Source organism: Calypte anna, chromosome Z (assembly GCF_003957555.1).
Source record: "Calypte anna isolate BGI_N300 chromosome Z, bCalAnn1_v1.p, whole genome shotgun sequence".
NCBI lineage: Eukaryota > Metazoa > Chordata > Aves > Apodiformes > Trochilidae > Calypte > Calypte anna.
The window spans coordinates 73,767,460-73,899,233 of record NC_044274.1 but is presented as its reverse complement, the minus strand read 5'-3'; the positions used below and the strand labels follow the sequence as shown (position 1 = coordinate 73,899,233).

General features: G+C 46.7%; 1 protein-coding gene across 1 annotated transcript; it reads right to left on the bottom strand.

Annotated features, from left to right (window-relative positions):
- Positions 1-11,456: 11,456 nt before the first annotated feature.
- ZCCHC7 (zinc finger CCHC-type containing 7) lies at positions 11,457-117,135 on the bottom strand. Its single transcript, XM_030468017.1, has 11 exons — positions 117,069-117,135; positions 116,448-116,487; positions 114,845-114,969; positions 111,501-112,191; positions 47,718-47,758; positions 46,746-46,871; positions 46,238-46,408; positions 34,638-34,673; positions 17,384-17,479; positions 13,204-13,321; positions 11,457-12,743 (listed from the first exon to the last, which is right to left on the bottom strand). Exons 4-11 carry the CDS (start codon positions 112,165-112,167, stop codon positions 12,295-12,297), a joined length of 1,704 nt encoding a protein of 567 aa, XP_030323877.1. The 5' UTR covers positions 112,168-112,191; positions 114,845-114,969; positions 116,448-116,487; positions 117,069-117,135; the 3' UTR covers positions 11,457-12,294.
- Between the last annotated feature and the right edge of the window lie 14,639 nt (positions 117,136-131,774).

Here is a 131,774-nt window from a genome sequence, read left to right as displayed (position 1 = left end):
GCAGCACTCATGCTGGGCAGATTCTTCCTTCTGCTGGGAGTATCCTTGTGGGGGGAAGGTCCCTGCAGAAGGAACCACCTGCCCTTGAGAACATCACTGAGCTGCTGGGGCAGCTGCCTGTGTCCAGACTACAGCAGGGAACACCCTGCAGGACAAGAAGCAAGGCCAGGAACAAAGCCAAGTGTCTCCCAGCACTGAAGGGGCCATGTCCCTATCCTGGCCCACTTCCACAGCCACGTCCCGTTCCTGCTGCTCTGCATCCCTGATCCTGCTGCTCTGCACCCCTCAGAATTGTTTTCTTTAGAGCCAGGAAGGCTGCAAGGAAGATGATCCCCATCCTCTGCCCAGGGTGTTCCTGGACGAGTTATGGAGATCCCAGGCCTGTGCTCAAGGTTCTTCCAAAGAATCCCAGACTGGTTTAGGTTGGGAGGGACCTTAAAGCTCATCCATTCCTAATCCCTGCCACAGGCAGGGACAACCCCCACCAACCCTGGTTGCTCCAGGCTGATGGTTTGTGCTGGCCACATCCTTGCCATAGCTCTAGGATGTGAGCACTCCCTGGTCTGGAGCTGAGGGCTCCATGTCCCCAGGTGAGCCCCTGTCCCCAGGCTGTGCCCCCTCCCCAGGAGCTGTTCCCGAGCATCCCTGCTCGGGTGCTTGCAGCCACGGGTCCGGCTGAGCCTGCTCAGGAACAATGCTCTCCTACTGTATGGTACCAGACTGTACATCAAAACTATTATTTCCAACATCTCTGGCTTAATTGTAAAACTATAATACAAATGACATTGGGGGTTTGCTGGAGTTAAATTTTAATATCAAGCCAGCGCCCTTTTAATGACATTTTATACATTTAAATTGGGCATGATCCCTTTGGGAACAGTGATTTTATTCATGGAGATTATGTCTAATTTGAATATAAAAACACCACTAAAAAGATATTGGATTTGCTATTTTTCACTTGCAGGAGCTTCGGAGCCCAATCTTCCCAACAGGATGGGCTTTGGTGGATTAAAAAAAAAGCCCAACAACCCCCCAGCTCCCCCCAGCACAGCAAGTGCAGGACCTGGGGGTCCCACAGCAACCCTGCTGTGACCACTCTGGGGTCTGCTGGAGCTGCTGGGAATTGCCAATGCCTCCACAGCTGCTGCAGTCTTTGCTGGAGCTGCCCAGCAATATGGGAGCAGGGCTTTGCCCCACTTGAGGGCAGGACAGGGCCAGCCCAGGCCACGGTTTGGTGGCAATTGTCTTTCTTGTTCTTCCTCCAGATGGCCAAGGTGGAGATGAACAACCTGGAGGCAAAGGTCCCAGGGAATGTCACCCTCTCACTACCTGTGTGAGGGGCCTGGTGTGGCCCAGGCTCACAGAGGTCCTGGTCTGTTCCTGCTGCCAGCCCCAGATGAGGAAAGAAGTCCTTACTGGGGAGGAGGATGGAACCACAGAGTTGTTCTGGTGGGAAAACACCTTTAATAACTATCATTGAGTTGAACCATTAACCCAACTCTACCAAGCCTAGTGGTAACCCATGTACCTCAGCACCACATCTCCAGGGCTTTGAAACCCCTAAAAAGATGGTGATTCCATCACTGTTCCTAGAAATTTCTCCTGATCTCCAACCTAAACCTCCCCTGGCACAACCTGAGGCTAAAAGTTCCTCTTGTCCCATCCCTTGTTCCTTGGGAACAGAGCCCGACCCCCCTGTCTCCAACCTCCTCTCAGGGGGTTGCAGAGAGCCACAAGGTCTCCCCTCAGCCTCCTCTGATCCAGGATCAGCACCCAGGTGCGCTCAGGTGACCAGGGTAGGTGCAGGGGTGGCTCAGGTGTGTGCTGTAGGAGGTGTGGGGTGGTGGGAGCCCCCCAGCCATCACCCGTGCCCCCCAGAAACTGATAAGGTGCTGGCACTGCTGCGCTCCAGCACAAAGCTGCAGCCTCATCTCCCAGACAGGATAAACTGTTTGGCCTTTGGACAAGATTATTTCTGTTCAGAACAGGATTGTTATCACTTAATTGAAAATAATTATCCAATGCAAATTGGCTTCAAGTTGTCAGGCTGAGTTGAGGAGATGGCGCCTTCCCAAGCTGTCCTGAGGAGTAGGGTGAGGGGCTGGGGAGCAGACACACACCCCATGAGAAAAACAGGGGGTCCCTCTGCCCACCCACTGCCTTCACACCCTGGAGCCCTCTGGTTTGCCATTCCAAAGCTCAGACAAGCTTTGAACCTCATAGAATCATATCACAGAATCAGAGGATGGCTGAGGTTGGGAAAGAGCTCAGAGCTCATCTCCTTCAACCCCCCTGCCATGCCCAGGGACACCTCTCATCCAGCCCAGGTTGCTCCAAGCCCCATCCAACCTGGCCTTGAACATAGGAAGTATCAATGTGTCAGCAGGCAGCCCAGGCCACCAGCACCCTGCTGACATCTTCATCCTCACCTGCATCGTGCACAGCTGCAACCACGATGAGACGCATCTTGGCCCAGGCTGGTCAGCATGAGGGACCACCACCAACCAGCTGTGATGGAGACACTGCTGCAGGGGGCTGGGACACAGCTGGCACATGGAGACCTTCAGAGAACCAGGCAGAAACAGTCCCTCCAGTGCTCCAACCCAAGGGGGCACCTGAGCCTTGTCTGGTGCTTTGTGCCTCTTCTGCTGAACCTGCTCTTGCTGGGCACAGGCACCATACAAAACCTCCCTGTGTCACCATGACCAGAAAACTTCCTCTAAGGAGAACCAGACGTCTCCTCCTCTTACTCTGAGATTTCCCTCACCCCAACACCTCCTGAGCCTCCCACTTCAGGGTCTCTGTGGCCACAGCTGTCTGCAGGCTCCAAGGGATCTGCCAGGAGGGGATGGGATCTGCCAGGGCAAGACCCTGCCTGGTGGCAGTCACCTGGGGACTTGTCCAACCCTGAGTGATGGTGGGAGTGTGTCCACTGAGGAGAGACCAGCAAGGACACACATGGCCCAGGGGCTCCCCATGGCTGTCTCAACCTTGATGTTTTCTCCCCTCCTTTTCCTTTTTTACTGCCTGCAAAAGGCAGTAAAAGATCAGATGAGACCTTCCTGCCTGCACAGATACACCAGAGAATACTGAGTTCCCAACACTGATTTTACGTGATTTGGCCAGACTGGTACAAGGTTAGTGTAAAAGGCTGATGTTTAAATGCAGTTTCATCAGAAGAAGTGAAAAATACTTCTGGAAGGTCAGGACCTCTGTCAAAGGCAGTGTACTTTACCTGGCAAAGCACAATTAGACACAGTCAAACATTGCCCTGGTTAAAGACTATTAATCTTCCTTACATTTGTCATGAATTAATTTTTTCTGGCTATATCAACACTGTTTCCTTTATAAATACAACTGGCTCCTTTACACTGAAAAATTAAATTTGCTTTGATAATGAACTGAGGGGCTAATAATCATTTTGCAATGCAAAGAAGTGCAATTACTGCCTGCCCTGCCAGCAGCCTGCCCAGGGACTGGGGAGCCATGAGCAGCTGGGGCAGGAGCCTGAGCTCCTCTGGCTTTCCCTTACCTACGCTGAAGACAACAAAGCAGAAGACTTCAGCTACCCAAGCAGCCATCTAAAATTGATGATGAAGGGCATGACCAATGCATTCATGCCATAGGCTTCCAAACTTCAACTGAGGTGGTTTTGCTGTAAAGGAAGCTCAGAATATGTAAATGCGCATGCTTTAAAAAATAGATTCTTTTGTAGCTTGGTGTTGACTTTATTCTTTTGTTGAAAGCAAATCATCAAAAGAAAAATTGCATGGAAGTTGTTGATGCCCCCTCCCTGGAGGTGTTGAAGGCCAGGCTGGATGAAGTGTTGTGCAACTGGTCTGGTGGGAGGTGTCCCTGACCATGCTGAGGGGTTGGATCTTTATGATCGTTAAGGTCCCTTCCAACCCAACCCATTCTTTGATTCTATGACGAAAAACTGTGCTGCAAAGAAAATCCACCAGGAATTGAATTAAAACCTTGTTTAACACACAAACTGAAAGCAGCAGAAGAATAAAGTTTTGCTGGGACTCCTTCAGTGTGTGCTGAGTTTCTCATTCAACTGGATTCCTGCGCCTTCTGTCCTATCTAAGACCTGAAGAACCAAACAAAAAAGACTAGGATGCAGTGATTAGTGGTCATAATGCTTGGAAGAGGCTTTCACAGGGATATCAGTCTTGCTGCTCCAGCACTGGTTCAGAATGTGCACCAAACCCTAACCCAAGCCTTACGCTGTGTCTCACAGCAGCAATCCACAGAGCTCATCCCTGTGGGCAGGTTCTCTCGCTCAGACATTGTTATCCTGATGTGCTTTGTGCCTTGTTCAGCAGTTCTTGCAGAGGAACAGGTTTCCTCCAGGGGAACACCTGAGGAGACTTGTGCCAACACTCTGAAGAAAGGGGACAGCATTTAATCCAAGATTCCGAATTTCAATCCCCTGCTCAAATCATCTTCCAAACTGATGCATGCACACTGTGAGTGGAATTCATCCCCACTTCTCCCAGAAGTCTTTCTGCAGATGCTGGATGGTGCCCTCTGCACCCCAGCTGGAAGGCTTGCTGGTGAGAGCCCTGGTGAGGAGCCCATGGGGAAGATGGAATTCCTTCACACCAGAAGCAAACCCAGCTCTGGGCAGGCTCAGGCTCTTCTGGGGCTTGCTGATTCCTGGAAGAGGAATGCTGTCCCATATAAAGGTGCTTGTGAAATAAACATGGGAAAGGGGGCCCTTTCCCATGCATCCCTTGAGGGTTGAGGTGTCTCTGTCCACCACCTCACTGCCCCACCAGCAAGCTGAACCTTGGATGGGGTTTTGCACCAGTTTACTCAGGGCAAAAACTTGTCACCCCTGGAAGAGCCTCTCAGTGACATGGTGGGGCAGGATCTGTTGGTGAGAGTGAGACTGTCCTGAGGCTGTGGGTTCTGCAAGACCACCACAAACAGGACACAACTTCGAATCATACAGTCACAGAATCACAGAATGATTTGGGTTGGAAGGGACCTCTCAGGGTCATCCCGTCCAACCCCCTGCAGTCAGCAGGGACACCCTCAGCTAGATCAGGTCAATCAGAGCCTCTTCAAGCTTCACCTTGAACATCTCCAGGGATGAGGCCTCAATCACCTACCTGGGCACCCTGTGCCATTGTTCCACCACCCTCATGCTGAAGAGCTTGTTCCCAACATCCAGCCTAAACCTACTCTTCTCTAATTTAAAGCCATTTCCGGGGCTGGGGTTGGTCCAGCTTCCATTCTGCTGCTTGGAAGCACAATGACAGAAGATAAATACAGCTTGTGTCCTGCTCTCACCTGTCCTGTAGTCACCATGACTGTGACTACACTCACCTCTTGCTGGGATCACCTCAGCAGCTTGTCCTTGTCCCCCAGGTTGTCTACTACATTTGCATAATTCTGACATTGAAAAACAAAAACACATTTGGTCTTGGGTTGTCACAGGGGGTTGTTTGGATAGTTGCCCCCTACTCTCCGCAAGGCAATGTTCACTTTAGGGCTTCTGCTAGTGATGTTTCTGCCAAATGCTGTTGCAAGCACTTTGTGTGTCTTTTGGTCACTTGCTGGCTCAGGACCTCATGGCCACTGAGATGCAGAGTTTCATCATAACCTTGTGAGTGTTTCACTTGAGGGATTAAAGCTGCAGAAGAGGAGCTCAAACACGTTTATGTAGGGCTTTGTGTAGCCCTTGTTGATGCCACTGTGATATGTGGGGCAGCTGCATGTGGAGCTGCTGCTGCTGGGGGGACACACAAGGTCTGGCAGAAATGTGGTGGTACTGCTCTTCCCGAGACCAGGGCTGATGCCTTAAAAAAAAAATAAATTCATTCTTTAGCTGACAAACAGGCCTCGGAATTTCCATATCTGGAGTGTGTTGGTGTCCCCTGGGATGCAGTTAAGGCCCAGGGAGCTCCATATCAGAGCACAGCAGATCAAATTCCTGTCTGCTCTGCACATGACTCACAGCAGGAGACTACTTCTTGGTAAGACCAGGAGCTGAAAGCTCCAGGTATCCCCTGCCTGCAGGGTGCAGCCCCTTGCCTGGGGCAGGAGGGGGGGGTTTTGGGGTGAGGGGACAGGGCTGTACTCAGCTCCTGGTGGTGCAGCAGGTCCTGGACACACATGTCCCAGCTTTGACTCCACACCAACAAACAAGGCAAAAATTTCTCCCTCTCCCCTCCACTGTCCTGTACCTCCCCAGCACCAGGACCCTTTGCTCCCCCTGCTCCGTGGCAGCCTCTACCCAGGCAGGACCGGGACTCAGATCCACACAGGGGAGAGCTGAAGCCATGGAGGGGTCTCAGGAACCAATGTTTTGGTGCAGGGACCCTCTGGAGAGCTGTGGGGCTCAGCAGGCTACTGCTGCTCTGCCAGAGGAATGGTGCCAGCCTGGAGAGCTGGGACATCCCACCAGGTGGGACCCTGCACTCTGGCAGAGCCTCTCAGATGGGGGAAGCCCCAGCGCTGGCCCTGCCAAGATCAAGGAGCTGCTCCTGCCCGGTGTTTCCTGATGATCTGGCTGGTGTTAGTGGTGTGGGCACCCATCACCATGTCCTGGGAGCTGAGGGCTGGGAGCATCTGCGGTGTCACTGGGGACAGGCCTTGGGTGTTGGTCACAGCTCCCAGCAGAGTGCCCAAGCAGCTCAGAAATGCTTGGTTAGGTTACTTTCCTAGCAGATCACAGACAAGTTTGTGCCTTGAGAGACAGACGCATTGATATTTTTTAGGGACGCTTCAGGGAAAAGAAAGCTTCAAGGAGGAGTCTGTTGTCTGCTCCACCATCCTACAAATCCAGGTTTAATTCCTTCCTGGAGCAGGATGCTGCCCTGGTAGACGTGCACCTCCCAGCACAGAACTCCTTCCCTCCTCAACCTTGCTGTGTGGTGGCTGCAACAAATGATGGACCAAATACTCTCTTCTTCCCTCTTCACTCCTGGGACAACTGCCCCCACTACCAAACAAGACTCTGACCTTTGGATCCATCCATCTCATCTCATCCACAGAGCTTGGGTTGAGCTGTGGCCCTAGATTTATTCACACAGTGTAGGTTTCCTCATGCTGCCTCACCAGTGCACATTAACTGTGACCTCCAGACACTGTCCTCTCCTGGGATAAGCATGTTTTTCAGTCCCAGACATCTCTGGACTAAAGACTGACAGTTATTTAAAGGAGGGAGAGAAAGCAGGTGGGAGGAATGGCTGGCTGAAGTATATCTGGTTTAATAGGATAAAATGGAGCTTGAGGAAAGAGACTCAGCCTGCAGGTCACAAGGCCCAGAGCAGGGTTTTAATGCAGTCTGTTCCTTGATCTAGCACCTACCAACCATGGTGATATTTTTTGCTAGTGGAAACTGCATCACCCCTTTTTGCCCTTCCTGACCTTCCCCTGTAATTCAACAACGTCCTGACCTGGGTGAGATTCCCCATCTGCCATGCTGAACCGTCCCTGGGTAGACCCTGAAGCCCCCAGGGACATCCCTTGCCCAGAGAGCCCTAGGAGCAGCCTCTTGCTGTGCTTGTCCAGCAGGTAAAGCAGAGATAACCTCTGGTTTCCACCGTGGTGAGTGCTGTGGGGCTCCACCACATGGGGTGGAAACGTCTGAATGTGAGGGCCTTGCTACAGCCCTGAGAGACAAAACCTTTTTGTTGTCTTGGTGCACTCAGCTGCTCCCAGGTGTAGAAAGACCCCATCACTGGCCTGAGGGGAGGTTTTAAGCTGGAGTTCAGGACTTGGGCTGTGATATGTGGAGCATCAAGCCAGAGTATCCCAGAACCACCCCAGCCTGGGGAGCAATGGCTGAAGATGGGCAAACTGTCCTGGTTTGGACCAGTAAAAAGGTGATTTTCTGTCTTGTACTTTTGCTTTCAGCTCAGTCTCTTATAAGTAGCTGTGCTTGCTGAAATTAACAGCAAGTTTCTCAATCAGGGTCTGCTTCTAGGACTGATAATGCTGGATGTTTAATTACTGCTAGAGACTGGTGTGCAGAACCAAGGACACTGCTCAGTTCTGAGGAACACCTTGTGCTCTGGAAAGAGAAAAGGAGTAAAGAGTTCACACCTGCAACCCTCCTTTAGGGAGGAGTGGACAAGATAAATGACCACAACTGACCAAACAGGGTATTCCATCCCATACACCTCATACTCAGTATAACTTTGAGGGATCACAAGGGTCAAACCCCTTTTTCCACCCCTTCCTGCTTCCCCTTCTTCACCCGTTCCCTGTTTGCTTCAGCATCCTGGGAGGATTCCATCCCTTCCTCTGCCTGTGTTCCTGATCCGTGCCAGCCTGAATCTCTGTGTTCCTGCCTCCAGCTCCCGAGCACTGCTGAGTCCAGGAGTCCAGGCTGGACTTTCCCAGGGCCGCCCTGCAGCCTCGGTGGTGATGTGAGAGTTATTGGGGGAGAGGGGAGAGAACCGTGGGATCAATTTTCCTGTATATTTGTATATATTTAGTATTTTTTTCCTATTTATCATTACTTTTTCATTAAAGCTGTGCAGTTCAGTTTCCAACCCATAAGTCTTTCTCCCTTATTCTCTCTCCTTTCTTTATCAGGGAGAGGAGGGGGATTAATAGAGAGCTTCTGTCATTCGGTTTAATTGCCGGGCCAGTGTTAAACTGCGACAGCAGGCCCATGCAGCTGGTGAGATGTAAGTGTCTTTGTCCTCCTGCTGTGGACTCCAGCAGTGCCTTGCCACAGGATGCTGGATCTCACTGCCCAACAGCAGCTCAGGGTACTGCTCTTTACATGGCAGGGAGGGCAGGACCAGTGATGCTGAGAGTCCACTGAAGAGTGGGAACTCAGCAACCCATGCACTCAGCTCAACCACCTTGGTCATCTCCAGAAGATATTTGCTCAGCCCTTCCCTGGAACCCACCGGGAAGACTGCATGCCCTCTTCAGACAACCTGCTGCAGTCCTCTCTTGTCTTTACCCCCATACAGTCTGTTTTCTTAGTGTCTCCACAGCACTTTTCTTTCTGTTCTTTAAGCATGTGCTCTGTTCTCCCACTGCCCCACGCAAAGATCAACACTTCGCCTTCCACCTGATTTACACAGCTGCTTTTCTCTAAAAAAAAATCAGCCTCACTGCTGTCAGTCTGTCATTGCTGGATGTGTAACCTGGACCCTCTGATTCTTCTCCTAATTCTCTGGCAGGTCCTCTAGAGCAGCCTCTTTCTGTCTTGATGTGCAAAGCCTGACACAAATCAGTGTTTGAGCTGATGCCACGTCCTGCCATGCTCTAAGTGGGCTTGTGGTTCATGCTCAATTCTGTGAATGCTGCTGGAGAACATTCTGGATTCTTGGACCTCAGCTTTCCTGCCTTGTGTTCAGCCAGGGAGCTGCACTGCAGCCCTGTCCGCAGCCAGTCAGATCCTGCCCTTCATCTGCAAGGCTGACAGAAGCTCCTTCCTCCAGCTCCCACCTGCTTCCCAGTGTTTCATCTTTTTCTCTTCCCGTGGTTCCAAGTTCCCCATTTTCTCTCTGCTTTTTCTCACTGCCAAGCAACTACAAGCATCAGACATGACCAGGGGAGAAGCCAGGTCAGATGTCTGCAGGACTGGGCACTGCAGCACACAGCACACTGCAGCAAGGGAAAGACAGAGACCCTTCCACATTGTGTCATCTGCTGCTTGCCACAGTCAGAAGCCACAGTCTACATCCAGGCTTCAGTGGGTTTCACCCAAGCACTTGGGCATGTTACTTTGCCTTGAGCTTCCCAAGACAAACCAAGCTTTTGCTCACCAGCACATAACTTGTTTTGAAAAATTCCACAGAGAAGTCCATGGAGAAGTAATTGTTGGCTAACAACACTGATAAACATCTTGGGACTCCTGGTTGGCTCAACACCTGCTACAGTGCCCAGGCACCTTCAGAGGAGTTAGGAGAAACTCTGACCACTATCTGACATGCACATGGGACACATAAAGGCATCTGCACCTCTGCCAGCAGCCACGAGGCTGCCCTGAGCTGCTGCTTCCTTGCCCAGCAGGGCAGTGGGAACACTGACAGGCTCCCTGGTGCTGCTGAGCCATCTCAGTGCACATCACTTTCCCATTACTGATGTCACCTCTCTCACTGGCTAGGCTGCTAAATAATGCATCATCACATAAAGCTATTGCATAATGCCTGGAGGAGGAATAAATTGCACTCTTTATTTCCTTCCAGGTTGGTTTGAAAATGAGGATGAGAATGGTGGAACGAGGGCAGGTTTCCAAGGCGAACCTCTCCAGAGAATGCTATCCTGGTGGCCATCAAAATCATGCTCTTCTGGCCTTCACATCTTGAGAGTGACTGTCCTATTTCTTTTATGGCACACCACATAAAACACATCATGCACAGGCTGCTGCTTTGGTAGATGCTGTTGCAGCTTACAGTTTTTTCCTTGGCATCCTTCACTTTGTTGAACACTCATCTGTTTCATTTTTGGGGGAGTGAAGCAGCAAACTACCTGCCCTTGATGTTCTTCAGTAAATGAGGGGCACTGAGGATCTGAAAATGCTCCAGAGGAGCAAAGGACCAGTGGACCAGTCCTTACTGCAACACTGTACAGTGAGAATGGTCAGGATTTACTATGTCTCTGATTAATATTTATCTTAAAAAAACCCCATTAAGCTAAGGGATTACTAGCTTGAAAAACAGTGGAAAAAGAAGTTCTGGGAGGCAAGATTCCCTAAAACCAGCTTGACCACAGATAAGGTGTATTGCCTTTTCCATGTTTTTGTACTCATGTGCACTCTGGAGGCAGACCAGCTGCTGGAGGTGACCAACAGTCACATCATCAAACTTTACACTATTTAGACTTTCAGTATCACCAGGAACTTTTCAGTCAAGTAACCAGTGAATTTAAGAAAAAATACATTTCAGTTGCCAACAAGGACGCACTTAAGCAAAATCAGGTATTAGGTTCCCAGCTTTAGTGTGGGTGTAGCTCTGCTCCAAACACCCGTAAGATGAGGTGATAAGGTCACTAAAATAACAGTACTATCACTGGGGACCTTGCCACGCAAAAAGCTATGAGTTCAGGGAGCACCAGTGAGGAACACTGCTGACAGAATGATAGTCCTGAACTTCTTCTAGAGTACCCATTTCCCCTTCTTAGGTACCCCTGCGTTAGCAAAGGCTGCAAATATTTCTATTTTAAAACACACACATCGCTAAGAAAAGCTCTCTTCCTAGTAAGAATTAAGAGAGGACATTTGCCTTTATAAAACTCTGCTGTTTGTTACTATTAACTGTAAAAGCAAAAGGAATGGTGTGTACAGAGTAGGTCATGAATAAAAGCAGAGTTTAGATAATGTCCTCTTCAGAACCAAAAAATCTCTTGCCAGGGGTAATGCGCTTTCAGCTGAGAAAGAGAAGCAAACAATGGTTTTAATTATGCTTGTTAATGCAAAAAACATGGTGAGCTTTTTTATATTTCCATTTCAAATTTTATTTGTGTTTTTCCTTTCATGAAGCATTTATCCTTACAAACCTTTTAAGAACACAACTGATTCGTTCCAGTGTACAAAAATAAGTGTCTTAAAAAAAAACGAAACTGCAGCACAGTATTTCTGGAACCACATACGTTTTTTTATCCCCTTTTCTCCAAGGACATATTTAATTTGGGAAGTAAACTCTGCTCTGTTTCGCAGCTGCTCTCTCCTGCCATGCTGGCCTCTTGGCAAGGACAGGGCTCACTGTGCCGTGGCACTGGGGGGAGGGACCCACCACACCAGGGTGCCAGGTGGGAGACTGTCAGGTCCCACAGTGCAGGGGAATGACTTTCCAGCCCCTTCCAGGAGGGGCTGGAGTGAAACAGTGCCCAGCTGCACTCTGGAGAGGATGGAGTGGCTGTGGGGAATGTGCTTTAAATCCACACCCTTGGTCTCTACCCCAGCTCCTCCTGACATGAGAGTCTCTCCACTGCTGGCTCCAAAGGCATCGTGCTCCCTGGCAGCTCCAACAGGCAGAGCAACACCTTGCCTCCTGAAGAAACAAAAGCTTCCAAACCCTGCATGGCCCTTTTCTCCCTCCCACCACCCCCCCAGGGAAGAAAATAAACCAGCTCTGGATTTCTTAGAGTAGCCTGCTCTGGGACTGATGCAAAGTACAGAGGCCTGCCTGCCCAGCAGACTGTTCCACAGACAGGGCACTCCACGGGGAATAGGGATGGACACTGGATGTGTGATGGGTGCCAGGGCCATGGCTGCAGGGACAGGCTCAAATTCAGTGTGCTGAGAGAGGGACAAAATAAACAGAAGGCAGAGCTGGAGCCTGGCATTGCCAGTGCTGCTTGTTGACTTCCTCGTTACCAGGATTTCTGTTTGGACTTCTTCCTCCTCTGTTTTATGAGGAATAAATTCTCCCTGACATCAGGACTAGCGTCTTTCTGCTTCTTCCATTTCTTCTTCCTTTTAGCACCTTCCAGAGGCTCCCGCACACAGCCAGCCTTGCTGCCTGAGAATGCCTGGAAAACAGACTTGTGTTGGCCCTTGCTGCCCTTACCCATCTTCCTTTTACACCCCCTGGAGAAGTCCTCCTCCACGTCCTGGCTGATTCTAACATGACTTCTGTGTTTCTCTTCTCTGGGTTTTTCTGCCCGGGACATCTTCATCTTTTTGTGGGACCCGCCATCTCTTTTATGTTTCTTGTGTTCTTTCCAAGGCTTTCTCTTTTTCTTACAGCTCTGCCCCCCATGTTTTTCTTCCTGCCACGGTGTCTCTGGCAGTTCTGGCAGAAGGCCAGCTTCCTGCAGTTCTGTAAAACAGAGCAGTGTATCTCAATATCCATGCAGAAAAATCTGAAACCTAGTGCCCGAGCCACCACAGCTTTCCTTATGTATCTATGAAGTTAGCTAGAAAACACCTTATAGATTTTTTCCTAGTGATTTTTCTTTTCTCTCAATAGACTAGAATGTTAAAAAATTACAGCTTAATACTTTTTTTTGCTGTTTTACGGCATTTTTGATGTCAGTAGGTTTTATAGAGTTGAAATACCTGACAATGCTCACCTGGTGCCTTTGCCACAGACAATTTCCATGATTGACATGGATGAATAAAGCTACAAAACTTCCACTGCTTCCACTACCTGTTCAAATCCCTATAGCTTTTCCCAACACACAAAAATAATCCCACAGTTTTTCAAAGAGCAGGAAGCACAGAAGAAAAATGTTTCAAAGAGCAGAAAAGCAGGAGGGATCTCCCCAAACACACTGTACCTGCAGCCTTCCTTCTCAATCTATGTGCTCTTTTCTTGATATCATATTCATCATCGTAGTAGTAGATGAATGGAGAAGTAGGGAACATGTTCCCATGCATCCGCTTTTCAGAGCACTCCTGCAAAACACATTTCAAGTCACTGGATGTGGCTGAGGAGCAGAAGCAGAAGAGAACCTGTGGAGAGGCAAAGGAGCAGCTGCTGTGGGGAGCAGGGCTCTGCTGCCTGCAGCCCCTGGCTTGGGCTGCTCCCCTGGCTCCCAGCACACAGACAGCCTGGCCTCCTGAAAGGGTTAAGCCTCTAATGTCAGGGAGGATTTTTTACTTTGGATCATTCAGGGTTAAAGTAGCAGCAGAAATGTGTGGGAGCCCAGGAATGGGGTGGTCAGAGGGAAGGAGCAGGGGGTGCTGGAGCAGGGGCAGCCCCAGTTCTGTGCTGAGGTACAGGCACAGAAGTTCCTGGACACAAAACCAAAGCAAATCCTGCAGGGAGCCTCTGCATCACATCTGCAGGGAAGAGGAACAGAGCCCTGAACAGCTGGCTGTGCTGAGGAAGGGGCTGGCTCTTGCACCACGTCTGTGCCAAACACTGGGTTCAGGAATGTGAATTTTTTTCAGTGCTTCAGCAATGTCTGCTGAGCCAGGCTGGCTGGGATGTGTCCTGTGATTCTGCCTCTTTTTCAGGGTACCATCTGATATTAATTGATGAGTTCTTCTCTGTGTGCATTGCCTGTTAACTTTATATATAACTTTTTCTATAGTCTTGCAATATCATCTTTCTGCTTCCTGGACACTGCACAAAATGAACTCTGGGTTGTCACACTCTCAAGAAACTTCTACTCACCCTAACTAACTCACCCCCCAACTAAGCCACTCTCCTCCCTTCATTTGCTGATTCTTTCCCCAGCATCCCCTCTCTCCATGTCCTCCTGCACCATCTTTTTTAAAGGCCTTTTTTAAAAGACATTAAAGATGCATCTCAGATGTCTTTACCGTTTCTCAGCTTGTGTGCTGCCTTAGCTTGGCTGGAATCACATGAAGATCCAGGTTACCCTCAGTACCAGCCTGAGGTTGGCACAGCAGAGTGTGGACAAACTCTTGGCTGGAGCCATGCCCAGGTCAGGGGGCTCAGCCTCCCCCTGGCTGCACAATCATGAGGAACAGACCAAGGATGGGGCAGGACAGTCCTTCCAAGGCTGTTCCCATAGATGTTCCTTGGAGACAGGGATATCTGGGGAGACAGCCTGGATTTCACACCAACACCCTCAGAAGGCAGCTATGCCCCCCTGCAAGAATCCTCCTCTCTCTCCTCTACCCAACTCCCTGAGATTGGACTGGGGACTTTTAGAGGTCCTTCCAACCCAAACCATTCTGTGCCCCTGAGATTCAGCACCCAGCAAAGCCCCACACAGAAATGACACTTCAGGTATTCGTGTTTCACTGGAGTGAAGCCCAAGAGCAGTGACACAGAGCTGACTGGCTGCTTGGAATAAATAGAAGAAAATATCCCTGAGCACTGCCAACAAGTAAACAGCAGGCTGGCTTTGCACAGGAGCACACAAAGGCACTTGTGCCTCATCATGACATCTGTGAAATGTGCTCGAGGCCCTGCACCAGACCCAGGGCTGTCTCTGCAGACACGTGGCCCATGCATTATCTTAATTTTGTGAACTCTACTGAAGTAAGAAAGATTTCTTGTCCTTATTAAATCCTTGGTTTACATAAAAATGTGACAAAACAATCTGAGGAAACATAACTGCCAGGAGCTGGAGACTCTGACAGCTCATGTCTTAACTACTTCCATTTCTACAAGCAGTAAGAATGACCTTGTTGCTGGGAGTGCACAGTTAGCACTGGGACTTAGCAAAACTGTTTGCTCTTTGCTCTGCTTTTGGGAAAGGTCTCCTTAGGCCTCTAACAAAGGAAAGGAATTTCAGGTGTTCCTAAACTAGGTAAAATGGTAGCACTAAAGGATGTGGAGTGGGAAGCATTACTTATGGTGCCTCTATACAAAATTAACCCCAGCCTTTTCTTGTTGGTCATTTTGTTAACCCTCTGTGTCAACTGCTCAAAAAAGGCAATAGAGCAGGAGTCCTGAGATACAGAAATAGGAAAAATGTTGAGATGCTTAACACGACGAGTAATTTTTATCTGCTTAAAAATCTATTAAAAAAAAAGCCAAAAAACCACACCAATCCAAAAAAACCCTGCACAATCCTTCTCCCCCCTAAAACAAGACAAAGGAAACTTTTCCCCTCTTACATTCTAGGCAGACCTCTGAAGCTCTGACAGAGCTGATCTCTGCAGGGACTCAGGGACTGACTCCAGCCTCAGTTTCTCAGGTAGTGGGAGCTGCACACCCTGTGGCCATCACTGGCCCAGCTGGGCAGCTGAAAAGCTGCAGGCACAGGACACCAGTGGGACAGGAGCCTCAGTGACTCAGTGATAGTTACATGACCCAGCGTGTGCCCTGGACATGTTTCTGTGTGTATGTAGAAAGGTCCTAAATGTCTTCCCTTCTGTGTTCTTGGCTTCTCCATTTCATCCAGGCATTGTTCAGACTATTTCTGCTCCTTGTATCCTAGCAGAAATACTGTCTGACCTGCTTTGATAGCCATAAAATGGTGTCCTTGAGTCACTTTACTCCTCTACTGATTTTATACAGTTTCTACCATTTTCTATCCAAGTAATCACTATCAGCTCCTCCCACACACTTACTTACTGCTTTTACAGCAGCCTTATTTGTACCCATGTGTGGCTGCCTTCAGTTTCCCTTTTCTGACACTGCAGCTCCTCACCCATCACCAGCAATTGGTCTGGCTCCTTCACTGCTGTCACTTCAGCTGTTGTTGTACATGCTCACTGCAGTGTTTGTGCTACTGGCACGGGTTTTATTCTGGTTTTGCACAGCAGGACCAGTTTCCATGCTGCTTTCACACTGTTCTCAGCTCCCAAGCAGCTCCACCTGTACTGCTGTGTCCTGAGCCTGTATCCTGCAGGTGCAGCCAAGGATCGGGATCCTCTGCCATGGCCAAGGCAGGGCCACTGGTGACACCAGGCTGCTGGGATGTGATTGTCTCTCACCCATCCTGGATTGCAACAACTGATGGTTCCTGTCCCTTCCAACCCAGCTCAGAGTGTTCCAGACCAACCAGACAGCCCCAGTGCACTCCCCAAAGAGAAAGACCTTCACTGTTCTATGCAGGCAGCTGGGTATTAAAAATCTTCAGTTTATCTTTCAGCTCTGACATGAGAAGATCCCAGCAAACCTGCCCTACGTGTCCCCCTGTTCCCTGCAGGACAACAGCAGCAAGTTTTTCATGCTACATCATTGGTAATTGTTGCAGCAGAGGAGGAAGGAATTTGCTGTCTCTAAGCTGTAGGAAACTATTAACCCATGCAACACATGACTAACACTAATTTTCTACAATACTTGTGGCTCCTGGACTTGTTTCATAAGAGAAAAGAACTAACACTCATTTCATGTTGATAGTGGCAGGTGGAGAGCTGCACCTGTCATGACAGGGGCTGAAAAATACTTCGGCCAGCAGTCCTAGAAGATGCAGCACAACACCAGCTTTTTGATGCCACCCAAGGCTCATGATGTCTTCTTTCACCAGCCTGTACCTTACAGAAGGATGATGTCAAACTGAACTCAGATGTTGAATTAGACTAAGAAACTACAAATAAGGATCACCAAAAGTAGGCAGAAACAGAAAATTCCTACAATGGGCAGCAAAATTGTTGGGCTGATTGGGTTAAAAACCTTACATGATGTTGAAGCGTGGCAGTGAAGCACCAGTATTTCATCCCATAAGCTATGGGGAAAAAAAGCAAGTAAAAAAAAAGCTCTGTTCAGCAACTCTGTTTTCTAATGAACATGCTGTCTCACAGGCAGTCTCATTTTGATTTAAAAAACCCAAATCAATAAATCTGCTAAGGAGAGATAGTAACTTTTATTTTCCTCTGTATCTTTAAATGAGATGAGTGAGATCACTTCATACTTTGGTCTCCACTGATTGCAGCAGTGCTGGCAAGTCACAGGCAGTTCATTAGAGTGGCCCTGCCTGTAGCATTAGCCTGACTCCTCCAGCTCTTGCCTGCAGCCAGATACCACGGTGGAGATTAATTCATACCCCCAAGGATATACTCAACACAGAGACAGAGACTGCTGAGACTTACATATCCAAAGTGTCCTTTCTGGGAACAGTTGTAGCAGTAGACTGAAGCAGAGCGCTCGGGGTGAGAACTGGCTGCCTTGATTGGTCCTGGCTTTGTCTGCAAGATGGAAAGAGGCAAGAATTAGGTCTGGCAGTATTCTGGATGCTGAATTAAAAAAAATTAAAATTACATAAGTATAATTTTATTATGCTTAAATCAATACATCCCTGCTCGCCACTGGAATATTAAGTCTGAAAGAGAAGCAAGTGGCTCCTATTACTGTAATATTGCAGAACAGGGATCAGCCTGAGCATTGCAAATGAGGTGGGAAGAGGCATCCCCAGTATCTATTCCACCCAGACATGTTATGTCAACTCTGAATGCAAGAAAATATGCTGCTGATTTATCTCCCTCCCCTCCTCCTTGTCTCCCAGCCCCCTGCCCCTCTCACAGATGCCCCACTGTCCCCCGGGACGGACAGGGCCGTCAGATACAGCATCCACCAGCTGGACAGGCACATTTGTGTTTTCCTGAGCCAACACAGCACAGCAAAGCCCTGATGGGGACACGGGGCCACATTCCCAAACCTTCCCCTGCTCCCAGCAGTGGTGCCAGAAGTGGGTGTGCTGCTGCAGAGCCTTGTGGCATGGACTGGCATGGGTCAGAGTGTGGGGCACTGAGTCCTGCCTAAAAAAATCCTGCTTGAAATGCAGCAGGGCCAAGGAGCAACAGCACTGCTGTGGGCATCTCACACATTTCCTTCTGGTGCTCCAGGAGCACAGGAGAGTGCCCTGGATTTCAAAGAAATTGGTACTGCTCAGTAAAAGCTCCACAAGGAATTGCTTTTTCCTTTAGATCTGCCTCATCCCCGCTCTTCTATTGTTAGAGCTTCTGTGCTCTCCTGCCCAGCCTCCCGGGGGAATGACAGCACTGCTGGTGAAATACGCAGCAACAACAGAAAGCTCCCGGTGCTGGTTTTGTTTTTATGAAACTGATCACACTTGCGGGGTCACCCTGTTGTGAACCTCCCCAGCCCTGGGTGTGATTCTGTGTCTCAGGCTGGCTCTCCCCAGCCTGCACGCACTCACCAGAAGAGGGCTGGAGGAGGACTGAGAAGAGTGACACATCCAGCAGTGATTTGTGACAACAGGAGGGGGCACAGGGAGAGAAAACCACCACTGCCTGTGGAGTAATTTGCGTATTTCTCATCCATGTCTCACAGCAAGAGCTCTTCAGCTAACAGCACTGTGTGCGAGTGACTTACTAAGCCAGCTTAGTTTTTCAGGTATTCTTTCATCACAAATACATATAACATGCAAAAAAACCCCACCCCAAAATACAAACATTTGTATAACCCCCCTGAGGTTACACGGTATATAAAATCTGTGGGTTTAATTTAGTGGATCAGTCACCTGTGTTCTAGTTAGCTTTCAGCATGAGGAGAGGCCCCAGGAATCACCTCTACATTGGACAGGCCTCCTAATATGCATAAAGAACCCTAGAGGTGACACCTTCCTCTGCCTTCCCACCATGTAGAGTTTCACCCACATCAAGTCTGTTTTCAAAGCTGATGTCCACTTAAGCCTACACTGGGATGCTGCCACAGAAGTCCAACAGGTTCCTTTGGTCAGTCCCTGTCTTCCAGAGAGCTCTGCAACTAGAAGAATGATAGTACACCCAAATACTGTCAAAAATAAAATCAAGGCTTATAGTCTTTGTCTTTCTGCCAGCTGGGCCTTAGAATGAACCACAGCATTGGTCTAGAGATGATGTGATTACAACATTTGGTCTTAGCAAAGTGCAGTGTAACGACAACACAGACACAGAACAGGTGTATTATTCCAGAGGGATGATCCTTCACATCCCGAGATGTTGCCTGCTAGAATGCTCACTGAAGAGTCTGACACCTTTATCCTCCAACATAAATAATGGTGATTTGGGTCATCGTTAGTGCTCTTACACTGAAACACTGGCAAAACAGGCACTGAGTTCAAAACAGTATTCCTTTAAAAAAAAAACAAAAAAAACCACACACACAAAAAGAAAAAAGTTAAAAGAAAAAGTTAAGGAAGATCTTGCAGTTTTTAATCGGGGCTGTTGAAACAAGTGCCAGCTGTACAGATGTTGACAAGAGAGGGATCAGGCTCCCCAGCACTGCTAGGTTAGTGAGCACACTCCTCCCAGGGGTGACTCCACCACGCACCCTGGCACCCCAGCACTCAGCAGGAGATGTCAATAACCCCCCGGGTTCAGGCTGCTGTCCAGGGGCTTTCCCTCTGAGTCCCCCTTTACTGTGACCCCAACCTCTCCTGCACCCCCTCTGAGCCAGCTCCCTCCCCATCTCCTTTTGTTTTGTTAACAGAAAAGGTCACATTTAAGGAAAACAATCAAACTGAAGAGCTGCAGGTAAGATTGCAACTCCTTACAACTTCACTGCTTTCCAAAGCCAAACAGAAAGGAAACCCACATGTTATAAACTCTCTGTTTTCTTATTACTCAAGGCTTAAAAAGGCATCTAAAGATTCCAGCCATATGGGTACAAAATAAACTATTCATGAACGTGGCTTCTTTATGTTATAGTTTTTTTGTTACAAACATTTAAATAATCTATATTTGTAGGGTGATATCTTGGAGATTACTTCACTATCAATATATAGAAGTAATAACCTGGTAGATAGCATTACCTATGAAAGGTCCATCCCATCTGCTATTCTTGCTGAAAGCTTTTCATGCACCACTAAACTCAGTAAATATCAGAAGATAAAGCATAAGCCTACCACGCCATGGATTTACTCCTAATGTCTCCTCAAAGTGCAGCCTGATGCAACGATTACAAATGATTTTTCTTCTAATGTCATTTTACATAACCCTTTTTTCTGCATGAGTAGTTAGTGTGGAATGAATGAATGAATGCCATTAAAACAGTTAATCATTATCTGGGACACTGGCCTTCCTCCCGTCGCAACTAGGAATCTCCATGACAAAGGCCAAGAGATCAAAATGCCAGGGCTGCCTCTCTGGCCTATTTCTGACAGTAATTTTTTATGCAAATGGACCTGCTGGGCAGCTCCCTCTGTGACCTTGAGCTCCCCTTATCTGCACCGACTTTGATCCAATGAGAGCTTGCTTTTGTCAAGCTCATTACTACTTAGGATCTGCAATCGGGCTAAATCTCACTAATTAAGGAAAATCTCCTGACCTCCATTTTTCTGTGTTCTTCTGCTCCTCTGCATTCAGTGTTGTGCAGACCCCCATGGTGAGGGGGACCAGGGTGAGACCCTTTTGTGCCACCCCGGCTGCCTGTCCGGGTCAGGCACATCTCACCACCCATTCATTCCACAGTGGTGCCAGCTGATCCCACCTCATCCCACCCCCAAAACCGATGGAGTTCCTGCCAGAACAGAAGCTTGCCATGCCACCTCCTGCACCAAGGAAACAGCTCATGACCAAATAACAACCAAGGAAGCTCCCTCTGGTCTCCAGAGTCTTGTCACTGTGTGGCACAGGTCATGCCCACCACCCATCCTCCATCAGCTGCTCCATCCTGAGGCACTGAGGGTGTTTCTCTTACATCCAGCACCAGCCTGGGAAACTCCATCTTAGCAGGCAAGGGGCAACTCTGCTAACCCATCCTTGGGCATGCCTACAGCTCCTTGTGTCACCTACAAACCACCCAGCACCACTCTCTCAGGACCAGAAGAGACAGATGCTTCTTCTCATCCATTGTATCAATTGCTATGCTCGTATTTAATCTGTCAGATACTTTTTGCTGTGATTTCTCATTTCACACTACAGATAAATAATTAAATGGTGGATTAAAGGAAGAAGCACAGAGGCAGGACACCTACTCAACCCAAGCAGCAGATCTGGGTGCTCCTTCCAACAACACACCCAGCCCAACCCATGCGTGTGTCTGCGTTTGAGCAGCTCAGTGAGACAGCCCAGACATGGCTGGCAGTGGAACTGATTAGTGGTGACGTTCCACCAGTTCCTGCAGTCACTGCAAGATGATCATCAAGTGAATCATTACACAGCGTGGGCTGCAGACTGGAGCTGGACAGGGAAACGGTCAGAACAGCTCTATCACTGAAAAATACACATTTATTTTCCATTTACAAATTACCATAATCTGCATGCACCAGCTGAAACAATGGCAGGTTAGCACCATTCTCTTATATTCAAAATTGCCAATATAAGATATCATGTAATATCATAATTATACTAAGGGGTTTAGTTGTTGTTATTTTCTTTAACCATGTCATGCACCCAGTAGACGTGCATTCCATTGGGTAATTCCTTAATTAGGCAGATTTTTGAAACAAGTATTATGTACACAACAGACCGGAACGTCTCCTTTGGAGTCTTCCTCGTCTATCAGGTGATTGCATCATTAAACCACACATGCTACGTAGTAAAAACCCTTATGAAAATTCATGACAGAAACATACTGAGCTTGATGGATGCTAATAAATGAGAAACATACAAATTTTTTATTTTGACTTTTAAACCCCGGTTAAACAGAATTATTTCTTCACCAAATTTTATTTCTTCAGTTTCTTAAGCCCTCTGAAAAAGGCTGCTCTCCCAACAGGAGCTGTGGAAGTTGCACCTGAGTATCATTCCACAAATTACACCCTTTGATCTAGTTTACAAAATGCACTTATAACATAAAAATATGGAAGTGATATAAGTAAAATTCTAAGGTGGTTTGTTTTGGGTTTTTTGGGGGGGGGTTATGCGTTTTGTTTTTTTTTTTACATACATGAATGGTACACATTACGCTACAAATCAGTGGACAACATTTTATTTTTTCATTTCATGGTCTGGAAAAACAAAACCTTTCCCAGAAGAAGGGATTTAACTTGTTTGGTCCACAGTACAAGCACTGTGAAGTGGCTGTTTTCTACAGAAATAAGACATTTATAGAATGCATTTTAAATAGATGCAAATAAAAATTGACTGTGTGAAAACCTTAAAGGGAGAGACAAAAGTATAATACTATATATTTAAAAGAATGAATGTAATCTTTTGGCACTCTTGCAAGCAGAGGAAAAAACCCTAAAATATTAATTCAAAAAGTCTTTCTGAGAAATGGACAAAAAAATCCTCAAGTTCTTAGAGAAAATGAATATATGCAAGATAGTAAGGATAACAACAATACCATCCCTGAACGCCTCAAAATCTTCATGGTTTAAAAGGCATCCCAATTTTCTCCAAAGGTGGTGGCATCTATCCATTCGTCCATGGCTAATTTTACATGGAATGCAAAACGTTATTTAAATAGGGAGATGCATTAAACTTCAACTGCGTCTGAGGAAGCTCTCAAACTACAAACCTATCTTTCTTCTATTTTAATTTTAAAGTAAGTTAGCAAACACTTCCTTCTTAATCCCACAAGAATATCTATACAGTGACACAAATGCACAAATTTATGACAGTAACATAAATGCTCCTCTGAAGTAATGTGCAACATTAAGTGAAATCGTTTCCTGGAAAGATATTATAGGTATCTATATTTTATTTGCCATCTTAAACATATCTGGGTCTTTATGACCTTATTTTAAAAATGTATTTCCTTTCTACATTTCCTGGTGCAAATGGACTGCATAAATAAGCAATGTGCTATGAGGCTTCAGACTAGCCGATAAACCCTTTCAATTTTCATGCCAGCTTCTTCTTTTGTAATTCAAATCTGGCTGAAAACTGGCAGCTCTGAAAACTGAAACAAGCACTGCCACAAATACCTTGTAATGCTATCGACCTTGTCTGCCCATGCAGTGAGAAAGGGGGATGCATATGTGTCTGCAGTCATCCAGATAACACAACTCATTTTTTTGGGGGGATAACAGAAGCCAGCCCCGGACTGTGCTCCGAAAGCAGTCATTACCAGGCAAGCTGGAGAATAAGTCTCTTCAAAATACACAGCGCATTTAAAAACCATATACAGGGCTCAGCCACTGCTTTCATTACCAATTTTAATTTAGCTCCTTCAGTTTGCCAGCCAGATAAACTCTTTAGTGCTGTTTTTTAATCTATTTGCCACATTTTATGTTTAAGATTATAGTAATATGGGACAGGAGAAGGAATCACTTTTAGAGGAAATAAAGAAATAGATCCGCTTATCAGCGCCCATCAGAAAGTTCATTAATCAGCCAGGCTTTGTGCCCCCTAAATTGAAAGGTTAAATAATCCTCTCAGGAATATTTCTCGGCACCACCGCCAATTGTCCGGAGCGAAGCTGCCATTCAGAGGGCTCTGGATCGGTGACAGGGTATTTTACCACCGCCTGGACCCCAGACAATGACGGACAAATGGCCTGCCTGACAAAGAAACCTTTTAGTACACGGGTGGAAAAAGGACCACAAGCTTTGAAGTGCTGTGGGGGGGAGGAGGAGGCTCAGACGTGTGCTGGGCTGGGAGGATGCTGAGCAGAGCGGCCAAGGGCCGAGGCAGCACGGGCAGGAGGTGCACCCACACTGCACCACGTGTGTGCTCACTCACACAGACCTGCACACCTCCATCTGAACACAGACCTGCACACCTCCATGTGAACAGATGTGCACACCTCCACCTGAACACAGATGTGCACACCTCCATCTGAACACAGATGTGCACACCTCCATCTGAACAGATGTGAACACCTCCATCTGAACAGATGTGCACACCTCCATCTGAGCACAGATGTGCACACCTCCATCTGAACACAGATGTGCACACCTCCATCTGAACACAGATGTGCACACTCCATCTGAACACAGATGTGCACACCTCCATCTGAGCACAGATGTGAACACCTCAATCTGAACAGATGTGCACACCTCCATCTGAGCACAGATGTGCACACCTCCATCTGAACAGATGTGCACACCTCCATCTGAGCACAGATGTGCACACCTCCATCTGAACAGATGTGCACACCTCCATCTGAGCACAGATGTGAACACCTCCATCTGAACAGATGTGCACACCTCCATCTGAGCACAGATGTGAACACCTCCATCTGAACAGATGTGCACACCTCCATCTGAACAGATGTGCACACCTCCATCTGAGCACAGATGGAGCCTCTAACCTCACCAGATGCACACAACTAAAGCTGGGGTGTATCTGTTAGCCAACTCACCAGGGAACCCAACCAACCCCAAGATTTTAATTTTTAGTGTCATTTTACAGCTCCCTTTCTCTCTCTTCTCTCCCTCCTTAACCTTCATGTTGTCTGCTAATCACCTTTCACCACCAGGTGCAAGAGAAGCACTACCACATCCGAAGCACCTTTCTTAGGGGAGCATTCTTGTAAGATATTGCTTTTGAGGTGATTTCTGGTCACAGTTAAACCTGACATGAACACAGAAAGTATAGTGCTGCTGGAGGACACGAGATGCCAGGTGAACATCAGGTTGTTAGAAGTGAGTTTTTTGCTGGGGTACCTTCTGGAAAAGCAGTAATTCAAGCATTTTCTTTAGACTTCCCACCAGCTCACCTTCAGCCTGTAGCCTCTCTTATTGACAGACAATTTTATAGGAATAGTTTCCTTACATTACCAACATGCTAACTGTGTATGTTAATGTTTATCCATTTCCTCATATTGTTGTCATGTAGTCTCCATCAGTGCATCACATATATGCAGCAATGCCATAATTACTGTTACCCAGCTCTATAGTGAGTGACAAACGTGTCCCTGATGAAATATCTGACAGTCTCCACATAACCATTAACATATGGTTTATGTCCTTTTCCATGTCCTTCTTGCACATCTATCTTTAAAAATGAATCTCAATTCCACAACATTCTTACTTTAATACGACTTGGGACTTCCTGAAAAGTCTACAGCATCTAAAAATGAATCAGATTTCTGATTTCTCCTCTCTCACACCATGTAAATAAACCATTGATGAAAATGGGTTTTGGCCAACCAACTTTTGAGTGTCTCAGCACTGGTGTTTTCCCTCTTCTTTGCTCTTCACACCATTAGGAAAAAGCAGAACTAATCTAACCAGGGCCACATTGACATAAGAAAAAAAAATAAAAAAGCCAGAGAGAATCTGTGTATCACATTTAAAGTTTTTTAAAGAAGAAAATATTTCAGTCTTACCATGCAGTGCACAGAAATCCTTCACTATTTGTGCATGCTGGGAGGGAGTCACAAACACACCTTAGAAAGAGATTTATCTGCACTGCCAGACACAGTATCAGAGAGCTTCCTGTTGCCTACAAGAGGAGCAGTTCTTGCAGGCAGAGAAACTGTATGTCTGAGGAGAGAAAAATAAAAAGAAGGCAAGAAAAGACAAGCAGCCTTTGGACTGGAGGGTGACTCTCAAAGCCTGGAGGGTCCCACAGCCACACAGCCAGGTGCCCCAGGGCGCAGGGACTCTGCTGCCAGGGCTGTCACCTTGGGAGCCACGGCCCTGCCATGGGCTGCTCTGAGTGCTCCTCTGTCACACCAGGACCCTGCACTGCCCTGGAACTCCTGCCATCACCACTGTGTCACACGAGGTGATGGCACTGCCATGTCACACAGAGTGCCATCAGTGCTGTGACACACCAGCCCCATCACAGCCATGTCACACTAGGTGACATCACTGCTGTGACACGCAAAGCAGTGTCACTATTGTGTCACAAGGAGCAGCATCACTGCCATGTCACATGATGGTCCATCACTGCTGTGTCACACTGGGTGTTATCACTGCTGTGTCACACCAAGCCCCATCACTGCTGTGCCACACAGAGCAGTGTCACTGCTGTGTCACCCTGGGTGTCCCTGCAGAGGTGCTGGGAGGCAGCAGGACAAGGGTCCCTGTGCCCCTGGGTGGGTTGTGCTGGGGTGGGGGCAGCTGAGGCTAAAGCTGTTCATTTAATCCTGAAATAAAATTAAAAAATAAGTTAGACCTGAGGGCCTAACTTCACTCCTCCAGATCCCAAAATCCAGAGGGTGCCACAGCAGGGGTGAACATCACACCCACCTGAGCCTTCTCCGTGGGAAAAGGGAACCTACCCGCGGTGTACACCACTTCATAAGGGACTCCAGTTCCCATTAATTCCCTTTATGCTTCAATATTTTCCAAAATCAGGATAATTCTGTCAGGGGGACAGTAAGTTTTCTATTCCAGGTGACAGGACCTCACAAGATGTATTGCTATTACTGACATGATAGACCCCCTCAGAACCAAACCAGCAAAGACTTTTAGGGAATCCTAATCCGCCAACGATTAGCATGATCAACCATAACCTGAGGAAGTTCCCATCTCGGCGGGGTGAGCTGCAGACACAGGGGTCACGTATGAGGGGCAGCAGCAGCAGCTCTGGCAGGGACAGGGTTGGTGATGTTGGCAGCTGCCAGCACGGAGCCTCCCGACCCTACACGTGAGGCTCCCGGCGCTGAGCGCCGCGGTCACCAAACGCCACAAGAAGCTGATAATGGACATCTGACAAACGCCGATCCTGGTTAGGGCACACACACACACAGAGCACACGGAGAGCCACTCTCCTGACATTTTACATTTATTCCCCCACTTCGCAACACAAAAATGCACTGAAATACACTTTACATTACCTATGCAAATATGTAATTTTTAAATGTTTTAAAGTGTCTGCTGGATCACGGGTGAATCTGAACTTCCTGTTTTGAAACTGACTCCGAGTTGTAAGAAAGCCACGCAAAATCACCTTCATACAAAGTTCAAAAATTAATTTGCAGAAATGTCACTATCCATATCCAGAATTTACTACAAAAAATGGACACAGATATATATATATTTTAAACCTGAAATAGGATCCTGCTTTAAAAAGCACGGGAAGTATCATTCTAATTTGAAAATTCTCCTTTCCCTATTTAGATGGTTAACAGTTGAAACAGTAAAAAATATTTAAACAATAGTATAGATTTGCCTTTCAAACAAAGAATGGAGAACTGAACATTTTTACCAAATCTGTAGGCATTAAAGAAAAGATCATCTTAATCCTCTGGCTTAACAGAAGTGCAGTTATGTTTATGACAGGGATGCCTTTCAGCAATGAATCTAACACAATTATCCCGCCTTGTGTTTAATTAACCACTCATCGAACAGTTTTGGGGTATCACAAAAATATTGCTCGGGGCAGTTTTGGGAGTTTTGGGCCTGGGGCCATACCTGGTGGCTGTCCCTTGGGGAGGGAGGGAGGGACCAGCTCTCTCCAGCCTTTCCACAGACCTGAGCACATCTCGCTGCCAGGACTGCTGGCACAGCACTTGGAAAATATCACATACTGAACAAACAGCTTGCTGGGCAGGCAGGGCCTTGATAACCATTGATTTAAACAGGCAGAATATTAAAAAAAAAATAAAAATAAATTCTCATCCCTTATAACTTACACCCTTTGCTCTCCTCCTTTTGCCAGTTAAAGGCAGGGTCAAAAGACACTGCTTTTGCAGAAAACACTGAGTTCCACAAAACAACAGCAACATACGTTGTCTGAAGGATGCCACTTCTTGAAGACAAACATTTTGAGGGTGTCGTTTGGAACCCCAAAATCAGAGAAGCAGAAGTTTCTTGGCTCAGCCAACCACGCTTTCTACTACCATCCTCCCAGTCCCAAGCTGCTTCCAGAAATGTGCTGAAACGTAATTTCTGGTCAAGATGGAATCAGTCTTTAACCCTTCATTTAGAAGCACCCTTTATTTTATTTTCTGGTGAGGCAGAGAGGGAAGAGCAGGGGGTAAATCAGTATCAGACAAAGCTATCATGCCTGCTAACCCCGCTGGCAGGGCTGCAGCACGCAGCAGCTGACGATGGGGCTGCTGGAGCCGAGACACCCAAACCCTGCGGGGTCGGGAGATCCCCGCTCCAGCCAAGTCCTGACCCAGGGAACAACCACCACCCCAGGGGAAGCAGACACAGACCTGTCTCCACAGAAAAGAGGAGCCAAGGAAAGGGAAAAGATATGTTGGTGCTTTGCAGATAACCAATTTAAACTTTCAACTTCACTGAAGACAAAAGAACCCAAACCCTAAGTATGCAGTATGTGTGGCTGGGCAAGGGTATTAGTTAAAAACCAGAATTTTCAGGAAAGGAAAACTATATTTTTTGTGGATGCTATATATTCATATGATGTTATTGCAACAGTTTTTCCCCCCTGTAATATTTTTAAATACAGTTTTGAAGTAAAAATTGGGAAAGACCTCTGTCTAGTGCACTTTCTTACAGAAAGCTATAGCATACACTTTTACTCATCAACTTACACTTACTTCAGGATGTGAAATTCAGGATCAGTAAAATGGTATCAGAAAGAATACTGCCTGTTGTGAAACAGTTTCTTTGCAATAAAACAAAATTTTGGGTCCTGACAGTCTCAGAACTATTTGAAACTTGAGAACAATAATGTGAGACACAATTGTAATGAGGAAAATACGCAGAACATAAAATAAAATATCAGGGACCCCCAGAACAGGACACAAATCAATTCTAACACACTTACTTTCACCAGAACAACCATGTGGGGCAGGCAGACATTTCAGAAGCATCTCTGACACAGAATAGCACTTACGGGAGCTGTCGTGTTGAGGCTTGAACAATTTGAGTAGATAGTTAAACCCAAAACATCGGTCAGCTGCTGCCCAGGATGTGCTCTGCCTCCAGCCCTGGATAAAGAGACCAGCACGCATTTTCTGGGAATCGGGAATCTTCACCAACCCAAGCACCACGAAGGCACCGAGGGCAAGGGAGGGGACACTGTCCCACCCAGGCAAAGGGAGGGGACACTGTCCCAGCCAGGCATTCGTGTCTCCCTGCAGCAGGCAGAGCCATCCTTGCCCGACATGCACATCCCTAGGAATTTTGGGTTGCCTCCCCTGTGAAATACCTCACTGAAAGGCACCAACATGTTAGCACACAGGGGCCCATTCCCTGATTACAAAATACTGAAAAAACATGCTGCATATCATACTGACAAAGTGGTAAATTTACTGGAGTTAATAGAAAATAACCCTAAAAGGCCTGCGGAGGAGCTGGTCAAGTGCTGGGATAATGAAGGCAAGGATCGGGCGCCATGCAAGGAGAGAGGAGATGGCACTGCAGCCACCTCCAGCCATGTCCCTGATTCATCTCCTCCCAAAAATACTCCCCAACCCATCCCTTCCCTCCCTGCACAAAACCTACAAGGTTTCTCAGGAAAAAAAACGCTCGCCCTCAGTTGCTTGGATATTTTCTGCCGGTGCCGTTTCTTAAATTTTCTCTTTCCAAAAGTCACATTTTAGAGGGCACAAAGTGACTTTAAGAACACAGCGTACGTTTTCATTCCAGAACCAAAGCAAACCAAACCAAACCAAAAAAGTGTTAGGCCACGAGGAATTTTAATAATGCACACAAAGAAATCCGAGCTCAAAATTTAAACACAAAAGCTGCATTGTCCCCTCATGTCTTTTTACACACAGAGGCCAAAACAACCAGTTCCTGGTTCACCTTCTTTCATGTAAGTGGATTAAGAAAAGTAAGATTAACAAACTGTCAAAAAGGATGTTAAATGATAGTGTCTGCTAGTTAAAAATTCTGATGGTTCTAAAACTCCGCTGGTGGCCATCTTGGCCTAGGAGCTTTAATATAAATGAGACTGGTGAAGGCAGGAGATGGGGGAAGGAGTCATACAGCAGCACAGGGGGGGAGGAAGAGGTATTAAAAATGAGCTGTCTCTACAGAAAGAAAATACCTCATCTGAGCGGCATTTGTTTTTTAACATATGCATCTATACCCAGAAACAGATTAGAAAAATAAAAAATCGTGCTCTGCCCATTGTTGGAATTTCATTTCTCTCTAGATATGCATTGAAGAAGATACTAATACTCGCCACAGTAATTCCTGTTTGATGATTGTATCTTCTTCCTGGGCTGGCCTGGCCTGCCTACGCTCTTTCCTGTGCACCATGAGTCCCCCCGAGCGAGGAGAGGAGGTGGTGCAGCACCCCCAGGGAGATGTGCACCATCACACCCAGGTGTCCATCTGCAGCTCTCACACCACTGACAGAAGGCTGAGAGCTTCACCTCTGAGGGGCTCATGCAGCCTCACGCCTGAAGCAAAACACAGGGCACTATGGGCTGAAAATAAATTTCCTCTTTCTTCTCCAGTGATGTCATCTGTTGGGTGGAAATGCTGATAGCACTCTGTATCTGCCCTGGGTCTCCTTGGCCACTCCAGCAGCCAAGCAGCAGGATGGGCCCAGGTCCGCCCACCAGTCTGGGCCAGCAGACCCCATGCCCCCGGGGAGGTGGCTCCATCCACAGTGGTTCTGTGGATCCAACATCCACAGTGGTTCTGTGGATCCAACATCCACAGTGGTTCTGTGCTTGGGGGATGGGCTGTCCCCACACATCTGCTGCCACCAAACCTCCCAGCCCAGACCTCCTCCAGCACACAGACAGCATGAAGTGGAGGTGCCACTGGAAGCACCAGCAGGGAACTGGGTAATACTGAGGGGAATGATCCTGGATTTTTCTTAAGAATAAACTGCGAAACTGAACCGAATGAACAAAACTCTTAGGGCACCTTAATCTCACAAGTTTTTCTACTGATTTTTTTTTTCCTCAATAGAGGGCTATAACTTTCCTCCACTTGAGTACGAAATATTTAACAAATCTTCTGCCTTTAGAAATAAAATGCAAAATGACAAGAGAAAGGGAATAAAAAAGAGCCAAGCATTCTGAGCATGAGAAAGCACTGCACTGAGCACCCCCAATATCCTGAAGATGTGGGGAAGGGGATGTGATGGCACGTCCTGCAGAGCACACACCGTATTTCTCCAGGCTTGTGGAGCATCTGGCATTCAGAAAGACAAAGTTGTACTCTAAGCTTCGTAATAATCTAGAACAAAAGATCTTTGAAAGACCTTCGAATGCCTTGTCTGTGAAAAAAACTACACGTGTTACTATTTGCACTGCAGTGAGCTACGATTAAAACTGCTTTGCCTGGATCTGCAAAAGAAGACTTCATATTATTGAATTATTGGATATTATTTGAATTGATAATAACCACTTCGATAAAAGTGGATATCAAAACTGATCTATTTATTGCAAATAGATACCTATGTGAAGAAAACCCTAAGAAATATGTTTTGTAAAATGTAATTTCCCTTTTCTGATACAGGAGAAATACACAGAGAACAGGCAAAATGGAAATGATTTGCAAAAGTTTTAAATCACCACCTTAAAGAGGTTATTAAATATTATTTTAAACCACAGTGGGAATCGTTCTGCTGACTTTGTTTTTTGCAGAGTAATTTTAGTTAACAGAGTTGAAAGAACAAGTTTAAAGAAACTAACTTCATCCAGTTATAAAGCTTTGATTATCATAGAGTCTTTAAATTTAAGCTTCATTGACTACAATACGATAATCTTTTTTCTATCAAAAGGCAAATTAAAATATTCCACTTATAATCCTTTCTGTCATTTCAACTGCTTGCAAGATTTCTTGTACTCGCAGCCTATTTTGGTTGGAGTGAGACATTTCTGCCCATATAACAAATTATATGCAATGTGCCAAAATTGGTCACCACAGCTATTGTAAACAAAAACCTACCACCACCCATAGCAGCAGAATGGATTTATGATTTAGTCATTGTTCTAGTCAATCCACGTTTCTGTGCAGGGGCTACGTGAAGTCAATAGATGGCAGTCCATCTCTTAGGAAAGAGCCATATAATGAATAAAATCACCAAAAGCTTCACAAAAGAGAAAGGTGGAAGGCTGCATGTTTTTTCACAAGCATTCAGAGTAATTAAGTAAGAATGCTTTATATAATGCAGAATATTTAGACAATTTTTTAATAGCTGCCTTTAAGCCATGTCATCAAAACAGTCTGTTGCCACAAAACTGGATGCCTGGTTTTGTTTGTGCTGTAGGTACCTGCAGGTGTGACACTTCTGATCAATTTACCAAAATCAATTTAAATCTATTAGTTGTATCCATGGCTAAAGCACAGGGAAAACTCACTGTGGCCTTAGTCTGTCTGCTAAAAATCAGGGAGTCCATACAGCACAGCAGCAACCACAACAGTACTTCTTTTTAAACTTCTGCTATTCTTCTTTAAACAGTTGATCTGCTTATTCAGAAATAATTATTTTTAACTACAAAAATCATAATTTCCATAGCGAAATATTGCTATGCTGACAGGAGATTAAAGATCCCAACTTTTTAGTTACAACTCTGTAAATACATATATATATATATATATATATATATATATATAAAATACAGATTATTCTGACATATTCAGATTATCCTGATTTATTTCTGTTCCACTTTGAGTGAAAAAAAAAATAGAGTATTTAAATGGAACAATAAAAATGACAACTCACACATTTAAACAATTCAGATATTACAGTTTCTTAAGGTATAAGGTCTTTTAAATACCAAGCATGCCTTTTACCACACAATTTTTAAAATTCCAGGCTGAATCTGACTGCTTCTGTCTAAAAATGGAGACATGCTAAAAGCATTCCCCACACATCAGAAATCTGGAGTATTTGTAGATAATTTACAGCTGACTGCAAATTAAATTATTATGCAAAATAAAATTATTTAACAGTAGCTCGCATCTGACTCAATATCCATTTATCTTTGTGTGCCCATATTTCATCACATTTCAACATGTATCTAAAATGCACTAAGAATTTCCATATGGATACTGTTAACAAAACACTTGTATTCATAACTTCTGCATTTTCTAACATCTTCTTTTGACAAACATTGCGAGTTTTATACTAAGTTACTGCAAACTCAGAAGTTTCCATGGAATTCACAGATAATATTTAGCAACTCAGATACCTCAAATTCTGCACTTGTAACCCCTTGGTCAGGTTTGAGCTCCCTCACACTTTTTAAACAAAAATATTTACAAAATAAGTATTTTTAAGGGTTCCCTGCAACTCACTTTTTGAGGAATTTTCAATGGCAAGCTAGACTAAATTAATTAAATCTTATACCTCAGTAAAAACCAGAACCCAACACATATTACTGCATCTAATTTTCCTATCTGATAATTGGATTCTAAATATAACAAACATTTAAGAAATCGTTTTTAGACACACTCTGAGGGATTATAATGAAGGACATTATTTACCTCTTTCCTTCATGCAGTTCTAAAAAAGTAAACAAAAATACCCAGAGAATGCACCTTTTGCTCATAATGGTTTTTGTTTTGTTTTTCTTAGTCTACCTCAATTATTTTAAAAATAAAAGTCAACGTTCAGAGACAGTGGAGGATTTCCAAAGCAGATCTTTGTTTTTAAGTCATTATGAAGAAAACACATGCAAGCAGCTTTAAGCACAGATTTCTCCCAATCGATGAATTTAGAAGCAAAATCAGGAAAAAAAGAGCATTCCAAACCATGAAGAGGAGGAGACAACAAATTATAAATCACATTCCACTTATTGCTGAAAAGAAAAAGCCCACATCAAGGACCCATGAAGAAAAGCAGTGGACAAACTTTTCTGCTTTGATTTGAGCAGGCAGCAGTGATTAACTATCTATCCCAGCTAACCACAGATGAGGCTGATCTGAAAAGATTTAGATAAACAGAAAAAATCTTGATCTGTGAAGGTGTTTTTTTACGTCTAATAATTTTATAAATTAATATATTCAAGATTTGTGATACCAGTTCATTGAATATTGTCTTAACCAGCTAAATACCGTTCCAGTTTCAGTATTAGCTAAATTTGTATGCATTTTGTTTTATTTTTATCCCTGTTTTGCATGTGAGGGAGAACCTTAAGTAGTACGCTGGTACAGTTCACAAAATTTTATTTTCTTGTTTCAATAATTAAAGAGCAACCTAATGGAGGCCAAAGAAGAAGTTATAGCTGTATCTTTACCAATCAGAAATTATCTGCAAAAGTTTGTAAAGTGTATTTCTCAAAGGAACATCTCCACTCTAGCTGAGATTTCTTTTACTCATTTAAAAAGAAAGCTTTGTCACACAGAGTGCTTACCAGCATCTGGGATATCTGAGATGGGATTATTGCAAGTGCTATGCATCTCAACTTAAAATTTAGCTCTCTTTATACGTGTAAATGTGGTCACTGAGAGGAGAAAGTGCTGCAAGGCGCTCATTTAATGATTACAGTATTAAAACGAAACCTTAAGTTCTAAAGATGTTTAAAAAATAGTGTTTCATTGCATACTTCAGTTCAAAAACTCTTCAGATGTTTATTATCTTCTCGCAGAAGATGCTTGTCTATATTTTATGGTCAGCAGTTCACAGAGGAGTAAATAGGTTGGGTGTAGAAGAAAATAAAAAAGGTGTTTCTACTTACTGTTAGGTGATACTGCCTCCATATTTCTGGGCAAGCCTGGAAAATAAAAATATTGATCAGCTAGGAGCATGAAACAAGGTGCTTTACAGCCTGTTGGTTTTGGCATAACACAGTATCCACCAGTGTCGGTCACAGGAAAATAAGAAGCTTAACTGAAAGGGTCTGCATTTCAGCTTCAAAAACCTGGCTAGACAGTTTAATTGAATTTTACACTGGTTTAACACACTCCCTGCCATTGTCAGAAAGCCAGTAACAGTTTTCTCTCTCCCCTTCTTCTCTGAAGGTTAGAAGTTTGGGAGAGTAATGTGCTCTTAACTGTAATAACTACTAATACTGTGAAACAAGCAGAAATTAATTTAAATTCTACATTTTCTGCCATCTTAAATTTACGTAACATTTTTGAAATTAAATCACAAGGTACCTTTCTTTCATATAGGAAAAGAAATATTTTGGGGTTTTTGTACATATCTCTGTACTAATCAAAATATAATTGTTACATGTAATAATCCTCGGTTCCCTAATGTCAGATGAGTTGTAAACAAGAAGCATAACAGATTGCTTTAATGTTTCTATTTTTACAATCACTTGCTTGATTTTTTTTTTTTTGAAACTCACCAGACTCACATACAAACTTGTAAGAATGGCCTACTGTAAAAAAAAAAAAAAAATAAAAATCACAGTATAGGTTTTTGAATCACAGGAATCACACAAAAGACCTGAGGAATATGTAAAAGGCAGGAAAGAGAAAAATATGGATCTCCTTCTTTGAACAAAATCAGAACGTTGTGTTAATGATTAATGACACAGAGGTTACTTTCTCAAAGGTTCGTAATTTTAAAAAAAATTTATATTTATCTTCTTCTATAACCCCCAAGTCTTAAACAGATGCAAAAATAGTGATACTTCGTCTGTTCGCCATTTTAGTGTTTGAGAGTGTGCAGTTACTTCAATGAAGCTCTTTCACTTCTGCTTAAAACATTTACCCTTTTATTAAAATAAGTCCTTAGTAACTTCAACAATTATAATTTTGGTTTGCCAATCTCAATTTTCAGTTTCTTAAGAAGAAATATTAGTTATTCTGTGCTCCTACATAATATGGTGTAGCTCTAATTTCAAACACTGTAGCCTCATGACCACTTGCAAATGAGTACTATTAACATTTCTTTAGATTTTGAATAAATTTTTCAGTCCTGCCTAAATTCTTGCCTTTTATTCTGACAGGGCATGTTAATTTAAAAAAACCCACCCAATGACCAACATTAGCAACTGAATCTCTCAGAAAATAATCCAAGTTTTTGACCATCACCGTGTGGTACACACAGTATGTTTTTCTTGGATGTGATGGAAATTATATTATTTATTATTCATTCCGTCAGCAACACAATTTTCTGGAGAAAAATCTACAATCTCTTCTGTGTAATGGTTCCACGTTTCTCCTCCTACTGAAACAGAGGATGTAAATATTTGAGTTTTATATTAGTATTTCTCTGAAGGCAATGTGTGGAGCACACCACATCTCTCACAGAGGAACAAGCTACAACATTTGACAGTTTGAACACACTCGAGCTGTCTTGGAGTGCAAACAAAAGGATTTTCCTCCTCCGCAACTTGGGCAGCGTTCGGAGCAGCGACACAACAACCCTCGGCGTGCAACAACGCTGTGTCCCGGCCCGGCCTTCCCTCCACAAACCTGTGAAGGGTTTCAGCTGCACACACACGTCTGCTGGTGTAGCACAGGGGTAGCAGGCAGTTATTTATACATTAGTTCTGGGTAGTTTTCGATTACCACAGTGTCCCCAGACTAATGTGGTTGAAAAATCGCAATCAATGGATTGTCACATACTGGCAAAATGCCACTCTCTGATATGACCTTTACTCACACAGCAGCTATTTAATAGTAATAACAACAAAAAAATTAGTTTATTTTTGAATACGAGTTTAGCTGTGGGTTTTTGTTTGACTGTTTGTTTGTTTGCTGTTTCCTCTAGGCACACAGCTGCAGTGAAAATCTGCAGCTCAGGGCAGGGGACTGGAGCTGGCAGAGCTCCTGGCAAGGGGCTGGAGGAGGCAGAGCCCGCAGCCTCAGCAGGGCTACCAAGAGGCAGGACTGGTTGCCATCGTCCTGGAGGGGCTGTGAGAAAACTTAAGGGTGGTAGGAAGAAGGTGGTAAGGGAAAATTGGCCAAGCATATTCCTTCATTCAGATGGTGATTCGGTGCAATACTTTTCATGGTCACAGTGATCACTTATGAACTTCAGAAGTTGAATACAATGGTCGAGAATGGATGCCTGGCTAAACAACAGCTTTTTAGAAATTATGCTTTTAACTCAGAGTTCTATTACGTTGCATCAGCTCAGAGTTATTGTCTGTATCTTCTATCATGGAATGACAAAAAATATAATTAACAATTACTACTGAATACTGGCTTCTGAAATGAAGCAAATAGGTTTGCTATGGAAGAGAGCATAACCAAATACAACAGCCACCCAACCTGTGATTTTTCTTATTCATTTAAAAGTACCTAACCATGAATGGCCCTCATTTAAAGAGAAACCCGTGTGGTATACAAGCACAGTGGCGGTGTGATGAACTACATTAAAATAAAATTGTATTTATTTCCTGCCCCAGTGCTCTGACCTTACCAGCATTTAGATGTACTAGCACAAAAGGTGCCAGGTCCTATGGGCAGTGCCATGATGGCATGGCTGCAGGAGGGCTGCCCCTCTACCTCCTGACACCTCTGGGCAATTAATTTTCCCAAATTGGTGCTGTTTGCGCTGCGGCCCACATCGGTTGATTTGGGAGGGTGATTCATATCCGAGCCTGATCCGGCTGAGGCTGCCACAGCAGAGGAAGGGAGGCTGGAAACGGCGCATTCTGACCCGTGCTGAATTTCATCAGGTGCTAATTATTGTTTTACCAGAACAACAGCTTAATGCATCTGTTGTTTAATTCCCACTTCCCCATTCTCCAACGTGAACATCAAAGAAAATAAAACACTCAATCTCAAACAGCCCCTGACAGCAGACCAGGACTCGAGTGCTCAATAGACAAGGCCCTTGCCACCAGTTCTCATATTTCCACAACAATGAGCAAACACAAAAACAGCACTAAGCGGCCTTTCCTCCTTTCCGCTCCCCTTGGCCGGTCGTCTGCCTTGCGCCGAAGGGCCCTCGACGGCAGCGCTGCCGGGAGCGCGGCGCGGGGGAGAGGATTAGCCTCGCTAACATGCCAGCATCTGCAAAAGGGAAGGGGAGGGAAAAAAAACACACAACAAAACCCCGCTACTGTATTTGGCGTATGAATAACCAAAATGCACGCGCTGACAGGAGACCGGGACGGGCCTGCGGCTCCCCGGGAGAAAATGTAGCTGTGATGAGTGACAGGGCTTTCAGGAAATATGTTCACAATCACAGACAGTGAAGGCCATGACCTAGATCGTTTAAGAGCTTGTCTTGTCAAATTATCAAAAGCTTCTTCCTCTCTGAATAAAGAGTGACATAAGTGAGTGTCAGAAAGCTGCAGGCTGACAAGCCAAGCATACAATAACAGCATGCACGTCACATACTTGCCGAACACCGCCACGGCTAGCGGCAAATCTTAATGAGAGCGCGGCTGGCCCAGGAGACTTGGGTCCCTGCTGGCACAGCTACTCATCTCGCAAAAATCCTTCAGCTCCAAGTCAGTTATGGTCTGACACGACGACTACAATTACTAAACACAACTTTTTAACAGAATCCTCTGGTGCTTTGTCAACGCAGCGGCTGCGAGGAGCTGCCCCGCCGCAAACCACCACAATAAAACAAAAGATTTGCCAAAACACACACTCCTCATCACCTCCGCATGGGAACGGCCACGGGAAGCACACAATGCTTCCTTCACAATGCTCCCGCACTGGCAGATGTTGAGGCCTCTGCCGGCACTACCGGCACAGAGCAGGCCGGGGCTGTCAACTGCCCGCGCCCACCAGGGTCCCGGTAGCGCCTGCTCACCTGTGCCAAGAGGTGGACACGGGCTGGCATGAGGAGCAGGGGACACTGCTGGAGGGAGGGGGGACAGGCAGAGCCCCCGGCCTGCAGGCAGCTGGCATGGCTTCCTGATGGGACACAGGCAGGGGGCAACCTGGGAGAGGGGCCAGAGAGGCTTCTCATGGCCAGAGAAGGTGTCACACATGGAGATGTCAACAACGGTGCCGAGCTGGCTCCTGGGGAGGAATGCTTCTTGTACCTGTGTCTTCACATGGAGGGCTCATCCAGCACAGCATGGCTGAGGTTCCCTGGGCACAGGGGCAGTGTCACTGCCAGCCCAGGGGGAGCAGACACAGGTTGGATTTCCAAAGAACAAGGAGACACCTTCGCACCTGCCATGTTTGTCTCCCCCTGCCACATCACTCTGAGGATGAAGTCCTCCCACCCCTGTGGCTGGCAGGTGAGACTGCACACTACAACCTTCATGACACCCACCACACAGGTGCCACTAACCTGCCAAACACAGGATGTTCAGGGCATGGGTTTTCAGCCCATGGATACATAAGCATAAGTGCAGATAGACACACACTGATAGACAGAGATACACATCTGTGTGTGCACAGAGTGCTGCATGGCACTGATGTTCCCTTTCTTGGGGGAGCATCAGATGGTCCAACAGAGCCACCCTGGAAATTCTGCTACCTGGTCCTCTGATGGCCTCCCAAGGAAAGCACAGAAACCACAGAACCAGAGGATGGTTGAGGTTTGAGGGAGCTCAGAGCTCATCCCCTCCAGCACCCCTGCCATGCCCAGGGACACCTCTCATCCAGCCCAGGTTGCTCCCAGCCCCATCCAACCTGGCCTTGAACACCTCCAGGGAGGGGGCAGCCACAGCTTCTCTGGGCAATCTGTTCCAGAGTCTCAGCACCCTCCTGATGAAGAACTTCTTCCTCAGATCCAGCCTGAACCTCTTCTCCTGCACTTTCCATCCATTTCCCCTTCTCCTGTGCTTGGATACTCTGATGCAAAGTCCCTCTCCATCCTTCCTGGAGGTTCCCTTCAGGGATTGGGGGGCAGCTCTAAGGTCCCCCTGGAGTCTTCTCTTCTCCAGGTTGAACAGTCCCAGCTCCTCAGCCTCTCCTGGGAGCAGAGCTGCTCCATCCAGCCCCTGGATCATCTTTGTGGCCTCCTCTGGACTTGTTCCAGCAGACTGGGCAGATCCAGCATGACTCCATCTAAGACATCATCCAGTCTGTTTCACAAAAAGTGACTGGCCTAACAGGTAATAAATGTGTTTTCTTGAAAATTTTTTCAATAACTTTCAGGATTTCCTTGATCTTCCTTGTGTGTATCTCTGGACAAAAGCACAACCATGGAGCACTGAAACAGACTGTGCACAGGAGCTTGCTTTGCATCTTTGCAACACTGCAAAAGTGAGTGAGCTTTCTAGGAAAGACAAATTAAAACTTTATTGGAGTTGTTAACAACTCAAAAAAAAAATCAGAGAATATATTACTCTTTTTTTCTAACACTGTATTAAGATCTGGTCTGTGAAGGCTGCAGTAGCATTTTCAGAGTATTTTGGAGAACTCTGTGGCATGCTGGACTCATTTAGCCACAGGCTCAAAGCAAAACCTGTGGTTTGACTCCAGCTCCTACAAACACCAGGAATGTCCCAACAATCAGGCTGATACTGAGCAGTCTCAGTAGCTGGGAGAAACACTTCCACAGTTTTCACAAAATGCCCTCTGGAGAACCTGTGATTCTTTACAGGAAGTAATTAGCAGAAGTACCAACACAGGCACCTGTTATTACGGTCACTTTACATAGCCTGAAAAAGTACCAATGACCACCCTGCACCAGACCACCTGCCCACAAGCTGATCCCTCATGGAGCTTAAAATCAAGGAACCACATGTCCTTCCCCAACACTCTTCCATGCTCAACTTTGTCAAGCTCAACGACTGTGCAAGCTGGATGAAGTTTCTCTGTGTTCAACAACCTTCCATGGATTTCTCTTCCATGGATGGCTCCAGTCTCCTCTAGAACAAGAGCAGAATTTCTCTATCTCCTGCATCCCATGGTGTGGAGTCTTGTCTCATGGTCTGCTACCTACTGCACAAAGGGTCACCTCCTTCTGTCTCTTCTGAACCTACCTGCCACCACCTTCATCAGATGGCCCCTAATTCCTGAATTGGAAGAAATGATGAAGAGCTGATCCCTAACCACTGTCACCTGTTGTGGATGATGTTGAAGCTCTTTACAGATTCTTCCCCCGTCATGTCTGTTCCAGGCTACAGAGTTGTAGCTGTATGGAAAGACAAGCAAGAGAGGGACCCATGTGTCCCTCACTTTCCTGTTGATTCTTAAGGTTCTGCCAGCCTTTTTTCCACAGCTTTTGAACGTTGATTTGATTTTTTTGTGGACTGTACCTCACAACTCTAAGATTCAAGTCCTGAATGGTAATGGTAATGGTAAACTCAGAGCCCACGAATCCATGTGCAAAGATGGGATTATTTTTTCCTGGGCATTTAACTTTACATTTATTGCTACTCACATTTATCTACCCTTTTACTGTGCTCTTACGGATCTTGGGCAGTTCTTCAGCGTTGGCTCACTGACACTTTAAATAATTCAGTCTTCTCAGCAGAACTTGTCGCCCTATTGTTCACCCTTTCCCATGTCACACTAGCATATCCTACCTTTATCCTCTTATTCCATGGCTGTTTAGTTTCCTTAAAAGCTTTTGATCAGGAACTTTGTCAAATGCCTTTTGGAAATCATAGACTATGTCAACTGGATCATGTTTACACACACGTTTGTCGACCTTCTCCTTTGAATAACTCCAGAGATTTCTGAGAAGCAGGGTTTCCTTTACAAAAGCAATCTTGAATCCTCCCATGGAACTTGTATTCATATATCCATTCCAAAATGCCACTGCTACTGCAGTTCCTCATAATTTCCTTGGTGTACACATCAGGCTGGCAGGTCTGGTTCCCCAGCTCTCCCTGGGACTTGTATTAAAAGTTGTCATTGCCTTTGACACTCAGTTCCAAATCAGACACGAAGAACAAGGTTGCACATTCCCTCGTCAGTCTGGCTGTTTCACCTCCCAGATCCTCTGGAGTTACTGGGTACTCATGGGTTACCATTCATAGGTTAGCAGTAACCCTAGCAGTCTCTCCATTTTCAGAGAGATTCAACTCTGCTGATTACCTCCACAAAGTAATATTTCAGTGTGGGCATGTCCCTGGTTTACTCAACTGTGAATGCCAAATTCCAAAAATGTGTTTTTATGTTGACAACAAAGGCCTTATCATGGCTGAGGGTTCCTTTCATGTCTTGCTCATCTGTTGGCCGTACGGGATTCTTGCTCTGATGTGAAGATTCAACCTTGATTTCTTCATGAAGTGCCCACTAAAGTCTTTCTTTTGCCCCAGTTCTGCACCTTCACATTTAATCTGTAGAAGTTTATAATCCTACTTGTTTTCTTCAATTGCATAGAGGCATCAGGTTTTCAGAGAATACCTTCTTGGTTTTTGTAACCTCTCTGACCTGCTGTGTAGCCTCACAGCCTTCTCATGGCACTCTGCAGTTCTGCAGTGTCATCTTTCCCTTCTCTCACATTCCAGCATCCACTACCAGCCACATAGAAGGACAAGAGAACTGCCTGACAGTTCTAAAGGCAAACCTTTCTGATTTAAGGAGGACCTAAATAAGCAAAAAAAATACAGATGTGATGTTCCTGATAATCTACACCACTTAGATTTAATTTAAATTTTGAGATGATAGAGAACTTAGAATTCTTTACAGAAAAGAAAATTAGGAGAATGGGCTTAATAAGATGCCTAAAATAGAAAAGGTGGCAAGAGATGCCAAGAGCAGATACTTCAGGTTACAGCTTTAACTGCTTACTGAAAAGCGGGTGCAGAAATTTGACAGTCATGTTCTTTAAAGCAGTGGTACTGTGTGTACCTTATCTACAATCAAAAGTACAGACAGAAGAGGATGAAAAATTTAAATGTCTAACATGTGCATACCAACAGAAACAGTAAGCTCCCAAATGTGCGGGGCATCATTTGCGTATCTCAGGTATCCTTGTTTATGGAGTGCTGGTAACAAAGTTCCCATTTTTCCAACACCTTTGCTGTGTCAGCACCCAACCTCATCAGGAGCAGAATGGACACAGGGATAGCACAAGGCAGAGCCCCTCTCCCCTTGTCTGGACATGATGCTCAGAAAGCAGATGGAAGGAAGCCCCTCATGTCTGCCTGCCAAGCCACAGGGTCAAACCTCCCACTGAAACCAAATTATTGCAAAATTCTGTGATGTGGGGACTGAATACAAAAACAGAGGTAACAGAACGTAAGCTTTACCAGGAGGAAGGTGAACTTCAGTGAAAGGGAGGAGAAAGTATTCTTGAGCTCCCTCTCACTCTTTGACCAAACAGAAGTAGTAAAGGCAGGCAGGGGACATTTAGAAAGACATTAAAATAGTTCTGAATTTCAACCCCCCCCATTGTTATAAGAACCCAACAGGTGTGTCTGGAAAACAAACAATTAAGCCATATATTTACATAGAAAATGAAGTAGGAATGTATGCTGATGTTACCACAGCTTGTCTTCTATCCACATCATTATGTGTTGTTATTTGAGGGAAAAAATGGCATTAAAGGTTAATTGTTATATACATGGCTGAATTTCAGGGCCATGTAAAAACAACAATATCACATGAGGTTAAAGAAAAAAATAAAACTATGTTTAATTGCACATTAATTTTCATCTGCTTTTTAATTTAGCAGATCCTATCAAATTCAGAGGCCTTCAAACTACTTCTATGTTTCTCTTCTGTCCTTACAGCATAATTGCTGCTGCTACTGAAACCATTCTACGGTTCTATTAAATTAAAGAAAGGACCTGACAAGTTTTCTGCCTGTACGTATGAAATATGAGGACAAATCTTCATGTTACCTGAATCTCACACTCAACAGAATTGTGTCCTTCTGCAAAGTCGTGACTTTTTATTCATCAAGCCTATATTTTTAGGTTTATATTCATCACTATCTACCTGCTTGTAAGAGAAGTACACTCATTCAAAACTGTTTGGGAAGGGATTGGTGCACACAGACATGAAAGTATGTCAATACAAGAGCTTTACAAGTGGAGTTTTCTAGAACCACCTAATCTCACAAAGTGATAACATCATTGCAACACACTTCTGCCCTGCTGTAATTCCACAGACTGTTAATGTTAAATATAATTATTAACCTTGAAAATTTTGCTTCTTTTGCCAATGTCTTATTCTTCTATCAACTTTCTAATTGCTATAGCATCCAATGCTTTTTAAAGAATACCGAAGTACACTTCTGTATAAAAGTCTCCTTCAGAGGTGGAACATCCTTGCCAAAATAGTTCATCCTGCACTGAAACTTGACAGAAATTATTCATCCAGGAGGCAGAAATCTAAAAAGCCAGTGGTGTCTAGCTTTGAGGAACACCATACCTTAGAAATATACGGAAGTTGTTGAATTGTGAATTCTCTGAGCTGCTACAGAAGCTTTTGTTTAGGCCACATGATGTTGGTAATAATTTTAAATGCTCCTGTTGAAAATCTTCAGATTTCTTTCAGAGCAAGCAGTGGTGCTGCATGATATGACATTCCTCACATCCTCACGATTCCTGGCAATTAGTATGGAACTGACCAAACCTACTGTGTGGTGCATAAAATCATAGCATGGTTTGGGTTGAAAGAGACCTTAAAGACCATCCAGTGCCCCCCAGCCATGGGCAGGGACACCTCCCACCATTGCTCCAAGCCCCATCCAATGTGGCCTTGAACTCTCCCAGGGATGGGGCAGCCACAGTTTCTGGGGGCAACCTGGGCCAGGGGCTCAGAACCCTTACACCAGAAGACTTCTTCCTAATATCTAACCTAATCTCCACTCTTTCAGTTTTAAACCATTGCCCATTGACCTGTCACAACCAGCCCTGGTATAAAGCCTCTCTACATCTTCCTTACATCTCTTACTAGCTGTAAAAACAGCTTCGGGCAGACTGTCAAGATCAAAACAGTTTCTACCTGTTTCAAGAGCAGAAAGCAGATTGTGCACTGAAGAATGTGTTTCTGTAATGGTACCATTTAAATGAGGAGTTTTGAGGAAAAGTCCCATAAAAGTGAAGTCTCATGACCTCCCCTCACACCTCACCTCCCACTACCCACAGTGTAGAGAATACACTGTACCTACAGGACCTTTAACATCCTTCAGAATCCGAACAGTACTTGAACATTTTCAATATTTCCATCCCTGGTTTGGTGCCAAAGTTACTCATTTATTTATCCAAGACAAGTCTGAATGCTCAGTAAAATCAAACAGCAAAATGCATGTGCCTTATGGGGTCTTTATCTCCCTAGAAAATAAATGGAAACCCTTCTTCCATTGTGCTGCTCAACCTGCTGCTCAAACAAGCAGCTAGGCATCTAGTGGGAAATAAACTGAATGTTCAGTCTTTTAGAAGATGAAAGGAGTGCTTCAACACTCTCACTGAACAGGACCATTTGTACTGTGACTGCAGATGCAAGCTTGCCAACACCCCTGATAAGCTGTTTCCTTACGTACGGAATGGAGATAATTATTTGCCCTAAATACTTTTTTCTCTCCTGCACTTGTGACAGAGGCAGCAGAACATAAAATGAATGAGGAACTAGAGTGACTAGCAAGAGGACCAGAACATCCACTTGACCTGCATGAGTTACACTGGTAGAAGTTAGGATCTGAATGACAGTAGTGAAGACAGAAAACGCCAGCGTGGTCCTCATGGGATTAACACAAAACATCAGCAGGGTCCAGGCACTGAATGTTTCTATCAATATTTTTGTCTTGCAACTCTTCCACTACTTTACAAATCCTCTTACAGTATATATGTGATGGGCCTGTCCATAAGGATACAGTTATAGAGAGACAATTAATTTCATCTTTGTCTTTCTTCTTGCATGTTCATAAATAATAGAGGACTCTACTGAAAAGCAGAAACCAAGCTAAGGCATCTGGGTATGGTTGTAGACCTGTTTCCTTGTAAGCTAATATTTGACAAAGCCTTTTTTTTTTTTTTTTATAAAACACAAAGCATATAATTTCCATTTTGTTCAGAAAGTATATCTGCAATGTAACATCAGCAGAGTTATAAACATCTCTCAGACTCATTTACACATTATATTAAACTTCTAATAATATTTTTGGTGATAAATATGTGACCCTAGTGAAAAACCTACATATCAGGAACTCTTGGAGCACCAGAGTTATTCTGTACCTCTTCCTCAAGTGGCTGCAGCATACTATGCTGCCACATTCCAACCTCCCTGCACTTTTCACTGTAGAGCAATGAGGACATTTTCCACCACTCTAACTACACTGGACAACACTAAACTAAAGAGTGTTCATAACAAATTTGTCTTATTTGAACCACTTTTCATGAAAACTCCGATACTGTTAGATAACAACTGTCTACGATATGCTTATACAAATATGCAGGACATAAAATTAAAGAAAATATTAAGAGGCTGTGCTTGTTGTAAATTCAGTTTTTGACAGATACAAAACCACTACTGGCTGAGGCCTTTGGTGCGCTGTACTCACATCAGCATAATGACCCTTCATATCACAGCGGTTGCAGTGTTTGTTCCAGTAGGCTCTCTCAAGACACTCCCTGAAATAGTGGCCAGGCAAACAGCAGTTCAAACAAAAACGTGCTGGGCAGCTGTTCTGTAGGTGCCCTCTTTCTGCACACAGGCAACAAGGGGGAACTTTCTGTGGAGAAATAAAACAAAAGAATTATTGTCAGGTGAGAATGTTTCAAAAGGTTAAATACAGAAAAAAAATCAAAAGTGGGAACAAAGAAGAAATCACCCCAAACAAATGGCTACTGCTCACTAGGAACTGCAGAGATTATCAGAACAGTAAAAACAATGACCTCCACAACAGCTAATATTATATAGTGAACTGATCTTGTGCAAGCTATCCCTCATTAGGGAGCAACCGTTCAACAAAATAATAAACCGCTGAACTAACATGCTTTTATTTGCAAGCTCAAAAGAATATTAGAAAAAACAGCTGCATCTACAAGTAACTGCAGTGTTGCATTTACCTTTGGAGTGGGACAGTTCTTGGACAAATGACCAGGTCTGCCACAATTTCTACAGGTAACATTTTTATCAGCCGTGTAGTACCGCGTGCTGGTGTGCCTCATGCTTCCATAGTTGGAGATCTGTGCCTGGGGAAAAAAGAAGAGAAAAGCCCATTGATCCTTTGGGATTCTGTGCTTTGGTGTTTGTTAGAACTGGAAATTTGTAAAGGTCAGTGCTTGGTAGTGTTCAGTCAAAAATTTAACCTTTTACAAGTACAATTTACACATTTGGATTTTAACTGGATGATTCTGTTACAGAGAAACACGCATTGTCTAGAATAAAAGGATTGTCTTCCTCAAGCTTCCACTTCAGGACATCCTTTTTTGCTTTTGTTAAAATTTGCAATTATGATGTTTTGCTTTCCCCTTATTAGTCAAGACACTTTTACTCGCTATTTCATGGTGAACTATAATTTTTCCCAGAATACAAATGTAACTAACATTAAATGCAAATGCAAGTTACACGTTCCTTTGCACACATTAAGGGAAACTTCTTGGACTACTTGCTATACAAGTCTAGACTAGATCTGTGATTTGCAATTGTAAAGAAAGATTTAAAAAGGAAAAAGAAGAAAAAAAAAGAGAAGCTGGAAACAACTCTCTCTCTGTCTCTCCCAGTGACCTCACGCACACTCTCTGTGTAGGCAGACAGAACTGAAGATCTCATCTCTATTGCTTCATGAACACAGTTTTTAAAAATGGAAATATAATTTTGGACAAGTGACTAAAACAGGTACAAAAGCACAAGTTTTCTTCAGAGAAAAAGTTTGTTAATGTCACTTAATTACATAAGCCCCAGAAAGTGGGCCAGGAGCCTCCTGCCTGTGGGAGGACACAGCTCCAGGTGCAGGTGGATCTCTCTGTTTAGCTTGCTCTGGTTGTTAATAAACATAAAAATAAGGAATTATGGAACAATGTGGTGGTCTGCGTTACCTCTAAGTCTTTATTGCAGATGGACCAGTCCACATCATCTCCTGAAAAACAGAAATAAAATTAGTTTTAATTTACATGAACATTTTTCTATCATATTCAAAATTGCGATTACTGCACTTACTGAAACTGATAATAGACTCTGAATGTACCAAAGTGGTGAAACCAGCTCTGCCTTCAGCAACAGAAAGCTACAAACCTGCTCAGCAAGACACCCGATTCACCCCAAAATCAGCACAGGCCCAACCCTGGGGTGTACTTTATCTGACAGCACCCTCTTGTCCTGCCTCTCAGGGCATAAATTCAGGCAAGGGTTCAACTTCCTCAGAGGCTGGGACTGCAAAGCTTCCAGTTCCATCCGTGTGAGTTCCCTCCTCCTGCACCCCTGGGAACGGGCAGCTCGAGCCCAGAGGTTCCCAAAGTGGGAGCACATGGAACACGAAGTTAAAATAAACGTAAAATACACTTTTTCTGAATTCACAAAATCTGCATCTTCAGCACTGCCTTCCGACTGCTGCGTGCCCGGACGACTGTGCATAACCACAGCAACAAAGACTGTGAGCTGAGTAACTCAATTTCAAACCAGTGTTTGGTAATGTGCAATAAATCAGGAGGACACAGTGAATTACCAGCTGTCACACCACAGCCTCCTCGCACACGGGCTCCGGGCTGGCAGCAGCAAGAGGGAAGCATCAAAACGGAAATAAAAGGCAATAGGCTAAAAGGAGAAGGATGCAGCTACAGCTGCTTAAAAATTCTGCATGTCAACACTGTTTACTTCTCTCACTGTGCAAAGACAGCTGTACCACCACAGCATCTTTTTCATCATTAAGGGAGGATTCATGTCAACAAGGTGCTCACCTTACCTACATTTTTACAGTAACCATTACAACTTGTGTGTAAATTAATCCTGTGTGCAGACTTTTTAATGCAAAGTGTTCCATGCTGTTCCCTCAGTCCAAACCTGAAGCAGCTACATGTGCTATTAACACAAATCACACCACCAAGATTTACAAACCTTGTAAAAAAACCAGTAAAAATTTATCCAAATTATTTTGATTGTAGTATTCATTGCAAATAAATGGCAGGTGACTACAAATAAAAATTACACCATCTAAAGTATCATGTATAACCCTTCGTTTACTGAAAAAGCCGAAGATTTCAGGTAAGTGTGTAACAGTCCCTGGGTACAAGGTCTGTCACTCAAACACACAATGGGTGTTTTAAAGCAGAATACATGCTTGCTGCTGTTCTTCACCCAGAAGTCAGAGCTCACACTCTCTCCTCTGATGGCAGCAACACTCTAAAACATTTTTATCTTAAACAGTCACTGAAGCCAGCAATCTAATGGCCATCACAGCGACATTAATATTGAAATAATTGGCTTGTTTGTAATGCAGCTGGAGTGATGTGTTGCACCTAAGTCACAGCATGCATAGCAAGGGGCACAGGCAGAGCATGAACAGGGATCCAGCAGATCCCTCACCCTGCATCACTCAAGGTAAGCAGAGCTCACCAGGATGAGTGCTGGATCCACACCTGCACCCCTGCAGACCCCACCTCCCAGACCCTGGGTCCCTGCAGAGAGGAAGCATCGTGCTGGCTCTTGTCCCTGGCCCTGAGCTGTGGGTTTGCCCAGGGGAAAATTGGAGCTTCTTGGTCTCTAAGTCATTAAAAGTAAAGAAACACACTGACATATTTGAGTGCATTATTTATTACTTGGAAGCCTGTTAAAGAAATTAATTCACAAAGAAAATTATATTTGTAATTCAAAACTCTGCCCTGGCAATCAGTACTGTGGGCACCATGTTTCACAGAAATGCACACGCAGAATGGCTGACAGGTTACAGATCAAAATTACCAGCAAATTAACCCCTGTTACTCACTAGGCATGTCCTTCCTGAGGACAAACCAACTAAGTTTCTCTTCTCCACCGTCAAAATCCCCTGCTGCACAGGGGAAAACCGATGCACAATGATTCAAATATTCCTAGAGCTAGAAACTGAAAGTGGTCAAATCAGAAAATAATTACAAGAGCTTTAATGCTGAATTAAATGTTACAACAAAATCTCTCAATATTAAATCCATTTGGTGGCCTAAAAGTTAAGTCCCACTAGCAAGAGAATGCATAAGGCTTTGTTTTTACTCACAACCAGTTCTTCAGACTGCAATAGGTAGGAAGAGTCGTGGTTCTGCAGCCCACTTGAGATCTGGCTGTAGAGACACACAGAAAAATCTGCAGCAATTTTTCTCAAGGACCACAGCGTTTTCCCCTGGCACTAAATCATTAAACAAACCACACAACTCTGCTCCAGCTGACAAACAGGTCATTTTTGACCCCATTTACTTGCTGATTTGGTGAATTTCCTTCTCCAGCAGTGCTGCAGCCGGGGGGGGCAATGCCCATGGTGGTCCCTTCCCATCACGCTGCCCCTGCTCTGCAGCCCCCCAGTTCCCAGTCTGCCCCTCACTCAGAGCCAGGCTGGCAGCAGCTCTGGGACATGGTCTGGAGCAGCTGCTCCCTGGGATGGGGATGGGGCCCTGCACGATGCTCAGCCACCCACAACCCAACCAGCAGCCCCAGGACCCTGCCAGCACCCCGAGGGTGATCTCAGGCACAGCACAGACATAAAACACAGATGCTCATGACTGGAGGTTTCTGTATTTACCAAAGGCTGGTACAATGAGACCTGACACCTGGTACTGCCCAGCCCAGGCCCCACAATGTTCCAGCATTTCACCATTTTGCCCACACAGGAGGTGGATTTTGCCCCCAGGAATGGGCCTATGAGTTCTTAATTTTCACTCTTTGCAGCACCTTAGTGAAGCAGCAGTCTGAGAGCTATTCAGATATGCACAGAATATTACTTACAGGGTCCTGTGAGTTTTGACAGTGTATTAATACAATCCCCCCATTACAACTTCAACAATTTTGTGCTTTTTATTTTTTATTCCTCATCTGTCCTGTGCCCCTGTGAAGTAGGATGAATGGTAAGCAACAACTTTCCTTTAATTTAAAGAAAGATTCTGCAAGATTGTTGAGATTCACAAGTACCCTTTTACCAGCACAAAAATGTAAATTTCCAAGCACTGCTTGTGGTGAAATCAGATTTAGGACCACAGCTCAATGTGCATTCAAGCCTTCTCTCCTTCATCCCAGAGAGGCAGAGGAGGGAGAACGAGGACCAGCAGTCAAAACATGGAACTGCCCCAAGCAACACCCTTTTGCCAAAGAACACTAAACGGATTTAGAATAAACCACAGTTGCTCAGGAGGTTTCCTTATCTGCTGTCCCACTGATGATCCTGGTGGTGCAGCAGCCTCGGGTGCCTGAGCTGACACCACCAAAAGCCCCTATTTTACTTCACCCATCAGAGCTGTGAGGAGAAAACACATCCCTGTTCTCTGTAAAAGTTCAGCATGCCCTGCAGAGGTTTATTTCATTACTTCATTTAACAGCACAGAGCAGCTGAAGAGCCTGGACAAGCAGCTTTGAAAATACAAGGCTGAACTTTCTGAACTGGGAAAGCAAGCAGTGCCTGCCCCTCCTTCTCTCTGGAATATACATGCAGGCATGCATTTTATTTAGTTTATTCTATGATCAGTTCCCTGAAACAGGCTGGTTCGAGCTGTGGCAGTATGATACATGGCCTGAAGGGCAAATACATTTCAAAGCTGGGCTTTAAAAATTGGGATTTTGACTTCTAATTAATATAGCACATTGTGGAATAGAGAACTCTAATTGCAATCTACTGTAAGACCTCTGTGGCAAGGACTGTTTCAGACCTTCAGACCTACCTCTGACCAGTATCTAGCCTATCAGAACAGAGCTGCTGGGTGCTACTGGAGCAACCAATACTGATATGCCTGAAACCACTGAAAATTATGTAAATCGGTAAGAATTTCACATTGAGACACTTCACATATATCTGAAAATTCCTGTTTATGTTTGGAGCAAAGTGATTCATGTCTTACTGTAATGTAATTTGCTATAATGAATTTTGCATTTCTCTGCATAGCCACTCTTCCAAAGAAGGAGGAATGGAACTATGAAGTGGTATCAGCCAAGCAGCGTCCCAAAACAGAAACTGAGATTCCCTCCTGACACCAGGTTTTGCAAAGCACAGAAATTCAGGTTTTTATGCATGAGGATGCACTATCTGGTCTAGGAAGGTGTGTTCCAAGAATCCACAGATATATACATATCTATGGGTGTGTGCACACAGGGTGTGTGTTCTGCTTCCCAGAAGTTTTGGAAGCAAACAGTGTCTGCTCTACAGCCCCCAAATCTCCCCAACCTCTCCTGATGCTGCCGGCACCTCCCTGCTGGTGCATCCCAACTCAGCAATGCTCCAACATGTAACCATGGCAGGCAGGGTGACACAGGTCCCAAGAGCCTCACAACGCTGTCCCCAGCCAGCCAGAGGCCCACACCAGGCAGTTCTGGTGTCGGGCAGGTCCAGCTCATCCCAGCAGGGACATCTCCCTGCAGGAGATGCACCAGCCACTCACCCTGCATGAAGAAGGGGTGGCATCCACTGAGGTTATTTCCCTTAGACACTTCTAGGGGTTTCTCAGCTTGGCTTGGAGGAGGAAAGGGTATTTACTTAAAAACAAGACATCTGTTGCTGTGATGGATTATGTGTCAATGTAGCTTTAATGCAACTTTACAGAGATCCACGAGTGCCCAGAGAAAAATTGGTTGATGGCAGAAGTTCAATGGGAGAAATCTTCTCAGTGCAAGGAGGGACCCCCCTGCCTCCCCTCTTGATGTGTAGTATATGTATGTGCAACAACACAAATATTTCCTCTCAGTGAGAGCAACACTTTATTTGTAGCAACTTTCATCTGATCCAGCACAATGTTTCTGAAGAGCATCACGAAACTGAAAAGATGACAGCGAACAAACAACAAAACTCGGTGCATTTTGAAATTATTTAAAACAAAGCTGATAGAAGCAAAGGCAGCAGTGGCCAAAAGCATATCAAAGTTGATAAAGAAAAAAACACAAACCACAGCTCTGAATGGCCCTGCACAAGTGAACAAACCCCCATTCCCCAAGAACTATTACAGTAACTTTAAGCAAACTTAAGCAGCCATTACCCATGGAGAGGAGCTAACCACCCCTGCCAGGAGAGGAGGCTGAGGACGGGGGCTGCAACTTGGTGTTTATAATCCCCAGGGCCAGAGCTGCCCTGCTGGAGAAGACTCAGAGGTCTCAGAGGAAGTTTAACACACACAAATTCAGAGTATTTAAGCAAGCAGAGCCGTGCACTTTTGGTATCTAAAGCAGACATTAAGAAAGACAAAACCCACATCCTGCCTCTTTATCAAATGCCAGGCATCCAGAACTGCCTTTCCGTGGTGCATCCCTGCCCTGTGCAGCTGAACTGCTGCACAACTTCTCCAACGATAAATCCTGCACCTCCTCCCCACCCTGTGCCACCTCCTCTGACACCTCACACCCACCCCACTCCCCACTCCCCACTCCCCTCATGGCTGTCCACGGGCAAGGAGTGTCACAGACACACCAAGGAGGAATCAAAACATGCAGTGGACAGAGCAAAAGGCACCCTCATCCTGCAGACCATCCTGCTGAGGAGTGCATGTGCCCTGAGATGCTGAAGCACAGAGGCACTCTGTGCCTTTCCCATTATCTCAGCACGCATAATTTTCTGTCTGTTTGTCTGATGCTGCAAACACTGCTTCCTTCAGCCCTGACCACTGCTGGAAATGGTAATTCACAAAACTCAGCGGCTCATGATTTTCAAAGCTTAGCGCAACATTTGCAGAACAAAGTAGGTTTTTCTCTCTTTTTGGTGGGTACAAGTATGGGGACCACAGGAACAGTTAAATTCATGGCATGGTTGGTCTACCACACAGTTGGGGGAATTCTTTAAATAGAGCCTGTCACTCTCTTTGCCCATCAATGGGATTTCCTTCTCAAACTGCTGATTCGTTCAGGTACACAACAGAGGAAATTTCAGTTAACCTTTGTTTCACCCCGGGGAAAAATCTGTCTGAAAAGTATAAAATGAATAGATTAAAAAAAAAAAAAAAAAAAAAAAAAAAGGAAAAGAAAAGAAAAAAAAGAAAAAGAAAGAAAAGCTGTGGGTTATTCTTCGTAGTATTCACAGCAGTCAAAGTTAAACAGAGAAAAGGGGGCAAATATGAACATTTTATTCCTACCAGAGAATAAGGTATAATAGATGATTTAGAAATTCCATTGTCTATACTGTAATTTCTAATTTAGAGAAGGAAAGACTGAACACAAATCTATTGTTCTCATCAGGTGCATCAAGAATTCACTTTCTGACTATTTTGTATATGACTGAAAAAGGAATAATAGGTTACTCTGGAGAGAAAGCCTTTTTAGCTATTTGATTAAGTTGTCTTAAATACCTTTTGGATTCCAGAGACACTTGGTAAAGGAAAAAATAATAAATGCTAACTCAGGATTACATGTGAACAAATTCATGTAGGGATAGAATCAAAAGTACAGCGGTGATACAAAGGGAAGTTTCAGACTGCTGCCAAAAATGGCCTTAGACTGCTCTTAGTTATTCATAACCCCCTGTCTCAGGTACAATTATAATTTCAAAATAGGAATAATAAATCTCATTTTCTAGTGTCATTCACCTGACACCCTGCATTATCCACTCTGGTATCAAACTGGGTATTGCTGCAAACCCAAAACCCCAAACCTCCCCCAGAACCACCCCGGCCGAGCACAAGCAGCGCACTCACAGTCCTGGCATGGACAGCAGGATGTTCTGGGGTGTTTTACTGATATCCTGTAATTCTGACAGGATCAACAGGATGCCAAGAACCAATTCCATAGTAACAGCTTCAACACCACCAGGACTATCTCTTAATTTAGGTGAATGAAGCTGATTTTTGTCTGAAGCTGAGCAGCTGATTTTTGTCTGTGACAATGCAGAGTTTGAGCAAAGAAGTTGTAAGGGAAGCTGGATGCTGTGTGACTGTCTTCATCTCACTAACAGCCCCTGAAGACTGGTGCCCACGCTGGTTATCAGTATTAAATACAGAGCCAGAAGCCCAGCCAACACCTTCGGGCTGTTCTGATGATTTACACAGACTCAGCTGAAAGGCTGCTCCATTACTGGCTGACACCTGAGCCTGCAGAGCACCTCTGCTTCACTTCTCAAGTATCATTTAACAGGAAACATACAGCTGGACCTTGGGAATCTATTTTGGCCACATATTGCCCCTTCTTCCACCAGTACAGAACAGAGGATAGATAAATACAAAAGAGGAGACAAAGCCCATGGAGCCTGCTTTGCTGAGGATTGTGGTGTCTGATCTGGCAAAGCCTCTGTCACTAAGAGAAATTTTTTTTAGTGTAAGAGCCAACAACACCGTGCTTCTCCCAGCAGTGGAGAGGAATCCAGATTTAAAGCTCCTTGGAAAAGACTCAGTGATGCTTCAACGGAATCATGAACTTAAAACCATCAGCCTTCAGCTGTATCCTAGAAAAACAGCATGACTCTCCTGACACTGCCATTAGGATGAAACAGGGAACTAAGAGCACTGATGTAGCTGAGTACCTGAAACTTGTAAAGCTTAATTAGGGCTCTTATATGCCTCTACTTCTCCCAAGAAACTCCCAGAATCTTTAAGAAAAAAAAAAAAAATTAAAAAAATCACACTTCACCACAGGCTGTCAGTTTTTGGATGCCAAGTAGAACTTAGGTTCTATTTTCTTTTATGCTGATAACCTGGCCCACTGGTCAAGGGGAAGCTAAATCATCCCAGCTCTGACAATTCCTTCCCACCCTCAAGGTCAGAACAGTGATATGGGTGAGGAATATCTCCTGGAACACAGAAGAACCATCACGGGGTGTCCAGGATGCTGGAGCAGCTCAGAAGGCAGCAGTTCTCACTGCTTTCACTTTCTTTTCCTGGTAGCACTCAAATGGACTTTGCAGTGACAAGCCTATCTCTAGAGAACAAAATATCAATACTGAATATGATAGCTTGATTCTGCTCTGGCACTTCTGCAGTACTTAAGAGAAGAAATTTATAAATTAACACAACCAGACCCAGCCCATGGCTGTAGCTTTTCTGGTTTTTTAAATACTACACATCCCATGGCAGCTTCGGAGACATGAAACAGCACAGCCCTCAACACTTCTAAAGACACATCTGGAGAGGTGGACACCCTTGTACTCAGGTGTAATGCTACCAACCAGGTTTACAGGTTTCAAAGTTAGTGCAGGGCTCAAACATGATCAGGAGCAGTAGAACATGACAGCAGAACAAAATGCAGGAGAGGGTTTTCACTGTTGTTGCCCCCAGATAAAAAGTGTACCAAAAAGCTTGATCAAAACCCAAAAGCAGGATTCCTTATTACTCTGGCAGCAGAAATAAAGTTTGAGCTAAAGTTGACTGGCAGACCTGGAACAGGTGAGATGCTGCTGGATAGATCCTTAGCTGCTCTTTTGATAGAATCACAGAATCACTTGGGCTGGAAAAGACTTTACAGTTCATTGTGTCCAGCTGTTAACCCAGTGCTGACAAGGAACTTGTAAAGAGTAAAGTCACTCTGTGGATCCCCCATAGACCAAAAGGTCTGTCTGAGGACACCTAGACCTCTGCCAGGTGTGAGGAACAGAAGCAGCACCTGGGGCATGACACAGACACAGGTCTCTCTCACAAGTCTGCTTCAAGCTTGTATCTGCTGTGAAAACGAGGACATGAGAAGTGACCCAGCAGCATGGACCCTGAACGCTCTGTGGGAACAAAGCACAGCTGGGGATGTCTGGCACCATGCAGTCATTTCATGGGAAGAAAACTCAGGTGTTACGACTCTGCTCTAGTATTTTGGTCTTCCTGGGCTTCTGTGACCTTATTACCACACAGGCAGATCCTTCAGTCCATCCCTGAAGGCAGCACCAGAAATACCAATCACCAAAGGAAGAGGCTGAAAGATCTCAACACCTTCCTCATGGTTTGTGAGCCTGCATCAAGATTGTCATCCTGGCAAAGACAAGCTGCTCTCCACTGGCTGTGAAGCTCTTCAAACATAAAAGCAGCAGACACCTGAGGTTCACTTCTTGGGAATGATGTTTTGGGAATGATGTTACCCCGGGCTCCAAGGGGCAGAGATTGAAATGCAGCAAAAAACTCAAAATAACACACAGTTCTTTCCTGTTTCAGTCCTCTTTCTCTGGCACGCTCTGCTCCACACAACAAAGACACCCTTCTACTGGGACAGAAAACAGCCAGGATGGACAGCTTCTCAACATCATCTTTTTGCTCACCACAGGAAACATGGAGTTTCCCAGCAATACAGAATTTCTGTACTAGGAGGCATAACTGTAATTCTGACTGGCTACAAGAGTTTTGTCCTTGCAACAAGGACCACAGAAGAGACGATGTCACCATCCTTCCTCCTTTTTTCAAAGAAAAGAGAAAGTGGGGAAAAGGCAATGCAGTCTCTATTCATAACTAGAAAATAACAATTCTCAATACAAGAATCCGTGTTTTTTTATTTAAAGATGAATCAAGGAAAAAAAAAAAAAAAAAAAAAAAGAAGCATTTGAGGCCCCTGGTTTCATCTCCGTTCCCTGTGTACATCAGCAGAATGGACTCAACAGTGGGAGCATGCACCTCAGAGATGTAGGAGACAGGGCAGGAAGAGAATCTGCTGCAGTGCAAGAAGAAAATATATTTTATATAATTAAGAAGAAAATATATTTTATGTAATTAATAATTAAGAAGAAATAAGGTACACAATAGGTACAGTACTACACTTATACAATTTATAAATAGATAAACAGAAATATATTAGGGCGTTGTGCTCAAACATTTTGTACTGACAGGGGTGTGTGATCAAAAAACAAATTCGGAGACCAATGGGCTAGAGAACAACTTTTACTACTGCCAAAAGACTTAGCAATGAAATTCAGTTTAGTCAATTTTCTCTACAAAAGCCTCTGATGGTTCAAAAAATTCTGAGTCCTCACACTTCATTCTTTTCTGATTCTCAGATCCCACATTTAGAAGATCATGTATATTTACTGCACACACTATCTTTCATTCTTTCAGAAGAAAAGCTGAAGTCCTTTGACTTTGGAGGAGGATGCAGTGTAACCACAATTGACACTTGAACGGCTGGGTCAAAAGTGCCTCATACAATACTAAAGAGGTATTTGTTTATACTTTGAGTATTTGTCTCTGTGGTTTTGGTGCTTTTTTTTTTCCCCCTCTTTTTTTTCTCTTTTTTTTTTTTTTTTTTTTTTTTTTTCTTTCTTTCTTTTTCTTTTTCTTTTTTTATCTTTTTTTTTTTCTTTTGATTGCTGTTGTTTTATTTTCCCCCCTCCTTAAACAGATGCCATAGCAACAGAAAAAAATCTTTCTTATTCAACCCAAAACAATGCACCTCTTAATTATGCTACTCCAGTGAATGGTAACTTTTCCCACCTCTACTAAATTAAAGCTCTCTAACAAGATGAGATGAGGTCCCTGATAATGGCACACATAGATCCACAGAATCTCAGACTGCCTTGAGTTGGAGGAGAACTTTAACAGCATCCAGTCCCAACCCCCTGCCATGGTCAGGGACCCCTCCCACAGCCCAGGGGGCTCCAAGCCCCATCCAACCTTCAGCACTGCCAGGGATGGGGCAGCCACAGCTTCTGGGGGACACTTCCCAAAGCACTGCCAGGCATTTTGCCAGGGAAAGGTGTCAGGAAAGGTAGGATGTGCACAGGACATGCAGAAGGGTCTCTTCTCCCTCTTATCCCCCGTTTTGTGGGGCTCAGGGGCTGCCAGGGCCCCAGGCTGTGCTGTGCTTCTCAGCCAGGAAGGTAAAACGTCCTGTGTGAGACTATCCCAGAATCATCAGAGCCTGGAAGGCAGACAACAAATGTGTTTTAAGAGCCCAAAGACTGGATGAAGAATTTTGCCAGGATTTCCCCCAAAGCACTGACAGCAAAGGAGAAGCCTCTGACGTTGACTTCACGCGTGGATGTGTGGATGTGTGAAGAAGTCAGAGGAAAAGTCCTCCTGGTCTCAGTGCTGCAGTGAGCAGCAGTGCTCACGCACTGAATGCACGGCTAGCCAAGTTTCAACAGTGAAGAAGCTTTACACTAGAACCTCAGTGCTTCTAGGTATGGATAATGCATCCTCTGCTCTGCTGTCTGCTTACAGAGAGATGAAGTATAAATACAGTTTGTGCTGGATGTGGTTACTGCCCTGAAAACAGCACTGCAGCCATGCTGTGCTCACATCCAAATGTCCCCTTCCATAAAAAGTCACTGAAAAAAAATGCAAGCAGTCCATTTGGATAAATAACCAAAGGTGAATAAACCAAGGAAGAAGCACCATGCTAACTCTGGTGGATGCTGATCCAGTATTTGCACAGCTTGTGCTTGTGTGCTCAAGACATAAAACAGATACACGGAGAGATCCAGAGCTCACAAGTCTATATTTGATTTAAAGCATTTAAATTATAAGAATTCAACAAGACTTTTCTGGAAGTGAATCGGACCACAGAAGCACTGAATAGTGGAGGTGCGTATAATTATTTTTAAAACAGCACTCTCAGACATTTAGTAGCACTTTTTCCTGCCATCAGTTGGAAGGCACTGTCTACACCAGCTCTTCCAATCAGAATTTAGGTACTGCAACTCTCAACCTTCTGCAGTCCCTGTGGGAATCTGTTATGCTCCTCATATTTAAAATTTTCCAGAATTTATAATTTTTATAAATTTTTAATTTATAAGCTTATAAATTAAGTGATTTTTTTTTTGTAAAACATGTTGATTTAAACACTAGTGTTCTTTTAAATATCCAGCTATTCAGTTCAGCTTGAGAACTTCATGTGTAGGACCAAAACATTTCTATTAACCTGAGAAAGCTGAAACATATTTGAAGTTGCGATTTCAGTAATTCTTTTCTGATGAAGACTAAGTAATATAATCAGTTTACCCTACAAACCTGAGGTGAAAGCCCCAGGCAGTGGTCACTGTGGTGGAGTTATGATTCTACTTTACAAACTTACTGAATACACTTTTCATATTGCAAGTTGGGGCAATAATTTGTGAAATCTTTAGTTCAGGTTTTCCCCCTTTGTCTGGGCAAGGACAAGAGGTGTCTGAACTGATGACTAAAGGGCCAGTTGCAAACTGAACTCTGCTTCTACCTAGCAACACCCAGAAAAAACCAGCTAGTTCTATCGCTGAACAAAAATTATCAATGACTCATTTAAAATGTGCATCCAACCAAATTTCCTGAGCAGTGTGGCAGCTCCTTGCTCCTTTAGAACAAATAATACACTCTCACCAGCTCCCACCTCCTTTCACTAGGCTGTGAGCACAGAGGAAGGAGACTAAGAGAGGGGAGAAAATGCCAGGTTGGATGCTCCAAACCCTTCCCCAGGGCATGGCAGGGGGCAGTGGAGCCACCAGGCATCTCCCCGGGGTCCAACCTGATTTCTAACAGTGCTGAGGAGCCGGGAGGGGGGAACACCAGGCAAACATTACAAGAGATACTGCATTCCAGCTGGGCTGTGGAGGAGAGGACAGGAGAGCCACATCCAGCCTCCTGCCCCAGCCAGGCAGGGGTCACTGTGCCAAGGGCTGTCCTGGTACTGGCAGAGGCCTCCAACAGCATCCACTCCTGGGAGGCTTCCTCTGGGGCTGCACCCCCAACAGCCCTTGGCAAAGAAGGGATGTGTTGGTTTTGGTGCTGGATCAAGCCCTGGATGTCCTGACCTGAGCTAATGCTGCAGAGGTGTCTGTGCTCAGAGCAGGGGCTGTGGGCAGCAGGGATGTGCTGGTGAGAAGCAGCGATCCTGCTCCATGTCACTGGTGAAATGCAGGGACACGAGTGTGCAGCTGAGCCCCACGCTGAGCACCAAGGGCACCACAGCTGCTCCACACACTGCCCTGTGCTCACCTCACCTCTCACAGGCTCTGCAGCTGATGCCAACTGCACCTGGATCAGGAAAAATAACCCAAACCTCACCATGATCAAAAGGTAAGCAGTCTTAGAAGTAAAAGCATAAACTTCTCCATAATGAAGCATAGAAATTATGATTAATATATTAACCAGACTTGCAACATTCTTCCCATAGACACAAATCCTAAAATGATGGGAAGACCAGAGGCAGGAACTACTGCAACACTACCACTGTGACAGGTGGGACTGCCCCTAAGAGCAACCTCAAACAATTTTATTTCAAGTCCCTGACACACCAGCAATAAAGAAATGCTGGGATGTGAGAGGCTGTCCCTCCTTTTACTGTAAGTCAGTGATTCAGAAGACCCAGTATGACTGAATTCAGCCCCACACTTTGCATGTACTGCACAAGTTTGAAACTCACACACTAACTTCCAGAAATGTGTGAAGACAGTGTATCTGAAATGCATCATTTTTACATTTGCTTCAGACTGCTCTTGTGGTCATGAGAGACCAGTAGCTCAGTGCTTCAGTAGGAAAAATGTGACCACTTTTTGTTTTTGAGGGGAAAGAGGATCTGTAATTTGTTACCAAGTAAGAATCTTAGAACAATTTTGTAAGTGAAAATACAGTACAGAAATAGAAAGCCACCTACTCAACATAAATACATTAAAAAAAACCCAAAAAACAAACCACAAAACAAACTGTGTAAACAAAACAGATTACACCATCCACCAGCAACATTCAACACCCAAGAAGTCGTGTGGGCCAACTACTAACAATCCAGCAAAGGATTGTTACCTGCCTCCCTCTCTTGGAAATATAAACTGGTGGCTTGGAAGAACATGTCTAATGGGCTGCTGACACACTCTTTGAATTACACACCTGCCTCCAGCATTCATTATTTCTATGTTTCATTATAATTAAGTTTATACCTTAACTTTCAAGACAGCTTGCCTTTATAAAATATTGTAAAACCTTCATTTCTGTTGCAATCTCACAGTTCCTTAATGAACACAATGCACAATTCTTATACAATTTTTTCCCCGTACAACACCACTCCCCAACACCTCCAAAACCATGGAGAGTGTAGAGGAACAAGGGCCTGAGCCTGGTGCCAGCACTGCTGCTGATCTCAGAGGGAATGCTCACCCTGCAGCACCAACACCCAGAGTGGGGAACAGGAGCTGCTGGAGCACAGGCACTGCTGGCACTGCTGCACATCTACAAGAGCTGAGAGACACCATGGCTAACCTCCTGCCAAACCTCCAAACAGTTTAGGAAGCACACTGAAATTTTAATTTAAATGTCAGGACTCCCTGTGTGAGGACTCCCTGCCCGCTTGATGCTGCCCCAGCGTCACTGCGAGGACACTTCAGGTCACCCTGCAGAGGACCACACTCTCCTGACGAGTTACTGCCAGAAAAACACAAATAATAAAGAACAAGATGCACCATCATCACCTCCCATGGTGCTCCTCTCATTCCTCTGGCACAACAGGCAAGTCCCAGAGCCAACACGACCTCCTTGCACTTTTTCTCAAGGCTTGTACTCATGTTTTCACTTTCAAACATCCTTTCAAGTGAGACTTAAAGTACAGTCATCATCCCAAGCATCAATGGCTTCAATAAAAACAGGGTTCCTGGTTTTCTTTCAAAAAAGCCTATTTTGTCAGGAACATGTTTTACCTACTTGTTTAGGCCAAAGACTGTAACAACCCTCCAGTGTCATTTTGGGCACAGTTTCCAAAGCTTTTGCAGATGCCTTCAAGCTTTACTAGTCCTGAATAATATAACCTTCTTCTTTTTTTTTTTTTTTTTTTTTTTTTTTTAATTCAGCTGTTCTTGCACTCAGACAAATTTTTAAAAATTAAGTTTCTGTAAACACAGTGTTATCTTAATAAGTTCAAATATTATTAGACTATTCCCCAGGGGAAGAAAAGCAATATGGCTGTACGTCTTGCAGAAGGTGGCTATTCTGAAATTAAGAAATGCAAATGACTCCACAGTTTATGTGCCTGAAAGTAAAAATAATGATATTAAATTCTGAAAAGGCAGCACAAGATATTGCTGCTGACCCAGGGGCAGGAGGATGCCAGGGGACCCAGAGTGATCCTGGCTGGAAGGTTTTCAATGGCACAGACTAGTGATCACAGGATGCTGGTGATACTCTCCAGTTACCCCTGGCAACCCTCCTCAACTGTAACGATGCTGCCCTACAATAGCTTTCTCTGGGCAGCTTTCTCTTCACTTAGCTGAATGCTTTGGGACCATCTGCGTCGGAAAGCATAAAAGGGCAGCCTGCCTGTGGGCCCGTCACTCTGAACACCACCTCTCTGACCCCGATTAAATACAACTTTCAATCCCTTTTGTCTGCCCTGTTGACTTCTCCTATTAAGGGAGCCCTTTGACAAAGAAAGCGGAAGAGTGGACTAAGTGCCCCCAAGAAAGGTGATGTCTGATACTGCTCAACACAAGGATTAGCAAGCCAATACATAACAAAAGCAACTTTGGGGGAGGGGTAAAGAGGAAAAGAAAAAAATGGTTTTAGCCAGGTCTTTGACTAATTCAGTAGGTACACAGTTCAACAAATAGCTATACAAGAGGCCTGCTCCGAAAGAAACAACCATGGGAGAACAATAATTTGAGGAGATACCTTTCAGCACCATGACACAAGGCCATGACATTGACAAGAATGGTGGAGATATCATTTGCTACCTATGGTTTTTCAAAGTGAATTTGGTGGAGAGGAAAGGCATCAAAACTGCTCAAGGAGGTACTTTAAAGACAGGCTGCTTCCTACAGAAAGGTCTTGAAAAATATCTTAACTTCAGTCACCAAGATAACTTCAAAGGCAGTAGGGTACAAAGCATGGCTGATGGGAAGAGCAAGGGCTAGAGAAAACCTAAATTACTGAATTATTTACCCTGTGAGACGTGATTATTTCCAAGGGCATACACTTTAAAAACATCTGCTTTTGGTTTTGTGTTTTGTTTGGGTATTTTTTTTTCCATCTGGCATCTTTATCAAAAAGAGTAAACAATTTGCTACATTTTCAGCTTGAAACCCCTTGGCAGTAGCAATGGGGTATCCTGATGTCACAGGGGCTGCCCACAGGACACCAGTGGTCCGCAGCAGGAAGGGTCCAAGAGGCTCCATGAGCAGGGGAAGGGCTGAGTGCCAGCTGCTCCCACCACCCCTGCCCAACCTCTGCATCACAGACCAAGCCCTGGCCAGCACCCACAGCTGGGAACGCAGGAACCTGCCTGTGCCCCCCAGAAAGAGGAGGTAACACCACTCCAGGAGCATCTGCCCTGTGATTATCACAAGGGATAGGTCAGGGAGCACCTCTGTGCTGAAGATGCCTCTACTGAAGAACCTGAGACCAAACAGAAAGGGATTCTGTAGAGTGAAGAGGGAGGAAAGAGGATCAGGGATTTTCCTTCCAGAAAAAAAATTACTGTAGCAGTAGAAGTGACCAGAAAAGAGAAACAAGTCAGAAATCAATACACAAACCGAATCTCTGAGGTCCCTTCCAACCCAGCCAATTCTATGATTCTATGATTGATTCTATGAATTCCAGGAGAAGAGTTTATGTTCAACGCTCAAGTTGGCAGTAACAGGGCTAGGAAAGCAAGCAGATCAGACTGTCCCCCTTAAAAATGTCAAAATATGGTAAATCTGTGCAGTAACACAGCATGAAAGATTACAGCACAACTGCTTGCCAGCATAGTGTTTTTCATACTGCAGCTTAACACCTTTCCTTTCTTTGCAACAGCTCTGCCTCCCAAAGCACTGGAGTTATATCCATGGCTCTTCCAGCTGAGGACCAGAAAAGAGATGCTTCCCCCAGAGCATCTCAGAAACACCTCACCCAGTGGTGTTTGTACAAAGCATCAAGGTCTGAACCCTCTTCTTCTCAGTCCTCTTGGTGGGACAAACCATTGCAAGGGGCTCTCCAGGGCTCTTATCCCCTCTTCAGGGATTAATAACAAAGTGGGCACATCATCAAAGCTGAGTTCACCTCCCAGCCATATGAAAAGTCTGTTTTTGCTGTTTAGAACATCCAACTGTTGACAGAGTTCTTCTCTACAGAAGTGCTCAGTGTCCTCACTGAAGCTCGAGGTGCCCCTTTCCTTACCAGTTCCAATCAGGTTATTGTACCTCATCTTGTTAATAAGCAGCCAACCTCCAGGTTTCACTATGTCACTGAAACATTTTTATACTGCCTCTAACACTGTCTATCTTCATGGCATTTTAATGCAAAACTACTGCTACAAACACCAGGCAGGTGGTGGTCCTAACCCTGAGAACTGGTTCTGCATTAAAAGGCAAAAACGGGATGAAACCATGTGGAATAAGCAAAAATCTCTGACTGCCCTAGAACAGCAACAACAGGAGACAAGAAAAGTGAGTGTTTTTTCCAGTGAAGTTATGAGAGGAGACGTGCCACTGTGGTTGGCCTTGGCTGCAGAACAACAGGGCTCCCACCAAGGAGGATTCTTGCTCCTCTGGTGATGAGCAGCACATCCACACCCACAGCAGCAGGGAGAAGCTTTGCAGCAGAGAGCTGCAGTGCTTAACTTCTCCTGCACTGGCGTGGGGAGGGAAGGACCTGGGTCACACCAGCCATGGGTTGGTCCCCTTGTCTGGGCAGTGTGGGGCTGGCAGGGAGCATGGCTGGGGTGAGGGGATGTCTGTGGTGAGCTCCATGCTCCTGGTGGGACCTCACAACCTGATGACCAACAGGACAGGGTACACCATGGACAGAAAAACAGGATTATTAATTCAGAACATGCTAACTGTACCAGAATAGCATGGCAACCTCTCCATTAAATGAGAGGTTAAAATCTTGCCTGCATCAATGACAAATCTCCTTGAAGCATTAGGACCAGAGCTCCTCCATCAGCACTGCACCATCTCACCACCCAGCCTCCTGCCAGGACACACTGAGCTCCATCAGAAAAATTCCCTGCAGCACCTCATGTGGCTCCCAGCTTGCACAGTACACCAGGAGGGGCACAGCTGGCACCTCTGGCTCTGGAACCAGACCCACGGGAGCAGGGGACCAACCCAAGGGAGCTGGGGACTGACCCAAAGGAGCTGGGACTGACCCAAGGTCCCAGCAGCAGGCACATCCCTTGCTGCAGTCTGTCTGCAGCAGCCTCCTGACATGGGTTACAGACACTGCCCTGGCACAGCTCTTGCAGTGACTGTTTTTTTACCAACAGCTTTATTAACATTACTTATGTGCCTTTTACATTGGCCATTGAAATGTAATGTTTTATCTGGCACAGTCGATTTCGATGACAGATGTATTTCCTTTTTCCCCTCTTTGTCTTTTTTGAAAGGGGGGCACAAAAAAAACATCAGTGAAGTCCCCAAATGGGCACCACTGAAAATTAGTATTTCTCTATGCACTCAAGAAAGTAATAGATGGGAACCTGTTTCTAATAGTTTTACTTTCTGTGTTATCTGGAGAAAAACAGATTCATACATACAAAGTGGACTGTTTCAGAAGATAGTGCTGTGAAAAATGAAAGACTGTTCCAAAGTAAAAAGTGATTATTTCAGATGAAATGAGAAGCTCCAATGTCAACCCTAGTGCCTGAATCAGCAAAAAATCAAAGCTTTGCACAGAATAGGAAATTGGAGATTTTCCTTAAATTTACATTTCTTTTTGCTGAGCACATTTTTGCTTAAATGTGAAAAAACTTCTAAGAGACACTCCTAGTTTCAGACATTGCTTTTTGCTACAGTGCTGTCAAATACTGCTGCCTGGGCCTGGAATTCCATTAGTACAATTGGAAGAATTTATGTATTAATGCCAGATGAGCCACAACAGACTTAGAAGCCAGATATTTTTAAGACCTTATGTCTATGGATAACATCTTTAAATTAAAAAAAAAAATTTTTATTTAGATAGGAATTCCTCAGCTGTGCTGACATTGTCCAACAGAAAATACAAAGCCATGTAACCAAAAATTACAGATTGTAGTTTCTGGAGGCAGAATGCATAAGAAATGTAGGCAAAATAGCAACACACCTCTGATGTATGTGTTTTACTACAGTAAAATCAGGAAAACTTAACTACAAATTTCATCAGAAAGCACTGTAGTATTTATTAAATCTAAGTTAAACAAACCATTTGTACACCATGTATATAGTATCATAATTACATAATTAAAAATCTTACAGTTTTGATGTTACAATCTATCTGCAAGAGGCTCCTTCTCAAGAAGGCTCATGATTCTAAGCCTGGAAAAACCTGATACTGAGAAAAAAAAAAAAAAGTGGAATATTCTGACCAGTCAGGAAATAGCTTTGACTTATCCTTCTAGAGCCACATCTTCCCCCTCACAGCTGTTCCTGCAGAAATGCAGGAACCTGCCCTGGTGCCACCTCTGCTCTAACAATGTGCAGAATTACCAGTAGAGACTTCCAGAGAAAACATGAACTCGGGGCAAGATATGAAGCAGCAATATGATTTTTCTCTGCAGGATAAGATGATAAAATGATGTGTATCTCCTACACGAGCACTGACAATTCCCCAGGACAGACCAGACTCTGTAAGCTGTCTGTTTTTTAAACAATTTCACAAAATGAAGCATCATCAGCACTGTGACCCCCACCTCTTGAAAATCAACACTATTCTTACAGCAATTGCTTTTTTTCTGGTGGCCAGCACTGAGGAACATCTGGAAGAAATACAGAGGTATGAGTGAAGCTACCATTTGAGCTACACCTAAAAATGCTGGGATCACACAGAGAAGCAAATCCATCTCTTGGAAAGAAACCCCACGACTGGCAGTGGGCAATCAGAACCTGTCTCTCCATCCTCTGCTGAGTGTCCCAGCTGCTGCTGGGCCCTGAGCATCACCCCCCTGCATACCCTGGTGCACACAGGATCTCATGGACCTTTTGTCCTGCAAAGGTCCAGAGAAGATCCAGCCTGGAAGGAGCTGAGACTCTTCCAGGACTGAACTCACCAGGGGTGAGATCATTTCCGAATAATTTCAAATTGCTTTGGTATGTGAGACACTGCTCCCTCGCATAAGCAAACTCCAGTAATCCTTCAGGACTGAGGATATGCTCACATTACACTTTCTTGAATAGATTAATAACTTACAGAAAATACTGTTGTATGAACTGCTGATTCACCCACAGCAACAAATATCCACAGTGGAATCCAAAACTATAGGCATGAAACCTGGCTTACTCAGGAGCTCTTAAAAACTCAATGAATTAACTGTTTTTAAATTCAATTGAAATAAAAGTGCTCTGTATTTGCTTCTTTAAACTGGCACTATGCATTAATCACGTATGATGATCTCTCCTTGTGTTCTTGTCTTTCTGGATGGCAACCATATGTTTTTAATTTTGTTCTGTCCAGTACAAGAGCAAAAGACCACGGTTCACCAACATCTGTAAATGAGATGGACAGCTCCCCCCAGACTGGAAAGCTACAGGAAAAGAGCAAAGATGCTGCTGTAAAAAAGCACACACACAAAGAAGTCAGAACTATGTAAAAAGCAGTAAAAACACAATAGTTGCTGAAAATGTTTTTTCAGCCACCATGGCCACCAAAAGTACTGCACTTTATTAGCAAGGCAGCTAACTGGTATGTAAACACTTAATTATTCTGTGCTTTACCCACAGGTAGTTCCACAAGGGGTAATACTGAAATAAGTGATGTTAAGCACAGCAAATACATATAACCATAGCATCATTTAAGTTCAAGAAGATTTCTAAGATCACCAATTCCAACTCTCAACACAAAACCACATTGCCCACTACACCATCTCCTGAAATACAACAGGGCTCTGAAACCCCTCCAGGGATGATGGGGACTCCAGCCCTGCCCTGGGCAGCCTGGGCCAGGCCCTGACAACCCTTTCCAGGCAGAAATTCTTCCCCAGCTCCAACCTAAACCTCCCCTGGCACAACTTGAGTTGTGCCCAAAGTTCCTCTTGTCCCATCCCTTGTTCCTTGGGAGCAGAGCCCGACCCCCCCTGGCTCCAACCTCCTCTCAGGGGCTTGCAGAGAGCCACAAGGTCTCCCCTCAGCCTCCTCTGATCCAGGCTCCGGGGCAGACCTGTTCTCCAGACACCTCCCCAGCTCCCTTGCCCTTCTCTGGACACACTCCAACCCTTCAGTGTCTCTTTTCTGACCCAAAACTGACCCCAGGATTGGGGGTGCATCCTCCCCAGTGCCCAGCACAGGGGCACAATCCCTGCCCTGCTGCTGCTGCTGCTGCCCACACCAGTGCTGGTCCCAGCCAGGATGCTGGTGGCCACCTGGGCACACACATGTGGTGGAGGGAGGGGATTCTCCCCCTCTGCTCTGCTCTGCTCTGCTCTGCTCTGCTCTGCTCTGCTCTGCTCTGCTCTGCTGAGCCCCCCCTGCAGTGCTGGGTCCAGGTCTGGAGTCCCCAGCATCAGAAGGACACAGAGCTCCTGGAACAGATCCAGAGCAGAGCCCCTGAAATGCTCAGAGGGCTGAGCAGCTCCCTGGGAAGCCAGGCTGAGGGATTGGGGTTGTTCAGCCTGGAGAAGAGGAGGCTCCCAGGGGAGCTCAGAGCAACCTTCCAATATCTGAAGGGGCTCCAAGAAAGCTGGGGGAGGGCTTTGGACACGGGGGGGTAGGGAGAGGACAAGGGAAATGGGTTAAAATGGGAGAGGAGAGATTGAGGTTGGACATGAGGAAGAAATTCTTTGCTCAGGTTGCCCCCAGAAGCTGTGGCTGCCCCATCCCTGGCAGTGCTGAAGGTTGGATGGGGCTTGGAGCACCCTGGGCTGGAGGAGGGGTCCCTGACCATGCAGGGGGGTTGGGACTGGGTGAGCTTTAAGGTCCCTTCCAACCCAAACCATTCTATGATTCTGTGTCCTTGGAAGTGCAGAGGCACAGCAGGTGCCCCATCTGCATCAGGGCTATGCAGGAAACAAAGGGATACCAGGACAGAAGTGGGAGTAGAGAGGGCATGGAAAACAGCAGCCTCAAGGCCTTCAGCTGGCAGCAGAGTGAAGTTTCCCTCCTTTCACTCGACTCTGCTCAGTGACTTGGTGGCACAGGGCAGGGTCTGGCCAGGAAGTGAAGTGGTGCCACCAGGTCCAGGCTGCCTCTGGAGGTGGCTGCCAAGTCACTGCCACCCCAGGACAGCTCTGGTGGGGGGGACACTGAGAGGAAAGGGTGTGGTGGTACAACCAGTCCCTCCTGTAGCTACTGCACCCTGAAACCCAGGCCTGCTAAGGCAGGACACAGCAGGGAGCACAGCCATGTGCTCAGAGGGACAGAATTAACATCACTGCAAATGCAGGGAGCCCTCTGAAGCCCAGGCTGTATTTACTCACTGAACTGTCTTGCCTGTTCAAAACCAAGGAGGAGGAGCAGAAGCTCCAGCAAGAGAGGAGAAGGGTCTGGACCTTGTGCTGCTTTGTGCTGCAGAGGGGAATGTTCAAGGCCATGGCCTCCAGGCAGCTCCAGAGCTGCAGCAAAGCACCAGCACCACGGCTCAGCTGGGACAAGAGAAGCACCACGCTCCCCCCCATGCACAGAAAACAGCTCCCAAAAAATAACCCCCAGACCCAGTCACAACTTCAGCCCACAATATCTGAACCTGGTGGATGGGATCTTCTGGCACCTTTTTGTCTTCCAGCCTTGCAGACTGCAGGAACTGACAGCCCTGACCCAGGACAGCCCAGGACAGCCCCGGCACCATCCCTGAGCAGATCAGGACTTGTAGACATGTGAAAGATACTGCTGTGGATTAATTTGTTTTCCTCTTTTCTTTTTTTTTTTTTCTTTTTTCTATTACATTTTCACACTCCAAACCCCTAGTTACCTGCAGGGGAAGAGTACCAGGCATGAGCTCTCTGGCAGTGTCTGCATGCAGAGGGACAGCAGCAGGGCTATCGGGGATCTGGCTGGGAACAAAGACAAATGGAGCAAGACAGACAAAAACTCACATTTGGAGTGTTTTTCTGCCTGTGATTTTCACAGGTGAAACAGCACTGGTGCAGCTCACTCAGCAAGCACTCACACCACCAGGTATGGAACCACAGTGTTCCCGAGGCTGCTGACTGCCACATCCCACAGCAGATCCACTGCTTCCTGCTCTCTGTTTCCCTTCTCCTCCTGACACCAGTGTAACAAATTCAGGCATTTTAAACTTTTCCCTCAACTATTTCTGAAAAATACCCATTCAATTCAGGCTTCCAAAAAGGAGACACAGAGTGGGGTTAAGAGCATCTTTGTCAGTAACCTGTCCTCTCCCTGCAGCCTTGTCAACAAGATGCTTTCCTTAGGAATACACCAGACCTTCCATTTAAATTTATGGAAAGGCTGAACCAGAGGAGCTCCACTCAAATAATTTTAATAACCTATTAAGTTGCGACTTCAGATTCATTTTATAACCATGTTCCTCGGGGAACTGCACTATCAGGATAAAGATAGAATTTTTTTTCTTTTAAAGATAAATAGCATCATTAATCTGCAACATTTCTTTTCTATTATCTTTCAAAATGAGGAGTTATTTTGTTCTGATCTTGAGGTAATTAGCCTTCATTCACTAGCCAGAAAATGTCTGTGTTCTGAAAATTAAAAATGTGTCATTAAGTGGAATTTACCATAATGTCATTTATCTTTATATAGTTCATCAGTGACAGCAATGGGCCTGGGAATCCATCAGCTTTTACCAAGGAAGCATTAAAACAAATTGAAAAACAGAATAATCCCAGGCACTCTTTAACACAGTCAAAGCCATTTGGGTAATTAAATAGTGGTATTTAAAGTTTTAATTTAGATTTTCCCCTCTGTTCATCAGCAGTCAAATGAGATGTTCATATTCATAACTGTTTGTAATAAAGGGTTTCATAAAGCAAACGGAATATCAATGCTGTTAAAATTAAAGAGAACACAGTAAAATCTTTCAAGTGCAAACAGGGAAGTTCATTCCTGCTGCACCCTATTTTCTAAGGTTACATCGGGAATAAACCTCACTGTACCTGGCTCGCTTTCCATACTAATAATGTACAAATTCTATGAAGTTTGGGCTCCCAGTAGTTGCAGCTAACTTCATTTACATTCCTTGCCTTTGAGTGTTTTGTTACACAGAGAAGCCAACTTCAAGAAGTGGTATAGTTTACCTTCTGTTTCCATTGTTTTTCAATTGTTTGCATATTAATCTCAAACATCTTTTATCTTGTATGTTCAGCTCTTGAGAGGTTATCATTCTGTTGTGCTCCTACAGCTATTGCAATGCAACAACGTGCACCCAGGAAACCAGTATGTAGTATAAATAATGCTAACAATAATTATTTAGGGACGCAAGCAGAATCAGTAATGAGCAAACCTTACAACTCTAATCAACTTCAGGGAATTTTTTTTTTCTTTTTTTTTTTTTTTTTAATGTATACAGGCAAAATATCAAAAACATGCTTATTCAAGCCTAGGAGCATCCCAGTGCAGCCCAGAAGAGCATATGCCAACGAGGTGAGGTGAGCATCCCACCAGGCACCGAGGGGCTGGTGGGTGCATCTGTGCTCCTGAGATGGCTCCCATGGACCAGCTGATTTTGCCTTAGCAGAGATGATGGCTGCCCTAAGAAAGGCATCAGTGCTGCTACACAGTGAGATAAAACACAATTAAATCTTAACTTCAGGACAGAATTCTGAATTCGCTAATTATGGTGCAATTATGTTTAATTACAACTTCCACAGCAGGAAAACCAGTGTATAAAAGCTTGTTGATCTTACTAGTTAATATTAAAGCTTGCTGTCAGGTTTTTTTGAAAATCAAAACCAGAGAGATAAAATTAAGTCATTCCTCATGAAACAGTTTCAACAGAAATAGGTCTGACTGATGAAACTTCCCACAGGTGTACATTGCCACCAGCATGTCACCAGCTGGGACACAGTTATTTAAAATACAGGAAAAAAGTATCTATGCTCAGAGTGCAGTTGGACTCACATCAGAACCAAACCATCAGTAGTTTAGTGCCTTATTTCTTCTTTCTTCTTTCACTTGGTAAAAAATGTTAAAAGATTTTAGATTATTTTAAAGTGAAAAGTCTAACAACTTGTGTTCACTCCCCTTTAAATAAGGCAGAAACCCCCCAAATTACAGCTCCATGTGTTATGTTACACAGATGTGCATTTCTGTAGAACCACCTGAGATGTTCCATTTTCCAGTTCCAGAGTAGCAGGCGACACGTTAGGCAAGAAAAGATACTCTTGTATAGCACTGGAAAGAAACACGAGCAACCCGAGTGCCTCTGGGATTTTCATGTATGAAGTGGAACAACATAGCACAGCAGGAATTAGACACAACATAAAGTCACCTTAGCATGTCTATACATACTGAGACACCAAGGAGAAATCAGGCTGTGCTGTTTTCTGCTACATTCCTATTCCTCCTTTGCTGAAAAATATTGCAATTTTTACCACAGGAAAGAAAAGTCCAGCTAATACACATTTTCCAAGAAACACTGGTCTCTAAAGAAGCAAGCAGGGCTAGTTTTTCTGTAGTGTAAATTTTCTGACAAAAATGACATATTCCTTCCAGTTATCCTTCTAAAATATCTTCCAAAAATTACTTATCTCCTATAACCCATCTACATGAACACCACGCCACACTATTCCAGCAGCTTCTAGTTTTCCTATTTTATTTTCTTTTTTCCCCTTTAATTTAAGTGGTGCTGTGCCTTGGTCACACTGGCACACTTGGACTTTAAGCTCAGCAGCTCTGCTAGATTTCACTCCGTTTAGCAGCTCCTTTTGTCCACAAGCACACAGCATCACTGAGGGAGATGGGGAGCAACTTTTCACTTGTGAAGCAAACAGGTCTTGTGAAATTATTAGATTTCTAATTCCTACTATCCAGGCAGTGAATAAATCCAACAACACAACTGCTGCAGAGATGAAAATGAACCCTGAAGTTGGTAAGGTAAACTCAAGGCACAAACACAACAGGAATACCTGTGGGACCTGACAGAATTAACAGATTAACATGGCTTTTGGAAAATAAAGATAGGTCACCTACAGCCTAGCACAGGCTGTTTTTGTCAGCATATATGGAAGGAAATAGAAAAGAAGGTGGAAAATTAACCCTGCTATGTAGCAGCAAAGTAACTGATGGAAATGTCAGGAGATCTCTCAGCTCAGTGGGCAGAAGTCCCTCTGCCTGCCAGGAGTGGGGATATCCCTGGGCTGGAGCATCCACCCAACCCCCTGGTGCCTGGGCACAGGAAAACACACAGCAAGGAGCCAAACAAGATATTTCTACCGGGAAAACCAAACAACTGGGACGCTGCCACCACCTCCAGCGTGGGTGTGACAAGAGGAACACGGCATCTTTAAATCACCCAGATGAGCTAACAGTGACCAACGGCAAAGACAGAACAAATGCAGACATGTTCTGCAAAACTGTCTCTACAGGGTAATGCTGAGTGGCAAAATGCAGCACATACAGTGTTTGGAGTGTGCACCTTATCCCCTGACCACCAGCTACCTCCTGGGGAAGCAGAAACAGACAGACTTTCGGTAATGCAAACTCTATTCTTGTAACATTTAACTTAACTTCCTGTGTCTTTGTGTTATTCAAGGAAGTGAAACTCATGCATAGCATGTTTATATTATTCCCCCTTATAGTAGACTTGCAGACAATGTCAGGTCTGGAGAGATAAGAGCTGCCTCTAGGACATGAATTCTCATGAGGATTAGACAGCCACCATCTGGGGCCTCGCGTTTATCTGCAGCAGCTGCAGTCTAAATATCAGTGCTGGATAAAAACGGGTGCTGGTCCCGAAGTGTTTAACAAGTTGCTGCAACTTGGTTTCAATTACACTTTGCTGTCTTTAAAAAAAAAAAAAAAAAGAAAAAAAAACCCAAAACAAAACAGAATGGCCTCCTTTCTCAGCAGAAAAACTGCAGCTCTGCCACCCTTCTCACTGCCCTCTGCTTGAAAGAGAACGCCAAACTCATGATGGTGAAGGTGAGCTGTGTGGGTATAGAACAGGACATGGCAAAAAAGTTCTCCAACACTCCTCCATCCATTGGCATTTGCTGAAAAGTAGAACTTCCAAATGCCTAAAACCAGCAAAGAAAAAATATACGAGGGGCTGCCAGCTCAGGTATCCTGAATGTTTGGGGCTTTCCCTGCAGGTAAGCAGTTGGAAGGTCAGCACTGGAGGCACTGGACTTTAATTAAGCAAATCACAATCCTACCCAGTGTGGTTTCTTAGGCAGTAAAAGGAAATGGAGGAGCTGGCAAATCACTTCCACTTGTTCCAAGTCCTAGCAGACAAATAAATCAAACACATAGATTGCTGTGCAGATAGAAAGAGTCCTTGCCCAGAGATTTTTGGCACTTTCCTCTCTAGCTGCTCTTTCCTTCCTTACATCACTTATTTTCTGCTGCACCTGCAGCTTGTTTTGCAGTTCTGGTAAGAAAATCTGTTATGCACTACCTAAAAATGGTCAGCAAACCTCATTAAAAAATTAAATATTTTTAAAAGGAAATACTGCTGATGATTTCTGACAGGATGGTTTCTCTAGCAGGTGTGCTCCCTCAGTGCTGGGAGCTCAGCACCATTCAGACAGACTTGCTGATCATGTGTTTCTAAAACAGGTGCTACAAGATAAATTTCTAAATCCACGTTAAACCTGGAGACCAATTTTAAAATTTTTAAAAATTATTATTAGAATATTTAGAATAGGCTATAGATTTTGGACATTACACATCAGAACACCCTGCCTACCTTTTTGCTCCCCAAAGCCCTGGAACCATGGGCTGGTACCAGCACAAACCTCCTGCTCCACCTGCTCTGAAGTAAATGACAGAACCAATTTTGTATGTGGAGTAAGGTAAGCAACCACTCACCCTCTGGACTCAGAAGCAGAGGGGTGCTTTAGGGGGAATTGCCATTGGTACACATCAATGCAGCCATCAGGTATGGGAACCCTCACAGAAGGGAGAGGTGTCCAGGGTGATGATGAAGTTCACAGGACAAACTGGTCTGGGAAGAGCTCAGCCTCTTCAGCAGAGGAGAACCCAAGGAGAGAAGGAGAAACCAGCTCAGGGATGGACTTCATGGACCACCTGCAAACCCATGTGGGTGGCAGGAGCAGTGTGGCTGGTGGATGCAACCTGTTCCCAAATGCACTCAACTCCCTCTGTCACACAGAGGACTCAGGTCACACAACAACCATGAGAAGCACCACACTGCAGTCTTTCTGCATCTTTACAGTTTGTCAGCTACCTGCTGCCTTCCAGACACCCTGCTCCTCACCTCGACACAGAGCTGCAGGTGCATGCACACAGAATTTGTGGCCAACTCTTCTCTACAACTGCAGCCAGTAGCTGCCACCCAGGGCAGGCAGTGGGTAAGGCAGACACTGACACCCCTCCTGGCTGTCCCCACCACCCACACCTCCCTGTGGCTCTCTGGAGCCCAAGGAGCACCCCAAGGCATGAGGTCACCCAGAGGGATGACATGGAGCCTGAAGACAGACTCTGTCTCAAACACCAGTTTGCTGGATGCTGCCTGGGTTCTTGCACCAAACAAACCAAAATTTTTGAAATTTCCTCATGCCAACAATGCACATGGTACAGAAGAACAACCAGCACATCCAGCTGCAGCTTACACTCTTCCCATCACCCTGCTCTGACACTAACAGCATTTTACCTTCCTCTCTCCAAGTGACTGGAACATTGCAGCCAAACTGCAATGCAGTTGGAGGGTCACACTTGAAGAGTTGTGGGGACCACTGATGAGTGGTGTTCCTCAGGGGTCATCTTTTCTACATCTTTGTCAGTGACATGAATGATGCAATCAAGTGCATCCTCCTCAAGTTTGCTGCCAATGCCAAGCTGTGTGGTGTACATGGTGAAGGGAAGGGAGGGCATCCAGAAGGACCTGGACAGGATGGAGAGGTGGGACTGTGCAAACCTCATGAAGTTCAGCAAGGCCAAGTGTAAGGTCCTGCACCTGAGTCAGGATAATCCCAAACACAAATACAGGCTGGGTGGAGAATGAATGGAGAGCAGCCCTGAGGAGAAGGACTTGGGGGTGTTGGATAGGGAAAAGCTCAGCATGACCCAGCAACACATGAGCTCCATGCATCCCAGAAACCTCCCTGTCCTGTGCTGCATCCCCAGAGTGTGAGCAGCAGGGCCAGGGAGGGGATTGTCCCCTCTGCTCTGGGGAGACCCCCCTGGGGTAAAGCTGTGTCCAGCTCTGGGGTCCCCATCAGCAGAAGGACACAAAGCTGTTGGAGCCAGTGCAGAGGAGGTGATGGAGGTGCTGGGAGGGCTGGAGCAGCTCTGCTCTGGAGCCAGGCTGAGAGAGTTGGGGGTGTTGAGGCTGGAGAAGAGAAGGCTGCAACGGGGAGACCTTAGAGCACCTTCCAGGTCCTGAAGGGGCTCCAGGAAAGCTGGGGAGGGACTTGGGACAAGGGCCTGGAGGGATGGGAGCCTGCGAGGGGGAAGGGTTTGGAGCTGGGAGAGGGGAGATGGAGAGGAGAAATCCTTTGGGGTGAGGGTGCTGAGCCCCAGGTTGCCCCCAGAAGCTGTGGCTGCCCCATCCCTGGCAGTGTTGAAGGTTGGATGGGGCTTGGAGCACCCTGGGCTGGGGGAGGGGTCCCTGACCATGGCAGGGGGCTGAGACTTGATGTTCCATTCACACTCAAACCATCCTGTGATTCTATGAAACTGCTGACTCTGTCAGCTTCACACAAGCTAATAAACATGTTCTTTGGTGCATTTTCAACTATCTCATGCTTGTGAACTGTTTTCAGATGTACAAAAGGAGAATAGGTAGAACTGAAATGCCGGCCATTGGTTTTCAGCAGCAATTACTTTAGATTCTAAGACTGCTGCAACCCGATCACCTCTAAGCACTTCAGATGCTGTGGCACATGTTTTGTGTTCCTTTAAACATTTTTCTAAAACCACAAAATAAAAAGTCCATGAAGACAAAAGGCAGATACCACTGTGTATGAGATTTAAACAAAGCAAATATGGTTGATTACAACGTTTCATATAATTTCACAGCCTGTAGTAATTAACACCACTAAAAGCCTTTCCAGCTGCTAAGAATGTACAGATGTACAGCAGAAGTGAGCAGAAGGCACCAGCCTGTTGGTGGATATTTAACCCAGAGCCCAGACAGTGCTGGGCTGGGACAGTGCTGTGAGGGTGTCCCGGGTGGGATGGGCAGCAGACACTGGTGCAGGACAGGAGAAGCTGTGGTGCTCAGGGCCAACAGACACCCTGATGCCCAAGGTATAGGAAGTCCTCCACTCACCAAGAACCAGAAACTCTCCCCAAAACCTGAGGTGTATTTTCCCAGGGGCAGATGGCAGATGTGCCCATGCTGACCATCCCTCTGTGTAAAGGCACAACAAACACCTTCCCTCCCTATGCCTGTGCAGCTCAGGAACACCGTCCCCATGGTGCCCTCCCTCCCCATCAGGAGTGGTGGCTTTGCTGTCCTCTGGGGATGGTGTTCCCCAGCCCCAAAAGCCATGCCCAGGCAGTGCTGGGCCCCTCCTGTCCCTGCTGCTGGTGGGAGCAGCCACCCTGGGGACACATGGTTGGAATTCCACTGGAATTGGTGTGAACAGTCCATGGAGAAATGGACCCCTGCTGTGCTCCTAACAGAGACAGCAGCTCCATGCAGTCAGACCCAGAACGTGCTCAGGGAGGTTAAAAAAAGGAAAAAAACCCAACAAACCACAACAAAAAATCCCCAAGCATGACTGCCTGAACGCGAGTGAAAGGCAAGGCACAATGGACACAGCAAGCCATACACATTATTTGACCAGCCCAGGGCTCTGAGGAGACAATCATATGCTTAAAGGTTAAGGTTCCCTAATCTGGCTTAGCAGCCTCCATCAAACAGTTTGAAGCTCTTGTTGTACAAAAAAAAAGATCATTTGTTAAAAAAGTTGAAGAATAAAAGGAATGGGAGCATAGAAATATGGTTTTACAGAAAGCAATGGTGCTCCTGGAAGTAAGCAAACAGGAGTCCAGAAGGGACTTGCTTTTATCACCCAAGTGAAAGCATTTAATCAATGTTAATTGTTAAAATAAAGTTCCTAAATTTAAGTTGCAATGCCTTAAAATTGCCAGTTACACTGGAAAAAGAGAAAAAAAGAAAAAAAGCTAAGTAGTGGTTCCCATGACTAAATGGATTAATTCTTTAGTACAACACAATTACTGCTCTACACACAGTTTCTGTGAACATCTAAATAAAAACCCAAAGCTTATTTTACACGAAGAAAAGATCCATTCTGAGGAATAACCCAAATACCAAAAAGTTGACATTTTGTGTTAAAAAAAAAAAAAAAAAAAGAAAAAGAAAAGCTATAAAGAGGAAGGGGGGTAAGAAAAGGACATTTCCAGGCAGGTTTCTGGGGCGGCATCCCCTGACACACGGATATCTTTGTTGGAGCCTCGCTGCCCACATGCCTGTTTTATTTCTGGATGTCTTTCTCCAAGCAATTTTTTTTCCTGCTGCAGGGAGCTTATCCTCAGCCTCGGAAGGAGCCAGCTGGGAGAGGCAGGGCTCGGGGGAGGAGAAGAGGTGTCTGCAGGGCTGGGGCAGGAGCAGGGTGGCTCCCCTGCCATGCAGCTCTGTGTCTGCCAGTGGGGAAATGGCTCTGGCTCCCACACCTCGGGGTGCTCATCTTGTGCTTCTGGCAGACACCTTGCACAGTGCCTTTTCGTTTGTAAACAGAACAAAAAGCTCGTGAGCTGTAAACTATCCTGGGTGGAAAAAACCAGGAAAAGTTATCTTAAATCTCCCTAATTTCTACAGGCTGATGAAAAGGCTGGATGAGCTGAAGACCCCAGGCTGGTTCTGCTTCTCTGCAGGCCAGCAACCTGCCCCGGGTGTAGGCTAAGCCCTGGGGTCAGTGCTGCCTGGGTTTTAATAACCTACATCAGACTAATGCTGAGACACTCTTTTGTATTTACAAGGCACAACTTGCACATATATACAAGTATATGTCGTTGTACATAAATTCAAATATACAGAAACTCTTACACCTTATCCCTCTCAGAAACACCCCACACTTCAGCAGACCAGGAGCACTTCCTTGAGTGCTCAGTGGAGGCTTGAGTGGGGGAAAAAAGACATCCCTGTCTCTCAAATCAGTGTAAAATTACAACCTTTGAGGGAGCAGTGCCTGATTGTTATGAAAATACAACAATGACAGAACATGAACACCAGTCTTATTTCTAACTTGCCAGTGTACTGGTAACAGTTCAGTAACAAGACTCAGCCTCACACACCACAGTCCTCAGGTACAGGCTGTGCCTGCTGCTCAACTAACCACATCTTCCTAAACCTCTCCTCTCCAACACATTTATCACCATTTCTAACAACAAATCAACCTCTGAAAGAGTCTGGAGTGTACTCCTGTTACCAGAGAAGATGGCTGACACGCAGCATGACAACCACAGTGGAAACACCACCCTGTCTCTTAATTACTAGCACTGACTGCAACTCATCACAACGTAAACATCACAACCATTTCATTACCAACAGTGAAGACCAGGCAAGAGTATCTGGCTGGAAAAAAGTACAGTGTCTGCAGCCAGACAAAATCAAGGGTTACCCCAAAATTAGGTCTACTGTAAAGTGCCTTTTTCCCCCCTTTGATTTATTTTGGGCTTTGTCTTAGGTTTTGTTGTTGTTGTTTGGGTTTTTTTGCTTTGTTTTGTTTTTCTCAAGAAAGGGGCAGAGGAGGTGCTGCACCCCAGGTAAATTAGCACATAGCAGAGGCTTATACTTCATATGACACTTTAAGGGTTAAGAAGTGAACCAAAAAACATCTATTTTAGAGAGCACAAAAGCATAAAGGAATGCCTGGAAGTATTCTATGCCCAGGAAGGGCGGCCTGGCTTGCACCAGCAGTTCAATACTCATCAAAGTGTGCAGCACCCTCTGCCTCCACTGCCTTCCTCACATCTCTGTTTTCACTTTGCTTATACCTCTGCACTCTATCTGAGACACTACCTATTCCCAAACTGTTTAGTTTAGATCCCCATATGCTGCAAGACAATAAAGAGCTTTTCTTCCTCTGATTTTTCTCCCTAGCTTATGGGGTGCTTTCTAATTCACATTTTAAGACACATCCTCGAGCACAGCAGCTTGCTGACACCAAGGTACAAACACCCTCCCTATCTAGTACAAATTTCCCTCAAACCAGGACTAACTTACCCTCACAAGTAAGACGCTGAATCCATCGTGTTTGCACTCAGTGCTGCTTATAGAGATTTCTTTAATTCCATTAATGCCAATGAAAGAAAGAAAAGTTCTGTGGGAAAGCACTGTGTTGATTGCTGATGTTAGGGCACCCTTACACTGAAGGTTCTGCCAACTGTACTTAATGTGTTTGTAAAACCATAAAGATTGAACAGCATAATGATATAAATCCTATTACAGTATATAATCTCTAAATTGCATTCAAGTGGATGAATAAAGAAAAAATACACAGCTGGTTAATGAACTTTACATTTTCTTAACATCATTTCACGCTGCCACGAAGAGAATTCTGCGACGTGGGATGGGGGGTTGATGAAAACCCTTTTCTCATCACCACCACCCGCGGTGTCCTCTGCATCTCCACCACCCCCTGCCCCACGAGAGCACAGAGGGGTGCAGAGCATCCCCAGGAGCCCCCAGACCCCCCCTGTGGATGGGGAGGGCAGCAGGGGTGTCCCAGAGCGCAGGCTCAGCGCCGGGCACAGCCGCCCCGCCGGCAGCAGGCAGGGTGGCAGCTCTGCTCTGCGAGGCACCATTGTCTGGAAGGAAAAAAGTATCTTTGTCTGTCCTGGTGGCTCCAAACCGAGGAAGCTGGAGGTTCAGAAACTGCTTTTTTTTTTTTTTTTTTTTTTTTTCAACGGATGAATGAGTTTTCCCGATCCCCCTATAAATAACATGGAAACTAATGTAAATCTGTGGAGCCACAAAGCCCCAACCAGTGCCTCCTGGGCGGGTTTGTGAAGCATCGAGTTGTAAAGCTGCAACTTTTTCACCAATAACAGAGGTAGCGTAATTTCATCTGAAGAACAGTGTTTACTAAAAACCCATGAAGTTTTAGAACAGTTTCACACCAACTGAGCAAACAAATATTAAGCAGTAACAATCAGCAATTCTGAGTGCAGTGTAGGAGACAGGTTGTTGCTTTATGAGCAAGGGGTTGTAAAATCTGAGTAACATTCTTTTCACTAACAAAATAGTTAGAAAAAAATAAGTAAAATTGCTTTCAAACAAACGTTAAACCTGCGATCACTTTTCTACTATGCACAATGTGCTAGCATCAGTAAAAATGTGGGAAAAACTGTAAAAAGAAACATCCTGCTGGCAGATTTGATCTGCAAAGCAATAAAAGCATGCAAACAACCACCAACAGCTGTGTGGTATCAGAGTACATCCCTTCTCACCTGGAACATTTGGGCAGCACTTCAGCTAAAGACATTAAAGCTACGTAAAGGTTTACTGTAATACTCCTCATGCAGACCAAAAAAAAAAAAAAAAGAAGAAGATAAAAAACATACCCATGGAAAACTCTCCGCCAGTGACATTTTAACAAGGGGGGTTAAAATGTCTGAGCTATCCAGACATGAGTCTGTCACAGCGCTTACCTCACCCTCTGCACTGCCATGGGGTTTATAAAACCAGGTACTCCTGCTGGAAAAACTTGGAGGAGAGGATTTGGAGGATCTGGCATCTCACTCTGAATGTGGGAGTTAACAAATTAATCTCAAACTTAACAACTTCACTTGGCTGGAAGCTTTTTAAGTTTTTTTTTTCTCTGTGGAAATTCAGCATTTCTCAGCAGCAAGTGTCCTTTTTCTGCAGCCATCCATGTTCTGTTTGGTGCCCACCCATCCTCCCCGGGTGGCTTGTCCCCAGCAGGGACACAGAGCCAGGCACTGGGATGTCAGGGCTGGGGGCTGCTGTCCCCAGCAAGCAGAAGGTGCCAGTCCCTGCAGGAAGCTGGAGCCTGTGCTCCCGCAGGGTCCTGGAGGCAGAGGACAGGGCAGGGCTGTGCTCTGCAGCCCTGAACATCCATCCTCCCAGCAGGCTCACTCGGTCTTCTGGATGAAACCAGGGATGAGAAGGGGGTGAACAATGTCAGGAAAGGAAAGGTGGGGACGGGGTGCCACACACGTCTGGGACTTTAGAATAGGCTCAGCATGGAGCCAAACCAGGTACAGACAGGCCAAACGGTACAAACTGGGCAAAGCAGGTACAAACTGAAAACACTGGTACTTCACATTCTGACTGCCAATCCAGTGGCTACAGGAGTTGGTGAAAAGATTGACAACTAAGGGGATCAACGTTTGACTAATGGTTTATTTGGTGCCACTTCTTCCGCTTTTTAACAACGTTGTCCAAGCTTGTGGCTCTGTGACTGGTCAAAGGCATTTCCCACACACCTCTCACTTATCAGCTACCATAGCAATATATTTTGGGATGGGATCATAAAAATATTTTTGCTGGTCTGATTTGCCTTTTTGTCTCTTTTAGAATTAACTTTCACAGTCAGTTTTATGCAGCATGTAGCTAGAATCCAGTTCCCTGAAAAAATAAAAAGCAAGAACCTCTGAAGAGCATTACCTCTTCTCTGCACCCTGACCTATCTGAAGCCTGTTAATTAAGTAATTAATTAAAAGAGGTTGCAAAAGTATACTATTCCAGTACTTATTAGAGAGGGCCGGTGTTTCTCAGCACCCACAGACAACCTGAGCTGACTGTGCAGAAGGCTGCTGTGCCTTCCCCCCTGGCACAGGGTTCAAAGCACAGCGTGAAAGGGGTCCCAGGTCATTCTGTCTTCATCTGCTAGATCATAAAAACACACTCTGCCTTAAATCCAGAGAAAGCTCTCTGCTGAACAGGCTTCTGAAGCTCCTTAGTGTGTTTCTCATCCCTCTTGATAAGAAAGGACCATGAGTCAGCAGGGAGGCCTGAAGGACACCAGGACAGCCACCACCTCCTGCCTCCTCTGCAGCTGGACTCTGCTTGCTCCCCAGAAGTCTCATGGAAGCAACGGGACCAGCATCTCAAACTCCTCTGGATTTCTCTGGACTCCTTCGTGGCATTAATGGGATACCTGGTACTGGTTTTCTGCTGCAGGGCAGTGTGTCCAGCAGCCACCACAGCAGCAGCCAGCCCAGGACACCCAGGTGATGGATGCTGTGGGACCAGGGGGAGCCCACCCATTTCAGACAGATGAAGCAAGCAGGGAATAAGATTCCCCCAAAATAAAAGTTTTCACTGGTCTTTTTTTTTTTCTAGCACTGACTGAAAAAGGAAGTGAACACCTTTCAATAAGATACTAATTGCACTAGAAATACTAAATGGATGTGCTTGTTACAGACTGTATGAGGTTGCTTTACATTTTAACATCCCTGCATAAGATCAAACATTATTATCAAAACTTACTCAAACAGGAAATTTTGCTTTTTTTTCGCCCCTCAGTGTTAAGTATACAAAGTGCAACATAGATGTACTTGTTTAACTTTGACTTTATGACTTATGCAAAGCATTGCCCATTATTCCAGTGCAAGTCTCCTTAAATAAACTTTTCTAAGACATTGTGAAAATGGAGGTTGTGGATTAGCAAGCAGGGAAAGATGAGGTCATCTAGGCCTATTGAAACCCCGTTTGAGACCTGGGGAACAACAATAGTGGAACTTCAGCAAATCCTCTGAAGTACACCCCCTTGTTTTCCACACAGCCTGGATTAGTCTTGAGCTTCTAGATCCAAAAATACAATAACCCTTTCACTCATATATAATAAAGAGAAATAGACTATACTAAAATAAAAAAAACCTAATAGGTTTATTTACATGCCCGGCACATAGAACTCTTCTGTATTTACAATACAGAGGGCAAAACAATACAGAACAAATGGCAATTCAAAAAAAAAAAATCCAACTTTTTCCAAGCTGTTTGGATGTGGTTTGCCATTTTCACAGTGCTGTAAAATCCGAGGCATTCATGTCCCAAAATGACAAATGCACACAGACCTCTGCTGGCATCAAGGCTGTATTTTAACCAAGCTAATCTTCAGGAGAACGTAACTGTAAAAATAAACAAATTCACATGTCCACCAAAACTTCCTGAAAATATGCAGAGGAAAACGTTGCACACCAAGGGCTGCTGTCCTGATTCATGATTCCTTTTGCCAGAAAGTGAGGTGTGCCTGGGGCAGACCCCACAGCTGGGCAGCAATCATTCTGCTGCAGATCTCAGCCACAGGAAGGCCAAGCTCACAACAGAACTGTGGGGTTTTTAATAGAAATGCATATTTGGCATACCAAAGCCACCAGAAAAAAAATCAAACTCACGACTGAACTTGAATTTTCCAAGGTGTTCTGGCAAAAGGAGAAAAGGAAAATAACTCCACAGGTAATCTGTGAATTACATTTGTTCAGTGCCATGCAGGAGGAAGGACAAGGGGCTCTGCTCAGCACAACAAAATGCCAGTGTAGGGCATTTCCATGCCACACACAGATTTTACATCAGAATTTTAGCACTCCTTTGCAGAGCTGTCATCACTTTATGCTGTGGGAAACAATGTAATGGGGTCTTGAACGGCTGGGAATACGCAGGCTTGGTAAGAATAAGTGGGGAAAAAAACTGCATTACTGGTATCTGTGCCAGCTGCCCTTAGCTGTGAACAAAAAGGAGGAGGGAACATGAAGGAAAGACCACTACTGTATTTATGTCCTCCAGCACTAAACAGTCCACTGTAGACTCTACAGAAATCTCACCTGATTTAAATCTTACCATGGCAAAGTGTCTGAAAACCAGGAGCTGCAAGAACCATCCTGTGGCAGCTGTGTGTCTGTAACAGAGGACTGGTGCCCAGTCTGGTTTCTGATAGGCTTTAAGGACCAGACAAAAAAATTTACAGTATTTTCCTCAGCTGCCTTAGTATTAAATGAAGTTAAATATATCTTGATCTTTCATAGAAATAATTATTTTTTCACAGCTTTAGGACAGAACCAGTTTGAAATGACTGTCATCCTTCTACATTATCTAATGTCTGCATTAAAAAACCACTGCTCACACGGCACAGCCTGCTTGGCAGAGCTGGGCAGCTGCTTCCAAACCTCCATTACAGGCTGGGAAACAGGGAGATAAACGGAGCCATTTGCTCACAGGGAAACCAGCCTCACCAGACCTCACAAACCCAGCCCAGGGTGGGATCTGCCTGCAGGTCAGGGTGGGATGTGGAACCACCACCTGAGCCTGTGCTGGCTGCAGGGGTGGCACAGCCCCGGGGACCAATTTTTTGCTATTTCTGGGGAACCAAGCTGCTCCCCACGCTTGGGAGCTGCAGACTCCTGAGCTCCAGCTTCTCTCCTGCAGGTGGGAACAGGCTGGGTGCTCAGGAGTCATCCTCATGGGATGGGGCTGCAGGGATGCTCTGCTGTCTGCTGGACACCCCGACACCTCCCACCACCAGCACAATTACAACAAACACTGGAGGTGGAAAATCTTGGAAATCTGCTTTCTCCTGCGAGGCATTTATCACTTAGCAGTGAATTTCTCTTGCATGTGCCAAGAAGGAAAAACCTTTTTCCATGTTGCCAGCAAAACTGTCAATCATCTTGATGAGCAGCAAATAAATGAATGCCCAATGATGGGATTCTATATTATCCTTAAAAAAGAAATCCATCAAATAAACATCAACAGGTAAATGTTTATACCCGACTGCCATCAATTTCAGCTATCCATGCAAAGAGACAGGTGAGCTGGACTGGTAAACCTCGAAATTAGAGAGGTATTAATCATCTGCTCCCAGCCAACATAAACAGATGTTATTTTTAAACAGGCAAAATCATCTCTTCCTCTGAAATTTATTTGCAACAGATAATGTTCTGTTACATTTTTAATCAAGCAGATGAAGTTACATTTAAATTGAAAATCTGCTGCACTCAACTAATCAGGCAAGTAAAATTCTGAGATGACTGAACGGCAGCAGAGAGCAGACTATTACAGCAGGTAAATTGTGAAATTTACCTGTCACACCACACAGCTTATTGTTCAGCCACTGCACCTGCAAGTTGGGTGCAAAGAACTAAGACAAAAAAAGGAAAGGTATGTTAAACATATTTATAAATCTATCATTTTTTAGGGAAGCATCATGAACAGTGATAGGGAAAAAAAAATAAGCTCCACCTCTTTCCTGCAAAAAACCCAATAAAGATTTACATAGGTTACTCCTGTCTGCTCCGTGATAGCCTGAGTTGTGTGCCTGGATGTACTGAGATCAAGGCACAACATGGAAAACCTCCTGTTATTTCCCCCCAGTAACATAAAAAGCTAGACAAAAAAGAAATAATATAAAATATCTTAAGGGAGAAAGAGTGTGATTTTTCTGTTTATCCATTTCCTGCTCTCCTACAGGTATCTCAGTGAGCTCTGTTCCACGATCTACCTCCTCAGTGAGCTGAGGCTCAACCACTTCTAAAACTGGTATTAACATCCTGACTCAGAGGCTCAGTGAAAATACACTTATTTGTGTAAACACTGCTGTGATAGAATCAGCCTTCACTTAGCAGAGGACAGCGTTAAGTACTTACTGCCTGCAGAAACACCCTAAAAACAAGTACCTTTCATTTCCCTTTTAAAATAATATCCAGATAGTCTTACCCATGCCATTTATAACCATGCCTAGCTACAATTTATTTCTTTATATTTTTATTTTTATATATGTCAGGATGAACAGGAACCCTCTGGAAGCCTGGCAGTTGTCCTGGTTTTAAAGCATTCATGCTTCTGTCTGGTGCAGGCGCACGCAGAGGAGTCGGGGCAGACGGAGCAGCGCGGGTGATGCAAACTCTGCACTCACCCTACCCCTGCACAGCTCACAGAAACAAAACAAGCCCTGCAGTGCACCTAATAATGGGGTTAATTTGTCCACCTGAGCCTCGGTACCTATGGCACAGCTCTGCAGCATGCAGACACGGAACAAACCCTGCAGGACAAAGCTCTAGGGCACATTTCCTCAGCCAGGCGATGCTACCCTCCTCCAAAACACAGCAGAAGTTGTTACACTCTTTAGCGAGGTGTTATTTTTAAACCTGAAAATGACACAGACTAATGTGCCAGGATAAGCACAGGCTAAATGTGAAGGGCTGGAGGAACACCGGATTTGTTTCATACCTGTTACCATTTATGCTGAAGTAATCTCTACCTTTCATCTCTCCCTTTTTCCTCCAGGAATGTAATAAACAGTGTTACTTTCATATGTTGTTTTATTTTACAAACCATTATTCCTACAACAACGAAAAGTTTAATGTTTAATTTAGCATGGTGTGTTTGGGCAAGGGTACATGCTATGGTTAGAGTCTAGATTAGGAAAGGAAATGTTCTGAAAAACTCCATCGAGTAATTTTTCACTGGCATATTTTAAACACTGCAGTAGTTCACACATTACAGCAGCTTTAAAACTTTATGTTAAGAATTTTAAATTCAAGTTAATGTTGTAAATTCTAAAAAGTCCTATGCTCAAAACCTGTCAGTAAAGCGGGGTGGGGAGTGCAGGAGGAAGGTGCTGCCTGCACCGGTGACACGAGCTGTGCTGATGAAATAAATGCCTGCAGTTCTCTGTCGGGCAGGAATTCATATCCTGTCTTCCCAGACACTTCACTGAAGCCACAGGATACCTGACTTGTCTTTCTAGCTGCCTCCCAGTGAACCGGGTGATGCCTGCTGGAGAATGTCTTGTAAGGGCTGCAGAAGGTGCTTGTGATCTCGTGAGCAACCTCCTGTGCAGCAGCTGGAACCCCCACAGGATGCTCAGGCAGCAGGCTCATAGGCAAAGGACCAGAGTATTTGGATTTCCCTCAACTGTTGCTGGAAAGATGATAAAAATTATTGTATCTTAAGTGAGGAAAGTAATTCTTCACCAACCACGTGAAAAAGTTCTGTCCAAATTTTGAAAAAGACATTTCTCCTGAGGGAGAAATTATTTGGGAAAAAGCAAGAGAAACATTACAATGCAGTTCCTGATTTCACTAATATCACTCTATATCCAATATATTGAGCAGTGAAAAGGAAACAAATACTACCTAGAGTGCACTGTATTCTTGATTTGCTTAACACGATTCAGTCAGTGTAAAAAAGGAAGCATGCTGCTTGAATGCTGCCCCAGGGGCAACACAAAACCAGAGTGCATCACCTTCATCAGGGGGGTTGCTGGTCCTCAGAAATAATTCCCTAGCCTGCTAAAAAAGTGTAAAACACACGTCATGTGAGAATCTGAAACAGGATGTCAGGAATGGAGATCTCTCCAAGCCTGGTGCTGCCTGTGTGGCCACCACACTGCTGGAAAATCCAACTTGAACACTGGGTGTCCAGGGCAGAGGCAAACACAGCCAATACTCACTTTCCTGAAAATGATGGCACCATCCTGCTCTCACACTCAGGCAGTGTCACACTCAGGCAGTGTCACACTCAGGCAGTGTGACAGGCAGTGTCACACTCAGGCAGTGTCACACTCAGGCAGTGTCACAGGCAGTGTCTCAGGCAGTGTCACACTCATGCAGTGTCACACTCAGGCAGTGTCACAGGCAGTGTCACACTCATGCAGTGTCACACTCAGGCAGTGTCTCAGGCAGTGTCACACTCAGGCAGTGTCACACTCAGGCAGTGTCACAGGCAGTGTCACAGGCAGTGTCACACTCAGGCAGTGTCTCAGGCAGTGTCACACTCATGCAGTGTCACACTCAGGCAGTGTCACAGGCAGTGTCACACTCATGCAGTGTCACACTCAGGCAGTGTGACAGGCAGTGTCACAGGCAGTGTCACACTCAGGCAGTGTCACACTCAGGCAGTGTCACACTCAGGCAGTGTCTCAGGCAGTGTCACACTCATGCAGTGTCACACTCAGGCAGTGTCACACTCATGCAGTGTCACACTCAGGCAGTGTGACAGGCAGTGTCACACTCAGGCAGTGTCACACTCAGGCAGTGTCACAGGCAGTGTCACAGGCAGTGTCACACTCAGGCAGTGTCACACTCATGCAGTGTCACACTCAGGCAGTGTCACAGGCAGTGTCACACTCAGGCAGTGTCACACTCAGGCAGTGTCACACTCAGGCAGTGTCACCACGGACTGAAACACCTCTCACTGCAGCCTCAGGCACTGCTCTGACAGCCCAGGGTTGTCTGGAGTGCCCCAACCAGCACCCAGATGAGGGGTTCAGCTTGGGCTGAGCTTTCAGTGAGAATAATCCTAAATCTGGGAGATGTAAGCATGCATGTGAAGTTAAGCACATGTCTGAGTGTGCTGCTGCACCAAAGCCTTTCTGCGTATTTCCGTCTCACTCTCTGCACACTGTTCAAATCATTAATTAAATGCCTGGGCAATTTTAACATTGGGGTTTATTGTTCTAAATACTGCCATTTTTTTCTTTAGTGCTAGTTATTTCTGTGAATCTTTTTCCCCACACTGACAAAACACTGTCATGTTAAAACCGTACAGCAACTATAGGAAGTTAAACATTGACACAGATTATGAAAAAAAAAAAAATAAAAAATTTAAAAATTCCTTTTCCTAATTGCCCTTAGGTACCTTGAATTTTTAAACCTTAATTAAGAAATAAACATAGACCAAAGCAAAAAAGTCTTCAGATTTTAAACATAGACAGTGACAACCAAATCTCTGGGCAGCACTCTGTTACTGCTGCAAATTAATTTTTAAAGCCTGCAATTGTTCATCCAACAAGCACATAAATTTCATAAGCCTTACTCAGGAAACCAAGATTCCTCCCTGGTTTGAAACCCAGAGTGTCTGCTCACTGGTGCCCCCCGGCCTTGGTGCAGTTCTGCTCAGATGCATTTCCAGCCCCTCACTCTGAATTCCAGCACAGCACCACAGCTCCCGATGCTCCGCACCCTGCAGCTCCCCGCACACCCAGAGAGCTTTCAGAACTGAGACCTGGAAAATTCCCCAGGCTGGGACAAGATACCACTGTGCAATAACTTCTGTTTTAAGTTTCATCAGGAATGGCTTGCGATAAAACGCCGTGGCAAATCAAACAACAGTCACAAAATATAACCATAGAGATGACTATTCAGCATTAAAACTGCAATGCCTTGCCTCCAAATATTTGAATCTTCAACTCCGTAACCATACTGAACACTATTTCTGAACTTCATTTTCCTTCTATAGGAAACAGATGTTAAATAGAATTATTTAAAAAGCCCTTAGGTATTATACAGTTTATAATTAGGAAAACATAACCCCAGAAATTCAAGAACACTAAAAATTTCTTTAAAATGAGAAGCAATTCATTTCTAATCTTCCATGCCTCTGCAAGCACTGCAGTATAGCACAAACCGAATTTTGTGCATGTTCTAATGTCGTTCATATTTAAGGTGTCTTAACACTGGTTTCTTCAAAAAATCAGGAAATACATTTTCACAGTGAGTCTTCCCCAAATCAGCTATTTCCCTCAACGATGGCCTTGTGCAGGAGTTTGGTTTGTGCTCCCCAGCAGAGAGAAGAGCCTTGTGCCCCTTTTTCAGCGGTGGGAGAGGTGCTGGAGCTCAGCAGCCCTGCCCGAGGGCAGAAGGCTGTACCAGGGGTGAGATTCGTGTCCCCTCAGCTGCTGAACCCACGGGTGGGCACTGCTCCCCGCAGAGCCTCGCCGCGCAGCACCACGGCTCTGACTGCCAGAAACGCTGCTTTTGAACACTCTGAAAAGTCCCATCCTGTGTGCTCTATCAGCCTGGATCACTCAAAAAAAAAAATGGAAAAAAAGATAAATAAAAGTCAGGCCAGGCACCCTGGCTGTGCCCTGGGGTCACACACCTGGAGCAGTGCTGAGGGCTCTGCTGACTCCTCCGCACCAGCAGTGAGACTCCAGCACACCATGGCAGAACAATTCCTGCTACAACACTTCTGGGGGGGGTTCTCCTTTCTTTTATTTTTTTGTTTTGTTTTGTTTTTTGGGTTTTTTGGTTTTGTTTTTGTTTGGTTGGTTTGGTTTGGTTTTTGGGTTTGTTTTGTTTGTTTGTTTAATTACAGGAAAGCCGACATGGTAAAGACAGGAAGCACCGCAATGAAGGCTTTTCCAGCTTCCAGAATCTGGGCTTCCAGGCCATACTACAGCAGCAAATGCTTCTCCAAGATTCTGGAGGACAGTTTTGTACAGCACATGACTGTTCTGACCAGAGTTTCAGCAGAGGCTGAAGGAACATCACTGGACACGGGGTTCAGCACAACCTGTGCACAGTCCCTGGCACAGGGCTCTCCTGAGCTCCTTCCACCTTCCCTGTCAGCACTGACAGCTACACAGGTGGCTTCTTTCTCTAGAGAGCAGCACTCACTTCTAAACCCAACGGTATTCACTGGGTTTTAAATAATTTTTACTTAATATTTACTCTGCAATATGGAATGAAATAAGAACAAGTGCATTCAATTCGCTGATCTTTCCCACAAGAAATTACTGGGTTTTTAATTGGGCATTTGTCACAGTGCTGTCTCACCTCAAGTGTGGTGGTCCCAATTTCAGAAATAATAGCAAATACAAGAGAGAGAAGGCATGCAGTAAAGTTTCTCTCCTGTGCTAGATCTTTCTCTTGCAGTAATCAAAGACAAGAGCTGGCTTCAAATAAACATGGCAATGACAGTTGAAACCTAAGCCTGCTCCTCAGGTCAGTCACTACCTTTCCCATATCACAGTAAGTTTATTTTCAGCACCCTGAAAACGCACTTAAACTGTGCCTTGAGTCAACAGAACAACTTGTGAAGCACCCAGTTCAACAAATTGAGAACAATAAAAAATTAACTGTTTACACAAATGAAACCGGTTTGTAATTCCGACTGCACCTTCCTCCCTGCTCCCAGAGGCAGCAGGTGATTATCCTCTCTCTGCAGACAGGTCCTGCTCCATCTGGGAGCCACAGCAACCACAGCAGCCTCAGCAGCACCTGCTGCTGCCCCACACCAAGGCTCCACCTTTGGTCTCCATCAAGCAACACCAACGAGCTCTTCACCTCTTCATGGACTGCATGAGCTGATGGCTCAGGACATATCAAGTGTGAGAAATGCACCTTGGCCTTTGAAGTTCCTGCCATTAGTTTATGAAAGGAGATCTGTAAAAGCCTTTCAAAGTTTTAGTATTGTTAGAACTGGTGTATTTTGCTCCATGTGTCATCTGTCTTTGCTTGATTTAAGGGAGCCTTGTAATTCAATAAGCAAACCAAATTTTGCAAACATCAAATGAGGATCATGAACTGGAGAAACAGCTGAAACTCACTTCCAACAAAGACAGTGAGCTCACAGATTACAAAGCACACTGACCCATACAGCCAGCTCCTCTCCAAGGCTGTGGCTGGATGAAGCTGTGCCACAAGCTCCTGTGACACCTGAGGATCAGCCATGCACCCAGGAACATCTGGAATTCATTGCAATGGCCACGTCCCTCCCTAGCAGGTGACAGACCCTGAAAGGGCTCAGGTGTGGGAAGGGGCAGGGGGTCTGGGCTCTCCTCCCACCCATGTGGCACTCTGCTCCTTACACACCTTCCCCAGTGCTGGGCTCTGCTCCCAACACACTCACGTGCTGGTGTTGGTGGAGCAGCTGCCTGGAGGGTGAACAGAGATGCTGAAGGTGAAGACCTGGTGGAGAAGGTGACCAGAAGGTGCAGCACCCCATCAGGTGGAGAGGACCCAGGTGACACTGCCAGAGGGCCCAGAGCACCAGAGCAGTGAGGGGAACACCACAGGGCTTGTCTGGAGCCCCAGAAATGTACCTGCTGTCAGCAGGGACAAGTCCGGAGCTGCTCAGCTTCACCTGCAGTGCCCACTGTGCTCCTCTGCATCACACCCTGTGCTGGGGGATGAAGCTGCAGCACCTCTCACAAGCAGGAGACAGAGAGGGGCTGAGGTCCTGGATCTCAAATAAAGTGACTGCTCACACAGAGAGCTCAAGGGTGAGCCTGTGGACTGTGCTCTCTTAAAAATTAAAAAATGGTGACATGGGTTTTACCAATACCCACAGCAGACAGATGCTGTGGATACACTGACCTCATTGTGCTAACTGCCTGGGGAAGGCTGCTCCACAACACAGAACCAAAATCTGTGTGTATGCTCCCAAAATGACCCCAAGAATACCCCAGACTCCCATTTAAAATGTAAAATTTCTAGACAGACTGCAATGCCTCAATGCATACTCAAAGTCCATCCTGTAAAGCCTATGAGTAAAATAACACAATTGAGCTATTTCCCTCTGAGTTCACTGTACAATTTCCCTTTTGGGTAGCACACATCTTCCTTTCATAAGTCTTAAATGCCACCACAGCTTCTGTGTGAGGCTTCCTGCTGCTCCAGTGATGCTCATCACAAATGCACTGAGAAGTTTTGCACTGCAGGATTTTAACTACTGAGGTAATATAATCCTCAAGTTTCTCTGAATTACAATCCTGGAGCCTTAAACTCCCACCTGCCCTGCAGGGATTTCCTACAGTGCAGGGTCATCTCCATTTGATAACAAGAAGTCCCTGCCAAATGCTCTTCCTTTTTAAGACAGGGGAGATTACCAAGATGGAATTCTGCTTTTCCAGACATAAATGAATGCAAGAAATCTGATACATTGAAGGCCCCTTGGGCTCAAAATCTGAGACTGATAACAGGACTCCTTGAGCTGTCTTCTTCATTTACTTGACCAAATGATGGAACAATGGCTGCTGGCAGGAAACTCTCACATTTATCACTATACAAAGGCACGAAATTTAGAAGTTTTCACATTTTCCCCATCTCTGTTATCCCACCTTAAGCACAACATACTCACAACACACATACACCATGCACCTTATCACCAGGAAAATCCAGACTGAGTCTGCTGACTCTTAAGATGCTCAAGACACAACTTCAAGGCAAGTTTTCTCCCACCACCCAGAACCCAGCTTGGTTCTGGCACATCCAGTGGATTTCTGCCTGAGCCTGTGAAACCTGCAGGGTCTGAGTGATGTTTCAGAGGCAGCAGATCAGCACCTGGTTTCCAGAACATCCTGCAGTAAGTGACCATCAGCTGCTCCCACTTTTTTCCTTACCTCACCTTTCACTGCACACAGGATGGGTCACCTCACACACCCAGCACCCAGATGGGGCAGAACAGGCACTGCCTCTGGAAAAACCTCACCTCAGCCTCTAGAAGGAAGGTGTCAAAAAAACCTACAGATCAGGCTCTCTATAGAGTTTGGAATTCTTTGAACAGCAGCAGCATTTCGTTATCTGGGGGTCTCCCTCATCCTGAGCAATACAGAAGTCACCAGCACTAATGTAAAGAAGAGGGGATAGCTGGAAACACCACCCAGCAGACACCAGGACCAAGCACACTGCTGGTGTCAGCACTAAGACACTGAATACCACCTCATGAATTCACACAGTTCAGAAGATTTCATGTGATAAGCCGCAGAGGATTACCTGTGCCTGCAAAATGGCAATTAACAGTTGTTTTCCTTTCTCCCTTTTGGTGTGAATCTGGCACACGTGTTGAGGCCACTATACAGCTATAAAGCTGGCTGCTTTCTAGCCCCCATCCTTGTTTTCTAAAATGAGTAATTTCTAAAATGAGTCATTTTTAAAACATGACATTGTTCAGAATTTCAATTAAATAAACAATTTGACTGTATCTTTCAAACCTTCACATCTGCCATCAAAATGTTACCTGTGTAGTTTCACAGATGAGTTTCTCATTATTCATAATTATGCCAAAGAGATTACATCAGGGTCAGGAAGGTACAAGGCAAAAAGGCCAGGAAGAGTAATTTGGATGGTGAAAGATGGAAAGGAAGAGCTTTAGGACAAACCAGAAGCCATTTGCTGTGCTGTGCTATGGTTGTAACTTGCTGCTGGAACTTGGGAGAGGGGAATAAATTTTTCATCAGAGGAAGCTTAGTTCAAACAAACAAAACAAGAGACCACACTAGAGAAACTGAGGGCAACGTTTTGCCTCTCCTAGGATCAAAACATTCCATGTTTGGGATGTGGCAACAGGACTGGCTACATCCCGCTACAGCAGCCAGCCAGCAGTCCCACCCAGGGGTTACATCTTGTTCCCACCAGGCACCCAGACTCCTGTCCAGAGAAATACAGTGTCAACCAGGACAGCCACAGCAAGTATTTGTTGGAAAGCAGCATTCAGGAAGAATTTCCAAGTGAGCACTGGTGAGCACGGAGGCACGCTGCTTTGTTTTTCTTTAACCAGAATCCAAGCCAAGAGCACAGTGTGTTCTCACCCCCCTGCCCGAGGGGGCTTCAGCAGGGAGCCAGCCCCCCTGCTCTGTGACACTCAGGCAGAGTCCTCTCCATCACTGACACCCCACCCTGTCAACCCCCCTGTCTGGCACACACTTTGGGCCTGAAACCTCGGATTTGGAACATCCGGCTCCTGCTAGAGCAAGACACAGAAACCTGTGAGAAAAATTCAAGCTGCTCCCAAAGCCCAGTAAAAACTTCCATCATCCTCTCCTTCCCCTCAGAATGCTGACTGCAGACACAGGGGTCAAGCACTCGAGTACAGCAATAAAGACAACAGTTGTCCTGATACACACAGAAACCCAGGACATCTTCCTAGAGGTAAATCCTTGACACTGCCCTGCAAGACTGGAAAGCATTCACTTCTCCAATACAGAGTAGATGCATCAGGAATTCAGACGCTTTTCGCCTTCAGGGAAAACCGTCTGGCAACATCTATGTGGGATGATTTATTAATTTATTACTGTTAGAAACAAAATAAAAAAACAAAAAGTGAGTCTATCTTGTCAGTGAACAGAAATCACCATTACTCGTTTCTCTGTTTTTTGTAACTCGAATCAAAAAACATTTTTTCTGGTTCCTTCCAACTTATTTATACTTTTTAAAAGATCATCATATATTTTAAGGAATCACCCTCCCACAAAAAAACCCAAAAAAGCCCCCAAAGAAATAGCAGATGTTAATTTTAAAGTTATGCTTTCCTATTTGCCATGCAGCACACTGGAACTTCTGTAAAGCTTTTGCAAGACAACAGTGTCAAACCTAGCTCTGCAAAAGTACCTTTCGATATAAACGTGAAAAAAAAAATCTAAAATGCAGCTATTCCAGCTGTGAATCACCCCTGTCCATAGCTGTATTCCCACACATATCCAGTAGCAACATTTTCTACATAAAATCCTCCCATCTTTCTGCCTCAGAAAATGAGAATTAAATAAAATTGGAAATTGTATTTATCCATTTTTTCTGGTTTACGAAGAATATTTAAATCCAAGAAGCTTATTATTTTGCAAATCAACATAATTTGGTTTTCTGGCACATTTTCAGCCACTGATATTGGGCCCAGGATGGAATGCAGCTGAACTTATTTTCTGTTAATATTTTATTAGCAGTTCTGGCATTAACAACTTAGCACAACTGCTGGGTTTTTTGTAGTTTTTGTAACTGTTACTATAACTTTATGCTTACATTCAGAAATAACGTATATGTATCTCTTCACAGTTACTCCATCCAGAAAATTGTTATATTTAACTTCTGTGTAATTAAGCCACTAAAAATGTAAGGATTTTGCTGTAAAAAGACGCAGGGATGTGTTTTGTTAAATAAAGTTCGTGTGTGCAAGATGAAATGCCTATGGGTAGCATAATTATCTGGGAAAGATACAAGGAAAGTTTATTTTTAAAAACTGCATTTTGTATAATAATTATAGACACTTGCTCTAGTGATTCTGTGTTCAGAAAAAAAATGTCTTCAGAAAACTCACTGCTAACATATCAGTGAGCAAGCACCATGCCTTTGTGGTGGGCTCTAAGATGAGCCATTCCCCCCCTTTCCTGAGGTCTCCTTCAGACCACTCCCCTCTCCATTTTACAAGGGGACAATTCTTAGCTTCTGCATTAAAAACAGACCCCTAAATCACTGATGGGTTCCTACTTTTTGCCTGCAGACAACCTTGCCCCATACTTCTCCCCAGGACACACCACCTTCTGCACGAGTCACGAGAGGGGCAGCGTTAGTGGTTTTAATTACTGTGATAACACACAAAGTGCTATGGAAAACACTGACACGTTGCTGCACTTGTTCCACTGCTTCATAAGGACACTAGAAAACAAGGGAATAACTGTATTTTTATCACAAAAACAAAACTTACTGCACTACAAACCTATCGCACTGCTCAGGGCAAAAAGCTGAAATACCAGGTTTTTTAATCAAGAGTCATTTGTGAGGTCAGGACACTTGCACTGAGCAGCTGAATACGGAGGCTCAGCACTGTCACCTGTACACTGATTTCATTAGCCAAGTCATTAGTCAGCTGCTTTCAGCAGCAAAGAATGGTAATATTTATGATCAGATCAACTGTCCTGATTTTCACTCACTGAAACACACTGACCTTGGTCAATAATTAACACTCAGAATTTTAAGAGTTAAGGGCACGAGAGTCTGATACTTAATCCTTGATGTAATTTTGATTTTTCTTCCCTTCTTCTCCTGTGCTTTTATTCTTTTCCTCGAGGAGGATTGTTTGACTCTAATTTTTCATCCATTCCATACAGAACTGTCTATTAATACTGCACATCATGCTATTAACAAACTTCAAAATTACAGTAATAAAGTGAAAATTCAGAAAACAAACTGCAAATAACTTGCTGACAGTCTAAATTTCATGTCTGACTGGAAGAGCATTTTTTATTCTTCATCCCTGAATTAGCTTGTAATGCTAATGCAAGTAATGCTTGTGTTTTCTCCATGTACACCCTTTAAGAACCCCAAACAAGGAGCAGGCCATACTCATCCAGCTCTCTCCTCTGGAGGTCAGGCAGTCAGTCACCTCCCAGTCACCTCCCAGTCACCTCCCAGCCTCGGTTACCTGCAAAGTTTTGCTGAGCCCACTGTGGTCAGTCCCAGCAGAGGGAGAGGGCAGGAAGCAGATTCAACTCGAGGTGCTTGTGACACTGAATGCTTCCATAGCCAACACTACAAGTCACTGATCCTTTCCTGTTTCTCCTTTTAATTTCCAGTGGCACACACAAAGACAAAACCCTCCAAAAAAGTTAAAATCAAAGGTTTTGCTGTGTGGCTGCAGGGTGTCCCTGCCTGGCAAGCCCACTGCCCTGGGAAGCTGTTCTCTTCCCTTCCTCTATTTATGTTCTCAGAGAAGCTACAGGAAAAGGCAGCTACATCAGAATTAAGAGTTGTTCTGGCAGCTGTACCATTTCTGAGCTACTGACAGGGATTTTCTGGTGTATTTTTCATTTATGCCTATTTTTCCTCCCTGTAAGGTGCAAACTGGAATGGTGACATGAGAATGTGTACTGAGAAATGGTCTCAGTTTGACTGAGGGGAAAAAAATCAGTTATTTGCCTGAATAACAAGAGTAAAAAGTGTCAATGAATTTATCCTTAATAAACAAATTTTCAGCATCTTTTACAACCCTTATAAACCCAGTCAGACTACAAGCATTTTCTTTGGGGAAGGATTCCACCCCCAAAGAGACTGCTCACTCCTTCAAAGCCCTACAGATTTTTAGCTTCACAAAGACACTCAATATTAACCAAGCTTTGAAATAAAACAAAAGGAGGAACAGGTGACTTTGCAGGTGTGTTCTCTGTGACAAGGAACATGGGACAGTAAACAAATCAAGTGACCAGGCTTTGAATTAGCCAGAGGTGTTAGACACCAGCAACATGCAGGCTGAGCAAACAAGGACCACGTCCCTCTTGATGAAGGAGCCCACTGGAAGGCAGTAAGGCAGTCAGTCTGTCAGTCTGTCCGTCTGTCTGTCCTTCCATCTGGGTGAGCACACTCTCAGCCTCGGGTCCCAGGCACTGCTCACACCCAGACAGCCGGGGAGCAGAGAGCTGACAGCCTTTCTCCTCCTGCATTTATTTCCCTTCCCAGTGCTGAGACAAACTGGGCTGGAGAGCAGCTACAGCCGCGTTTTCCCCCCGTTTGGATGCAGCTGTTTCGCTGCTGCACCAGCTACCTGGGAGCTTTCCATGAGTTCTTCCAATCGTTCTGCGTGCCCCGCAGAATCGTTCCAGACGCCCTGCCTAAAGGGAAAGCACTTTGCAGCTTCTGTCCTCCCCAGACTGAGGGGCAGCGGGTCGGGCACAGGGTCTGAGTCTCCTCCGGGCACCCCCGGGCCCGCTCCGGAGCCGCTCCGGGTCCGATGGGGGCGGAGGCTCCGGCGGGAGCTCAGGCACCTTCCTACGGGACCGAACCAGAACTCGGCTGACCCGGGATTCCCGACACGACCCGAGCCCTCCGCTGCCGAGAAGCTACGAGAAAAACGGCGCCGATCCCGCTGCACAAGGCTACAGCTTCAGGAGAGATAAACAAACAAATAAAAACCCAAGCCCACAGATGACAAACTGATGCCTGCTTTTCAGGCTTCGTTAAAAATAAATTGTTTCTGCAAGGTAAAAATCTGAAAGCTTCCAATAGTTTTGTTTTGTTATTTTTTTCTTTGTTAAATAGGAATTAAATAGGAATACATCAAAACCTAAACTAAATAAAAAAGTGCACAAGGTAAATGGCTACATTATAAACAAAGGTCAGCACGGGCATATCTCAGAAATACACAGGGAATAAACTGCCTTCACCATCACCTCACAGCCCACCCACCCCAGGGCAGCTCATGGGGAGGTGCACAAGTCACACATATATCTGTATCTGTATATAAATATATATATATGCACACATAGACACAGACACAAACTGCAAATGCCAGCTGAACTGTCCCTCCTGCTCTGATTGCTGATGCTCATTTCCTAACTCGGACACCCCCCCCTTTTTTTTTTTTTTTTTTCCCCAGAACAAAATGGTTAATAATTGAAAAAATCTGCTGAGAAAGATCTCTGCCGTGCCAGGCCCACTGGGTGCAGTTCTGGAAGCATCAAGCAGTGGAGTCCAGGGCACCAGAACCTCGGGAGGTTCTGTGCTGGGCTGCTGTGCCCTGAAGCCCATCCTCTGCCAGGAACAAATCCTGGGAACGCCGCTGCCCCCCTTCGGGGAGGTGTTTGGGAAGGCTGCAGAAAACTCTCCTCCAAGTTGGCAACTTTTTGTTGTTGTTTTTCCTTCACGTTACCTTCCCTTTGTCCAGCTGCTTGCCAGCCGTCCCGCACCAACGCCGCGGGGAAGCTGCAGCTTCACAGCCACGGGGCACACAGACACTCAGGTGTGTGACACGCGTGTACAGGTGTGTGACACGCACGTGTACACATCTTCACACACGGCCCGGGAGCTGCCTGTGAGCCGGAGCCCCCCGGGAGGCACCCCCAGACCCCTGCAGAGCAAACCGTACAGGCAGAAGAGGCAGCGTGGGCTGGGTGCTTACCTTGGGAGGGAGGCAGGGCAAGGCCAAGGCCACCGCTGTCACCACAGAGCCTGGGAACACCCAGCGTCTCGCTGCCCTCCGATTCAAAAGGGCAGAGGAAAAAAACCACAACTCTTGGTGTCTCACCACACACAGAGTTTCAAAAAGAGACCGAAAAAAGCATCTGGCAGCCTCTCCCCCCCTCCTCCTTTCCCCCCCTCCCTCCCCCTGACTCTCGGGTTGTTGGGGTTTAAAGGAGTTGCTGGAGGAAGGATGATCCTGCCCAGGGCCTGTCCAGGGCCATGGGGCTGGGGGAAAGAGAAGCAGAGCAGGGCACTGGTGACAGAGACCCCCACCCTGTGCTGGGAGTGTCACCAACACCCCCCACACCTCCACGGGACCTGCAGCAGCATCCTCCTCACCACCTGCACTTGAGGTGGGGAACAGGAGCAAAGAACAGGCACCAGGGATCAACCCAGGGACACCAGAATGGTGATCAATCACATCCTGCAGCTAGATCTCCCCCTGGCTGTATTTCTCTGCAGAACGTGGGCAATGGCTTTGCTGCTCAGGTCAGCCAACACACCGTGTCCCACCACAGGATGCACAGACAGAGCTTTTGTTCTCTTACTGTCTCAGTTCTAAGGGTGTCCCCATCTCCCAAGACATACTCAGGATGCTTGGCACTGTTACAGGTGATGCAGGGACATCCACAGGGACACTGGAGAAAAGGCAAAGGATAAGCCGCCAGCCACAGTGACGCAGAAGGGTGAGCCTGGCAAGGTGGGCACATGGGTTCCTGACACTAAACATTTTCCTGGTAAAAAAGACACAGCTCAGCCTAAACTTCGACACCACGAGGGGTATCTGTCATGCCAGGCATCTTCTGCCAGCAGACAGGGCCCTGGTCCAGGATTTGTCAGAGAGAGGAAGAGCGAGGAGGAGAAAGGAAGAGGGAGAGGGAGAGGGAGAGGGAGAGGGGCAGGAGGGAGAGGGAGAGGAGTCCCTGTGATGTGCAGGGGTGCAGCAGAGCCTGTGCTGTGCCCCAGGCAGGGAGCAGGGACAGGGCTGTGCTGACACCTGGAAAAAATCTGCTTGGAGGGAGATCAGTGCCTGGAACTCAGGACAGGAAAGACATGCAAGTACCTGCAGTAAGAATACTGGAATAACAAATTAGCAGAGTATATAGAAAACCACTGAAATCACCCCGAGGCTCATCAGCTTGTGTTACAGATACTGTGATCACCTGCATGTCCACAGGTACTATCAAATCCAAGGATCAACTTCCTCCACCAAGTGCCAGCTGTGACAATGTGGTCACTGCGATTGGGACCAGTGCAGGCTTCCTTCTCAGTACCAATCCCTCTATCCTTCTCTAGCTTTTATTCTGTTTTAAAATTCATTAATATAAACTCAGTTTTTCCTATGCTCATTCCACACACATCTGCATGGACTTTGGTGCCTTTGTAGCCCAGCTCAAACTTTACTTTTTCCTATTTACAGCCCTATTCCTTTGTCTTCAGTAGTTACTGCTGCAATTCTAATTACTTTAAATCCCACACTTCTCTTTTAGAAGGATTAAAATCAGTTTCCCATTAATCTTCCAGAAATTCAACTGCCATATATGAGAGTTTTTCCCCACCTGGTAAGACACCCAGGGAAACAGGACAAGGAAAGAGATCAAATTCAATGACAGAAGTGAGGGAAAAAAATCCCCTTATAACAATCAACAGAACAGCAAAAAAAAAGGAAAAAAAAAAAAAGATAAAAAAAGGGAAAAAGTCACCCAGAATATATGACCATGTAAGCATGGGCACTCTTGCAGAAAACCTAGTCAGCAGTCCAAAGCCTTGGGAAATTTAAATTAGAGCTCAGGTCCACAATAGCAGAGGAATCCATACAGATAAAGGCCCCGCTCAGGTTGCATGTGCACTTAGTCCAGATCTCTTCAGATTTGCAAAGGAACTTTATTAGTTTTATTAATTTTTTTTCCTTAAATAATCAAGAGATTCAAGTGTATCCACATTACACGGTAAAGAAGATTAAGCTTTTTTTTTTTTTCTTTAATCAAAACATCCATATGCATGTGCTGCATCTCAGAAGCTTTGGGTGGATGGATTCCCAGAGCTCCGGGTGCATTCTGCTCCAGCAGCTCATGCACGAAGCACTCCTGATACATCCAGGGCTGTGAGTGTTCCACCAGACACAGCCCAGAAGAACCCCACACACCAGGAAAAACCTCTTCTCTTTTTTTTTTGGAGGGAGGGGGTGGTCAGGGGAAGAGGAGCCACTGGGAAGCTGCTCCAGCCCTGAGGTTTGAGCACAGGTCCCTACAGCACAGGCACCATCCCCATGGACACAGCAGAGTTGCTCATGGCACACCAGGACACCTCCAGCACCCCCCAGATGCCCCGGGGGGACAAGCCATGCTCCGGGGGCACTGGGACCTCCTGAGAGGGGACACCAGCAGCCACCAGCAGGAGCTGGCATCACCACTGATGTCAGAGGCCACTGTCACCAGCATGAGATGGAACCTGGAGCCACCACCGCTGTGCCCACCACCCCCTGGCCTCAAGGAGAGGGCAGCAGAGAACAGAGATCGCCTGCAGACACATGCTGCGAGGCACTGCACACTGACAAGGCAAAACCCGTGATTTTTCGGGGGTTCCTTTTTCCTTTTCTTCTTTTTTTTTTTTCCACACTGCAATTTGTACATAGGTCGACCTTGCACATGCTATTAGGTATTAATAATATTGTAATTACTGAACTGATTTTCACCAAGAAAGCTTTTTACTTCTGAAAGCAACTTTTGCTGAGATTTAATCCAGGAACTGCACAGCCTAGGCATCCAAAAAGCACAGAGTAGTGTGCCTCTTTAAATGGTTCTCCTGTAGCGTATAAAATTGAAAAATTTATTGTAGTTTCTACAGAAAAAAGTAAGTTGGTGCTGTAAGTATATGGAACAAAACCATACTGTATCTTGAAAAGGCTGTGTTTGAAACTAGGTAACAGGGAAAAAGAAATTAAAGAATAAAAGATCAATTTACTGTATACTTTTTGATCATTTTAAAATAAGTTTACACCTTATTACTGATTAAAAGTACCGTGAGGGATCTGAATAACAGCCCAGCAAGGAAAAAGAAATACAGATGCTGTCAGATTTTTGAACAGTTTCTGTGGTAACATACAGAGTTAAAAGAAAATTATGACATACATTTAGAAGAAGCCATTTAAAACAGTGATGGTTAACAAAGCATATTTCCTTTCTAAGCATGGCTGACAGAGATAAAAGAATAAGCTAAATTTACCAGACACTGCTATCTCTACTTTGATTCCAGAAGCTGCAGTTACTGCAGCTGAACAGAAAACTCCTTCCTGGAGTATTTTTTAGGGAAGAGGCAGAAATAAAATGCTCTCACATTACCTTTTATCATTTTAGGCATACATTTTTTCTTGGTTTCATTCAGTAAGTATTCAAATCCTTAATTTTTTGAAAAAATTACTTTACAGATATATTTTTATTATATTTTCTTTGATTAAATGAGGGAGTTGATTACTAAGATAAAAATCTGTGTGTAGCAAGAGTGCTAGAAAAGGAAAATGAGCTGGAAGTGGATGACAAAGCAGAAAGCTGTAAAAACTGCTTTGGAAATGTTAGCTTGAAATTCATTTTACTTTCACTGTTTCTTTTAGTACAGGGCAGCTTTATGGGACAGTAAGGAGCAAAAGTGAACAGAAACCACCATGCCTCAGGTGAAATTATTTGTCACTTGGATGCTGGCTTCCTTTCAGAACTACTTTCATATAGAAGATTAAAAATGCTGGTTTTGTAACAAATTCCAGAAGTCAATCTGTTTGGAAACACAAAAATTACTTTTTGTCTTCAGACAGCTGGGAGATCATGAGATAAGCAGATTGATAACATCCCAGCAGCCCCTGCTCTGCCTTTGTCTGACAGCTCTGTGCTCAGGCAGCAGCTCGGGGGTGTCCTTGGTGCCACTGTCCCCAGGGCTGGTGTCACCTCCAGGCACTGCACACCCTGGGAACTGCTCAGAGGATGGCAGCATCACTGCTGCCACTGAATCACAGCTTCCAACCTGGTGATCCTCAGAGCTCATCCCCTCCAGCCCCCCTGCCATGCCCAGGGACACCTCTCATCCAGCCCAGGTTGCTCCCAGCCCCATCCAACCTGGCCTTGAACACCTCCAGGGAGGGGGCAGCCACAGCTTCTCTGGGCAATCTGTTCCAGAGTCTCAGCACCCCTCCTGATGAAGAACTTCTTCCTCAGATCCAGCCTGAACTCTTCTCCTGCACTTTCCATCCATTTCCCCTTCTCCTCTGCTTGACACTCTGATGCAAAGTCCCTCTCCATCCTTCCTGGAGGTTCCCTTCAGGGATTGGGGGGCAGCTCTAAGGTCCCCCTGGAGTCTTCTCTTCTCCAGGCTGAACAGTCCCAGCTCCTCAGCATCTCCTGGGAGCAGAGCTGCTCCATCCAGCCCCTGGATCATCTTTGTGGCCTCCTCTGGACTCATTCCAGCAGATCTGTGTCCTTCTGATGGAGAGGACACCAGCACTGGATGCAGGATTTGAGGTGGGGTCTCACAAGAGCAGAGCATAGGGGGAAAATCCCCTCTCTTGATCTGCTGGCCCTGCTCCTCTGGGTGCATCTCAGGATGCTCTGCTGAGCTGCATGAGAGCACTGCTGGCTCTGTTGGGATTCTGCTCAATCACCACCCCCAAGTCCTTCTCTTCAGGGCTCCTCTCAGCCCACTCTGTACACAGTTTGTAATTGTGCCTGGGACTGCTCTGACCCAGACACAGGACCTTGCACTTGGACTTGTTGAACCTCATGCACTGTCCCATTTCTCAAGCCTGTCAAGGTCCTTCTGGATGGCATGCTCTCCCTCAAGTGAATCCACCACACAAACTTACTGACAGGAACAGCAGCAGAGCTGCTTGGGAGAAAGGATTCTGGGGAGAAGGACCATGAGGGTGTTGGGACAACACCTTCTCCCTTGGACAGAGCAGTGACCAGCACCTGTGACTTTCCAGAGCCACTTCTCATGCCAGCAGTGGCACCTCTAGCCATGCTCTTGTAAAAGCCTCACTACTGTGTTAGTAAGAAAAAAAGAGCAGAGAAGAAAGCAACCGTGCCCTGCCTGGGAACCCAGCAGAGCTTGTTGGTGATGATTTATAAAAACTTTGGGTTGAAAACCAGCCCTATGCACTGCACTCCACAGCCCAGCTGAGCCCACGCCAGCCTGTGGTCTCCAAGGAAGGTTCTGGGTGGGCAGGGGATGAAGCAGGGTGAACACAAACTCTGTTTGTACCCCTGACTGGACAGACATCAGCACTGCAGGTCTGAAAGCTGTCCTTCCAAAAGCCACGAGGAACAAAGGAATGCAGAGACTATGACTGCAGCTCTACATGGGAGAGGAAGTATGTGAAAAGTAAGCTTTTAATGAAGGGATGGATGAAAGACTCCCAGCTACAGGAGATTAATGTTCCTATCATGTACACTCTGAATGCAAAGTGGAGGAGAGGGGTGGGAGGGGCAGAGTCTCCTCCAGAGACTGGAAACTCTACACTGAATTCACTACATCTAGCAGATTTTGTAATAAAGCTCTTTGCATCAAGTACATGACAGCAGAGACCTAGACTGGCTGAGTTACTCATTCTTTGACTGCCACGTGAAGCAGGTAGGGCCCTTTCTGCAAAGCAGCAAGCAGCACACGTGCTTCCCAACGCCAGGCAAGGAAACCCAGAGGTGCCCAGGTGGGGACAAGTGACACACATGGGTACGTGGGCGCTGTCCTTCTGCATGTCTTAACACCTGCAGTTCAGACACTGCTGCTCCTGACCTGTGCACCATCTCACCAGAGAAACACAATCCCCAGCAAGGAGGCACAGAGCCACTAGAGCTGCAGAAAACACAGATTCACTTGGGCAGTGGGCAGAAAGATGGGAAAAGCCTCCAGGTGAGCACTGGGCAGAAGTGTCTGTGGCCCTGCTGTGACTTCTGAGATGTCAACAGAGGATGGAAGGGTAGAGGTGAACCTTGATTCATCATTTCCCAAGGGTAAATGACATGATGGTGGCAGCTGAAGCTGGAAGGCTGTGTGTGGAGAAGACTGCACTGAAGACATCAAGAAAGCATTGTTTGTTTGTTTATAGAGAATATTAGAAAAAATACAGATGTGAAACAAGAGCTGGGAGGACAAGTAAGATGTAGAGAAGTTACAGAATAATGATATAAACCTAATTCCTTTCCCAGAGGAGTTATTTCTTCTGACTCCAAGGGAACCTCAGTATCTCTGTCTCTGGAGCTTAACATGAAGAGACCCATCAAATGACACACACAGCCACTGCTCTGGTAGTCAGAGAACTGCTCACCTTTCAGTTCCCTTTTTAATGTGAAAACAACTGGACACACCACAATACTGTCCTGGGAGCTCTGTCCCATTGTCACAGACAGGCAGTTTACCAGTCACCTCACTCCATGTCCATCCTCACTGTCTTTGCAAGCCCTTAAATAGTAATTCACATACTGTGTAGTCACCTAAATACTTGATCTCATTCTTTAGAAACCCTGAAAACAGACCTGAGCACGTCTCAAGATAATTTAAATTACTTAGCAGAGAATATGTTTAAAACTAACCTGCCAACACACATTTTAAAAAATGCATTTCTTCCTTCAGATTTGAAATGCTAACATTTATGTTTCAGTACAGGAGTCCTGTACAACCTGTAGAACTGCAAATGTAGTGCTGTGTAAGCTCCATGAGCAAATTATGGTTACTTCACATTAGGAAGATCTATGGGTTTTGTTCCCTAAGACTATTTTGATGCTGTTTTGGCTTTTCATTACACCCCCCCCACCACCTGCTTATTTTAAGCCTGTGCCTTTGCATCTCCATCACCACTCGTGTCAGAAGCAGAGCAGCTGAGCCAAGCTGCATCTCACCAGAGCTGCCCCTGTGTACACCCTGCACATCTCTGGGCAGCAGGAGACACCAGGAGGGCAGCAGAAGGGGTTTTGGGAAGGTTCTGATGCAGCTTTCAGAACCCAGATGAGAGCAGGAGAAGAAGAGATGTACTTACCAGCCCCTTGTATGAATGGCTTTCCATTCCAGCATCTCAAAAACCGTTACATTTACCACATTTAATGAAAATAATTTAGTTCTGAACAGTCTGAGAAGTTCATAGAATCATAGAATGGGCTGGGTTGGAAGGGACCTCAGAGATCATCAAGTCCAACCCTTGATCCACTCCCCCCGTGGTTCCCAGCCCATGGCACTCAGTGCCACATCCAGGCTCTTTGGAAAGATCTCCAGACACGGAGAATCCACTACTTCCCTGGGCAGCCCATTCCAAGGGCTGATCACCCTCTCCAGAAAGAAATTCTTTCTCATCTCCAACCTAAACCTCCCCTGGCACAACTTGAGACCCTGCCCTCTTGTCTTGCTGAGAGTTGCCTGGGAAAAGAGCCCAACCCCCCCCTGGCTCCAACCTCCTTTCAGGGAGTTGGAGAGAGTGATGAGGTCTCCCCTGAGCCTCCTCTTCTCCAGCCTCAACACCCCCAGCTCCCTCAGCCTCTCCTCATAGGATCTGTGCTCGAGTCCCTTCACCAGCCTGGTTGCCCTCCTTTGGACCTGCTCCAGCACCTCAATCTCCTTCCTGAACTGAGGGGCCCAGAACTGGACACAGGACTCAAGCTGTGCCCTCCCCAGGGCTGAGCACAGGGGCAGAATCCCTTCCCTGGACCTGCTGGCCACGCTGTTCCTGAGCCAGCCCAGGATGCCATTGGCCTTCTTGGCCACCTGGGCACACTGCTGGCTCCTCTTCAGCTTCCTGGCAATCCAGACTCCCAGGTCCCTTTCTGCCACTCTGTGCCCAGCCTGGAGCTCCCCATGGGGTTGTTGTGGCCAAAGTGCAGGACCCGGCACTTGGAATGTTGAACCTCATCCCCTTGGGATCATCCCAACTCTCCAGTCTGTCCAGGTCCCTCTGCAGAGCCCTCCTGCCTTCCAGCTGATCCACACTCCCCCCCAGCTTGGTGTCATCTGTGAATTTGCTGATGATGGACTCAATCCCCTCATCTAAATCATCAATGAAGATATTGAACAGAACCAGGCCCAACACTGATCCTTGGGGGACACCACTAGTGACCAGCTGCCAACTGGATCAGCCCCGTTCAGCACCACTCTCTGGGCCCGGCCCTCCAGCCAGTTCCTAACCCAGCACAGGGTGCTCCTAGTTCATGTTGCACAGGAAAATTCCACTCCCCTCAGCTGCTTTATTGTGGCTTCCTTATTATCAACATCTCCAAGTATATGTATGAGTAAACATATTGCTACATTTGCTACAAAAACATATGTTAAGGTATCAGAATTGTCTCCTGATATTAACCTCCCACGCTAATTTTTGAAAGCCTCCCTCGGTCAGCAGTGGCACAGAGTGAAGACATGAATTTCATTTGCTTTTAATACCCAGGAACCATAACCACCCTGGTAAATTAATTACAGAATGTTCCCCAAAATGTGTGTATCTGATTTGGAAACATGCTTACAGCCTCGAGCACTGCTTTAACTTTTTTCTTTTTTTCTGGGTAATCTTGAATGCTACCACCAGCAATTTATATTTGTAAATCTTGGAGAGATCCAAGAGTAAACTGAACAAAACAAACCTCACTCCAGGTCATCTGCCTGCCCAGCAGTTATGAGGAAAACAGACACTACCCAGAAAATGTATTACCTGCTCTGTGCACAAACTGCATTGCTGCTACAGCAGCCACCACTCTGCTTCCCAGCAGGAAGAGGAATTTAAGGAAAAGACAAAGTAATTAGCTCTGGTTTCAAAGAAAGAGACAGGGTATGAAAATACAAAAAGAAAGGTGTTAATTAAATTTAGCAACTTTAGGCTATGGGAACTGCATTTTTAAATATTGGCAGGGAGAAAATACTATATAAATTCCAATTACAACGTGGGTGTCTGGGGTGTCAGCTGAATGCCCTGGCAGCAGAAGCATTTGTACATCCCTGAGGCTTGGGCAAGCACACTGGCCTCTAACTTGAGATGGAGTGCACAGCATGGTCTATCTAGCCATGGACTATGGACAGACACTTGGGAACATACACAGGAACAGCCCTACACAAGAAGTCATTGAACATCTATGGACAAGAAAAGAAAGCAGAGAGTTTCTCAGCTTTCCCCTCTCTGACAGCCAGGCAGCAGCAGGTGAGAGCAGCACTGCTTGCACAGCCTCTAGACACTTGCAGACATCAATAAGCTCTCCCTCAGACTTCTCTCCAGGCTAAGGAGCCCCAGCTCTCTCAGCCTCTCCTCATCAGACAGATGCTCCAGTCCCAAGCCATGTCTGTTGCCCTGCTCTAGACTCTCTCCAGCAGCTCCTTGTCTCTGGTGAGCTGTGGAGCACAGCACTGGGTGCAGTGTTCAGCCATGGCCTCAGAGGGAGTTCAGGTGTCCTGCAGAGATGTTCCTGCAGCAGACCTGCACATCCTCCCACCCAACAGCCTCTCCTTGGGAACTGCTTTCCCTCAGGAGATGCTCTCTGGAAATGATCTCTGTGCTTTGGAAATGGGTGGGCAAGGCAGAAAGAGTGGATCATCCAGGAGAGCTTCCAGCTGCTGGGGGTAGGGTTTAGAGTATTAGGGAGTGTGGTGATCACAGCTGACATCAGTCACACTGACCATCACAGTGACCTCCTGCACCAGCAGGTGGAGGAGTATTGTGCAAAACCCCAAAATGGCAGATGTTAGTCTCAGTGGTGGGGAATCACTGATTTATTCAGTGCAGAATCTATACAACAACTGACAACAAACTTTAGACCATCAGCCTGAACTGCCAGACCCCTGCAGGAGCGGTGACAGCACCTGCCTTGGGAAGGGGAAGGGGAAGGCTCAGGTCTCTGCAGCCCATCCCTTTCCACAGCTGTGCCTCCTCCAGCCTGGCACACAGCAAAGCCTTGGGAGCACCCAGGTCAGGCAGGGGGTGGGAATTCCATCACAGGAACAGAGGAGTGACATTGCCCCTGGGGCTATGGACACCTCTGACCTTCCTACCTGCAGCACTTCACAGCACACTTTATTGCCATGCAGCTCCTAATTTTGTCTTTAGTCCTCTTTTTTTCTTTTTTTCCCCTGCCTACTTTGTATGCAGCAAGAAAACCTCATGTTCATTCTTTATTTCACCTGTCCTCCTGCCCAGCAACTTCTAATATGCCTTTATGACTGCAAAACACCCAGGGAAGAGGGAAAGTTCACAACATCTATCACTCTGATATTCCGAACTCCTATCAGCAATACTAGCTTTCCACACAAGAAACAACTGGAATGCTGGGAGTGGCATGGCACAAATAAATGGCTCTTTCCTTCATCATGGTTTTGCACCCATCCTTACACACTCCAGTGTGCTCCCTGTTTGTCTCTCTTTGCAAACACTGACATCAGTATCACTGCAGAGGAATCCTCCCACATACAGAAGAGTAAATGAGTGATTAAGGACAGCACTAACCTTCAGTGGCCTCAGGAGTTGCACAGCCTTCCAGGTTCAACATTATATCTTCATCTCTGTCATCCACACCAGCACCCAGCAGCATCCAGCTCTCCACATCATCACCTTCAGACATCAAGCTCTCCTCCTCTGAGCTGTCATCAATCACCAGCACATCCTGGATGCTGAAACCTCTGGCAGAATGAGCTGGCTGAAGCTTCCCACCAGGACTTTTCCTTGGTCTGGATCCACCAGGATCCAGGGTAGTGCCCCCCTCAGCTGCAGCATGGTTTGGTGTGGAGGACCCTGGAGGGGCACCTATGAGACACTGAGCTGAAGAGCTGCTTGGCTTCTTTGCTTTGCTTTTGTACACACTGTCTTCATCAGGGCTGTCAGACAAAACAATAACCTCAGGGTCATCTGAACGCTGAGCCCTGAATCCAGAGATCTCCTTGTCTCTGGACTGCTGCTCAGCTGGAGCTGAGCTGTGACATGTGGCTCCTGCAGCATCAGCTTCTTCATCCACTTCCAGGGTGCTGATTTCCCCCAGATTTTGGGAATAGTGGACCTGGCTGTAGAGATGGAATTCCACCTCACTATCAACACTCTGCTCGCTGGATGACTCCTCATGATAAAGTTCATCCTCATAGGCTTCCATATCCTCCTTGTCCTCATCTCCAACAAACATCCTGGGAGGTGCAACAGCTTGTACCTACAGGAAAACAGAGGCTGTACCAGCATGGCCATGGGGCATGTCCACAGCCACCCTGGAGATGACACCTTTGGTCTTTCTGAAAGTGCTAGGGTTACCCCTAGAGCTCTGAGTACAGAGGACAAAACAGACTTTACAGCTACAACAATCAGTGCTGATATCCACAACACCAACAGCTGCTGAGGGGTGCATCTGCTGTCATCTGGACTGCTGCTCTAACCCCAACTGCCTTGGCTTCTGAAACCTGAACTTAATGTGGCCTCAGCTGCCACAGCTCCTCTCCCCCTTGGGTTCAAAACCAGGGCACCTGCATGGATCAGGAGCCAAAGCAGTGCCTGAACCCAAGTTCTGATGGTTCTGGTGCCTGGCACTGAGTCTGGGTACTCTGCAGCTTGTTTCACAAAGCAACACCTAACACACACCCCTGAGAGAGCAGGGGAGGAACATCTGACTGAAGGAACTTGGAGCCCATCAACACCTGGGCTGCAGAACCACCTGAAATGGCACTTCAGAAGTCAGCCCCATGAGGAGGAGTGCTGTGACACAGCAGCACCCAGACACACTCTGCTCAGGTCTGAAGGCAGTGTTAAAAAAAAAAAAGAACCCAGAGGGAGACAGTGGAAAATCTGCAGCCTTTGCACAAACCTTTGTACAAAACTGTCCTGTCTGGACTCAGGAACTGAGCTGCAATGCCATGAAAATGCAACTACCATGCTCTGACACCTGAAGAAGGGTTGGGCAGTGTCTGCCCAGCACAACCTTTGCTGTGAGATCTTCATGCTGCCTCCAGCTCAGCAGTTGTTCTCTACAACCCTGAATCACCTTTCTGGTGGATCTGAAGACCCATTTCCCTCCTCCTGTGCTCAGCAACACTGCTTTTCAAACCAACAGGCAGTAAGAGCTGATGCAGGGTTGGGAGGAGTGGCTGGAGTGGCAGAAGGTTGTGCTGCCACTCAGAGCAACCTGAGAGGGCTGGAGAGGGGGGCAGAGAGGATCCCATGGCAGTCACCAAGGGTAAATGCCAAATGCTGAGGTGGCACAAGCTGGGGGACCACAGCTGGACAGGGGGGTTGCAAGAAGGGACCTGGGGGTGGGAGAAATTCACTTTTGGGAAAAAAAGCATTCTGGGCTCCTGAAGAACACAGCCAGCAGGGTGAGGCAGGTCACCCTTCTGCTCAAGCCAGCACTTACAAGAGGTTCAGATTAGATACTGGGAAAAATTGCTGCACCCAAAGAGTGGTGAAGCACTGGAACAGGTTGTCCAGGAGAAGGTGGAGTCACCAACCCCGGGGGTGTTCAAAAAATGGGTAGATGTGGTGCTTGGGGAGGTGATTGAGTGGTTATGGGGGTGGTGGATTGATGGTTGGACTTGATGATCTTGAAGGTTCTTCCCAACAGTGATGGCTTTGTGACTCTAAGAGCACACCTGGAGTGCTGTGAGCTGGGAGCCTTCCCCAGTGCCAGAGAGGGTGGACAGGCTGGGATGGTGCAGCAAAGGGCCACAACATGATGAAGGGAGCCCACTGGGGACTGCTCAGCCTGGAGGAGGCTCAGGGGATCTTACCAAGGAACACAGTTACCTGAGGGGGGCAAGGAAACAAGGCAGAGCTCTTAGGAATGTTTCTAGGAACACGACAGGATGCAGCAGACAAAAAAATAAAAAAAAACCACACCTTTTTTTACTCTATTGCCCAGAAATGCTGTGGAACCTCTTCCATCCTTGACAGCATTCAAACCCCAGAGGGACATGGCCCTGAGCAAAGTGCTCCAGGTCACCCTGCTTGGGGTCAAGGGGCTGGACTGCCAGAGGCTCCTTCCAACCTCAGCTGGCCCTTGATCCCAACACCCCAGTGACTCTACAGAGCTCCCTGCCCACTCCCAAACACATCCTGAGGTTCCTCTGGGTAACTCAGGGGATGTATGATTTCATTTATGGGGGGGAGGAGGAAATGGAATACTTCCTCTGAGAAGTGCTCCTCTACCTCTGCATTACAGACACTCCTGGGGAAGCCAACAAACTTTTTCAGACCTGTAAACTCCCAGATGGAATTTGTGTTTTCAGCTGTGGAATGGGAGGCCTGGTGTTGCTTAAGTTCAGATACTGACACACAAGTACAAAAATCTAGATTCTGGAGCTTTGAGCATGAGCAATTTGTGCAACAATGGCCCTTCAAGGCACAGTGCCTGCCCTGAGCACCAGGGATCTGACCTCACTTGTGTTCCTGTTGCACCAGAAATCAAACACCTTTCCCACAGAAAGAAACGAGGCAGAGCCACACAAAACATGGTGCACAGGCAGGAAAATATAATGCTTACTGACAACCCATGGGCCTGGTCTGGATCTGCTAGATTCTGCCTCTCTCCTCTGGGTTTTGGGTAAAAATAATACACATTATGCCAAATAAAATATGAACGAGTAAGTTCAGAACTTGGTGATAACAGACACAAAGATCTCCTGTATACCAGTACTGAGGTTTGGATGACACAGGAGGAAAAAATAACAGGCTGCTGGCAGGAGTGGTGGTTGGCAGTAAAGAACTAAAACAGAGAAGCACCTGACAGACCCAGGGAAGCACCAAAACTTCAACATTCCTCTCAGCTTTGGGTCCTGTCCCCCTCTCAGACAGCTCTGAGCCTGCAGCACTGCACTCACCTCCAATGTCCTGCACAGCTCAGGTCAGACAACAGCTCCTCCTCCTCCTCTTCCTCCTCCTCTGGGGTTCAAGCAGGGCTGGAATGTGGAAGGGCCCCTCCTCTCCCTCAGTGTGTGCCAGGCCCCTGGAAACAGGAGACATCCCACATCAGCACCTCTGCTCAGCACCCAGGGCTCAGCCAGCACCTCTGCCCCCCTCCCCAGCAGGGTGAGGGACAAGCAGACCCCAGCCCTGCAGCCCAGAAGGGGCAGAGGAGCCTGGCAGAGCTCTGTTGTTCTCCATTTCCCCAGGTCTGACACCCAGAGCTGGATCTGACTGCTGCCCTCCAGCACTTCAGACCTGCTCTCTCCAGGAGAAGGTCTGGCCCATGGGCCACCCTCCTGCTTGCTGCCCTCTGACAGTGACAGTGACACCCCCAGGACACCCCCCACTTCAAAAGGAGCACCCCAGCCCAGCCCATCAGGTTGGACAGGTAACACAGGCTGCAGGGAGCACAGCACAGACACCCCACACCTTGGAGCTGGCTGCCCTTCTCCTAAAAACCCCAAACCACAGATCTGCACCTCTCAGCAGGAGGAATCCCACCCCCCTGACCCCAGAGCAGGGCACTGCCTCTCTGCTGGGCACACCTGAGAGCAGCCCAGGGAAAGGGCTGCTGGTGGAAACACAGAGTCAACAAAAACCACAGCTACCTGAGCTTCCCAGCAGTGGCACGAGGAGGATCCCCCAGATCACTCACAGGGGCTGCCTGACACAGCACCACAAAGCCCCACATCCCCCAGTGAGGGCAGTGACCCCACAGCTCTGGGCACCCCAGCCCTCTTTCCTCCCTCTTGTGCTCAGTCACACTGGGGACACAAACTGACACCTGCTGCACAGCCACAGACAACATGAAACTCCACAAAAAACTCAAGTGCTTCAGGGCAAGCGACTGAAATCTTTGATTTCTGCTGCTGAAGCTGCTCTTGCACCCACAACACACCTCGTCTGGGTGAGAAAAGTCATCAGAAGTATTAATTATCATGAGGCACAGCAACAGAATGCAAATCACAGCTCTGCTGTCCTGGCTGCAGCAGGAAGGTGTCAAATCTGGTTATTTAAAAACAACACAAAACCCCACAACACATGGTTACTGCTAGTCTGATGTCAGGAGACAGCTGTTCTCCTGCCCCTGCCCCTCATTTCTGCACCAGAGGTGACACAGACCATACCTGGGCACATGGGCACCCCCAGCTGCACTCCCAGCACCTGCGGGTGCTCCTCCCCCAGCAGAGCAGCGTCCAGGGGACACATTTTAACTCGCCATGAGGCCACCAGCAGGGCAGCCACACCCCTGCCTGGCACTGAGACCCCCTGCACCACACCCTGCTCCCAGCCAGGGGCAGAACCCCTGAGCTGCCCCGATGGGACCTCTGCTCCTGGGTGCCTCTGGATAAAACTCTGCCTCTCCTTTGTTACAGGGGTAACACAAACTGAGGCTGACTTGTGGGGTGCTTAAGAAAATGTCTCCTCGCTGCACTTCCCTGACACGTGGTGTGAGTAAGTGTAACGAGAAGATGTGGACAGGGGGTTAAATGATGTTTTACTAGTGACAAGCTATACCTGCAGCAGATGACAGGAATCTATCTTCCACACCCAAACCCTGGAAAATAGCAAAACAATTCAAAGTTCACTTCACACGTTTTCTGGGATTTTTCTTTTTCCCCTTGGAACCGTTTTTAACTGCAGCTCCTCAAGTTTCCGGACTGACTCGGGCCCGGTTCCTGCACAGGGCTGTGCCGGGCCGAGGGGACCACAGCCCCGGAGTGCCCGGAGTAGGGAAGGGGCGCGGTGGGCTCCACAGGAGCCCCTAAAGGCACCGACCCCTCCCCAGCACCTCCCCGGGCCCCGCACAGCAGCGCTCCGGGCCGGGGCTGGTCCCGGGACAGGCTGCGGCGGAGACAAACACGGACACCTGCCCAGCGGCTCGCACGTCTCTTTGATGGCACGGAGGCTCCAGAGGGCAGACAGCCGGCGGAGCCCCTCGAGGGAGCGGGGCCGGGGGCCGGGCCGGGGGTGCGGGACAGGCCGCAGGGGGGGCAGAGCGGGGTGCGGGCGGGCAGAGCGGCCCCGGGTCGGGTCGGGGAGTGCTGGGCTGGCGGGGGCCAGGGAGGGTCCCTCCGGGGGCGGTGCCGGGGCTGGGGGTGCGCGGGTGCCGGTCCCGCCGGTACCCCCGGTACTCACTGCCCGAACTCACTGCCGGCCGCGCCGCCACACGACGAGCCGGAAGTGCTGCTGCGCGTGCTTCCGGAACCGCCCCTCGTGACGTCACCGCCCTGCTTGGCGCCTGGCCACGCCCACGGGAGGGGGATGGGCGGAGCGAGGAGCCCTGAGCGTGAGAGGGGCGGGGCCTAAGGGGGCGGGGTATAAAGGAGGCGTGGCCCCAAAGGGGGCGGGGCCTGAGGGATGCGCAGCTCGGCTGGCCCCCCAGCCCCCCCCTCCCTCTGGACCCCGTTACCCCCCCAGGGCCCCCCAGGACCCCCGGGACCCCCCAGGACCTCCAGGTGCCCCTGGGCTGCGGGCGCGGGTTGGGTCCTGAGGCAGGAGGGGAGTGGCGGGGGGGGCACTGAGGAGGAACCGGCATGGGTTGGGTGTGAGACCCCCCGGGTGCTCTGAGGGGTCCCCCCGCGTCAGCCCCGGGGCTGGGGGGTGGGGGGCTCCTCAGGGCCGGGCTGCTGGAGACGATTGTGTGTGATAATTCTCTTTGCACACTTTCTTCTGGACTCTAAACATTTATATGATAATTACTTTAACACACACCTCATCATATACTACAATGTATATTTAATTTTTTTTTTATTTCCACAGCATTAGATAAATTAAATATTAATGATAGTTTCTTAACAAATATTTATATTGTATTTATTTTAACAGAACGTGGCCGAGGAGTGCCCTGGATAGGACTGACTCTGGGAACAGACAAGGTGTGGAGTCCAGATGGATGCCCTGGAAAACTTGAGCCACTTGTCTTGAACTGGTTGCCACGTTTAAAAAAAATAACCAGAATTTTCCATCTCAATCAGTGGCTGCATTGGAGCAGTCAGGGGGTTGGACACGTCACATTTCAGGCAGTTTGGACCCCAAATTATCCATGCTGTCCTCTCTTTATGGGGTCACCTCTGAGCTTCATGGAGCCTCAGTGCCTTCCTCACCTCCTGGTGCTGCTCCCCTGACTTGCTAGGAGAGGAGTTTTTCTCATTAGTCTCATCTGGCAAGGATACGAAGTGGTTTTAGACATCCTAGTTTCATAAAAATAAATGTTCTGCAAGATGAATTTCTGTGTCTTCTGCTCTGGTGATAGAGGTTGAAAGATACACCTCTGCAGCTTGCTGAAAACGGGTAAAAACAAGGGTGAATGAGAGCTTTTCAGAGAGCTGCAGACAACATCTGAGGCAAAAGTTCCCTCCGTGTAAAAGTGTGTTTCAGAAACAAAATCCCAATGGCTGACAGAAAATCTCAGGGACACCCCCGAGCCTGCCTGGAGCACACCAGGAGGTGAACCCTGCTTTGTGCTGTTCGACTTCTTGTTCAGACACCCGATGGACAGGCAGAGCAGGCAGCGTCCACTGAAACAACAGCGAACCCTGTAACACACCTCGGGCTGCCGTGTATCGATCCTTTTCGTCTTCTTCCTTCTCCCCTTGGGAGCAAACCCCAGTGGGACAGTGGGAAGTTCAGCCCGCAGGTAGCTCTGTCACGGGCATGAGCACCAGGAATTCCCGAGGAAACCTCAGGTTTGGGCAAGGGGCTGCAGGGGACAAAGGGCAGATAATGAGTCTGTGCTGCTAATGAACCTGTGTTCTGCTGATCAGGGTGTAGCTGACTGATGGCATCTGAAGGGGCTACAGGGAAGGGGGGAGGGCTTTGGACACGGGGGGTAGGGAGAGGAGAAGGGAAATGGGTCAAAATGGGAGAGGGGAGATTGGGGTTGGACATGGGGGAGAAGTCCTTTGGGGTGAGGGTGCTGAGCCCCTGGGTGCCCCCAGAAACTGCCCCATGGCTGTAAGTCCAGGTTTCACGGTGCTCGGAGCAGCCTGGGCTGGTGGGAGGTGTCCCTGTCCATGCAGGGAGTCGGAACCAGAACCAAAACCATTCTGTGCCGCCTCTCCAGGTGCTGCACCAACACACACGGCCCCTCCGAGCCGGGGTCCTGCTCCCTTGGCCAGCCCCAAACCCTTTCCAGAAGCGGTGCAGGCCCCACAGCGAGCCCCTCGCCTGGGAAATGGGCTGCATGTCCCGTGTAATGCTGCCAAACGATCCGGTGCCGGATCCTGCCGGGCTGTGCTGCTGCTCCGGTGAGCGGAACGGGGCTGATGAGATACAGCAGGCAGCAGCGGGGGGTCGGGAAGGGCATCCAGGCGGGCAGGGGGGCTGCAGGGGGGGTGGGTGGGGGCTTCGAGCAGACTGTGCCTCTGCAGCAACCTCTGTCTGTCTGTCTGTCCGTCCATCCGCCCTGCCGCAGGACCATCCCCTGCCCCGTCACCCCACAGCTCCTCCCGCAGTGCTCAGAGCCCCGCCTGCTGCTGCCGGAGCCGGGACAACACCCTCCCCTTGTCATCTCATTTATGCCTTTTGGTTTTTTAATTTTTTTTTATAGGCGTCTCAGGCTTCGGGGCTTCCCTTAACGCACTAGGTGGTACTCTATTTTCAACATTTCTGGAGCTAATTACCGCCTGCCTTTTGCCTCCCGGAGCCTTGGTGCCCGTGTCTCCTGCTGGCTGCAGGAGTGCCTCTCGCAGGGCCAAAGGGTCTGTCTGATTCTCTGACCTGCTGGGCTTCGGTCGAGAAAGATGTGGGCAAAATAGGACCCACAAGGATGAAGGATTTGCCCTCTAGCAGAGAGCAGGCAGACCCTGTCAGGTGTCAGAAGCTTAGCTGTGAGACCTGATAGATGTAACAGGTACTTTTCTCTGTTCTAGTCAGGATGCCTTCCAAAAAAAAAAAAAAAGTTTTTACTGCCTGCCTGTGGATATTATGAAACCTCTCAGATGCATAACATAATTAGTTGTTGTAAAACAGATGCTTTTGGTTGAAAGGTGAGCTGGAGCTGCAAAATGTGACAGCTGCAGGTCCTGAGGACACCAGTGTGTCCCTGGGGCTGTGTCTGACCCCAGTGCCCCCTCCAGGCCTGATCCTCACCCTCCCTGACTGCTGGCACCACAGCCTCAGCATGGCCTGGCCCCATGGATGTGCTCAGTGCCCCCCAGCTGCCCTGCCCCTGGGTGGGCTGGGGCTGGGGCAGTGGTGTAAAATACATGTTTGGAGAAAGACCTCAGGCACCTTTCCTCAGAGTAGTTCCAGGAAAGGAAATTTCATTATTTGTAGAAGTAGAAAGATCAGAGGATTGGTGTTAAGAACTGACTATGGGCATGTTTTACACTTGCAAGAAGTCACTCTTGCCAAATTTGACCCTGAAAGAAAGTTTCTTTTTTGGTGGTGTCACTGTGGAAAGTCAGCACTGGCCCCTGGTGCAGCTCATGCGTGGTGGCCTGTCCCCAGGGACCTGTACCCGGGGCCACCACAGCTCTGGGGACACGGTGGGAACTGCCAGCAGCTGCCTGTCACCCCAACTCCCCCAAGCTGCCAGTGCACGAGCCCCTCCTGGGGCTGCTGTGGGATGGGGACCTGGGGGCTGTTCTGCAGGTGGTTCGGGTTGGCATGTTTGGTGTGGGTGGGTACAAAGAAATCAGCCAATTCTCTCTGCAGATGAGGTCATCAGGAGTCAGGATGAGTTTTAATGAGTCTGATGTGAAAGCAATCACAGCTTTAGGAGAGCACCAGAGCACTGTGGCTGAGGTGTGGCACTGCACTTCTGAACATCACAGACAGTGTAAGAACACCAAGGCACCATCACTGCCTTCATTTTATTTGTATTTCCTTGGACAAACAGTCCTCATGACAGCTTTTCCATTGCATCGTCCATGTGCATCCATCCTGGGTGAGGAAATGACACAGCTGGGTTTTGGAGTGCTGTGGGTTTGCTGCTGCAGAGGAGCAGGGAGCACCCAGAGCACAGGGAGCCAGGACTGATCCTGGGATCAATTTCTCCAGGGAAATGGAGCCCTGCTGCTGCCCGTGCCTCTGAGCAGAGCAATGATCAACTCCAGCTGCCAGGCACCCAAACCCAGCCCAAACTGCCCCTCTCTGCCCTGAGCAGCATCCATTCCCCTCTCTTTGCTGTGCTGGAGACTCACATGAGAGGAGAGAGCCTCAGCACCTGGATTTCAGGTTCTGATCCTCATCCCTGGCCAGGGGAAGATTCCCACCCTGTTGCTTGTGCAACACATCAGTGTCTGTGTTCTGCTCAGCTTGCACTCCCTCCCTGGGGAAAGTCCCTTCTTCCTTCATGGCTCACAGCTTTCCAAGTTGTCCAGAGGGAAACCTGGCATCTTCCTGCAGCCCAGAACGGGGGCTGGGGCTGAAGACAGCCCTGTCTGCTTCCCAGCTGCTGGAGGTGTCCTTTGTGCCCCCAGTGCCCCCATCCAGGCTGTGCAGGCAGGGTGTGGGCAGGATGTGTCCATCCCTGCCCGGGGTGCTGCCTGCACCCTCACCTGCACACAGCCAGAGCACGAGGGGCTGCACAGAGCACAGGCAGGGGGCTGCCTGGGGACACTCCAGGTCCCCTTGAGTCTTCCAGACTGCAGGACTTCAGTGGAGAACACTGCTCTCCCACCACAACCCTTGTGTGCTTTAGAAAAAAAAAAAAAAAAAAAAAAAAAAGAATAAAGAAGGAGATTTTCCATACAGGTAGATGGACAGTTTACAGTCCCAGTGCCAGTAGGTGTCACCCAAGAATGTGCAGCTTTGTTTCTGGATTTGGTGCAAGCCTGGGGCTCACCAGAGACATCTTCAGCCTACAGGACCAGGCAAGCCTGGAGAACTCTGCTGCTGGGGTGGATGGACATCAGAAAGGACCCTGGGCAAGAGGAATGCTGGCTTTCCTGTTCTTATTTCCAAAGTGTGCTTCTGAATGCTGCAGGAAACACTGTGCTGGGGCCCAGAACCAGTCAGCAGTGTTACTCACCAGGAAGGTGTCAGGATGAGTTTTCTGTTGCTTCAGACTTTGCCAGATGTCCACCCTATGAGGGGAAGTGTCCTCCAGGAGCTACTGCCTCACCTGGGCTTCCTTTGGGAATTTATAGCTGGGAGGAGCTGCCCTCCTCCAGGACAGGAGAGGAGAGATTCACAGGAGTCTTGGGCATGTTGAAAACTTTGGTGCTCCCTCCAGCCTGAAGCAACGTGAGAATGTCACTGAAGAGTGCAGGGAGGTCAATCAAATGTGAGAGGCAATCATCTCCTCATTTCCAATAACTTAACTTTGCAGCCGTGTTGAACACTGTTTGTACCTGGACTGGTTGGATGAGGCTGGTTGTCCTTGCTGCTGCTCTCCTGTGCTCAGGGAAGTGTCTGTGCCCCTGTGTGGGATGCTCACTGAAACTCACCCTGTTCTCACCCCACACCTGCAGCTGACAGTATTTTTTGTGTCTGGGCCTGTGAATGCCATTTTTGTCTGTCCTAATGCAGTAAAATTATAACCTTTGAGGTGATGAACCACTGCTCCTCCATGCAGACAGAGGTGGATGTGCCACAGGTCTGCACTGTCCCCACACAGGGAATGCTGGGCTGGGAGAAGGGAGAGCCAGGGGAGAGGAGGGAGAAGAACACAAAGCCAGGACAGAGAAGAGATGGCAGACACCTGCCACTACAGGTACCATTTACCCACAGAATCACAGAATGATTTGGGTTGGAAGGGACCTCTCAGGGTCACCCCATCCAACCCCCTGCAGTATCAGGGACACCCTCATTAGATTAGGGTGCTCAGAGCATCCTCAAGCCTCACCTTGAACATCTCCAGGGAGGAGGCCTCAACCACCTCCCTGGGCAACCTGTGCCATTATTCCACCACCCTCATGCTGAGGAACTTGTTCCTAATATGTTGTCTACATTTACTCTAATTTAAATCCATTGCCACCCATTCCAGCACCACAAACCTGCACTGACCAGGCCACAGGAATGGTGCTTTTGGAAGACTTTCGGAAGACTTTGTGCATTGAAATGTCATGAAAGTTGCAGGTGCTGGGTCCCAGTGAGCTTCCAAGCACTTGGTGTCCTGCCCCATGAGAAAACCTTCAGAACCTGTGGCCCCTGGTGCTGCTGGACCTGGGCATGGATCAGGGAGCTGTGTCCCCATGTGGGCTGGGACCTGCACAGCCTCTAGAGCTGCAGGGCCACCACCATCCTCAGCTGAGAGCAGCAGGGACGGGAACACTTCAGAAGTTAATTAAATTCCCAACCCCCCTGCCCAACCTGCTCCTCCTCTTCCCAACGCTCCCGTTTGCCGCTGCTGCAAGCCGAGCAGTGGGGCTGGGGAGGCAGTGTAATTATTGAGCTCCTCAGAGCTCTCTCCACAGTGCTTCCCAGCTCATTAATTACAGCTTCATCAGTGCCAGGGCCAGCAGCACGCTGAGATGGGCAGGGGCAGGACCTGCAGAAGGAGGCAGCAAGAAGCCACAAAGGGACACAGGAGGGGACAACCTGAGGTGGAACGGGATGGAGGAGATGGGTGGTGTCAGCCAGGAACCTGGGCAAGAGGAGCAGGGACTGGGACACAGCTGGGAAAGAGGAATGTCAGAGCTGTGTGGGGACAGCAGCACGGGCTGAGTGTGGAGGGTGAGGGGCACGTGGCTGGACAGAATCCCAGAATCCCAGAATAGTCACGTTTGGAAAGGACCTCTGAGATCACTGAGTTCAGCCACACACACACTGAAAACAGAACCACCAAAACCAAACCCTGGACAAACACAAACACTGCACACACTCCACCAAATAACACCCACCAAAAAAAATCACCTACAGTCTGGGCCACTGGAGCATGTCCTGAAGTGACACATCTACACATTTCTTCAATCCCTCCAGAGATGGTGACTCCACCACCTGCCTGGAGAGGCTGTTCCAGAGCCTGACCACTCCTTCAGTGAAGAAATTCCTCCTGATATCTGATCTAAGCCTGCTCTGACACCAAGGGACAGTGGTGCTGGCATCACTGAGGTCTGTCCCTCCTGCCCAGCTGCCTTCTCCTGCACAGCCAGCAGGACATGCTTGAGTGGATGGTACAGATATTGATACAGATATTTTATTTGGGATATTTTATTGGGGGATGCTGGGGAAGGGATGTTGGCAGTTGGAGTTTGTGATCTTAGAGGTCTTTTCCAGCTGTGACAGTTTGGTAATCCTGTGATGTCCTGGCTGTGGTCCAGCATCTGTCCCACTGTGCTGCTGCTGGGTAGAGTGGCTTCCACAGCTTCTGACCCTTGTCACAGGAAATTATTCCTTTCCTCAGCCCAGCTTTCTCACTAAGGGAGCAAAATATTTGTAACAATTTTCTGCCTTCCTCCAAGTTCTAGACAGTATGAATCCTTACCTCTTTAGGGCAAAAAACTCCATCCCTCAGCATCCTTCCTCTAATGAAGATCTGAAGCCTGTGAGGGACACACAGGACTCCATCTGCTCAGTGTCTGCAGCACAGAGGAGCCCCTGGCAGGGCCAGAGACCAGAGGTGGGACAGGAACCACAAATAAGCCAGGTTGATGTCTGCAGGGTGAGTCAGGCTGGTGGCCATGCTGGTGGCCATGCTGGTGGCCCTGCAGGAGGCAGGGCAAGTGGCAGCTCCATGCTGTGTGCCAAGATCTGTGCTTCAGGTCCTGCTCCTTCACCAGGTCTCCACTTTCTCTGGAATCTGTGGATGAGATGGGGACCAAGCAAGGAAGGAGGTGGCTGTCTGTGTGTTCTTCTCATCCCTGGGGCATCCCCCCGTTAGAAAATTGTATTTCTTCTGCTGTTCTGTGCTCTGAGGGTCCTGAGCTTAAGGGAGGAGGTTGCTCTTCTGGGCATCCACAGTTTCCAAAAGCAGGTTATTTAAAAGGACGTGTGAGGTCAGGATGTGCATGTCCTCCATGGAAAACCCTCTGGGGCTTGTGGGCAGCTCCTGAAATGCACACATGCAAATTTCCTCTTTTGACAAAAGGGAAAGGACAATTCAGAGCCAGAAAGGACTCCTTGCTCAAAGACCTGATATTGCACCATGAGTAGTTTTAAACTCTGACTTCATGATTTCCATTTTCTTTTGGCAGCTTCGGGTCTTCTCTGCTTCTCTCTCTCTCGTTTTTGGTTTTGGTTTTGGTATTGTTTTTTGGTTTTCTTCTTTTTCTTTTTTTTTTTCTTTTTCTTTTTCTTTTTCTTTTCTTTTTTCCTTTTCCTTTTCCTTTTCCTTTTTCTTTTCTTTTTCTTTTTCTTTTTCTTTTTCTTTTTCTTTTTCTTTTTCTTTTTCTTTTCTTTTTCTTTTTCTTTTTTCCTTTTCCTTTTCCTTTTCCTTTTCCTTTTCCTTTTTTTCCTTTTCCTTTTCCTTTTCCTTTTCCTATTTCTTTTTTCTTTTCCTTTTTCTTTTTTTCTTTCTTTTCTTTTTTTTCTTTTTTTTCTTTTCTGGAAAACTTCCCATAAGGAACCACCAGTGACAGCCCAGGAGACAGTGTGTGAATGCTCTGCATTATGTAATGCTTTGACATTTGGCATTCCCATGGCATTATCCCCATTATCCCCCATCAATGCAGAATAAGTTGTCAGAGCATGAAATTGGTATTTTTACATATTCCTAATGTACAGATGTCAGTCTGAAAGCCATGCACAGGCACTGCGATTAAGCTCTGTTTCATTCCCTGCCTTGCATGGATCTGTTTGGAAGATTTTTTTCTTTTTTGGGGGGGGCTTACAGGGAAAAGACAAAACCTTAGCACGTAATAATTCTACCCAATGTCACTATCAAAAGGTGGAAGCTAAGTTTAAGGCATGGTGCACTGAATTCAATACAGATTCATAAATTCAGAGCAATAGTGTTCAATTTTTAGCACCTGTGTTCCTGGCACGGTAGCAGGGAGCAAACAACAAGGACCAGATGCAAAGATGGAATGCAATCAGTGACCCAGTTTCTGGTGCCAAATGCATCAACATGTTCCAAATCAGATCTGCTCAGAGTTTACAGGTTTGTTATTCTACAGTAATTATCATGTAAGAATGGCTGACCCTACGGGAGGATTATTACACCTAAACATAATGCACATAGAGGAAGAAGAGGAAAGGCAGGGGCAGGGCTACGACTCCCTTGTTTGTGTTGGTTTGGTCACAGATACCCAAAGGAGAGGGTCTGGGCAGTCCTGCTTGGAGGCACCCTGCAGCTGGACCCTGCCTGTCCCAGGAGCCCACCCTGCTGCAAAGTCACCCAGGAGGCTGCACAGAGACCCAGGATGGGGACCCAGAGCACCCTGCACTCATCCCTTGGAGCTCCCAAGGTCTCTTCCAAGCCTGCATTATCCTCTGACCCTGCTTTCTGGCAGGCAGAAGGTCAGAGCAAGAGGAGGTTCAGGTCCTGACCTTCCTGCAGGAGTTCTCCTCAGTGTCTGCCCAAAGGGGTTTCACAGCTTTGCAGAGCTGCTGCTCACTCTGAGCCCATCAGCAGCACTACAGGAGAGCCCCTCTTCAGCCAGAATCCCAGTTCAGTGACACCAGGAGAGAGGACACAGCCTCCCCAACATCTGCCAGGAAGCAGCCCATGGACTATTTTTACATGGATTTCCCTAAAAAATGAGGTATGCAACAGTGTCATCAGTCACTGTTTGCTCTGCACCCCCACAGAAACTTGGCTGTTCAGCTCCTGTCAAAAACCCCAGAGTGGTGAGGAGCTCGAGAAGGATTCAAGTGACAGAGATTTAATGAAAAAGGGGAAATAGACAGGCTCATGTCCTCACTGGTCACAAGGCTCCAGCAGGGCTCTGTGTGGCCTCCTGGCTTGGACATGGTCCAGGACCTGGCAGACAACTGAGCCTCTTGGCTCAGAGGATGAGGATGGGTTGGGAGTGCTGTCTGAGGGTGCTGAGGAAACAGGAGCTGTGAGATGGTAAATGCTTGGGACATGGGAGTGGAGGGGAAGAGAGGGTGGTGAAAAAAAACAGAGATGGTTATAAAGGAAACTGAGTTTATTGGGGTGAACCAGACAGACAGGGATATGAGAAAAAAAACTTGTGGACTTCTTTAGTTCCATTGTTTATTAGAGAAATTACTAACTGATAACATTTTTACTGAAAATTCACTAGCATGAATAAATATGATGGGATTTGGGCTTCACCCAAGGGATCATCCCAATCCTTGGGATCATCACCCAAGGTGCTCCTGGAGGCAGTCCAGGACCAAATTTGGAAAGAGATATTCAAGACACAGACCTCAGCACAATGCTAGAGAAGTTTCAAAGTGGCTCTATCAAGTGGTCATTTACTTTGCTCTTACATTCCCACCCTGGCAAGCAAATCAGAGAATCATAGAATCATAAAATCCAAAGGCTGATGACAGGGTGTGCAGCTGATTGCTGATGGGACCTGAGACTGCCCAAAATCAGCCATGGGCAGCAGAAAATCTGCTCCTGTCTTCTCTGGAGAAGAACTTTTAGCCCAAGACCTTCACCTCTCACAGGTGTATACTGCCTGCTGCAGCTCACCTATTTATTTTGAGGGTAATGGACCATCCTCCTCTTTCTGTCAGACATTCTGAATTTAAGAGTTGAGCAGGGACTGCCAAGGAGCTCTTCATGAAGAGAAGTTGACACTTCTTCCCCCCAGAGTGAATGTGTTTCCCACTCCCTCTGCTCAGCTCCTCACCTGAACATCATCCTGACTGGGGAATGCAGCTCCCAGGAACTCAGCTGGGTGACCTCTGGGGATGTCCATGGGGACACCCAGGAACTCAGCTGGGTGACCAATGGGATGTCCATGGGGACACCCAGAAACTCAGCCAGGTGACCTATGGGATGTCCATGGAGACACCCAGGAACTCAGCTGGGTGACCTCTGGGGATGTCCATGGGGACACCCAGGAACTCAGCTGGGTGACCTCTGGGGATGTCCATGGGGACACCCAGGAACTCAGCTGGGTGACCTCTGGGGATGTCCATGGGGACACCCAGGAACTCAGCCAGGTGACCTCTGGGGATGTCCATGGGGACACCCAGGAACTCAGCCAGGTGACCTATGGGATGTCCATGGGGACACCCAGGAACTCAGCCAGGTGACCTATGGGATGTCCATGGGGACACCCAGGAACTCAGCTGGGTGACCTCTGGGGATGTCCATGGGGACACCCAGGAACTCAGCTGGGTGACCAATGGGATGTCCATGGGGACACCCAGAAACTCAGCCAGGTGACCTATGGGGATGTCCATGGGGACACCCAGGAACTCAGCTGGGTGACCTCTGGGGATGTCCATGGGGACACCCAGGAACTCAGCTGGGTGACCTCTGGGGATGTCCATGGGGACACCCAGGAACTCAGCTGGGTGACCAATGGGATGTCCATGGGGACACCCAGAAACTCAGCCAGGTGACCTATGGGATGTCCATGGAGACACCCAGGAACTCAGCTGGGTGACCTCTGGGGATGTCCATGGGGACACCCAGGAACTCAGCTGGGGGGGATGTCCATGGGGACACCCAGGAACTCAGCTGGGTGACCTCTGGGGATGTCCATGGGGACACCCAGGAACTCAGCTGGGTGACCTCTGGGGATGTCCATGGGGACACCCAGGAACTCAGCCAGGTGCCCCATGGGATGTCCATGGGGACACCCAGGAACTCAGCCAGGTGACCTATGGGGATGTCCATGGGGACACCCAGGAACTCAGCCAGGTGACCTATGGGATGTCCATGGGGACACCCAGGAACTCAGCTGGGTGACCTCTGGGGATGTCCATGGGGACACCCAGGAACTCAGCTGGGTGACCAATGGGATGTCCATGGGGACACCCAGAAACTCAGCCAGGTGACCTATGGGGATGTCCATGGGGACACCCAGGAACTCAGCTGGGTGACCTCTGGGGATGTCCATGGAGACACCCAGGAACTCAGCTGGGTGACCTCTGGGGATGTCCATGGGGACACCCAGGAACTCAGCTGGGTGACCTCTGGGGATGTCCATGGGGACACCCAGGAACTCAGCTGGGTGACCTCTGGGATGTCCATGGGACACCCAGGAACTCAGCTGGGTGACCATGGGATGTCCATGGGACACCCAGAAACTCAGCCAGGTGACCTATGGGATGTCCATGGAGACACCCAGGAACTCAGCTGGGTGACCTCTGGGGATGTCCATGGGGACACCCAGGAACTCAGCTGGGTGACCTCTGGGGATGTCCATGGGGACACCCAGGAACTCAGCTGGGTGACCTCTGGGGATGTCCATGGGGACACCCAGGAACTCAGCCGGGTGACCTCTGGGGATGTCCATGGGGACACCAGGAACTCAGCCAGGTGACCTATGGGATGTCCATGGGGACACCCAGGAACTCAGCCAGGTGACCTATGGGATGTCCATGGGGACACCCAGGAACTCAGCTGGGTGACCTCTGGGGATGTCCATGGGGACCCCAGGAACTCAGCTGGGTGACCAATGGGATGTCCATGGGGACACCCAGAAACTCAGCCAGGTGACCTATGGGGATGTCCATGGGGACACCCAGGAACTCAGCTGGGTGACCTCTGGGGATGTCCATGGAGACACCCAGGAACTCAGCTGGGTGACCTCTGGGGATGTCCATGGGGACACCCAGGAACTCAGCTGGGTGACCTCTGGGGATGTCCATGGGGACACCCAGGAACTCAGCTGGGTGACCTCTGGGGATGTCCATGGGGACACCCAGGAACTCAGCTGGGTGACCTCTGGGGTGTCCATGGGGACACCCAGGAACTCAGCTGGGTGACCTCTGGGGATGTCCATGGGGACACCCAGGAACTCAGCTGGGTGACCTCTGGGGATGTCCATGGGGACACCCAGGAACTCAGCTGGGTGACCTCTGGGATGTCCATGGAGACACCCAGGAACTCAGCCAGGTGACCTATGGGATGTCCATGGGGACACCCAGGAACTCAGCCAGGTGACCTATGGGATGTCCATGGGGACACCCAGGAACTCAGCCAGGTGACCTATGGGATGTCCATGGGGACACCCAGGAACTCAGCCAGGTGACCTCTGGGGATGTCCATGGGGACACCCAGGAACTCAGCCAGGTGACCTCTGGGGATGTCCATGGGGACACCCAGGAACTCAGCCAGGTGACCTCTGGGGTGTCCATGGGGACACCCAGGAACTCAGCCAGGTGACCTCTGGGGATGTCCATGGGGACACCCAGGAACTCAGCCAGGTGACCTCTGGGGTGTCCATGGGGACAGCAGAATGCACGGAGTCCTGGGAGCAGATGCCCTGGCTCTGTGGTACCTGGGGATAGGGAAGGGTCTGTGGGCAGTGCCTCTGCTCTGCTGCTGGAGCCACTCCAACACAAAACACCTGAATGAGTCTCTTCTGGGAAATGAAACAAAGCCAAGTAGTTTTGGTCGTGCCTAAGCCACACTCTGAGGCTGTGGCATGAGCTCTGCCCTGGAAGCCACGGGCAAGGCAGCCTCTCACTCCACACGTTAGGGTCAGATGCTGTATAACCACAGGTTTCCCTCCAGGGCACGCCATGCTGCTGCACATCTCCTTCACCAGGTCCAGAAAAAAGGCATAAAAGTGAGCACAAGTTGTTCTGCCTGAGAAAGGAAAACCTCCTGCATGAAGTGGGATACCCCTGCAAGGACCTCAGGGCCTTGTTCCCCATGGAACTGGACCTGCAGATATGAATATGTGTTTAATCACAAGGGGCAGGCCAACAGGGGAGAAGGTGCATCCATGCAGGGCATCCATGCAGGGACTATGAAAGGCGATCCTGAGCTTGTGAGCAACTTCCATTTACTGGAGAAAGTGTTTGTTTTCCCAAAGAGGGGTATGGACTTAATCCTCATAAGGAGACTAAGTCCCATGCTACTCTCTGCAGGATTTCTCCTACTTCATTAAACTCTGACATCTCAGAGGGCAAATCCACACTGTCACATGTCACTTCTGCTAGAAAAAAGTGTGTGTATCAATGCTTAATGCTAGCTTATTTTTCCTTCTTGTTTTGCAAGTGTAATTGCATAGTAAATCGAACTGTGGGCTTTTATTTACTTGTTAGCAGCAAGCTTGTGTCAGGCTGCATGTTTAAAGAAGGGCATTAGCAGAGGCTGGGGCCAGAGTCAGCTGAAGAAGAGGTCCATGTCTGCCCCTATACCAGGAGGGGTGATGCAAAGGTGATGAGAAGGAGCAGTGGCTTCAGTCTGGGCTGATAGCCTGGTAAATACCCTCATTTGCAAAGACACAGCATAATCTTCCTGGCTGGTTTTTGTACCAGTGAGGTTTTGGTCTCATCTAACGCCGCTTTTCCCACGAGTCTTTCTGTCCAGGCTGATGAAATTTTTAATGCTTGTGGGGACAAAATGTCCTGGAGGTCTCTGGAGCTGCTGTGAGGTGTGGGGAGATGAGCTCAGGAAAGCTGGGACTTGGTGTTGACCTGAAGTGCCTTCTGAGGGAGTCATTATAGGCATTTTGATACTGCAAAATGTGGGAAAAATCCTCATGGGCAGGAGGTGTGGCCCAGACAGCACAGAGCCCCTCAATTCCTTCCTGATAGCTCTGGTAGCAATTGAAAAAAATTGATGAATTTGGGGCAAAATGTAACACACAACAAGATCAGTTTTCCTGTAAAGTTTTCCAGCATATCTCAGTAAATGACCCCAGTCCCTGCCTGGGCTGAGCAGGAAGGAGCAGGATGGGACCCATCAAGGCAGCAGCACATGGGCAGCTCAGCACCCCCAGGGCTGCTGGGCATCCTGTGGTGCCCCCCATGATGGGACATGACATCACTGGGACATCATCATGGGAGACCCCCCCTTCCCCACTGCAGGGTGCTCCATAACACCCAGACCCCATCAGGCAGCACCTGGGG

Bases quoted from the DNA above. Each gene is read 5' to 3' on its own strand.
- ZCCHC7 (XM_030468017.1), bottom strand. From the start codon at position 112,167: ATGTTTGTTGGAGATGAGGACAAGGAGGATATGGAAGCCTATGAGGAT. The intron at 46,872-47,717 runs GTAACGCAGACC...TTTTTTCCCCAG, and splicing joins TCTGCAATAAAGACTTAGAG to GCACAGATCTCCAACTATGG. The intron at 46,409-46,745 runs GTAAATGCAACA...ATTTCTCCACAG, and splicing joins AGAACTGTCCCACTCCAAAG to AAAGTTCCCCCTTGTTGCCT.